This window comes from Engystomops pustulosus, chromosome 4, assembly GCF_040894005.1.
Source record: "Engystomops pustulosus chromosome 4, aEngPut4.maternal, whole genome shotgun sequence".
NCBI lineage: Eukaryota > Metazoa > Chordata > Amphibia > Anura > Leptodactylidae > Engystomops > Engystomops pustulosus.
Window position 1 is genome coordinate 179494704 of NC_092414.1, and position 144179 is coordinate 179638882.

The 144179-nt window shown below is 42.1% G+C and overlaps 4 protein-coding genes across 7 annotated transcripts; 3 read left to right on the top strand and 1 right to left on the bottom strand.

Annotated features, from left to right (window-relative positions):
- Window positions 1-27171: 27171 nt before the first annotated feature.
- MINAR1 (membrane integral NOTCH2 associated receptor 1) lies at window positions 27172-82680 on the top strand. Its single transcript, XM_072148792.1, has 4 exons — window positions 27172-28222; window positions 74872-77024; window positions 77129-77371; window positions 78851-82680. The coding sequence occupies exons 2-4, from the start codon at window positions 74892-74894 to the stop codon at window positions 79046-79048; spliced, it is 2574 nt and encodes an 857-aa protein (XP_072004893.1). The 5' UTR covers window positions 27172-28222; window positions 74872-74891; the 3' UTR covers window positions 79049-82680.
- A 9130-nt stretch (window positions 82681-91810) lies between these two features.
- Window positions 91811-96922, bottom strand: MTHFS (methenyltetrahydrofolate synthetase). Of its 3 annotated transcripts, none has more exons than XM_072148797.1 (3): window positions 96848-96922; window positions 94791-95052; window positions 91811-92181 (listed from the first exon to the last, which is right to left on the bottom strand). In XM_072148797.1, the coding sequence occupies exons 2-3, from the start codon at window positions 94996-94998 to the stop codon at window positions 91940-91942; spliced, it is 450 nt and encodes a 149-aa protein (XP_072004898.1). In that variant the 5' UTR covers window positions 94999-95052; window positions 96848-96922; the 3' UTR covers window positions 91811-91939. The 3 variants fall into 3 exon arrangements, with proteins under 3 accessions (XP_072004898.1, XP_072004899.1, XP_072004897.1); XM_072148798.1 differs by having other exon boundaries at window positions 96842-96892; XM_072148796.1 differs by lacking the exon at window positions 96848-96922 and adding an exon at window positions 96402-96729.
- A 117-nt stretch (window positions 96923-97039) lies between these two features.
- ZFAND6 (zinc finger AN1-type containing 6) lies at window positions 97040-109491 on the top strand. Of its 2 annotated transcripts, XM_072148793.1 has the most exons (7): window positions 97040-97180; window positions 102588-102761; window positions 102838-102940; window positions 104281-104363; window positions 107173-107310; window positions 107400-107516; window positions 108387-109491. In XM_072148793.1, the coding sequence occupies exons 2-7, from the start codon at window positions 102599-102601 to the stop codon at window positions 108533-108535; spliced, it is 753 nt and encodes a 250-aa protein (XP_072004894.1). In that variant the 5' UTR covers window positions 97040-97180; window positions 102588-102598; the 3' UTR covers window positions 108536-109491. The 2 variants fall into 2 exon arrangements, with proteins under 2 accessions (XP_072004894.1, XP_072004895.1); XM_072148794.1 differs by lacking the exon at window positions 107173-107310.
- Window positions 109492-115685: 6194 nt separating this feature from the next.
- Window positions 115686-140072, top strand: FAH (fumarylacetoacetate hydrolase). The gene is made up of 14 exons (XM_072148799.1): window positions 115686-115850; window positions 119283-119393; window positions 120607-120728; window positions 121373-121422; window positions 125518-125608; window positions 125910-126007; window positions 129533-129585; window positions 131128-131227; window positions 132845-132975; window positions 135291-135366; window positions 136453-136499; window positions 137674-137775; window positions 138461-138578; window positions 138760-140072. The coding sequence occupies exons 1-14, from the start codon at window positions 115770-115772 to the stop codon at window positions 138828-138830; spliced, it is 1251 nt and encodes a 416-aa protein (XP_072004900.1). The 5' UTR covers window positions 115686-115769; the 3' UTR covers window positions 138831-140072.
- The last annotated feature ends 4107 nt before the right edge of the window (window positions 140073-144179 follow it).

Below are 144179 nucleotides of genomic sequence, written 5' to 3' on the forward strand. Positions count from 1 at the left end.
AACTATTGCCAGGAGAAATAATATCCCATGAGGCACTAGATGCCACTGACGTCTGTGTCACCGTCTAACGTAGCATCAGCATGTGTCAGTGTCAGGGAGGCGGTGACAATGGGGCTCATTTACTAAGGGTCCGAATTGCGCACTTTTGGGCCAAATTGCCCCGGAATTTTGGCGCACGTGATCGGATTTTGGCGCATCGGCGTCGGCTTACATGCGACAGAAATCGGGTTGTGGCCGTCGTACAACCTGGCGGATTCAGAAAAACCGCAGGATTGAAAAAAGAATTTGTGTCGCAAGATCAGCACTTGCATGCACCGGGAAGAAGAAGGTGAACTCCGGCGGACCTCGGCGCAGCAGTGACACCTGGTGGATATCGGGCGCACGGACCTTAGGAAATCCCGGCAGACCCGAATCCTCGTCGGAGAACGCGCTGCTGAATCGCGACTGGGCTGGGTAAGTAAATGTGCCCCAATGTGTTATGTGTAGAAAGTTATCAATTGTTATTAATGCTTTCAGTGTATTCTAATCTTGTTGAAAATGCTTTTTAAAGATTTGCCTGCAACTTCAGTAAGACAAGTATAGCAATGGATAAGGGATGGGCAGCTTTGGAGGAAAGGGGGGCATTTCAATTTTACATCTCAGGCAACAAAAAGTCTTGCATTGGCTCTGATCACAACTTTGTTCTTCTTAGGCAGCTGCTGTGACATCACAACTGTGTCCTTGTTAGTTAATTGATGTGACATCACAACTGTGTTCTTGTTAGTTAATTGATGTGACATCACACTGTGTCCTTGTTAGTTAATTGATGTGACATCACACTGTGTTTTTGAGTTAACATCACAACTTTTTCAAGTAAATCGGACAGGACTGCCTCTTATTTTGCTCTCATTTGATGGACATTTTATAAAAGATAGCTTTTATATCAAGTAAAGTAAAAAAAAAACCTTCTTGCAGAGGGTCTCCCATTCCAGTACCATTGTGCAGCGATGCTCCTCTGAACAATTTTGCCTGTGTTTTCTAAATTACGCCAACTGTGTTTCCTCCCTATCACGATGGAAAACAGCGCTGGCAATTTGCAAGAAAATAATTTATCTCAATACACCATCCAAAATACATTTGCTGAGAGGCTGTTTAAAAGGTCATGAGTAATTTCTTCAATGCAACATTAATCTCAGCAGCACAAAAGTAACAAATCTATTAACTGGCGCTTTTATACTGCATAGTGCAGGCAGACATTGCTTCAGAGAGAGGCAGATTTTTGGGTAACATACCGTATTTTTCAGACTATAAGGCGCACAAAATTCCTTTGATTTTCTCAGAAATAAAGGTGCACCTTATAGTCCAGTGCACCTTATATATGAACTGTACTTACAGACAACAGCTGCCTTGAATTGTGCACAGGTCTGCCACCTGCGGGTCATTCATCCTTATACTCAGGCGCGCCTTATAATCAGGTGCGCCTTATATATGAACCTAGAGGTTTCAACAGGCATTTATTGATGGTGCGCCTTATAATTCGGTGCGCCTTATAGTCCGAAAAATACGCTAGACTAAGTGGATACACAATTTCATCTGTACCATAAAGAGGGGCACAACAAGTGTTTAAAGGGGACCTGTAACCTTTGTCATCATGTAAGGAAACAACTGTATTCCACATGAAATGTATCATTCCCTAAATCTCTATGAGTGTTATTCTTCATAAAATTGTTCCTACAATTTTGCGTGTTGCATCCACTCACCCCATTGAATAACACAAAGAAAGCCGAAAATGACTGACACAATTTACAGACGTAAAACGAAAATCAGAACGGAACATCTTCCATTAATGTAACCTTCCAAACAGAGATGTAAACTTATTCTTAGACTGTCTAACTAATCTAACCACCTACTTTTACACAGTTTTACTAACTTTTAGATGGTTTTGGTCCATCTGTTCCAGTGTCTTATGTGATGACAGAATTCAGTGAAACTGGGAGAAATGCATCATATGCTGGCACAGCGTATGATGAAAACTCAGCCATGCCGGATATATCAGGATATTCAGGCATTCAATTCTATTCCTGGTTCTGTCTGACGTAGACTTGTGCTAAAACCTGTTCTAGCAAGGCCACAAGTGCGGGACAGGAGCGCCCCACACTGACTCTCTCCACCATCCAATTCAGCCCCCAACATGGTCACTCCACTCCCACTTGGCATGTTGGTTGTGTGAGTGGGAAAATAATCGCAATTCCTATCATACAAACCCTATAAATATACCCCATTTTAACCTCTTAAGGGCGCAGGGTTTTTCCGCTCATTTCTCGCTCTCCAACTTCAAAAATCCATAACTTTTTCATTTTTCTGTGTACAGACCTGTGTGAGGGCTTATTTTGTGCGTAACAAATTTTACTTTCCCGTAATGTTATTTATTTTAACATGCCGTGTACTGCGAAGCTGAAAAAAAATTCCAAATATGGAAAAATTGAAAAAAAAAAACGTTCTTGTGGGCTCAGTTTTTTCGACTTTGACTGTGCACTCAAAATAACACCTCAGCTTTATTCTTTGGTTCGGTGCGATCGCGGTGATACCAAATTTATATAGGTTTTATTGTGTTTTAATACATTTTCAAAAATTAAACGAATGTGTACAAAAAGAAAAAATTTTTTTGGCCATCTTCTGACGCTAATAACTTTTTCATACTTTGGCGCACGGAGATGTGTGAGGTGTCATTTTTTTGCGAAATGAGGCAACGTTTTCATTGCTACCATTTTGATTTTTACTGTTTATTATGTTTTATATCAGTTCTAGGGAAAGGGGGGTGATTTGAATTTTTTATATTTTATTAATTTTTTTTATTTTTTAAACTTTTTATTTTCTTTTTTTTCCCACTATTTCTTAGACCATCTAGGGTACATTAACCCTAGATGGTCAGATCGCTCCTACCATATACTGCAATACTTCTGTATTGCAATATATGGCATTTTTGCAGGTCATTCATTACAATGAGCCACTGGCTCATTGTAACGAATCTCCAGAAGCCATGTAGCCCCGTGTCAAAAAAAGACCCGAGGCTACCATGGCAACCAATCGCCCGCGCTCCGCCGTCTTTTAAACGCCGCCGGCGACTTTGCCGGCGGCAATGACAGGGTTAATAGCCGCGATCGGTGCAAGCACCGACCGCCGGTTATTAGCGGTGGGGGTTTTCTTCAAAATACAAAAACCCCCACCTTTGTATGAAGAGGACTCAGCCCGTGAGCCCTCTTCATACACTCCTTATACCTCTGCGCCATAGAGCTACGGCGCAGAGCGTTAAGGGGTTAAGGGCCGGACTAAAGGGGGGGCTCCCAGGGCGCGCTCCCCAGGGCCCCCACCACTTTGCCCTTAAAGGGGTCCCCAAGTGTGCCCTTAAATGTGGATGATTCAGACGGTCGTATGGCCGCCCGAATTGCCCACAGTATGTGCAGGTCCGCCGGCGGCTTTTACCTGAACCGACTGCTGCTTTAACAGTGATTACTGGGAGCAGTATATAGTTATTACTGGGGAGCAGTATATAGAGGTTGGTGGTTGGCTGTATATATTGATTGCTGGGGAGCTGTGTATGGATATTGCTTGGGGGCTGTATATAGTTATTGCTGGGGGCCTGTGTATAGTGAATACTGGGAGCTGTATATGGTTATTGCTGGGGGCATGTATTTAGTAATTGCTGTGGGCCTGTGTATAGTGATTGCTGGGGTCCTGTATATAGTGATTGCTAGGGGACTGTATATAGTGATTGCTGGTGGGCTGTATATAGTGATTGCTGGGGGCTGTGTATAGTAAATATTGGGAGCTGTATATGGTTATTGCTGAGGGACTGTATAAAGTTATTGCTGGGGGCCTGTGTATAGTGATTGCTGGGGGCCTGTATATAGTGATTGCTGGGGGCCTGTATCTAGTGATTGCTGGGGGAGCTGTATATAGTGATTGCTGGGAGGCTTTATATAGTGATTCCTGGAAGAGCTGTATATAGTTATTGCTGGGGGACTGCATATAGGTATTGCTGGGGGGACTGTATATAGTAAATGCTGGGGCAGCTGTATATAGTGATTGCTGGGGGGCTTTATATAGTGATTCCTGGGGGAGTTGTATAAAGTTATTGCTGGGGGACTGTATATAGTGATTACTGAGGGGGATGTATATGGTTATTTCTGGGGGAGATGTATACAGTGATTGCTGGGGGAGCTGTATATAGTGATTACAGGGGGGTGTACATAGTAATTACTTGGGGGCTGTATATAGTGATTGCTGGGGGGCTGTATATAGTGCATACTGGGAGCTGTATATAGTTATTGCTAGGGGCCTGTATTTAGTAATTGCTGGGGGCCTGTGTAAAGTGATTGCGGAGAGCTGTATATAGTGAATACTGGAAGCTGTATATAGTTGTTGCCGGGGCCTGTATATAGTGATTGCTGGGGGAAGTATACAGTGAATACTGGGAGCTGTATATAGTTATTGCTGTGGGGCTGTATATAGTGATTGCTGGGGGGCTGTATGTAGTGATTGCTGGGTGGATGTATATAGTGATTGCTGGGGGCTGTATATAGTGATTGTTTGGGGGCTGTATATACTCATTGCTGGGGGGCTGTATATACTCATTGCTGGGGGAGCTGTATATAGTTATTGCTGGGAGACTGTATATAGTGATTACTGGGGGCTGTATATAGTGATAGCTGGGGGCTGTATATGGTTATTGCTGGGGGGAGCTGTATACAGTGATTGCTGGGGGAGCTGTATATAGTGATTGCTGGTTGGCTGCATATAGTGATTGCTGGGGGGCTGTACATGGTTGTTGCTGGGGGGGGCTGTATATAGTTATTGCTTGGGGGCCTGTGTATAGTGATTGCTGGGGGCATGTACATAGTGATGGCTGACCCTGTCTAGACTACATTCAATGGGGGCCCCACCAGATAACCCCAGGGGCCCCCACCAACCTTAACCCGGCCCTGGGTTACAGGGCTCTGCTATATCACTAAGCACTCCCTCAGGAAGGTGGGAATTGTGAGTGGTGCTGACTGGGGTAAGAGAAATCAACTTTCTACCCTGAGAGGAGGGCGGGGTATCTTGACTGTATATTGCAGCTCGCCGTCTGCTATTTTAGAAGAACACTGGCTCTCATCTTGTGGATTGAGGCATCAGTGGTACATGTCTAAAGACCTCTACGAGGTACTGTGTGTGGTTAGTGGGGGAGTTCCCTGGTGACAGGTTCTCTTTAAAGAGATATATTCCCTTTTCCTACTAAAGTCCACATAAATGTATGTGGACTGTATGAGGTAGTCACACCACACAAGCTAGTGGATAACCTTTACCACCATTTATATCATGAGCCATTTTTATAACACCAGAAAAAAAACATTTTGTAAAATTTTCTGTAAAGAGTAACTGTCATTTCAGATGATTTTTGATATTGGGTAGGGGGGGGGGGGTGTTCTGATATATTTCATTAAGAAACTCTCTATGGCACACGGTCATGGTGTGGTGAGCAAACATTGTCTCACTGCAGCATGACTGCGCACGCAGAAATATAGGACACTTCTTATACGTCTCCGTGTTATGGCGCCGGCTCTGTGCTTCTCTATGGAGAGAGGAGGGGTTAGCAGCGCTCATCTGCCCTTGTCTCCAGTGAGCCAATGTGTGCTCGCCCGGCCTGGCACACGTTCATCTGAATGAGGCCATAGTTTGTAAAGAAAAAGACGGCTAAGTACCCCTTAGTTACAATGCTACCTCTACATTGCTATGGAAAATCTGTCTACAGGATTGCACATAAGTCTCTCTCTCCTTTGCCATTTGTTACACAGCAGTGAGTGTTAACCCTTTCTATTCTCACCCTGGCTGTAATATGCTATGAGCATTATTTTCAAACATCAAGCTGAAAGTGAAATGGTTAATCCTCCCTTCTCAGAGCTGTTTAACCAAACACAGGGAGGTAACATGTTAGGTCATGCAGCCTCCATAGACACACACCGTACAGGCTGGAATATGCATTTCTATGGGAGGGAGTAGCATGATTTCTTTTTACAAACTAAGCAGAATTTGCTAATGAAGTATATTAGAAAACTGTTCACCACAGCCCCCTACACACAATATAAATAAAAAATATCTCAAATGATGGTTACACTTTAGGTCTGACATTCAGCAATCAAAACCGTGAATAAGGCTTATACAAAGATAGAAGACTAAGACAGGAATATTGGATGTCTGTGCAATTAATGTGATCAATAAACTTGTGTTCATTGCCTAAGGGGTTATATAGACCGAAACACGTGGTTCTCTTTCTGGGACTTCCCTGCGCAGAACAAGAGAAGCTCCAAGCTCCCACTCATGTATTACCTTACTTGCCATATTTGTAAGGCTGCTGGCCAAGAGATGAGGGGTTGTAGAATACAAACCGTGACACCCCAAATTTTTATATTATAGCTGTTGCCATGTTAAGGTACTGAACTAGCATATAGGACAGGGGTAGGGAACCTATGGCTCGGAAGCCAGATCTAAGCCAGATCTAGTGATGGCTGCTGTGTGTTTTAGACTGATCACAGGACACAGGCAGCGGTGTTACCGCTGCCCTTGTCCTTTGTGGGACCCAGGTGCCATCGCCACCATTGTCTAAGCCTGGATCAAAGAGAAAAGCGTGCTGTGACTATCTATCTTCTGGGAAGCATGTGCTGTGGCTACCTATATACTGAGGGGCATGTTCTGTGGCTACCTATGTACTTGGAGGCATGTGCTGGGGCTAGCTATCTACTTGGGGGCATGTACTGTGGATAGCTATCTACTTTGGGGCATGTGCTATAGCTACCTATCTACATGGGGGTATGTGCTGTGGCTACCGATTTACTGGGGGTATGTGCTGTGGCTACCTATCTACTGGGAGGCATGTGCTGTGGCTACCTGTCTACAGGGGGTATGTTCTGGGGCTACTATCTACTGGAAGGTATGTGCTGGGGCTACCTATCTAGTGGGGGGCATTAGCAGTGACTACCTTTCTACTGGGAGGCATGTGTATATTGTAGGGCTCTTACGGAATAACATTTTAAAATATGTGGCATTCATGGCTCTCTCAGCCAAAAAGGTTCCTGATCCCTGATATAGGAGGTCTACAATCTGTGTCTCTTTAGCTGCTATGAAACAATGGGGCAGATTTACTTACCCGGTCCGTTCGTGATCCAGCGGCGCGTTCTCTGCGCTGGATTCGGGTCCGGCCGGGATTCATCAAGGCAGTTCCTCCGACGTTCACCAGGTGGCGCTGCTGCGCTGAAGTTCCCTGAAATGCACTGAAGTTCACGATCCTATCCTGGATGAAGGTGAGTGCAAGCTCCGCAACACAATTTCCTTTTTTAAATCCGTCGGGTTTTCGTTCGGCCACGCCCCCGATTTCCGTCGCGTGCATGCCGGTGCCGATGCGCCACAATACGATCGTGTGCGCCAAAATCCCGGGGAAATTCAGGTACAATCGGACATATTCGGGTAACACGTCGGGAAAACGCGAATCGGGCTCTTAGTAAATGACCCCCAATAAGTCCCAGCAGTCTCTGAGAGGAAAAACTGGGAGCTATAGCTTACAACAATAGTTGCAGACCATGATGGTTCATAATCCATCACTGAATATGGATCATAGGTATAACCCCCCCTCCACACTCCACTCCCACATATAGAATTGTATGTATACTGCAGAGGGAAATAGGAAATGCTAAGAATTCCCTAAAACAAAGGTTATAGCTAAAAGGCTTGGCTGTAATATTCCATAGGCTAAATATACAGCTGCTGAGTCTATAATGAAGGTCAGCTCTATCAACACTATAGAAATGGCATTAAAAGTAAGTGTTTTTAAATATTTATAAAGGTTAAACTATCCACATGAAAAAAAAAACACATCAAAAGTAAAAATGACAAATGGTTATAATTAAACACTATGCTAATTAGAGTGGATTCTCCTCTCTCGTATTCAGACGCATCACTATAGCTCATTGCTTGATTTTCCCATCCAACCCATAGGCTGCTAACAGCTTCTGTCAGCATGATGGATGATTACCCTCTGCACCCAGGCAGCATACTGACTACGCAGGCCCAGGCATCATTTTTCCCCGGTTTCTTTCCTAGCTGTGATGTACTGACTACTGGGGCTGATGGGAGATGACTAACAGCCCAGTAGGGGGTGCACTATGGTGCTGTACCTGTCATGTAATGGATCACTCTATTTGCAGGTCAAGAAACATGAAGACAACTCTAATTTAGAGTACCTCACTAGAACCTACTTGTGATGTCACAGAGGTTTATCTTAATGGAACATCCTTGTAATGTCACAGTGATTTTTTAGATTTTTTTTTAGGTCACTGGGGTTTATCTTACTCTAACATTCTTGTGACATCACAGTGGTTTATCTCACTTTAATATAGTTGTGATGTCATAGTGGTTTACATCATTTTAACATTCTTGTGACATCACAGTGGTTTATCTCACTTTAACATACCTGTGATGTCACTGGGGTTTATCTTAATGTAACATTCTTGTGACATCACAGAGATTTTTCTCACTTTAGCCTGCATTCACACGAGCGTATGGGGGACACTTCTATGGGCTCATGGCCCTGTACGGGAGTGGTACGCTGCAGGCACATGTGATGCACCGTACCGCTCTGTAGCCCGTAGAAAGATGGGACATGTCCTATCTTTCTATGTAATACGGCTCCGTGCACTGTATATTCCTATGGAGAGGGGCGGGGGTGAGCTGCGCTCATCCCCTGCTCCTTTCTGCAGAGTTGATGTACTACGGTACGGCGGGCGTACATCGTGTAAATGTACTTGTGGTGTCACTGGGGTTTATCTCACTTTAACATACTTGTGATGTCACAGACTCTGAGCGCTGTTATCTACTTGTGATGTCAGCCTACTGGACACAAAAATAGTTGGGATGTGACAGTGATATCAGAGATATCAAAGTAAAGCATATTAATTGTCTATTGGATAGGCCATTAAAGGGGTTTACCACAAGTCTTTTGTAATGTCTGTGTCAGAGTGGAGGGCAGTATTTTAGGTAATTTACCAATATACATCTAGTAATAGTTCTGCTCCGCTTTCTTGATATGTAAAGTGAAGCCTCCTGTATTTTACCTCATCAGCCAGACATTCCTGTCCATAAAATGGCTGCAGATGGAGGGTCATGTGATCAATTAACCCCTTGACGCCCCGTGCCGTAGCTGTATGGTACAGAGGTGCGGGGGGTGTATGAAGAGGGCTCACGGACTGAGGGCTCACGGATAGCCCTCTTCATACACAGGTGGGGTTTGCTGCATATTGCAGCAAAACCCCACTGCTAATAATCGCGGTCCATGCTTGCACCAATTCACTCTTCTGCTGGCAAAGCTGTGTGGACCCCAGACCCGAGTCTGGTTTTTGAAGATTCGTTACAATGAGCCAGTGGCTCATTGTAATGAATACTGTGCAAAAAAATGCCATATACTGCAATGCATTATTATTGAAGTATATAGTAGCAACAATCATACCATCTAGGGTTCATGTACTGTAGAGGGTCTAAAAAAAGAAAAAAACGAAATTTTGAAAAATAATAAAAAAAAGTAAAAAACCTAAAAGTTCAAATCACTCCCCTTTCCCTTGAACTGATATAAAACGTAATAAACAGTAAAAATCACAGACACAATAGATATCACCACATCTCAAAATGCCCGATCTATCAAAATATAAAAACAGTTATTGCCGGTAGTGACCCCCATAATGGAAAATAGAGCCCAAATGTCCAAAACACGAATTTTACACCCATTTTACATCACATAAAAATGGAATAAAAAGTGACCAAAATGTTGCACAGTCCTCAAACTGAAAGCAATGAAAACGTCGGCTCATTTTGCAAAAAATGACACCTAACACAGCTCTGTACACCAAAATATGCAAAAGTTATTAGTGTCAGAAAATGGTGAATTTTTTTTTCTTTTTCGTATACTATCATTTAACTTTTGAAAATGTGTTAAAACGCAATAAAACCTGTATAAATTTGGTATCACCAAATGATCCTACTGAACCAAAGAATAAAGCAGAGATGTTATTGGGAATGCACGGTGAAAGTCGTAAAAAACTGAGCCCCCAAGAACGTGACGCAAACGTGTTTTATTTTTCAATTTTTCCACATTTGGAATTTTTTTCCAGCTTCCAAGTACATGGCAGGGAATAATAAATGCAACAGAGAAGTAAAATTTGTTGCGCACATAATAAGTTCTCACACAGCTCTGTACACGAAAAAATGAAAAAGTTTCTGTCTAAAAGATACACTGTGACCCTTCAACACTTTATAATATATACTATGTCCATTCATAAAAAGTACCGTATATACTCGTGTATAAGCCGAGTTTTTCAGCACAAAAAATGTGCTGAAAAACGTCCCCTCGGCTTATACACGAGTCAATACTTGTAAAAAATAATTAAAATGGACTAAAAAAAAATAAACTTATTTACTCACCCTCCGGTGGCCCCGATGCGCAGCGCTGCTCCCCCGATGTCATCGCGGCTCCTCTTCTGGCTTCCCGGCTCCTCTTCTTGCTTCCGCGCCTTTAACATCGTGCTGGGCACCGCCATTGTTCTTCTCCTGTGCGGCGCCTAGTATGACGTCAGCAGCGGCGCGTCATACTAGGCGCCGCACGGGTGGGAAAAGTGGCGGCAAGCTGTATATTATAGGGGGCTGGCTGGCTATATACTTGGCTGGGTCTGTGACCAATGCATTTCCCACCCTCGGCTTATACTCAAGTCAATAGGTTTTCCCAGTTTTTGGTGGTAATTAGGGGTCTCGGCTTATACTCGGGTCGGCTTATACTCGAGTATGTACGGTACATTATATATTTTACCCAATGAACTTCAGCGCTTCCTATAATTAATTATAATATACACTCGAACAGTACGCCTCTACATTGATTAGTATACAGCTTTCCCTGAATTAGAGCTCTTTCACATTAGCGTTGATGTTCAGCTTCTGTTGCGCATCCATTGTGCTTTGTCTCCATTTTTCTTCCGTTTTATCTCTGTGATACATCCGTTTTGTCTCTGTGTCCACAAAAAAGCTGAACGTCTGCTTTGAAAATATCAGACCTGGTTTTTCAGCCTCATCAAAAAATAAGACATGTTTCATAATTTTTTCCACAGACAATGGATCAGTGAAAATACAAGCCAATGTGAAAACACCTATAGAAATCAATGGCTCTGCGAGGCATTCGTGGAAATCAGGGAACCATGGATGTGAAAAAGCACGCCAATGTGAAAGTGCCCTTATATTATGTATAACGCATTCCTGCATTAAATTATATTCAATGTCCCTATTAATTCATTAATACACACCACCTTCCTAAATTAATTAAATTAGATTTAGTGCCCTCTGAATTAATTATATCATACAGCTGGTCAAAAAGGATTGAACACATCATTAATTTTCTGAATAAATATATATTTTTATTAAATGTGCTAGAATACATAGAAATATATCAGTTGAAAAATGCAGGATTGCTTTCTAATAACTGATAGATTGGGTTCAGTTCTGATGACTGGCTAGACCACTCGAGGACCTTGAAATGTTTATTACATAGCAATGCTTTAGTTGCCTGGGCTGTGTGTTTTGGGTCATTTTTTTGTTGGAAGACTCAACTATGACCCATCTCCAATACTCTTACTGAGGGAAGGAGTTTGTGGAGCAAAATCATGTGGTACGTTACCCCATCCATCCTCCCTTCAATACTGTGCAGTCCTCCTTACCCTTTTCATAAAAGCACCCCAAAAAACATGTTTCCACCCCTATTTTTCATGGTCGGGACAGTGTTCTTGGGGTCACCCGTGCCCCTTCTCCGAGTGCCAGCGCTGCACCTGTGCCACTTACCGGTCCTCGGTCGGGCGGTTGAGTGGCTCCGGCGGCCGTGCGTCGCGTCCCCGACTCCTAGGACACTCGTGCGCCGGCTCTCGAAGATTTAAAGGGCCAGAGCACCGTTGATTGGAGCTGGCCTGTCCCAGAATCCTTTATTACCCAGCCTCTCCCTGCACATCCTGCCGGATCTTCGTGCCTTGTGCCTTAAAGAAAACTTATATTTCCTGTTGTGACCCTGGTTCCATTATTGATCCTGTTCTGCCTGCCTTAACCTATTGCTACGTCCCCGACTCTTATTCCATGCTGCCTGTCCTGACCTTCTGCCTGTCCCCGACTACAATTCCGCTCAACGTCAGTGTACCTTGCCTTAGCTGCCACAGACAAAGTCGCACCTGTGGAACGACCTGTTGGTACCATGCCGCGGCAGGTCCAACCTGCTTTTGCGGCAAGCTCTGGTGAAAACCTGGTACCACTTAGATTCCGGTCCCAGGTGTTGGCTTACGTCATTGTCCGTGGTGGTCCAGTGGGTCCACTAGCCCTGGAGTCTGACACCTACAATAAAATTTACAGACCTTTCCATTCTTTGTGAGTGGAAAATCTTGCAAAGTCAGACGGGAATCAAATACTTATTTCTCCCATTGTATATACTGTATTAAATGACTAGTACAATGGCTAAAAGCAAAAAGTTATTTTCCAGCAGGCGCTCCCATTGCCTTCCATCTTCTGCCTGGGTTCCTATGGAGCAGAGACTGTACCAAGACACATATATTTCTTCCACTTGTGTACTATGAATGAATGCTAATTGCTTAATGAATTGTCATAAACCAACAAATTAATAAATAAATACAATTTATTAATTCAACTTACCAGATGTTGGACACTTAACTACTTATGTGCCACTGGTGCAGCGTTGAATTAAGAATTCATAACTGCACATTACAACATGATTAATTCTTCACACATGGAATGAATATATTACATGATTAAGAACACTGGTACACATTCATTAATGAAAAAAATAGATAGCATTTTTATACCAATTTGTCAAATGCTATGTTGTGTGCCATTGACTGAATCTATTTATTGATGCATTGTACATAATTTACCTCTAATGTAAAATTGTTACAGGATTATCCTTTTAAGGACGAAGCCATGTTCTTTTTTTTTGCATTTCCAATTTCTATTCTCCACATACATATTTTATGTTTCTGTTTTTTCGGACCCCTGAAGAGTATGCAAGGTCCTTTTTTAGACACTCCCAGAACGCATGGGATCTGAGAGGCGCAGGAAGTGATTTAAAGTTGTCCACCTAACATCCGGATATGGCATAACAATGATGGACTGTAACTCCATAACCAACATGTTGGTCAAAAGTTTTATGACTCATTGTCCCTTGTTTAAAAATTGGAGTTGCTGGGGCTGGGGAAATGCTTTGTAGCTACCCCTCCTGATAGCTAACACCCTAGCTAGCTCAATTAGGCTAATTAAGCTTTATTGTGGCTTTATCAACAGGACAATGGGGGTCATTTACTAAGGGCCCGATTCAAGGTTTCCCGACGTGTTTCCCGAATATTTCCAATTTGCTCCGATTTTCCCTGTATTGCCCCGGGATTTTGGCGCATTTAAAAAACAAAAAGTGTTGCGGGACTTGCACTTACCTCCAACAGGAATAGGCCGGTGAACTTGAGTGCATTCCAGCGGGCCTCGGGGAACTTCAGCGCAGCAGCGCCACTTGGTGGACCTCGGAGGAACTACCTTAGTGAATCCCGAATCCACCGCAGAGAACGCAGAGCTGGATCGTGAATGGACCGGGTAAGTAAATCTGCCCCAATATCTGGCATGTAGATCTCCCCCGTTCATCACAGGCACCATTTAATATTCCATGCAATTTACTCTGAAGTTGAAAAAAAATGCAGTTAAATTGATGGAAAAAAATTCAATTGCACCATTTTTTTTTAAAGACCTTTATGTTCTGGATTACACTGTGCTGTACAAGTGACACCTCCCTTTTATGCTTTGGTTCAGTAAAATTATGTAAAAACCAAATTTTTATAAAGTAGCTTTGTAATGTTAAAGGGGTATTCCCACGAAGACAAGATTCTTAAATATACTCAGGATAACAAAATAACACATTGGGGCTCATTTACAAAGGGTCTGAATCGCACATTTTCGTCGGGTTTCCCAAATATTTCCAATTGGCGCCAAATTGCCCCGGGATTTTGGCGCACGCGATTGGATTGTGGTGCATCAGCGCCGGCTTTCACGTGACAGAAATCAGGGGGCGTGGCTGTCGGAAAACCAGACGGATTCGGAAAACCGCAGAATTTTTAAAAAAATTTGTTTTGCAAGAATAGCACTCACATACACTGGGACGAAGGTGAACTCCGGCGGACTTCAGCGCAGCAGCGACACCTAGTGGATATCAAGCGCACGACCTTAGTGAATCCCGGCAGACCCGAATCAACGGACAACGCGCCGCAGAATCGCGAATGGACCGGGTAAGTAATTGAGCCCCATTATCTTATTCTCCGTTTACATTCTCTATCAGTCCTGGTGTTTACAATTTTGGTTGCCGTAAATCTTCTGACTATGGTTGGATACAACTCATGAATAGCTTCTTTTGTCTGCACAGCTCCAGTCAGTGTTCTCTGCCTACTGCCCCTATCCCCTGCATTACAAGACCAGCTCAAACACAGGCACTTGCTGTGTGAGACAAGACTGGTGGTATCGCTCACCTTGTCTTCTCCGAACAAGCTGTTTTCCAGATATTCCAAACAATTGGAAAAGGGATTCATCAGAGAAAATGACTTTACCCCAGTCCTCAGCAGTCCACTCCCTGTACCTTTTGCAGAATATCAGTCTGTCCCTGATGTTTTTTCTGGAGAGAAGTGGCTCCTTTGCTGCCCTCCTTGACACCAGGCCTTGCTCTAAGAGTCTCCGCCTCACAGATGTACTCACACCTGCCTGCTGCCATTCCTGAGCAAGCTCTGCACTGCTGGTAGCCCGATCCTGAAGCTGAAACACTTTTAAGAGACGGTCCTGGTGCTTGCTGGTCCTTCTTGGGCTCCCTGAAGCCTTTTTGGCAACAATAGAACCTCTCTGCTAGAATTACTTGATGATGTGATAGGTGCAATCTTTCTAGCTGCGATACACTTCCCTGTTAGGCCAGTTTTGTGCAGTGCAATGATGACTGCACATGTTTCTTCAGAGATAACCATGGTTAACAGAAGAGAAACAATGATGCCAAGCACCAGCCTCCTTTTAAAGTGTCCAGTGGTGTGATTGATCTCCAGCCCTGTCCTCATCAACACCCACACCTGTGTTAATGGAGCAATCACTGAAACGATGTTAGTTGCTCTTTTTAAGGCAGGCTTGCAATGAAGTTGAAATGTGTTTTTGGGGAAAAATCCATCGGGTTTTCGTTCGTCCACGCCCCCCCGATTTCCATCGCGTGCATGCCAGCGCCGATGCGGCACAATCCGATCTCGTGCGCCAAAATCCCGGGGCGATACAGGGAGAATCGGCGCAAAGCGGAAATATTCGGGTAACACGTCGGGAAAACGCGAATCGGGCCCTTAGTAAATGACCCCCATTGGGGCAGATTTACTTACCCGGTCCATTCGCGATCCAGCGGTGCGTTCTCTGCGCTGGATTCGGGTCTGGACGGGATTTAATAAGGTAGTTCCTCCGCCGTCCACCAGGTGGCGCTGTTGCGCTGAAAAGCATCTGAACGCACCGGAATTCACCGAGGCCGGCTGAGTGCAGGTAAGCGCGTCCCGAGCGACACATTTTCCGTTTTTAAATGCGGCGGTTTTTCCGAATACGTCGGGTTTTCGTTCGGCCATGCCCCCCGATTTCCGTCGCGTGCATGCCGGCGCCGATGCGCCACAATCCGATCGCGTGCGCCAAAATCCCGGGGCAATTCAGGTACAATCGGCGCAAATCGGAAATATTCGGTTTACACGTAGGGAAAACGCGAATCTGGCCCTTAGTAAATGACCCCCATTGTGTTTTATATCCATCATCATCTCTTCTGATCTGGTCTCATCTCTTTCTACGTGTCAGATACTAGTAGAGTGTTCAGAAGCAAAATAAAAGTGTAGATAAACCCTGTACTATGACAATCTAAGCACATTGTCAGCACACTGACAGAGTGTCTGCTAAGAGAGTCGCAGCCCACACTCTAGAATCTTACACTGTCCTGTATAGGGAGTGATATGACCAATTACAGCAATACAACTGATTATAATTGCAAAGGGGTTAAAAATAAAATTTATTGTGTAAAAATCACTAGCTGAGAGAGCTTTCTTTCACGGGAAAACCCCTTTAAAGAGAACCTGTAACCAGGAGAACCATTTTTAGCACATTCTGAAGGATGCGGTCAACATCCTACAGAATGTGTGCACAGACATGCGTAGATGGAGCGGAGCCGGGCGCATGCGCTACTCTACCCCATCGCTTGCCTGACCGCACAGGCATATGGATGCCTAACACGGTCTTCGAGACTTGATGACACCAGGCGGAACAAAACTTGATGTCGTCTGCATGGGGGATACTGCAGGGGGCGTCGCTAACAGGGTGATGGTCTTTTAATATATTTGAAAAGGACACACAGAGGAGCGGTTTCCCGAGTGTAGGGGGCATCTCTTCTATAGCTATTCCCACGGGACGAATGGCCAAGGCACAGAACACATGGCATTGAAAGGTACTATATAACATAACATATCTTTTTTTTCTGTAAAACGTATTTTTATACAAAAACTCTTGTGTATGTACCAACACACTCATGATTATATTTCTTTATTATTATTTGGACTTTTTAGGCTCTTAGGTTGCTTGGTACCAGCGGGGATTGATGTGTCTTACAATATACTCCAGTACAATTGTACTGAAGAATATAACTAATATACTTCTTCACTCTAACAGCCTTTCAGAGATTGTTTGCTGAATGACATCCATGACCGGCTCCAATAGGTTCCCAGCTTTCATAAAAGCTGATCGGCTCCTCCTGGTGACATCATGGGGCAACGCTCGGGTCCAAGTTGGTGACTCCCATTCTCAATCACCAAATTAGTGCTGTGTTCGGGTTCCACTGCAGTACTTGAAAGATTAACATCTTCGATTTGTAAATGAAAAGTGCACATTAAATGAAAAGTACTCAACCTGTTACCTCTCCATACAGGTTTAACGACCGTACATTATATATTTAGTATTTTTGACTAGATCATAGAAATTCTTTTTGGTCCAGCACATATCCGATTGACTGCACCACATACACTCACCGGCCACTTTATTAGGTACACCTGTCCAAATGCTCATTAACACTTAATTTCTAATCAGCCAATCACATGGCGGCATTTAGGCATGTAGACATGGTCAAGACAATCTCCTGCAGTTCAAATCGAGCATCAGTATGGGGAAGAAAGGTGATTTGAGTGCCTTTGAACGTGGCATGGTTGTTGGTGCCAGAAGGGCTGGTCTGAGTATTTCAGAAACTGCTGATCTACTGGGATTTTCATGCACAACCATCTAGGGTTTACAGAGAATGGTCCGAAAAAGAAAAAACATCCAGTGAGCGGCAGTCCTGTGGGCGGAAATGCCTTGTTGATGCCAGAGGTCAGAGGAGAATGGGCAGACTGGTTCGAGCTGATAGAAAGGCAACAGTGACTCAAATCGCCACCCGTTACAACCAAGGTAGGCAGAAGCGCATCTCTGAACGCACAGTATGTCGAACTTTGAGGCAGATGGGCTACAGCAGCAGAAGACCACACTGGGTGCCACTGGTGTACCTAATAAAGTGGCCGGTGAGTGTACATCATATTGGTATTCTTCTTCTTCTTATTCTTTATTTATATAGCGCACACAGATTACGCAGCGCTGCACAGAGCTTACCAAATCGGTCCCTGTCCCCAATGGGGCTCACAATCTAATCAACCTACCAGTATGTTTTGGAGTGTGGGAGGAAACCCACGCAAACATGGAGAGAACATACAAACTCTTTGCAGATGTTGACCTGGGTGGGATTTGAACCCAGGACCCCAGCACTGCAAGGCAGAAGCGCTACTCACTCAGCCACTGTACCGCCCTATATTGTAGTTATGATATCATATATGGAACATTGTAATTAATGATAATTAATACAGCAACATGTTTGAGTGAGTATATTACTTACCCCTTCTGTGCTCCATCATTGGGCTGGTACCTCGGACATATCACTGGCCTCAGCAGTGTCCTCCACAGAAATCACACGTCATTTATTAGCGTGGTCTTTGCTGTGCCTTTTTTTGCGGAGGTCACCACTAAGGGCAGTAATTGATCTAGTGTTTTCCTGCCCACAGATGGAGTATGGATCCATAACAGAACCACCAGAAGACCTGTATGCGATCTGCTACGAAAGTAATTGTTCTATTATAATAATAAATCTTTATTTATATAGCATCGTCCTATCCCACAGCGCTGTACAGATCACAGGGCACATATACTTTAACAAAATAGGACATTACAGAGCAATAACATGAGTTAGATATAGTCAGATGAAACAACAGGAGTAAAGACCCTCGCCACAAGAGCTTACATTCTATGAAATCCACTTTTCTATTCTTATGACCGAATCCCATATAAATTTGTGCAACTTTTGGGTTTAAAGGGAACCTACCCTTTGCTTTTGCGCATTATGAACCAAGAATACCTTGAGAATGCTGTAGCTACACTGATGCGGCTCTCTCGCTCTTGTGGCTGCCCTGGTGCTTCTCCTCTCATCCTAATTATGAACTGCACCAGCCTTGTCCTGTCTAGCATAAGCCAGGAACATTGTATTCATTGTGTTGTCCCTGACAGGCAGAAGTAATCAATTGCTGCACCATCCTCCAGCTACTGTGTATAAGCCATTCAGCTCAGGTTAATTAGTCCTGTCTGGACAGTTCAGAAATCCCTGTGTGTAATGTGTTTATGTAGGCACCCAACTTTCCCAAGGTGCTGAATTTTTATTCTGTCCTTTAAGACAGGAAAAGTTTACAGGAAAATAAGCATGCTCAAAAAAGTATGCAAATGAACCAGAATTTTGGCATAAACGTATTTGTTTTCATGTCCCTCAATGGACTGAATGATACTTATATTGGTTTTTCAGTATAATAAAATTATTTTGAAATTTTAAAAAATCTTTTATAAAGCCGGTTGAGACTTTTAAAATATTGATCTATCAATCGCTGCTTTTATATAGGTCTCACAGCAGAGTAAAAATGGGGTCATGAAGAACCAGGAGCAGAATAGGAAATGTAGGTTAAGGGAACCACATCAAAGGAGAAGAAAGAATCAAGATGGTGGACAACCCATAAATGGTACTTATTTAGCTCTGTATAGTACGGTAATTGAAGTGTGCAATGCGGAATTATTATTCAGATTCTCCTAAACATTAACCTAACACTAAGGAATGTATCACCAATTAAACCAGACAGCAAACCTTGTCACATCTGTTTTATTCATCATTTATTTACATGCATATAATGGTCTGCACTGGTAACAGCATTTAGTGATATTCTTTACAGCAGCCCCAAGGTCATAGGATAAAATAGCACTTTATTTATCCCGGAAAGGAATTTATTTTGTACGGTATAGCTCCTTCTTTATATTACAAAGTAGCTGTAGCTCTCAGAGTTGCCCGGGATGGCAAATAACTGCTCTTAGCTACAACAAAATAGAATGGGTTAACAAAAAATATTTTATATGTATCTATATCCTGTCTCAGACTGTCTCTGACGCCGGCAGTCTCTTTCAGTGACTGCCTGTCTGTCGCCAGCAGTCTCTTTCAGTGACTGTCTGTCGCTGGCAGTCTCTTTCAGTGACTCTGTCTGTCGCCGGCAGTCTTTATCAGTGACTTTCTGTCACGGGCAGTCTCTTTTCAGTGACTGTCTGTCTGTCGCGGGCAGTCTTTTTCAGTGACTGTCTGTCTGTCGCTGGCAGCTTTTTTTAGTGACTGTCTGTCGCCGGCAGTCTCTTTTTAGTGACTTTCTGTTGCCGGCAGTCTCAGAGCTCAAGTTTCATTTTTGCACAGCAGTTTATAAAATTACAGCTGATCTCTGATTAGTTTTCATGGGCAACTGGGACAGTTTTACCTCAGACATTTCTGATAATCTCCCCCTATCTCTGTATCCCAATTCATCTTACCTCACACATAAGAGTCTTCTACTCATTGCCTATAGTAGCCAATCACAGCTCAGAGCTCATATTAATGACCTGTGGCAGAACAGCAACCAATCACGGCTCAGCTTCCAACTGTCACAGCAGCAGGAGACAATGGCTTCTGTATATGGTGGGTAATAAGTGGATTTAGGAAAGTGCAAGGTGAAAATCTCGGCTCAAAACCTGGTCTAAGACGTTACCTGAGTCACAGGCAACAACTGTGCAAAATCTGGTGATTGTAAGCGCAACGGTGCAGATTCATAGTATCATAGTATCATAGTATATAAGGCTGGAAGGAGACGCAAGTCCATCAAGTCCAACCTTAATGTTTTATCCCCATAACCCGTGATATTTTTTCTCTCCAGAAAGTCATCCAGGCCTCTCTTGAACATGTACATAGAGTCCGCCATAACAACCTCCTGCGGCAGAGAGTTCCATAGTCTCACTGCTCTTACAGTAAAGAACCTTTGTCTATGGTGATGGTAAAATCGCCTCTCCTCTAGGCGCAGAGGATGCCCCCTTGTCCTGGTCACAGGCCGAGGTATAAAAAGATCTTTGGAGAGATCCTTGTACTGTCCGTTCAGGTATTTGTACATTGTAATGAGGTCTCCCCTCAGTCGTCTTTTTTCTAAACTGAATAATCCCAAATTTTTTAATCTGTCAGTGTATTCTAGTTCCCCCATTCCCCTAATAATCCTGGTTGCTCTCCTCTGCACCCGTTCCAGCTCTACTATATCCTTTTTATACACTGGTGCCCAAAACTGTACACAATATTCCATGTGTGGTCTGACCAGGGATTTGTATAAGGGCAAAACTATGTCTTTATCATGAGAATCTATTCCTCTCTTGATACATCCCATTATTTTATTTGCTTTAGCAGCAGCCGCCTGGCTCTGGTCACTAAAATTAAGTTTACCATCCACCAATACCCCCAAGTCCTTTTCAGCTTCAGTTTTACTAAGTAATTGACCGTTTAGAACATAATTATACTTTTTGTTACCATGGCCCAAGTGCATAACTTTACATTTATCTACATTAAACCTCATCAACCATTTCTCTGCCCATCCCTCAAGCTTCCACAAATCCCTCTGTAATGCTAAACTATCGACCTCAGTATTTATTACTTTACACAGCTTAGTATCATCTGCAAATATTGAAACTTGACTGTGTAAACCCACTACAAGGTCATTAATAAAAATATTAAAAAGAAGTGGCCCCAATACTGACCCCTGTGGCACTCCACTGGTAACATCAACCCAATCTGAGAATGTGCCATTAATGACCACCCTCTGTTTTCTATCACTAAGCCAATTACTTACCCAAATACACAGATTTTCTCCTACTCCCAGCAGTCTCATTTTATATACCAACCTTTTATGTACACGGTGTCAACTGCCTTTGAAAAGTCCAGATATACAACATCCACAGCGTCCCCCAGATCCATTCTGGAACTTACCTCCTCGTAGAAACCAATCAGATTAGTCTGACAGGACCGATCTCTCATAAACCCATGCTGACGCTGGGTTATAAGGTTGTACACAGTGAGATACTCCAGGATAGCATCTCTAATAAACCCCTCAAATATTTTCCCCACCACAGCAGTTAGACTCACGGGTCTGTAGTTTCCAGGATCGCTATTTGATCCTTTTTTGTATATTGGTACCACATTTGCTATGCGCCATTCCTGTGGAACATAACCAGTCCTCAGTGAATCTTCAAATATTAAAAATAAAGGTTTGTCTATCGTACATAATTCATGCAGAACCCGGGGGTGTATGCCATCTGGCCCAGGTGATTTATCTATCTTAGTGGTTGCGAGGCGGCGCCGTACCTCTTCCTGGGTTAAACTGTTGACATTATAAAAAGAATTAACATTATTCCTCATTGTGTCTTCCACCAGGGGATTTTCCTGGGTAAAGACAGTTGAGAAGGTGACATTCAGTAGATTGGCCCTTTCCTCATCTCCTTCCACCATGACCCCCATGTTATTTCTAAGGGGACCCACACTCTCTGTTTTTAGTTTCTTATCATTTATATACTTGAAAAATAATTTGGGATTATTTTTGCTCTCCCTGGCAATATTTCTCTCAGTCTCTATTTTTGCGGCCTTTATCTGCTCTTTACAGGATTTATTTTTCTCTCTATAATCATGTAATGCCTCATCACTACCTTCACGTTTTAGCACCTTAAACGCTTTATCTTTCTCACTTATTGCTTTCCTTACAAGACTAGTTAGCCACATAGGGTTTTTCTTGTTCCTTTTATGCTTTTTCCCATAAGGTATGTGTTTCTCACAGGACTTTTTCAGAATATATGAGAAAAAGTCCCATTTTTGGGGGGGCTTTTGTCTTTGAGAACATTATCCCAGTCTATGCCTTCAAGGTCTTCCCTTAGTTGCTGAAAATTTGCCCTCCTGAAGTTTAGAGTGTTGGTTGCCCCTTCCCTAACGCTCTTAGTAAAGCGTAATACAAAATCAATGATATTATGATCACTATTCCCCAGGTTCCCCCCAACCTGTAGTTTTGATACCCTATCAGGTCTGTTGGTAAGGATAAGGTCCAGCAGTGCCCCCCCTCTTGTTGGCTCCAGGACTAGTTGCGACAGGTAATTGTCTTTTGTTGTTGACAAGAACCTGCTGCCCCCCAGTCAATATCTGGGTAATTGAAGTCCCCCATGATAAGTACTTCACCAAGCTTTGAAGCCGCATCCATTTCACTTATCAGCATTTCCTCTGCTGCCTCCATTATATTTGGAGCCTTATAGCAAACCCCTAGTAATATTTTATTATTCTTTTTCCCTCCCCTTATCTCCACCCATAGGGACTCCACATTTGCGTTACTGATGTCATCTCGCAGGACGGGCTTGAGGCAAGAATTCACATATAAACAAACCCCTCCACCTTTTTTATTTATACGATCCTTTCTAAAAAGACTATAACCATCTATAGTAACAGCCCAGTCATAGCTACTGTCCAGCCATGTCTCGCTGATACCCACTATATCATATTTCCGCTCCAACATCAAGAGTTCCAGTTCCTCCATTTTGTTTGTGAGGCTTCTGGCATTTGTGTACATACACTTTATATGGTTTTCCCTGTCCGCATTCCTTTTGTCCTTATTCCCCAATCTCATTCCAGCCCCCCTTCCTCCCCCATGAACTATGACTCTTCCCAGCTCTCTATGTACACTGTCTATTTGCCCTGCACAAGTGTAGTTGCCCTCCCCCCAGGTCTCTAGTTTAAACACTCCTCCAACCTTCTAGCCATTTTTTCCCCTAAAACAGCGGCCCCCTCCCCATTGAGGTGCAGCCCATCCCTACTGTAGAGCCTGTAGCCGACAGAAAAGTCAGCCCAGTTCTCCATGAACCCAAAACCATCCTTCCTACACCAACTTTTGAGCCACTTATTTACCTCCTTGATCTCCCGCTGCCTTTCTGGTGTGGCACGTGGTACAGGCAGTATTTCGGAGAAAATTACCTTTGAGGTCCTTGCCCTGAGCTTATGGCCTAAATCTCTGAAATCATTTTTAAGGACCTTCCATCTACCTGTTACTTTGTCATTAGTGCCAATGTGGACCATGACCGCTGGTTCCTCACCAGCGCCTCCCAGTAATCCGTCAACCCGATCCGCAACATGCCGAACCCGAGCACCCGGCAAACAACACACTGTTCGGTATGCACGGTCTTTGTGACAGATTGCCCTGTGTGTTCCCCTAATAATCGAATCTCCCACTACCAGCACCTGTCTGACCTTGCCTGTGCTCCCATTACCCTTCTTACCAGAGCAGACATTCCCCTGGTTGCTAGCGGCCACGTCTTTCTGCAGCATTGCTACCCCAGAGCTGATATCCCCCTCATCCGCCAGCCTGGCAAACTTATTGGGGTGTACCAGATCAGGACTAGACTCCCTCCAACTCTTCCCTCTACCCCGCCTTCTACATGTTACCCAACTAGCTGCCCCCTCACTCTGCACCTCCATACTTCCCTCCCCACACCCATCTTCCCCAGAGAGTTTGTGCTCCAGGAGCAGCAAACTTCGTTCCATATTATCAATTGCCCGCAGCCTTGAAACTTGCTCATTTAGATCCAGAATGTGGGCTTCCAGGTGAGCAATTTTCACACACCCCACACAGTGTGGGAATTACAATAGAAATATGCACAGAAAGAAGAATTTACTGTCAAAGTAACACAAAATACAGCAGTTACCTGCTAAAGCCCCTCAAACTTAAGTCCCTTAAACCTAAGTCACACTTAAGACACTACATACACTTCGGATCAATGCACACTCGCCGCCAAGCTCGTCCACTCGCTTTTATGATGCTTTTTTTAAAGGTTATCGGCCTCAAAAATCTGCAGAGCTCACTGCAACAAGATCTGGCTGCAAACCCCTTCCTTTATTGGACATACATACACACACACATCCAGCTTTATGTATTAGATAATATCAGCTACAATACACATTCATAAAAATTTGGATTTGGGAACAGGGCAGTGGGGACCATGGGTGGGTGGGGAACTAGGTCAGCACGTTTTACTCGCCACAAGCTGGTTGTAAAGTTCAATAGTTTTTGGGAACTTATGAAATCTTAGTGTTCTGCATCCCAATATCGATAGCATTGCTTATTGGGCTCTGTTGCAGAATTATACTGTGCAACTGGTGTGTGTCACACTTCATAATATGGTGTTAAATATGGTCAGACATCTGTCCTGCCACATCATCTTGAATGGACGTAGCAGTTCTCCTAATGTGCATTGGTATCTTAGAATTATCTAGCTATTAGCCTATTTATTTCCATCTCTTTGATGGCTCCTTCCCAGCAAATGGCAGTGAAGTATATTATGCTTGTCCTCTCCTCCTCAATGTCCCACACAGTATAATGTCCTCCATGTCCCACACAGTATAATGAGTATAATGTCCTCCTTAGTGTCCCACACAGTATAATGTCCTCCTCAGTGTCCCACACAGTATGTCCTCTCCTCCTCAATGTCCCACACAGTATAATGCCCTCCATGTCCCACACAGTATAATGAGATTAATGTCCTCCTTAGTGTCCCACACAGTATATGTCCTCCTTAGTGTCTTACACACTATAATGTCCTCCAGTGTCCCACACAGTATGTCCTCTCCTCCTCAATGTCCCACACAGTATAATGTCCTCCATGTCCCACACAGTATAATGTCCTCCTTAGTGTCCCACAAAGTATGTCCTCTCCTCCTCATTGTCCCACACAGTATAATGCCCTCCATGTCCCACTCAGTATAATGAGATTAATGTCCTCCTTAGTGTCCCACACAGTATATGTCCTCCTTAGTGTCCTACACACTATAATGTCCTCCACAGTGTCCCACACAGTATGTCCTCTCCTCCTAAATGTCCCACACAGTATAATGTCCTCCATGTCCCAGACAGTATAATGTCCTCCTTAGTGTCCCACAAAGTATGTCCTCTCCTCCTCATTGTCCCACACAGTATAATGCCCTCCATGTCCCACTCAGTATAATGAGATTAATGTCCTCCTTAGTGTCCCACACAGTATATGTCCTCCTTAGTGTCCTACACACTATAATGTCCTCCACAGTGTCCCACACAGTATGTCCTCTCCTCCTCAATGTCCCACACAGTATAATGTCCTCCATGTCCCAGACAGTATAATGTCCTCCTTAGTGTCCCACAAAGTATGTCCTCTCCTCCTCAATGTCCCACTCAGTATAATGTCCTCCATGTCCCACACAGTATAATGTCCTCCTTAGTGTCCCACAAAGTATGTCCTCTCCTCCTCAATGTCCCACACAGTATAATGTCCTCCATGTCCCACACAGTATAATGTCCTCCTCAGTGTCCCACACAGTATAATGTCCTCCTCTGTGTCCCACACAGTATAATGTCCTCTATGTCCCTCATATTATAATGTCCTCCTCATTGTCCGACACAGTATAGATGTTCTCCTCATTATCCCCCATGTTATATTGTCCTCCTCATTGTCCCACACAGTATTGATGTTCTCCTCAGTGTCCCCCATATTATAATGTCCTCCTCATTGTCCCATACAGTATTGATGTTCTCCTCAGTGTCCCACACAGTATAATACCTTCTTAGTGTCCCTCACACAGTATGATGAATTGGGGGACACATGGGATCACAGCCCCCTTCCCTTCTTGGTTTATATAGTTTTTGTAGGAATAGTGTTTTTAGGTATAATTTAATTTATTCTGTCGGATGTTTTTGGTGCCTCTTTTCTCTCCTGTATTTTCGGTAATATTTTAATGATGTTACGGTGCAGGTGTAAATTTGCGTCCCCTTGGGAAGGTGAAGTGCTTTGGGCGGCTTCTAGAATCGTTTTGTATCCAGGTAGACATCTGGAGGAACAGCTGTGATTGGCAGCCATCAATCAGGCGGGAAGTAGGGATCAGGATAAATATCGTAATCTCCATGGAAAATTCAGCAAAATCATTTGAAAAAATCTTGAACTGTCCCAATGAATCCATTGCAGTTGGGAGGTACTTGCTCCCCCCCCCCCCCCCCAATGTGATTTCTTGACTTAAAAAAACAAGGACTTCAAGAGTGTTGTATTTTTTTTATGCCTTAATGTAAAATATAAGCAATCTTCTAGGAAATCTAGTGTGCTAATAAACCAACCTCTAGGTATTAAGGTTCTCATGAAGTTCAAGGTTCATCATCACATGGCGCCTCATTTATTTCATGGCCATGGAGCTGGACTCAATAATTGATGCTATGTGATAAAGAGAACATCACTGATAGATGGTTTGTTCTTTTTAACCATCCTTTTTTTCCCATATCTAAGTAGTAGAGAATCATCATGGGTATGTGTGTTCTCTTACTACAAACCTGACCAGAAAGTCAAGTACAGCCCGGAAGCTCCTAATTAATGCTAATAGAATGCTGTGCAATGTTCAGAATACACATGGAGCATCATACACAGGAGAACGCATGGTGCCCTCATCACAGATATAGGCTGTGGGCTGTCCTTACCCTATTTAATTCCTCTCACACTGCAGTAAGCTGCGATGGATAAGACCCTGCATGCTCCTGTCACATACAAGGCACAGGTACATGGCATCAGCAATCTATCTCATAAGCCATAAAGAAATATACTCCATCCCCTCCCTCCCTTTCAGGGGATAGAAAAAAAGGAGGGACCACAACAAAGCCCTTCATTGAGAGTCTTAAGATATTATATGGGTGTCCCTTGAAATTCAGCTTGGGATGATAAATAAGAGGAGGGGTATGATATTGTAGGAGGTGGAAGATTGGAACGAGAAGGAAGGGAAGATAAAGAAGAGCAACAAATCAGGTTGCAGGATAGACACTAATGTAAAAATGGAATGGGAGAAAGGGGGATGGTGTTACAGGAAAGCCGTGCAGCCGGGTGCTGCTGGGTGCCTGCGAGAATGAGCAGCGAGGACTTCTGCAGCAGTCAATTGTGCAGCATTGGGCTGGGGTCTGCAAAGCTCAGCTTTGTGTCTCAGCCGGACACCTTTCTTCATTCATTCCAGCAACTGAGGATGTGAGGAAAAAGACATTGCTCCCTGGACTGAGGATAGAAGAGAAGAGACATGACAGCGCTGCCAGCATCCACATTCTACCAGACACAACACTGCTTCTCCTGGAAGCAAAACATCCACCAATAAATCCGACAGCATCCACATACACAACAGACTGAAGTAAGCGCGATATGCTCAATTCTCCACATCAACATATGCTGAGCAATCCACACTGCATTCACTTCACCTCGCCGGCGATACGTCTGCACCGTGATACCAGATGGACATATTCCAATAACGGCAAGAACCGTCACACCAGAGATTTTTTAGAACATTTAGAATCAATTTAAAAAAAAATTGAGAGTCGGCTATTGTGGCTGACAGGAACAAATCACACCACATATAGGCATCTCGCTGCAGGAAAGATCACATTAACGCACACGTTGCAAATATTATGACACAGAGTTAAAATAACACGACAGGGAGCCGCAAATCCGAAAGCGAGAACCCTATATTCATATGACACATGTATACACCTCACATCTGAGAGTATGATATTATCACTATAGTATCAGAATTCTGCACCGTGCTAATTTCTCTATATGCTCACATTCACTCACAAACACGAAAAAGCTGCCAATTCTTGCCTATTCTACGTCCAGTACTAAGCTACAGGTAAGTGGCGGGAGAAATGGGAAAAAGGCCAAGGTAGGGAAGGCTGCTAGTCCCAGGAGGGGGGCAAGCGAGGCTCAGCAGGTCAGCAGGGGGCAACTCTTAGGGGTCTATTCAATAACAATTATCTTTTTTCCTCCCATCCCTGTGACATTTACGTTAAGTATAAAGGAAGGTGATTAGGAACTCATGGAGCTTGTGTTCGCACATGGGAGGACATTGTGATATTCTGTGTCTAGAGTGTAACACATGCACAAATACAATAGAAATGGTTGTATGGTCTCTATCATAGGCAATTACGTACAAGATCGGTTCTGTAGGTTTGTTCTTAAATTGAATTTGTATGTAAGTCAGAATGGTATATGTTATAATTGTAACTCCAGACAATTCTTTTTTCGTCGCTGTGACAATTGGATTTTAAAAATGTTGGGTTGTCATAAGAACCAGGAGTAACAATAAAGCTTCATTGCAGACACCTGTGATAACTGTTATAGCTGATTATTGTAGCCTAAGGCTAAAGTACAGTGAATTACCAATTACCAAATGTCCGTTTGTAACTAGGGGTCGTCTGTAAGTCGGGTGTTCTTAAGTAAGGGACCGCCTGTAATAAGATTATGTTTTTATATTGAACTAAAAGTCATTGGATTCAAGTTTCTAGACAGAATGCAAAATCACCAGGACAAATCAATACTTCATTAATATAAGTAATTGTGTAATGTATGGCTGTGACTAAGTTATTGGCTCTTGGTTAATATTTAATGTGTATGGGGCTACGTTGGATCTAATAGATAGAAAAGTGCAAATTAAATGGTGTATTATTTTATAGACCTGTGTCGTGACTTACGCTGCTTTACTTTATGAAAAACTTGAAGTTAATGTTAGGATAAATTGTTTTAAAGATTTATTTTTTTTTAAACAGTATATGCCCGATGTATTTAAAGCTTTATTTTTAATGTTGGGGTTCATTATGTTCCTAACCTCATGGAGTTATGCTTCAATATGCTTCAGAAATTTTCTGTAGGAATCTTTCTGTAAGACATTGTGGCATGTAAGACTGAATGCTATGTAAGTAGATTTTAACCTTAATGTTATGAAATAACTCTGTATTTTGGCTACATACACCGTATCATGATATATGGCACCCTTAATAATCCATTTGGGGCCTTGCTGGGGCTAAGCTGAACTTACACTGGTTTCCAACTACTGCCAGTCTCCTCTAGAGCAATCTTATTCAACATGTCTAATTCAACATGTCTGAGTCTTGCTTGTCATAACATCAGAAAATGAGGGAGAGTTTGGAAGCTCTCATACACATTCGATGGATGGCTGGTTCTAAAATTTTAGCAATACAGGACCTTCAAATTCGCACATTTCAAATTGCACATTCATCTGTTAATAGAAGCTTCATTAACTGTAATGCTTTTCATCATTCAGGACAGGGGTCCCCAAACTTTTTACATAGGGGACCGCTCACTGTCCCCCTCAGACCGTTGGAAGGACAGACTAAAGTTTTAAAAAAATAAATAAATAAGAAATTGAAAACACAGCGCTAGCGGTACATGTGACCGCATATGTAATACATTGGACCCCTCAATTAATTATTTAATATACTACACCCCCTTGTGAAATATTTTATATATTGGCCCAATGAATTAATTAATTTGGTCAATTAATTATTAAATATACTGGCACCCCTCTCCATTAATTTTTGGATATGCAGCCCTCCCCACCATTAATTACTAGACTGCCCCTCATAATTAATTATTTCCTATGCTGCCCCCCACCATTAATTATTTCCTATGCTTCCCCTCCACCATTAATTATTTCCTATGCTACCCCTACACCATTAATTATTTCCTATGCTGCCCCCACCATTAACTATTTCATATACTGCCCCTCCACCATTAATTATTTCATATACTGCTCCCACTATTAATTATTTCATATACTGCCCTCCATTAATTATTTCATATACCGCCCCTCATAATTCATTATTTCCTATGCTGCCCCGTACCATTAATTATTTCCTATGCTGCCCCCCACCATTAATTATTTCCTATGCTGCCCCTCACCATTAATTATTACCTATGCTGCCCCTCCACCATTAATTATTTTCTATAATGCCCCTATAATTAACTATTGCATATATTGGGCCCCACGGCCGCCACAATCATTTTACTGCTGTTTGAAAAAAAAAATCCTATACTCACCTCTAGCTCCCGCGTCTTCTTTCTTCTGGCAGCTGCCAGACTGGAAGGGATGCGCGGCCACGTGATGACATCATCATGCGACCGCGCATCCATGTTCAAGGAGCGTTGTGCGCCCGGGTTGTCTACCGGCCACATCGCTCCACCTCCAATAATAGTGCCCGAGTGGGCGTTTCCGGCAGCATCGGACACTATACAGTGACGGGCAGGATCTTCCTGTCCGGTCGGATGGAGGCCCCTGCCCGACAGCTGAAGGCCGCGGCCTAATCATTGACGCTATTGGAGCGCAATCCGGGGGCCCCCAAACAATAAATGCGGGGGCCCGGCACTGGTGCTCCAATCGCTTGTTGCGTCGGGGACCGGATAGAAACGGTCCGTGGGCCGCATGTAGTCCTTTCACCAACTTAAACTCTTTGAAAAAGTCTAATAGATGCTGCTCTACAGATCTCATCACAGTTAGAACATTCTCTGTAGCCCAAACTCTTCCAGAAAAACCACTGCTATTAGTTTCAGCCACAAATCAGTGGGAAGTCCAAATGTCTCTGCTCCAGCCCAAAGCTAATGGCCCTGAACAGCGAGGGCTAAAGATAAAATTCAGCGAAAATCAGTGCTATGGCACCCATTATAGAAGGAAAAGACTTGGAGTTGGTGAAAATCCCTCTATAAGGTATATGGAAACATTACATTAAAGGACACCTACCATCTTGGATCTACTGCCCTAATATGCAAATTAGTGAAAGAGGCTACTGGGGCGTGGAGTAGCTGGAGCTGAAGCTACACAGCGCGGCTACTCCACGCCCCATTAGCTTCTTTCGATTCTCCTACTATATCTTGAGCACGCAGCTCTGAGATGGTGGCTGCTTGTGCTGGGTTCCAAAGCCGAAGCTACAGCGCAGTAGCTCCAACTTTGGAGCCAAGTACGCACAACTGCCAGCTCTGCATAGAGAATCTATGCAGAGCACAAACGAGTGCACGCAGCTGCTCGCTGAAGATCTCCGGGTGGGAAGATAGAAAGAGGCTACTAGGGTGGAGTAACCGTACCGTGTAGCTTAAGCTCCGGCTACTCCACGCCCAAGTAGCCTCTTTCACATATTTGCATATTAGAGTAATAAAACCTTTCAATAAAACCTATGATATAAGGATCTTCAAGGAAAATCTACCATCAAAATCAAGTAAGATATGTCAGGGACACTTACTCATAGATCCAGGGAGTGTGACTGTGATAATCTTCTACTTGTTATTGCTTACCTTTTAAAATTAAATTATGCTCAAAATCAAAATTATGCTAATGAGCCAGAGGGGCTAGACTAACCACTCTGTGATCTAGCTTTACCGGCTCTCACCCTCCCCCCTGCTCCCGCAGCACTTGAGCAGTGAGCACTTCCTGCAGTAAACTCAGTGCTTAGGCATTTCCCCTTTCTTCTGCCTGCTGTAATCTCAGGGTTGGGAAGTAAGAGTTGTCCTACGGAGACTGCCAATTACGGCCCCCATGTAGGCGTGTGCGGAGTCTTATAGCTATGGATGCTCTTGTCATAAGGCCCCTTGTAGGAGATGCTTGATGTCAAGGGAGCTGCCTTACAAGGTAGCTAAAAGAGGCACGGTTTTCCTTATCCCATCCTGGAAAACTTTGCTGTAATCTCAGGCAGCACAGGGGAATGGGAAAAGTAACAGCCGATGAATATGCAGCATGTATGGGCTTTAGTAACAACCCCCAGAGCAATTTTGGATAATTAGCATAATTGAATTGAATAGTTGAATTGAGAAGGAAGGAGGCCATGGCAAACAAATATAAGAAGATTACCACAGTCACTGTGCTTGGGTCTGTGAGTAAGTGTCCCTGGTTTATCATGCTGGATTTTGAAGGTAGATTTTCTTTAAAGGGGTTGTCCGTTATTAATAAACATTTTACTGGTGACCTGGGGATGGTTGTGAAAAAAAAGTCTTATATTTACCTTCTTCGCTACTCCCGGTGTGTCGTGCGCTGCTGCCCGTCACTGTTGTGCCCCTGTTTGTTTATACCGCCTGTCTGGCTCTGTATAAGGCACTGGGCCAGGGAACGTTTGGGCGTGCCAGGCCGCTGAAAAATGTCAGAGTGGCCATGCCCCTGTAAAAAAACAGGGATACAGCAGCAACTGGCACAGGGCGCAACACCGGGACGGCGAGGGAGGTAAGTATAGGTTTTTTTTCACATCCCACCAGTAAAATTTTTATTAATGTTAAACAACCCCTTTAAAATAGAAAATCTGCCAGTTAGTGAAAAGCAGTTCCTCCAGGCCCCCCAAAATATGAACTTTATTAAAAGAAGTTTTCTGGGTTACAGAATTAGATTATCCATCCCTAGGCTAGATAATCTTTATTTGGTGGAGGTCTGACCCCCGGCATCAGCTCCAATAACATGGAAAACCTGTAACATGGTACCTTTTTTAACTTTTTTATTATTATGATGAAATAAACAGAAGTTTTATTGCATGACAATCAAGCCTGGTTGCTGGATAAACGTTCCTTTCTGTCCTGGAAAACCTTGTTCATAGGACAGTGATGGCTAACCTATGGCACTGGTGCCAGAGGTGGCACTCGGAGCCCTTTCTGTGGGCACTCAGGCCATCACCAGAGATGACTCCAGGTATCTTCCTGCAGTCCCAGACAGCCCAGGACTTGCTGTGCACAGAGCTATTTTAAAGTGACAACGCTACCTGGGACTATTTTCTGCTTTATTGGCGTCCTCAGGTGCTGGTATCAATGAAAACTGTGACAGAGAAGGGAGTATAAATCACAAATTAAATTTCTGTGTTGGCACTTTGCGATAAATAAGCGGGTCTTTGTTGTAGTTTGGGCACTCAGTCTCTAAAAGGTTCGCCATCACTGTCATAGGACATATAACAAAGAGTTTATCTATAGATCACTTACCACACATGAATGAAGTTGTATCACATTGCCTGAGAGAGGAGAGATGATATTATAGATAGAAAACACTGCGTTATTATATGGTGATATCTCATGGTTATCTCACTATCATTAATAGAAGAAGGGTTGGGGTTGTAAGGTTTGGGTCACGTTCTACTTTCCCTTGTGATTTTTCAGTCATTGGATTTGGTAAAAAAATAAAAATGTGTCTACATTCCAATAACATTTCTCTATAAAGATCAATGATCTCAATGTGATTATCAATCTCTTCTCCATTTACCCGTCAAAAAATGGAACATCAGGGAATTAGAAAACCCTGTGCCCGTGCAGACGATAGAACCACGCTTTGTCAAATTCTGCAAGCCAGCTTTTCCAGCAAATGATTTATTTCTGTGCACGATGCTACGGCAAACATTTTTATTTTTAATCATATCTAGCCATATTCTATAGTCTGCTTCATTGTATGGCTAAGGCTATGTTTTTTCAATATCTATCTGTTCTGTAATAACATATAGGTCCAGTATTGTCCCCACTGACCTGAATGATATCTCTGTATGTGCACTGTATGGCTACAGATAGGCTCCATTCTGTTAGGTTTCTACTGTACCCAGAATAGTGTCATCTACCCAGGAAAACAACTAGAAACCTGAGCAAAAACATTATACCATTTGGATTTTTTTTTTTTTTTTAAAAAGGCCTCATTCACTATAGACTGGTTGCAAAAGCCCATTACAGCTGCAGTGCAAATATGTCTTTCTGTTTTCCCTAAGCATTTGCCTTACAATATAATTGTGTGTTATAACTTACCTTGCTTCCTGACAGAATGTTCTGTGTAGTCCTAGGGGTTGGGCTTTGGTTTGGATGTATTTCAAAAAACATCATGTGACTAGTCTGTGCTGCAGACTGCTAAGCTTTCAACCCCCACCTTTGTGCTCCTGTACAGTTCCTCCCTCCCCCACTGATGTCAGCTCACCAGGCTGTGAGCTCTGTGCTGGAGCAGGAGGGAGGAGCTGTAAAGGAGCAAAAAGGTGAGGGCTGAGAGCTGAGGAGTCTTCAGCACAAACAAGCCACATGATGTTTATGCATCCAAACCATAGCCCAACCCCTGGGACTACACAGATGATTCTGTCCGGAAGCCAGGTAAGTACAATTATATCGTAATGCAAATTCCAGTGGGAATAGAGTCCTGTACATCCCTTAACTCTGTAGATAATTATTAGTGTCATCTTAAACTCATTGAGGAATCTGACACTAACTTTTCAACAAACTCAACAAATAGTACAAGTAAATATCTATAAAAAAAACAGTATACCTCATCTCGGAAAATGCATCTTTCTTCAATTATCTCCCTTCCCAGACTCACCCCTCCAAGTCCTACAACCTATAGAGGGATTGGAAGGGAAGGAGTAATTGAGAATGAACGAGTTCTTGTGTAAGATTTGCAGACAGCTGGGTGACGGCACCGGCTGTCTGCGAAGACCAGGAAGGGACGGATAAGTGAATATGAATAGGCGGGGTATGCATAATTACAGAGCAGTGGAGCCTCAGGTTAATTTACATATTTTAATAAAGTTCTTTTTTTCGCAACACTGGTGGAGCAGGATTTGGTAACTTGGTCTTCTGCCTGAAATCTGGTGGTAGATGTCCTTTAATATGTTAATATATAGTGGGGCACATTTACTTACCTGGTCCAGTCGCGATCCCGTGGAGCGTTGTCCGACGCAGATTCGGGTGTGCCCGATATCCAGCAAATGTCGCTGGCGCGCCGAGGTCCGCCGGAGTTCACCTGCTTCTTCCCAGTGCATGTGATTGCTTGATTTTGCGACACAATTCTTTTTTTAAATTTTGCATTTTGTCGGAATCCGTCAGGTTGTCTGACGACCACGCCCCCTAATTTCTGTCGCATGAAAGCCGGCACCGATGCGACACAATCCGATCGTGTGTGCAAATCGGAAATATTCGGAAAACCCAACGAAAGTGCGGCGTTCGGACCCTTAGTAAATGAGCCCCAGTATGTTAAATATTAGCCATTAGAGAAGTTTTTCGGGATCATGGAAACCTGTGGGGACTGGAGCAGGGGCAGCAAAAAAGAAAGAAAACACAAATACCGTGTTCCGGCTCCTGGTTCCCATGTTGCTCTGGTACTTCCCAATTCAAGGAAGTCACAGCACCCTCTTGAGCCAAACCTGGTGACAACAAAGGAGATAATGTACAGTGTTCAGAGGAAGTGATGCCACCTAAACCCATCATTCATTGGCTGAAACAGGTTCTGTGCCCCCTTGGGACATCTGGCCGGGTTCAGCAGCTAAAGATTGAAGGTACTGCAGTGACTCCACAGGGTTTTCCAAAACGCCCAAAACATCAATACTGGACATTACTTCTCTATCAAGTCCTATAAGTTCTGAGTGACATAGACAGTTAGATAAAAGGGAACCTGTCAACAGAAATGTCATTCTTCTATGATGACAGGTTCCAATAGCCATGTTGATTTGTAATATGCCTTGTCTCACATCTGAATAATTCCAATGCTTTTTAATCGTTTCTTTAACGTTACCTGACTCCCTGTGTGAGGTGAGTCCCTTGGGGGGGACGCTGGAGTTGGAACAGCAGAAGATGTCTTCTGCTCAATCCCTCCTTCCCCTCACTCACTGTCCTCTCCCCTGCTACTTCCCCTCTTTTAAAGGAAACCTACCAACAGTGATCTACCCAACAAGGTAGATCCGATGGTAGGTCCCTACTATCGGCCTCATAACCGTACTGTATTGGGCTTATCTAAGAGTTTAGTACAATGTAAGAAAAACATATCTTTTATTTATGCAACTCATTGGCCGTGGCTACTTTGGTGTGGAGTAGACACGGCGTGGAGCAGGAGTAAAGGCTACTTCATGTCCCAATAGCCGCAGCCGATCCCACCTATCAGCACGTCATTTTTCATTTCTGCTGGTGTCGAACTCCGGCTTCAGAATGAAAATGTGATCACGCCATAGTCTCTCTACTTGGGTTTGGAGTGGTCAATGATGAACACAAATAAAACATATGTTTTTCTTGCATTCTACTAAACTCTTAGATAAGCCCAATACATACTTGTTAGGTAGATCCATGATGTTAAGTTTCCTCGAAGTCAGCTCCCCGCTGCAAGCAATTCTCGGTTGAACTGTCGCACCCCCCAGTACTCACCACACACTGCCGGTATTGAGACAGGTCATGTTAAAGGAACTGATTAAAAAGCAGTGGAATTATTCAGATGCACAACAAAGCCATTTTTGAAATAAAAATGCCAGAGTCTACTGGGACCTGTCATCATGTAAAAATGACGTTCCCGATGACAGGTTCCTTTAAGTAATTTCCCTTCTATTTTCTCTGTGTAGTATAAAGAAGACATCACAGTAGCTAGTGTCCGGCTACCAACTGAGCATTAGAGACCTGCAGAGGGAAAACTGCTAACTAAGGCAGAATAATTGACACAAATGGTGTTATTCCTCAGGTACACACTGTACTAATGAATTATGGAAAGATGGTTAAAGGTTAAATACACTTTAAAGGGGTTAGTTGCTTTTGATAAGGGTCTCACAACAACAAGCTGCTCATGTGATGTGCTGCTGCTAGGACGTCAGCTATCGGCTATTATTTGGTTGGAAATGGTTTGTTTCCCTGTGGCACTTCCATAGACGAAATACAGAATTGCATGTCTCCTATTGAAATCAATGGACAGTTTGTGTAAGTTATAGTTGTGCCAAGTTTTCCACATTGAGAGAGTCTCTGCAGACAACTCCTTCAACTATAATTTCCATGTAGGCTCATTTTTGCTGTAGGGAGAAATTAAGGCTGACAAATGTTAACAATAACAGAACAATCTTAAAACTTTTCTTATGATCATTAAATTGTATCAAATAGCTTCTAGTTAGAGATGAATGAATGCTCAGAGAAAGAAAGTTTTTCCAAAAAATTCCAATTCTCCTGGAAATATCTCCTGGTATATAATTGCTCTAGTTCTCTACTGATTTATTTTCATGGAAAAACTCGGTTTTTGATTTTTTTTTAACATATTTATAAATTTCCATTTGTTGTGTCCGATTTTCGAATCAGTTAAGGAATAGAATAAAAAAAAATGCATGGATCTTCCATTCACAGTTCATTCCCATTGACTTTCATGTATAAAAGATTCTCATCTGTTGTGTTTTTGTTATTCTTAATTGTCCGAATTGAAGCACAAAAGATGTCAGAAAATCGGCAGATTCATACTGAATCTACAAATTGATTCGCTCATCACTACTGACATATGCTTCAATGTTAAGCAGCTGAAATGTATACATGGAACAATTCACCTACTTCTAGTTATGTGAATGCCCAAGATAACATAAAGTAGTCATATACACAGGGTTGATGTGAGCACCAAGAAGTAGTGGATTATAATATAGGCGGTCAGGGAGGTAACCTGGGGCCCAAACCTTCTAGGGGGCCAATGGCCACCTAAACCACCCACTAAATGTATATTTTATTTAATATAATTCTATATAATTTATATTTTTTCACCTATCAAATCTTCATAAATATGTTCCTTCTCTCACTACACATGTACACAAGGGCTATTTCTAGACCTTTGAAGGTCCTACAAAGGTCCTAAAACCACAGATTGAAAGGCGGCAAAAGGTGCCATATGTACCAAGCACCAGTCAAACCATGTAAGGGGTCTAGTAAAAAGCCTATGGGGGATTTACATACATATATCTCAATGATATCAGAAGTTTTTTTAGTTTTTTTTTTACATTACAATTGTATTTTAAAGTGTTACTGTAGCTTATTTTTGCTAAATCAATAGTACAAGTGAATAAAAGAAAAACTTATTTATCCGGTTACCTGGTGCATTTGCTTTTCTTCCTCCCAACCCCATAAATTCACTGCCCAAATAAGTTTTCAGTGGTCACTGATTAAAAATGTCTAGGAAGAGGGTAAGAGGGAAAGCAAGTGAGATAGAAACAGATAGGATGCTGCAGCAGTAGCAAGTTTTCTATCTTACTTAGTGCTTTGTCATTTAACTTGGTCAATATCTTAAGGATTAGGAAGAAGGTTTCTATGGACAACCACAAGTCCCACATCAGTTTACGTTAAATCATATTTAAATCAACCATTTGCTTTTATGCATTATGAACCAAACATACCTTGAGAATGCTGTAGATACAATGATGCAGAAACATATATTTATCCCTGAACTGAGTGACTTTGCCGAAAAAACTATTATAAAATTATGATGAGGCTCTGGCGCTCCTGTGGCTGCCCTGGCGCTTCTCCTGTTACCCTAATTCAGAGAACACTGTATTCACTCTGTTGTCCCTTACAGGCATAAGTAATCAATCACTGCACCATCCCTCAGCTGCTGTGATGAGTCATCTAGTTCAGGTTGATTAGTCCTGTCTGGACAGTTCAGGAAGCTCTGTGAATCCCAGCAGTCTAAAGGTATGTTTGGTTTACAATGCAAAAAACAAATGGTAGGTATCCTTTAAAGAGAAAAATAAACTCTGCAGGACCAATATAGAATAGCAATGTACTGCCTGTTCCAGGCCAATTATTAACATGTGCAACCCAATAGTAGTTAGTATCTCTCTAGTAATAAAGCAAAATAAAAAAGAATCTCCTTGACAATGGGCAAGAGAAGAACTGGAATAGAAAGCAGTAAATAAAACCAATAGACAGAAGTTAGCTGTGCGTTTGCTTCGAAAGGTAGAACATGCAAAATTTTAGGAACAGAATTCTACTTTATGCAAATACTTGCAGATTCTCCTACTGTAATGTGGCTTATTCTTGCGTTACGTTGTTACTTTCTGCTGCAGGATTACTCTGCATAGACAAACTGATGGTTTTGGAGCTTTTCCAGGAATTTATGTTCAGGAATTTCACAATAGTTAGAAAAATTGGCATTATATTTTGAGGGGAAAAAGCAGTGTTTCAGTAATGGCTCCTGTGAGTGATAAAGTATATCCCCTCATGTGCTGATCTCATCTTCTTCTGCAAAGTCCCTGTAAGCAGTAAATTAAATATAACAAAAGTGTCTATCCTCCAGAATAACTGCTCTCCATTTCTTGTTGTTTTAGCAATGTGTGCTGGGCTTACTATCAGTCATGTATTTAAAGTAACACCATCAAAATCCATCATGATAAACCAGGGACACTTACTCATAGATCCAGACATTATGACTGTGGTCATCTTCTTATATTTGTTATACATGGCTTCCTTTCTTCTGTTACCAGAGCCCCTCAGTGCTGATGCAGGCACTTCTCCTTTCTTCTGCCTGCTGTAATCTCAGTTTTTACACACAGTGGGAAGTGCTCCTACGCACTGTAGCAGCCGGTGAATCTGCAGAGTGTAGGGAATCTAGTAACAACCATCAGATAATTATCATAATTATAAAAGTTGATTTTAGAACTTCCTCCTTCCCACTGTGGGTTGAAACTTCCTCTGCCTGCTTTGAGATTATAGCAGGCAAAGGAAGTGCTGATGTTGCAGGGGGAGAGTGAGACATGCTCATGGACAGTGTAACAACCTGTGAAGCCCTTCAGACGCATTAACATAATTATAAGTAGGAGGAAGGAGGCCATGGATAACAAATATAAGAAGATTACCACAGTCACGGTGCCTAGATCTATGAGTGTCCCTGGTTTATCATCCTTGGTTTTGATGGTAAATTTTCTTTAAGAGCAATGCAATGCCCTTTAATTAGTTGGAATACAAGTATAGCTCATGTGTGGCTGACCTCCTGTGAACTACAGAAGTATCTCAACCAATCATCTAAATTAGGTGACACATTTCCTAATTTTGATAGAAAAATTGGACATATTGGGGCATATTTACTAAGGTCCCATGGCCGCTTTTCCGTTGGGTTTTCCGTCATTTTTGGGGATGGCGCCGGGAATTGTGTCGTACGCGACACAAATCGGGGGGCGGGCCGATGGACGATCCGACGGATTCGGACAACCCGCGGGATTTAACATGTCAAATTGTGTCGCAAGACATGCACTCACATACACCGGGAAGAAGAAGGTGAACTACCAGGCAATTACAGACCTGTAAGCTTAACTTCCATTGTGGGGAAAGTATTGGAAGGGTTAGTAAAAGACTACATACTGGAGTATGTGACATCAAATAGAATAATAAGTGATAGCCAGCATGGGTTTACTAAGAATAGAAGTTGTCAAACTAACCTTATCTGCTTCTATGAAGAGGTGAGCAGATGCCTGGATGGAGGAGCAGCTGTGGATATTGTGTTCTTGGACTTTGCAAAGGCATTTGACACTGTTCCTCATAGACGCCTGATGGGTAAAATTAGGGCTATTGGTTTGGCAGAAATCATTTGCAATTGGATTGATAACTGGCTGAAGGATCGTATCCAGAGAGTTGTGGTCAATGATTCCTACTCGGAATGGTCACCAGTTATGAGTGGTGTACCCCAGGGTTCTGTGCTTGGCCCACTACTATTGAATATATTTATTAATGATATAGAGGTAGTAATTAATAGCACTGTGTCTATTTTTGCAGATGACACCAAACTGTGTAGTGTAATACAGTCTATGGAGGATGTTCATAGGCTGCAGGGTGACTTGGACAAACTGAATGTTTGGTCATCCACTTGGCAAATGAGGTTTAATGTGGATAAATGTAAGGTTATGCACCTGGGGGCCAATAATCCAAAGGCAAAATATGTCCTTGGGGGAGTAAATCTGGGAGAGTCCCTTGTTGAGAAGGACCTGGGGGTACTAGTAGATCATAAATTGAATAACAGCATGCAATGTCAATCAGCTGCCTCTAAAGCTAGTAGGATCTTGTCGTGTATCAAAAGTGGTATGGACTCTCGTGATAGGGATGTAATATTACCCCTGTACAAGGCACTGGTTCGGCCTCACCTGGAATATGCTGTCCAGTTCTGGGCACCGGTCCATAAAAAGGATGCCCTGGAGCTGGAGAGGGTTCAACGTAGAGCCACAAAAATGATAAGGGGTATGGAGGGTCTTAGTTATGAGGAAAGATTAAAACAACTAGATTTATTTAGTCTGGAAAAGAGACGACTACGAGGGGACATGATTAATTTATTTAAATATATGAATGGTCCATACAAAAAATATGGTGGTAAGTTGTTTCAGATTAGATCAAATCAAAAGACGAGGGGGCACTGTCTCCGTCTGGAGAAAACAAGGTTTAATCACCGGAGGCGACAGGGCTTTTTTACTATGAGAACTGTCACTCTGTGGAATAGCCTGCCTCAGGCGCTGGTCACAGCAGGGACAGCAGAGAGCTTTAAGAAGGGTCTAGATGCCTTTTTACACCTAAATAGCATTGATGGTTATGTTATATAGAATTGTCTCCCCTAAATCCCTTCCTCATCCAATCCCTTCCCTTCCTTGGTTGAACTTGATGGACAAGTGTCTTTTTTCAACCGTATAAACTATGAAACTATGAAACTCCGGCGAACCTCAGCGGGGAAGCGACACATGCAGGATATCGGTTGCACTATATTGGTGAATTGCACCGGACTTGTTGGACATTCCGGATCGGGGATTGCGACAGGACCGGGTAAGAAAATGTGCCCCATTGTGATCTGAATGGGGTGCTGGAATAGTTGTTTAGTTCTCAGTTAGAGATGGGGTGGAAGGAGCTTAAACAATCCTCAATTAATTACTAAATATGTGAAGTTCCCACATTTGGTACCTCTGAATCCCTTCCGGTGAAACATTTCCCTTCTACCCGGTCTACGGCACCAGCAATATAATGTATAAGTCAATTCTGTACAATGATAAATTCTAGATTTGTAACCCCCCCCCCCCCCCCCGTTTTTACTTTCTTCATGTGCTGTGAACAAAATCTCCAGTGTACTTTTTTTTGTGAGATGCAGCTTTCCATTGCTGCCTCCTGCTTATAAGAAGTAACAAGTACAAACCAACCACAACAAGAAAGATATGTTGGATGGACAGGGGCTCTGTAGTGTGAGTTTGTGCCACTGATCTATAACTTTCCATGTGATGAGACCCAACTCCTCTGTCTCTGGCACTTAGAAGCCACCTAGAAGCTTGGTGCTTTCCGCAATGAAAGCATATTCTGCACTGTATATCACGCAACTCACCTTAAATCCCAGGTTGTACAAAAGTCAATGTTTTTCAAATTTTGTGTCACTGAGTTATCATTCCATCTATGTCATTTGTATGATTTTCTAACTATGTAAATCCACATGAGATACCAACTAACTTATAAAAAAAAGGTCACTGAGGACTATGTAAACTGTAGGAAAATTGAGTTTCTTAGCACAGAAACCCTTTGAAACCAATCAAACTTTTGATCTAGGGAACCCTGAAGCGATGACCTTTTGGAGGCGAGAAATTAGCATTATGTTAGCATAAGAATCCATGTGGTTAGATGACATTTAAGCAATGATGTTGGCATTACAGGTAGGGAGCAATATATATTTACTTTCGCTTTTCACTGTAACCAACCATTCTGGAAGACAAGTGGGCATGGGGAAGTGTGAAGTTTGGCCCAGCAGTGGATTTGGCTGGCATGGTGTGCTCCTGCCCCTGTGCCTCTGCACTAGCTATAGCCTGATCCCGCTCAGGGCAGCCGATGATAATTAACCCTCTATGTGGTTTCCCCCTCATTAAAACAGATTAACATCAAATATATATGGATGCAATACCACTACTGATTTTGTTACGTTCTATGATGGCAGTTTGAGTTCTCTGGACTGATAACTCCATCCAGTTGTTTGATTGACAGAGGTCAGTAGCCTCTTTGGCCGGGATTGTATGTGAGAGTGCTAGAGTTTTGCACCAATTAGCTTTTGGTGTCCACAAACTGTATACATTCCTCATTTACCCATACAAAGATGCATTTTAGAGAAGCTTTCTGGTTCTCTTTATCCGTTTACCCTACTGTACTTTATGCTGCGTTTCTGACGCTTTGCTTGTTCCTTTGACTATTCTATTATCTTACGATTTTGTACCTCAATGCCATCCTGCATTTAACTAGGTTTGCCTGATTTATTTGTCTGTATCTCTTGCTTGTTTGTCTTACTGTTCTGTGCACTAACCCAATAGTAGGTACCATCGCCGTTTTGTCTCTTGCAAATAAGCTCTGGCCCGGCGAGTAGACAAAACTAAATATTGTGGGAAGCGCAGGGCTTGCACGTCCTCTCTGTCTTGACAGATTTAATGCCACTCATGTACAAACAGGCAGTCCCCGGGTTACGTACAAGATAGGTTCCGTAGGTTTGTTCTTAAGTTGAATTTGTATGTAAGTTGGAACTGTATATTTTATAATTGTAACCCCAGCTGAATTTTTTTTGTCTCTGTGACAATTGGATTTTAAAAATGTTGTGTTGTCATAAGAACCAAAATTAACAATTAAACTTTTTTGCAGGCACCTTTCATAACTCCTACAGCTGATTATTATAGCCTAGGGCTAAAGTACAGTGAATTACCAACATCCAGAGGTCCGTTTATAACTAGGGGTCCTCTGTTAGTCAGGTGTTCTTAAGTAGGGAACCGCCTGTATAACATATATTTTTACAACCACATGAAACAGACTCAATTGCAAAGTACATTGAAAGTTGGTATTTATATAATGATAAATATATGTGCCTGTCCTTAAGTAAGCTTGAATGATATTGCAACATATTAGCGAAACCCTTCCGATACTACAATTCTCAACATAATTAGTATGAGACAATGGGGCAAATGTACTTACCCGGTCCTGTCGCAATCCCCGATCCGAGCGGTCCGACGAAGATGAAGTTCGGCCCGATTCACGTAGCTTGTGCGCCCGATTTCCTGCATCTGTCGCTTCCCCGCTGAAGTCTGCCGGAGTTCACCTTCTTGTTCCCGGTGCTTGTAAGTGCGTGTCTTGCGACACAATTTGAATTTGGTTGTCCGATGGCTAAATGCGGCGCAAATCACAGAATGTCGGGAAACCTGACGAAAATGCACCGTGCAGACCCTAAGTAAATGAGCCCCATAATAGTGAAATTTTCTTTTTTTGAAAATCCAGTTATTTCAAAACACCTATATTTGCATATGTCCAGCCAAGAGGAAAGGAAGAAAGGACATGTTTCTAAAGTCTGTTCATAAATTCACCCTTAATATAACTGTGCTAGTTGTACCCATTACTATTAACTACTCTAATTCTCGACCAACCATTCATTAATCAACCATTGGCTGATTAAACCATTCACAGGTCACGAAACCAACAAGAATCTTCCAACACAATACGAAAGTAATTTAATGACTGCAATAAAGATTGTCATGTTCAATCACGACTCTCATGCAATGTAGCCCTGTGTCTACACACGGAAACACCAGATAAGGTTAATTGCTCGCAGTTCTTTTTGCATGTTTTATTAAAATTTTGATTACACAACAATCCTCGGATCTTTCACTGCATAGAAAACCCTTCAAGGTCGATGTGCACAAAGAATTTTAAGTAGCCAATTTAGAGAACTGTGTGCTCAGCGCACGTCATCCACCCCTGCAAAAGGCCAAATGTTCAGGGTATCCCTGTAGACTTGTGTGGAAGTTCACCTTATTATATGCAGGTATGTCAATATCACAATTGCATTACCGATGCTCAAACGTCAGCATGGTAAAATTGTCAGGAAGCTTTGCAAATTCTCTACCAGAATTATCCAACATGAATGATACATGACAAGCACATTAAACATATATAATAAAACACCAGGCCATGACTGATAATAAATATATAATATTCTAAAAAGGTATAAAAAATATAAAAATATTGCCTTCTGGTTCTTAATACCCATGGACACGTACCATGGGGATCCATAGCAGTCACTTGCATGATTTCTTAATGGGAACCTACCACCACGTGTACCAATCCAAATACACAAACAGTACCTTGTCCAGCTGGACAGAAGGTTGGAATTCCTAACAAAATGTTTTTAATGTTGGGCAACATTGCTTCATATCTCCAAAAATGACTTTTATTCTTACCCAATATGCAGTCAAGGAGGTGGGGTAGCTTGACCATGCAGTCAAGTAATCCCGCCCTCCTGCTGGCCGTTTCCGTGTCCCACCCCTCCCTTTTAGCTGGCGATACTGCTGTTGCATGGAGCACAGGTCCGTTGCCAAGATCTTGCCGGCAAGCCGGAGAGTGAGGTTGGGTTGAAGGAGGTGGGGTGGCTAGTGGTATCACTAACTGATGGAACATCTTGCCGCTCCTTTCAGTAGTATGGGAGTGACAAAAATCACCAGGTACACCGCTTGGCAATCTATGTGAGGGCCAGAGATCCTTAAACGACGTGCTCTGCAATTTCCGACACACCCATGCTATTAAATGTACCGGCAGGACGCATGCTTAACTAGCTGCTGCGCACTGGTTCTCTGACATGCTGGGGTTCTGTTCTTGTGGCCTTTTTCGGTCTTTGTTCAAGAAACCACATCAAAAATTTCAGTGAAGTTTATATAAAAGCAATGTAGTCTGTGAAAGATTCCTAAAGGACCCTTGATCTCAAACTGTGTATATCATTTACAGGATTATGCATCTTAATGCAATTTGTTAACCCAAGCCAAGTGTCTCATGGCTCTAGTTTTTATTGGGGGACCCCAAACCACTCTCAGTCCACTATAAGTCTTAAAGGAAATCTACCATTTTATTTCATGCATTATGAACCAAACATACCTTGAGACTGCTGTAGCTTAACTGATGTAGAAACATATCTAGTTTAGTGCTTGTTTTAGTTGTTTTGCTGAAAAAACAATTATAAAATTATGATAATGAGGCTCGGGTATGCACTGCTTCAGAGAATTATGTAATCACTGTGTTGTGCCAGACAGGCAGAAGTAATCAATCTCTGCACCATCCCTCAGCTGCTGTGTATGAGTGGTTGATTAGCCCTGTCAGGACAGTTCAAGAAGCTCAGTGTAATGTGTTTATGAATTGCAGGCTGAATGCAATCCAGCTTTCCCAAGATCCTGTTATAATTGATTTTTCAGCAAAACCACTCAACTCAGGGATTAAACAAGAGATGTTTCTGCATCAGTGTAGCTACAGCATTCTCAAGGTATGTTTGCTTCATAATGTATGAAACCAAATAGATAGACACATTTACTTTAAGTTGCCCAAACACATTGGGGCCCATTTACTTACAAAGTTACTCAAGTTCACTAAAAGTGCTATTTCAGTGCGGCGATTCACTAAGATTGTGCGGCAGAATTCATGAATCTGTCACTTCCCCGCATTGACACGACGGAGTTCACCATCTTTTTTTAACATAGGGCGTGCGACACAGTCAGACCGAGTGACGACATGCCCCCAAATTTATGCCGCATGGAGGCCAGCACAGCGACGCCACAAAAGGGTCGCGTGCAACGCAATCACGGCGCAGACACTTCTTAAATACCTGTGCAAGCCGTTTCTCACCATGAAAAACATGCATGGTCTGACAAAAGTGCACAGCGCGACCCTTAGTAAATGAGCCCCAATGGATGCATGTTAGCTAAACCTTCTGCTTTGGTAGGGAAAACTGATCAGTTGATGAATAAGTTTTGTCTCAACTGATGGGAGATGTAGGGGAAGAAAAGATCAGGCCCGTTAGGGCTAATGTATGTGCCTCATTTCCCGGCAGAATGGAAATATGGACTTTTTGGCACTTTTTCCCTACTCATGCTGCTTTTTAAAATAGTAAAAAAATAAAAATTGGTTGTGGAAGAAGCGTGCAGGGTACACTGACGATTAAGACTGGCACACAACATCAGCCAATTGTACATATGGACTGGAGAAGAAAGGGTCCAAAAGCATAGCTATCAAAGGTGTATTGAAATCTTTGGAACATTTTGGGGCAGATTTACTTACTTGAGGCAGTTCCACCAATGTCCACCAGGTGTCGCTGCTGTGCTGAAGAGCATCGGAACTCACTGGAGTTCACCGAGCCATCCTGGATGAAGGTAAGCGCGAGTCCAGCGACACTTTTTTTTTAAAAATGTGGCGATTTTTCCAAATCCGTCGGGTTTTCGTTCAGCCACGCCCCCCCTGATTTCTGTCACGTGCATTCCAGCGCCGATGCACCACAATCCGATTGCGTGCGCCAAAATCCCGGGGCTATACAGGGAAAATCGGAGCAAAACGGAGATATTTGGGTAACACGTCGCAAAAACGCAAATCAGGCCCTTAGTAAATGACCCCCCTTGTCTTTGGTAAATTATGTCTAGTTGGCGAGTTTTACATTTTTAGAGATACAGTAAAGAAGAATTTGCTTTATCCATTGGCCCCTAAATGCTAAATCCTTGCACATTTTGATAGGATGACAACTGAAATGACTCCACGTATGCTAGTAAAATGTTGTTGCCTATGTCCAGATTGGTTTACCTTTTTTACCTTTCTATACATTTGTATAGTTGGGTAGTCCAAGATATCTTTAAGAAACAGTATCACAATCTGTAAACGGGTCTGTTCTAGCGAATTATAGTGAATGAGGCTAAGCTGCGTTATAGCACCGCAGGATCGACTCTGTTTTTGGAAAAATGCAGCCATGTGTTTCTAATCCTGTATAACACCTTAAATCGTCTAAATTTGTGATTACAGACTTGAAGCCCAGACTTGAACGGTTACACATGAAGACTATTGTGGGTGGAATGATTTGGTCATCTGTCAATATAACGCTCACATTAGGTTTCAGATCACTTGGTATAATTCCTTAGAATACAAGATAACTTAAGCAGTGACGTGATTGATTCCTTGGTTTATGTAGCGCAGTGATGGCAAACCTTTTAGAGACCGAGTGCCCAAACTTCAACAAAGACCCGCTTATTTATCGCAAAGTGCCAACATAGAAATTTAATTTGTGATTTATACTCCCTTCTCTGTCACAGTTTTCATTGATACCAGCACCTGAGGCACCCATATAGCAGTAAATAGTCCCAGGTAGAGCTGTCACTTTAAAATAGCTCTGTGCACAGCAAGTTCTGGGTTGTCTGGGACTGCAGGAAGATACCTGGAGACATCTCTGGTGATGGCCTGGGTGCCCACAGAAAGGGCTCTGAGTGCCGCCTCTGGCACCAGTGCCATAGGTTAGCCATCACTGATGTAGCGTATCTGTGAGGACTCTGCTTTGTCTATGGGTCTGGAGCTGGTGCCAATAAGATGATGTAATGGCTAAGGTACTGGACATCCTCTGAAGCAAGAACTGGAGCCTGGCCAGTACTTCCAGAAATCTTCTCCGCATGTTTTTTAAAAATATATTCTGGTTCCTAATTTTGTTCTAATTTCACCAATGCAGTAAGGCACATACATTGTACAAATATACAGTGATGACTATAAATCTTCCTGCAGCCAATTTAACACATCCTTTCACATGAATGTTTATCACCTATTTTGCATGTGCTGCTATGGTAAATTAGTCCTGTAAAGACATAGCATATGGATGGTTCACCGCTAATGACTGCCGCCTCTATGCTCCATGATATAATGTGAAAAGCATAGCTTTCGCTTCATAAAATGAGACTAGAAATACAAACAGCCTTATTGATATGTAAAGTAAATCCTCCTGTCTTCTACCTCATCAGCCAGACATTCCTGACCATAACATGTCCGCAGATGTAGGGTCATGTCATCGCTATCTATCCACGAACAATTGTCCTGCCAGGACCTTATGAAAGTATGCATGACTATTAGATCATAGTCATGGCAGGGTGATTGTTCATGGACAGATAGAGATCACATGACCCTTTATCTGTGGCCATTTTATGGTCAGGAATGTTCGGCTGATGAGGTAAAAGACAGGAGTCTTCACTTTACATATATAGGGCATAACTTTTACTAGGTGTTTATTGGTAAATTACCTAATATTCTGCCCCCTAGACTTACAACAAAAAAACATCTGTCTTGGTTTGGCAGGATCAATGTTCTGAAGATGGATATTCTACCTAGATCCTTATACATCTTATTCTTATTCTTCCTCCACCATTTTTTTTTCCAATCCTTGCAGACTGCTATGCTGCGGTTTATCTGGAGTTCAGGTTGGCTTAGAATTTGCTGGACAGTTGCAGCTTGGGCAGGCCTTCCAGACCTCAAACTCTATCATCAAGCTGCACTACGGTTATGCCTATTTGTTACCTATATGCAGAAGTCTCTTTGCTATCCCCCTCAGATTATCTCAGTGCTGCAATAGCTGTTTCTGATCTCTGCTGAGAAGCCCTGGCATCCATAGTATAAACTAGGAGGGGAGGGGCTGATGCTCCCTGCTCACATGGGAGGAGGTCATGTGACAGAGCTCTGTGTATGTTGCAGAGCTGGATGTGTTCCAGATAGTGGATACAGATGTCTCTTGTACAGAATAGTAAGGTACAAGATCTCCCCTGTTCCTTATCAGTCCCTCCATTCCAGTCTGGGATTCTACAGAACTTTCTCTGTCTCTCTCCTCATGCTGCTCCCCTCCCCCCACCCCTTGTCATCGGCCCCACCTACACTGTGCAGATAAGCTATTAACCCTTAGTGCTCACACAGCACAGGCTTTACACTGCATGTAACTAATTTACTTGGATTTCTTCCACTTATCACATGTTTCATCCTCCTCCATGTGATGGAAGCTGCCAGGCTGGTCACCATATACATGCTGTATGTGCACTGTGCAGTGTTCAGTGAATTTAAATGTTGGAAACTAAGTGGATTTAATGCTAAATTACTTTAAGAGAGAACACAAGGCATCATGGAATCCGTGGGCAAGCTAACTGGCCTCAGCTTGAGGGGACAGACAAACACCTCTGGTGAGAAAGATTTTTGTCAAAAACTTACAGAACAGAAAATGCCATAACTTGGAAAGAAAAGGACGAGTAGCACAAAGTAGGCTTCGTTCTACTTGTTTTTAAAGGGGGAATCACATAATAATCTGGTAAAATCCTTATTACTTAAAGTTATAGTTATGCTTTAAGTTTCTCCCATGGATTCCCTCCAACACTGTCCCTCCATTAGCACCAAAAGCCTCTTTTCTCCGAAATGCTCTAAGGGTCTGGCGATCTATGATATCTAGCCAAATCTTATCCTCATTGCCCACTCACTCCGCTGATCTGCAACCCTTACAGGGATGTCAAAATTGTCTTTTTTTAGGCTGGAAGATCCTTGATGACCCCCATTTCTACGATGTCTTGAAAGTAGAGCCTCTCCCGCCATTTCATGAATTTTGTCCTCACTCTGATTTAAGTACTCTGTCTTGGTTTGAATATTCCCAACTACGGTCCTTCACTGCCATTGCCTCCCTGACGGCCTTCGAAGGCATGTTCCGCAATACTTCTCCGCCTACGCATGACATTTCTAGTGTTTACTTTCTACTGTCCCAGACCACTGAAGCTGCTGATCTTCCTTTTGTCAAGGCCTGGGAACAGGAATTGGATGTGTCACTAACTGTTGTAGATTGGCAGAAATCTTTTCTATTACAAATAAACTATCCTTAGCTTGTTTCGCTCAAGAAAAACGTTATACAATCCTCTTGGGTTTGTATCAGGTTCCGACAGCACTACACGCAGCCTTTCCCTTGGTTTCAAATATCTGTTGACGCTGTGGATCAGAAAGAGGTAGCATGCTCCATATATGGGGGGGACGATCACAGCTCAGGCCGTTCTGGGATCAACCATTTTCGGCTGATATAGCTTTGCTCTCAGTGCTAGATGGTCCCATAAGCTTTAAGAAATGTGACCCCCTTCAATTTTGTTAAAATGCATGCCCGTTCTGTGATTCCTCATCATTGGCGCTTCTCATGTAGCCCACTATGATGGAATGGGCTCAGAAGATGTTCCTGATATTTCATATGGAGGAATTATCAGGGGTGGACCTGACCTCCCACAAATATTTCTTGCGTACTCGGGAGCCCTGGATCCTTTTATGGGATACGCGAGATTTCGAGGATCTATTTGGCAAAGCGTCTCCATCTGTTACTTGAGTGTCTCTTTTAATATAGCTGACTCGCAGATCTGCACTATTTTTTCGCCCTTCTTTCTTCTCTCTCTTTGCTACTGCCATGACCTTTTTACCCGACCCTTGTTAATTTACCCTTCTTTATCTATGTCTCCTCGTATGCTCCTATGCTAATCTTCCACAAGGGTATTGTGCATTATTTTTCTGTATCACTAATCTCCTCACCTTATAAGTCTTCCAGGACCTTTTTTTTTTCTTTCACTCCTGATTGATTTAACACCGGGGGCTATGTTCTTCGCTCTACCCTCATGGATCCGAGACTTGAGTTGTGCAACATCTGGACTCAGGTTATGAGATGTCTACCTTATTTGTTTCTTTCCACATCAATGATCTCTGATGCCAGCTCTCATTTTGTGTAATTTGATACTGAGCTCTTGTACTTGTTTTTAACCTCTACCTTTTTCATGTATTTGCATCTCACGTTTTGTAACTCAGTGTTCTGATATATTTACTGTGTTTGCTTACTGAAATAAATGCAGATTCAACATAATAATAATAATAATAATAATAATATTAATAATAATAAGGGCTTTGCACTGTACTTTTGTCGGAGTTTGCACGTTCTTTTAGGCTAAAACGGCTTGTATGGGTATTTAAGAAGTGTCTGCGCTGCTATTGTGTTACACAAGACCCTTTTGTGGCGCAGCTCTGCTGGCCTCCAAGCGACACAAATTAGGGGGCCCTCCGTCAGTCAGTCTGACCGAGCGCCATATTTAACTTGCAAATTGCACGTTAAAAGTGCACTACAAAAAAGATGGTGAAATCTGTCAGGCCAGTGCAGGGAAGCAACACATTCATGGTTTCTGGCGCACAATCTTAGTGAATCTCTGCACCCAGCATTATACACGGAAATAGCACTTTTAGTGCAGTTTTGGACTTTCTATGTAAATGTGCCCCAATATCCTGCTCCACACACTTTCATTTACATTACAATAAATAGCAAAATGGTCAAAAAAAACTATGATAACCCGCACATAGTGGAAGTGGGGGTCATTGTGCTTGTGAAGAATCATTGGCCTCAGTGGTCACTCATTGTTTATTCTTATATGACCACTAAAGCCGGTAACTGGTTCGTCCACAATGTGCACAATAGACATGATATTAGTACTTCCGAACCACAGACCTCACAAAGCCTCTTTAGGTCGTTCTCTGTAGCTCCCAAAGATAATGCCTAAATCAAATTCCCTCCTATCTTTGTGCATAGTACAAAGTGGTTATATTTACGGTGAATACCACTGCAGACCGATAACCTAGTTTCAGTCAACCCACTGATCTGTAAAATAGGGCACCTCCATTGAAGCAAACTTCCAGTGATCCATTAGAAACCACTGCAGCATGTAAAGTTCTATTTCTAATCAAAGTTGTTAAATAAATCACTCCATGATGTTCATGATATTCACTTACTTGTAGGCCGCACACTCAGTTAATTTCAATGTGGGGTAAGGTAGGAGGAGACTTGATTTACTACATCCCTTTAGTACAGTAAACATGAAGACTACTGTGGGAGGGAAGATTGGGTCATCTGTCAGTATGATGTTCATATTAGGTTTCAGATCATTTAGTATTATCTCTTAGAATACAAGATAATGAGCATCTCATAACTAAAGAGGTGACGTGATTGATTTTCTTGTAAGCTGACTGCTAATGTCAGTCGTAGGAGCAGATCAGTAAAGAGGGAGGCGATAAATCTAAAAAAATTAAACAGATAGAATAAATGTAATTTATTCTCTAAACGTAATGAAGCTTTCGTGTCTGTAGAGAGAACTATCTTGTAGATCAAGTCCTGTGATCACAGCAGCATAGGCACTAATGCTCATAGGGAGAATGAGTGTTAAAGAAGGCCTGTCACAAGTATTTTACCCCTCACACCAGTGATACTTGCTGGTAAAGGTTTAAAAGTCCTGCCCATATCACCTAAAATTATCTGCCACTGGGGCACTGTACCTTAATTACAGACATGTTTTATATGCAAATGAGTAGACATGAGTCAACTTCTAAAGAGAAGTCAAGTTTTCTCCAGGTTGCCAGTGAACTCCGCCTCCATTTGACTGACAGCTCAGTGTCTCAGCCTATCTCAGCCTAAACAGACAGGAAGTCTTACGGAATGCTGTACCTTTCATTTGCATGGTGTATTTAGCAGTGATCACTAAACAGGAAACTACAGATCATCTCACCATTCCATACACCCCACTGTAGGTGCTGGTAGACGGAGCCTACTTTGAAAACAGTCAAGTGTCCTTAAATTCTTCGAAACATGGTGCCTTATTATTGACATTTTGCCTACACCTATGCAGTATCTAGACCAGTCCATGACTTGACCTCATTCCCTATGCACTCTCCTTGCACCCTGCCACTGGATTGGTACTCTCTTGTTTGGTTAGATGGTTCTCGAAGATCCAACTCCCTTTTTAATATTAATTCTAACCTTTAATTCAGGACTTGTAGACTAGAAGGATGCAGAACTGTGCTCTATGGACATATAACAATGGACCTGCCACCCCCTGTAGTCTTAGGACCTTTGTCTCCCGTATGAAGTCCACACACAGCCAAGTGACCCCGGTTGTCCATTTTTATATTGGGAAATTTTTTTTAAATAAAGTTATTTAAAAAGTACATTACCCCTTTAATTTTACTCCTTTTTTGCATTCAAATTTGGAGTATTATATGTTACGCTGTTTTGTGCATCTTGCTGTTTACAGTTTATTTTTGGCGACACTGTAATATGAGAGCAAATGGGATCAAAGGAAAGGAGGAGATGCACAGAGACAAGGCTGGGGAATTATTTTTTGTGCATGTTGTGTGTTAACACTGAAATGTTCGGCTATATGCTGTTAAAAAAAAAAAAGTATCAGTTTTTCATTCCGTGCTGCACCTAGAATCGCACTGGTTCGCAGCTCTAAAAAAAGACACTAGTGTTATTACACTCTCAGAGTGTCCCCGATGAATGATTCCTCTGTGCTCGGATGCTATGTTATATATGAATCAGTTTATAGCATAGCTTCACCTGAAAGAGTCCAATTACCCAAACAGCACAAGAGGAGGGCAGAAGCCCCTGCGGCAGGCTGCAGTAATAAGCTGCAATGTTTCACCACCAGTCAAGTTTAATATCAAAATGTTGGGCCTCCGAAGCTTTCCCCGTATTTCACCTGTGCCGTCTCCTCACATCCACAGCACCAGAAGCGTCTAATTAGCATATAAATACCCATAAATTAGGTAGAAATACACAGTGCTCAGTATATTCATATGTAAATGCTAACCCTTCCCCCAATTCCATTTACAGACACGAGCCTTCTGTGCGTATTACAAAACCAGGACTATGTATTATGCATATATAGGAGACATTTAGTGATTATGTTTTTTTTTTTTTTACATTTTATTTGTAATTTTATTTAAATGCAAAACCTCATTAAAGCCACAATGACAAAGGAATGTGGGTGGATATGTGTATACACATCAGACGTATATTTTGCAAAGAAAGTGACTTGTTTGGTATCTGTGGCATACTCTGTATAAAAGCCGTAGGTAGGGAGTCTGCTATAAGCCTCTGTCCCCTACTCCCCGATTTAAATCCAGTGCAGTTTTCCTATGCCCACCACCAGGGGGAGCTCAGGGCAATGCATTTTGTACATCTTTTGGGTATGCACTGAGCTCCCCCTATTGGTAGCTGCAGAACGTTTTATTTCAGAAACAAAAAAACATTACATATATATACCTCAGTAAGTAATAATTGGGGGTGAGGAGGGCTATCTTTTAGGCTGTGTCCAGAACATGGACACCATCTTGAATGCCAACATATTTGATCAAGAGCAAGTTTTTCCAACAGAAAGTGGTCATGTGACATATCAAAAAAGACCAAAATTGTCTAAAAAAATTGATTGGGGTACCGTAATTACGTACATTTTTTTGTGGTTCAAATGTTATCAAAATACAGATTATCATGCAGGTTCATAATAGACTTCAGCAATGTGTCCAGTATCAGGAACAACACATAAAATAGCTGTGCATCACAGGGAACGTTACTGGTCGTTGTTGCAACTTTCTGTGTTAATAAAGTTTGACTCACAAGAGATATTGCAGATCTGATTGTAGTTTGAGATTGAGATAGTTCTTGACTTCATTGTTATATTACATGACCACCAAGGACAAAACTAGCACTTGATCCAATATGGAAACTTTCAAGATGGCGGCCATGTTCTGAAAACAGTTAGGCCTCCCGCACCCATTACTTCACCGGTTGGTCTAAAATTTTGTTTCTGAAATAGAATGGAATTCTGGGGCTTTTGACTCATCCTGTATAAAGAAGAATAGGAGATTTAGATCTTTCTAGAGGAAAATTATTATGTAATTATGTCAGATGTGTTAAAACATTGAAGAATACGGTGATTAGAATTAGCGCCATATTTATAAAACATGCAATCCTTTTGAAATAGTAATTTTTGCATTGAAATTACAATTACCCGACAGAATGTGTAATAAGACTTGGAAGAAGACAAGAGGTGATGCCAATTATAGGGAGTCAGTGTGTGTACCGGCGGTGCAGAACATAATTACCGCTGCCCTATTATAGGATATATTATGCTATAAAAACATGTTCTGTATATAGTAAGTAAGTGCACTCATGGAGCATGTAATAGAAATCCTAATTGTTGGATTATTATATCATGCTTGCAGAACTGGAAGACGGCATAAAATAACTGGTGAGAAATTCATTTAAGGGATTTGCTTTCCCTTTGGGATATAAATGTGCGGCCTTTGTTGATGACTTTTATATAAATACTCTCATGTTATTGATACACTTAATTATTAAATCTCAAGATGTCAGCCGGGGTATGAGATCATTGCCACCAGACCAGTATAATTAACTTCTGCCTAATAAACTGAGCAGATATTAACATCCTAAAGGCCACGGTGAGCGTTCTACACCACAGGCCTCCTCATACACAATCTTCTTCTTATCCGGGGATCGTATTAGATGACAGCTATGAATTATTACTTGTATAGTTAATAAGCTTTATCTAGAAAGAGAAAAATATAGATAATCTGGAACCAGAGGACTAATGCACAGTACAGTGTGTGGTTTAGGCAGTGTGAATGCTTTCGGAAATAGAAGTATTGTTTGTTATTTTTCTCAAAAGAGAATGAAGAAAAGAGAAATCTAAACCAAATCAATGTTCAGTGTTTATATAGGTTTTTGAAGGAACTCGGCAGAAAGGTTGTTCCGAACATCTTGGAGAACTAAACGCAGATCTATGTGGATATAGACATGATCCAATTCTTCTATCTCTTCACGTTATTTCAGACAGACTTGATGAAATCCGGGGTCACTGGTGGGTGTATCTCCACTTACCGGTCTTCTTGTTCTTCTCTATGATGCAGGTAGTCCATAAAGGGAGTCTACAAGCAATTTTGACCATACATTTCTGTAGACAGTGTTAGGTCTCGTACATACAACTGTATGGGGGCCAGTGATATGGCTGCACAATATGTTGTCATATCATAGCACACATAGAGGTCTATGTCACCCCATTACAGCGTGGTGAACACAGTGTCTCACAGAGCTGGGTGGCCTATATTTTGCAGAAATACGGCGCAGGCTGCCCGTCTTTCTATGGAGAGAGGAGGCGTGAGGAGCAGCTCCCTCCTGTGTGCTTGTCTGGGGAAGGCACTGGTTGCTATATACTGGGTGGAAGGCACTGGATGCTTTATACCAGGGGGGTAGACACTGGCAGCTATATACTGGGGGCAGGCACTGGCAGCTATATACTGGGGAGGCTGTGACCAACGCATTTTCCACCCTAGGCTTATACTCGAGTCAATAGGTTTTCCCAGTTTTTTGTGGTAAAATTAGTGGCCTTGGCTAATATTCGGGTAGGCTTATACTCGAGTATATACGGTAATTGTGACACTATGAATGTCATATATATGTTGATTTGCTGTTTTGGGTTGGGCTACATAGGTAGAACAGGACGTAAAATAAAAACTAATGTTAGGGAACATTATAGTAATATTAGGAAAGGAATCCTAAGTTATAGTTTATCAGATCACTTTTGGAAAGCATATAATTCAGATCCAAGTTTAATGCGTTTTTTTTGGAAATAGAGAAAATTAAAGGACATTGGAGAGGGGATCATGTGGCTAGTAAGCCGAGTAAAAAAGAGGGAGAATGAATGTATAATTTGGGCACTTATATTGAGACTTTGATTTGAAGTGTTTTTGAAGTCATTTTTAAGGATTATATGAAGCGTAATATATAAGGTATTTCTGGAAGGATTTCTGTATAAGGTGTCTGCGCTGGGTCACATGCAATCGGTTTTTGGGTCAGGTGTGCCAGCTTCCATGCTACACAAATTGGGAGGCGGGCCGTCGGACGATCCGATTGATTTGGACTGAGCGTGGGATTTAACTTTCAATTTGTTACGCAAGACAATGCACTTACATGCACCAGGAAGAAGAAGGTGAACTCCGGCGGACCTGAGCAGGGAAGCGACACATGCAGGATATCGGGCGCATGATCTTAGTGAATTGCGGCATAGTGTATCATCATTGGACAATGCCCTTTTGGTGAACTCCGTGGACCGGGTAAGCAAATGAGTCCCATTAATTCAATTATTGGGTTACAGTCTGTTTTAGTAAATAGTCATTTTCTACTTCTCCCCCATTGTGCTTATCAGGTGTATGAGATATTAGCCCTGATATGCTGGGTTACTATTCATTAGACAAGGTCCTGTGCTTTATGGACAAACATCTCCACTTTGGTCTCGTCTTGATTTTTTGCAGACTTTGATCTGATCCCAGTCATCCATGTTCAGTCTCCTTTTTTGACATTTAACACGCTAACTGAAGCCTGTAGAGTGCAAGTTGTAGCTCCGCTATTTCTTAAATTGTTCTGAGTATTGCACAGTCTGACCTTGTGGTTAATGTGCTAGAACATCCACTCCTGGGAAGATTGCGAACTGGCTTAAAAGGTTTCACACTAGTGAAAAATCTTATCCATTGCAGAATAATGGACTTGGAATTGTTTGGAAATGGCCTTATAACCCTTCCCAGATTGATGGGCAGCAACAATTTCTTCTCTAAGATCACACTATTTCCTTCTTGACATGAACACATGTCTGTATGATCTAGACTAGAAAATTTCTGCTAATTAAGAGGTGGTCACACTTGATGATGATCAATTACTCAAACACATATGTTTAGTTATGATTATCCCTCATAAAGGGAGATTTATCAAACTGCCTAAGAGTAAGAATGTGGTTATTTGCCCATGGCAAGCAATTACAGTTCCCCTTTAAAATATTCATGAGCACTGGTAAAATGAGAGCTGAGCTGTAATAGGTTTTACATTTTGGCCTAATTTTTGTAAAAGGTAAATCTTTTTATTAAGATAGATAATGATGGTAGGTTCCTAGTAACTTTCTAAGCCCTAGGGGGTTATTTATCATACCCATGTGAATGATAGCCCCAATGCTTAGGCCTCTTGATGTATCCAGCGGGTGGCTGCAACACATTTTATTTCTATGCCACGTGTGAAAAGTCACTAACTTTGAGTGTGCCGGTGTCAGACCACTCCCCCTCTGGCTGCATCCTCCTTCATGCCCCCTGACATGGAGCTGGTATGATGGGGAAAATAAATCGCAAATGCTAGATTATTTCAGGGATTGTTCTGACACAGAAGCCCTGATAAATAAGCCCCCTAATCTATATTTACCTAATCCTATAATTTATAGATAACGCTACACTTTATCTACCTAATATGCATATTTTCGGGAGAGGACGTGGAGTGGCCACTCCGGACAGCGAAAGCAAAGGCTACTCCACGCCCCAGAAGCCTCTGCAATCCCTCCTACCTTCATGACCTCACACTGCTGCCATGTTCCCGGCTCCTGTTGGCTTCATCGCTGATGGGAGCGCTGCTATGCCCGTGCGAATCTGCACTGAAGCCTGAGCCACTGTGCTTGCGCAGGGGCCACGGGAGCAGTCTGAGGAGCGGACTGAGGACACGTATGTAGGAGGGATTGCAGAGGCTGCAGGGGCGTGAAGTAGCCTTTGCTCCCACTGCCCGGAGAAGCTACTACACACCCCAGTAGCCTCTGCCTAAAATTGGCATATTAGGAAGATAAAGTGTAGCCTGGCTTAGACAGTAGTTTAGGATTAGGTAAAGAAAGATTAGGGTTTAAAATTTTACTAGCAACCTACCATCAGGTCTACCTTAATAGGTTAACAATGACTCAATGCAACCTGTTGTTCATCTGATGTGAATTTTAAGCCCTTCTGAGGACCACATTTTGTTCTCATGTATTAAACCATAGAGTAGAAAGAGAGTGTACTCTTTGTCTCATGGCTGTACATTTGGGATGTTCCAGGGATTGTAAAGAATAATTTCCTGCTTCTGTCACTTTTTGTATTAAAGAAATGCATTGTATCATTACATTTGGAGAGCTTGCTATTTTGCAGGGCAATAATGTACCTTTTGTCAGAAGCCTTGGTCATTCTCCAACAAAGCTGTCACCATCAGAGGATGAACGTGACACATTTTCATGTGGTTTATTATTTTTTTTTGTAGTCCATTCTGTTTCAACACTGCCTGGGGCCCTGGTAAAACGGCATTTAAGGTTTCTAAAAACATAATGGCTACTATTTGGGGGTAAAATGCTCCGGTAAAAAGATGTAAAAAAAAGAAGAATTGTAGTTTATTGTACCTTTTAGTTGGTGGATTATGCTATCAGACAGTATTATGCAGGTTCTCTTATATACAATGTTATTTCCATAACTTTGAATTCTCGCTAATTAAGTTTTCTTTCATAAAGTGGTAGCGGGTTTATGTCATTTTGATATCCAGCTCAATGAGTTCTGTTTACTCTGCTAGGAGAAAACTAACTGGAGAAAAATGGATATGTTTACAGCACCGCCTGGTGTACCGCCTGGCTATGACAAGGGCCACAAATTGATTCAATATCTGCTCCCGACAGCTGTACAATTATGATAAAATGAAGTATTTGTGGTGGTTTAGAGTATATATTAGCTATAATAATAAAACATTCTATTCTGTAGGTCTTCTTTTTGCCAACAAAGCAGGGATAGCCTCTACCAGAGCACTGAGGGTGTCTGGTTAAATCTGACATGAAGACTTCAGCAGCAGAAACTCTGGAAAAAAACCGTTGGACAAGGACAAGAGTCTAAAAAAAAAAGTGTACCTATACTGACCTGGTTCCTGGATCACTCCTCCCAGCTTAAAGTGCCAGGGTCAAGGGCCTCCTCCGAAATGGGATGTTACCAGTGATGTTCTGTGGTCAGAGGAGATAGGTCTCCATCCACCAACTCAGGAAAAATCCTAAACCACAGAGAGACTGTGGAGGAGGCTAAACCACAGAGAGACACTTCGGAGGAGGCTGATGGATAATGAATATTACAAGTCACATAATGTCCATAGACAGTGCTCCTCTACTGTTCCAAAATGTTCCTCCTTGGAAAAAAGTATGTCCATCACCGTGTGATGGACACAATTGCCTCGAGATCATCAATGTCAGCTGCTTCAGTGTTATCACTCATTACATTTTATATCTGTACAGTTACTCTGATCCCCCGTGACCACTGGTAACCTGCATGGGTAACTTTTAGCAAACATATCATTTCACTGCAGCGCCACCACAGGAAACATGTAAAATTACACTAGAGGCAGTCCCCAGGTTACGTACAGGATATGTTCTGTAGGTATGTTCTTAAGTTGAATTTGTATGTGAGAACTGTATATTTTATAATTGTAACCCCAGACAGAATGTTTTTGGTCTCTGTGACAATTGGATTTTAAAAATATTGGGTTGTCATAAGAACCATGATTATCAATAAAGCTTCATTACAGACACCTGTGATAACTATTACAGCTGTTTATTGTAAACTAAGGCTAAAGTACAGTAAATTACCAACGTCCAGGGGTCCGTTTGTAACTAGGGGATGTATGTAAGTCAGGTGTTCTTAAGTAGGGGACCGCCTGCATTCCCATTACAATAAATATGCATATATATTTTGCATAAACATTGACTGAGCTTGATAAATCCCCTATAATATTCTTTTAGCAGATAACCTATGTAATGTTTAGGTTTAGAGTTCTGCAGTTTCTGAACCTTTTTGCAATTCTCTTTCACCACTTAGTGCCCTTTCTAGAGAGACCTATCTTAATCCTTGAAGAAAGTATAACAATCAAACACTGGAATCTGATCCTCTGTATTTGATGAATGATATCGCTCCCCGGACGTCCATCCCATATACTGTCATATATTGGCATTTATAAACCCTGCGCCTCTTCATTTCAGCTGACATTACAAGTGGTGTTTCCTGACAGGTACCTGCAGCACTTGTGATTATAGTCTTAGAGAGGTGACAGGTAACTTGTGACACGGAAGAAAACATTCTTGTTCTGTGCAACTAGTCACATGAATCATTCTGGGTTATAACTTCAAAGAGCGGCGAGTCACTTTGATGGAATGTAGTCTTCTAGTTCTCGCTGTGACATCCTACTGTGAGCTGTCAATACCCATCTCTATAGAGCAGCGCTAAATTTTAATTGACTTACTGTGCCGTAATTGTATGAGAAATGTTAGGGAAAAGTATAGAAGTTTCTTCGATACAGAGTTTACATTGGAACTACAAAAGATCAAAACTACACCGAACTAGAAAAAGTGGAAGGAGGGCCCTGCTCCTGAGGGCTCACAATCAATATGGGAGGGTAGATGTAGACATGGGGTGAAGGAGAATAGCGGTGGGGTTATAGTGTATTGTAGGCAATCCTAAAATGATGGGTTTTCAGGATTGGAAGGTGGGGAACAGTCCGGTGTGTTTTGGTAGAGAGCTGGGGGATGCACAAGAGAAGTCCTGGAGACAAAGAGTGAAGCAGAAGATCTTGAGAGGATTAAGAGATCATGGGGGACATTCATTATATCTTCTCTGCCAGTTTTCACGCAATGAAGGCACATAATTCTCCCTAGGGCAGGGGAGAAGGGCAAGAACAAAAAAATTATACAAGATCAGACCTAGTATTAGGTCAGAACTGACAGCGATTGTGCTCATATCTACTAAGAGACCAAAGCCTTAGTAGATATGGGCTCTGGAGCACCAGTGGGGTGCTCCGCTCTTAGTGAATTCCCCACAGTAGGTACGGCAGTATTGGCTTATGTAATATGTATAATATTAAAATGTAAAATAGTATCTTGACGTAACAGCATAGTATAGTATAGTAGAATTATTGCCTGTTATCAGATTATGTATTATATATTTTGGGTTTCAACTAGATCTATTGCCCCACCCAATGCACAGTGACGCAGGCATTCTGCTGACATAATAACGTCTAGCAGCAGAATGATAAATGCTAATTAATAAATATTATGTTCCATTGAAAAATACAATGTATCCTGAAAAACAACACACCCTCATGCAGCAACAAGGCTAGGGAATAGACTGCTGATTGGTGGGGCTCATATTGTTGGGACCCCCTTGGATAAAGAGGACAAGGGTCAGTTCTATCCCAATTTCCATCCATTCACTGCCTCAAACAGGAATAGCTGAGCATTGTTCTTGACTATTTCCATCATTGCCATAGAGATGTGCAATAAAAATGTCGGACCATCTGCTCTCTTCGTCTGGGGGTGACTGTCAGACTGGCCCACCAGAGCTTCAGATGATACTCCAGTGGTCCCAGGCTCTAATCTAATACCGGACCACAGACAAACAGCAGAAGACATCCTAATTTGTAGGCTAGTAGACATTTACTGGGGGGCGATGAAGGCATCACTGGTGGACCCAGAGAATCCCAGTCTATTCTCATGATAAGGTGGGATAACTTTTTGTGACTGGACTAGACCTTTAAGACCTAATAATCTTGACATTTATATATCTCTATTTTCTTCAATTACATAGGGAGCAAGCAAATCCAAATACCTACCCTACGACCGGCCCCTCCGGCAATACATAAATTACTTTTTTCATTATTTCAAGTAGATTTCATTATTTTTTATTAATGGACATAGATTTATCCTTATTTCATACATCTCTCCAGAGATTTCCTCCTGAACTTGTTTTTTCAGTCACACGTAGAAAAAAACTATCCTGCGCCATTACAGAATGGAAAATGATCCAATATACTCCAGGTTCATTTATTTTTCCATCAATAACCATTTACCTTATAATAACATAAAAACACTAGTGAAAATGTCATTAGGTTTTGTTCTTTTTGAAAAAAAATATATCTATATCTGGTATTGAAAAAGCTGAGTCACAACACCCCTGGGTGTCGGTAGAGAAAATACCTTTGTGTATCTCTGTAGGAAACTGGAGACTTATGAAAGTACAAGAAGGCCACATAAATGTCTATTGGAAGTTTATAATAGCCAGATGTATGGGGCCATAACACGGTCACCGCTGCAGAAATACAGATAGGTCAGCAGGGTTCACAAACAAAATCTTTAAGAAATAACCCAGCGTAAAGAGCAACCTGCATACATAATGACTTGTGTCGCTGAAGTGCTCGCATTCTCTAGAAATAGATTTTGTCGCGTTTCTAAAAGAGCTGCAGAGCCATTGATAGTGTAGAAAAGGAAAATAAAAGCATTGAAAATGGAAATATACAACTGGCTCAGAGTCCTATCCATTATATAGGTTAGATCGCAGCCTGCTGGGTCACTTTCTGTGTCACCTGTGAGATGACAAGTAATGGTATAGTGCAGTGATGGCGAACCTTTTAGCGGCCGAGTGCCCAAAAAGACACCCAAACCCCCCCTTATTTATCGCGAGGTGCCAACCAAAATTGAAGCAGTACCTTACTGCTCTCTGTTCTTCAACAATCATATTGGCCTCCTGAGGGCAGCAGTACAGTAGAAAGGTGGAAAATCTGCATCATTTTAGCTTCTTTTCAGTGTCCCTCTGTAGACCTGTAGGGGCCAGCAGGAGGTCCTTGAAAGATAATTCGGTCCTGTCTATTCATTCTTCCTCTTCCTACAGTCCCAAGTATCAAAATATCACTGACAGCAGCATCTTTTAAGTTGCTTGGAACTGGAGGAAGATTTTTTGAGTCTTGTCTGGTGCGCTGGGGCGATGGCCCGGGTGCCCATAGAAAGGGCTCGTAGTGCCACCTCTGGCACCAGTGCCATAGGTTCGCCACCACTGGTATAGTGGATTTAACACTATACAGCCAGGGCTACTAAGGGACAAACTGAATCTGGCTGGAGTGGACCAGCACCTCTCTAGTTGGATCCTAGACTACCTCACAAACTGACCTCAGTATGTAATAGCCAGGGACTGTGTGCAGTCCTCAAGATACAGTCCTGGCTACCTTACTCTTCACATTGTACATGACTTGAGGTACAATTCAACTCGCTGCTACCTTCGGAAGTTCTTTGATGACTATAGTAAGTTCTCAGATGACTATGCTATAGTAGTCCTCATTACCGGCGAGAATGACAGGGAGTACAGAGATTTGATCCAGTGATGAAATGTTCATCACTATGACGCTACGTTGTGGCCGCTGTGTGACATCATAGTGTAGGAAGAGCAGATAACGGAGTCGCGGGGCTGAGGAGAAGAAGCCGGAAGGTCAGCATAGTTTTTTTAAGACTGATGGCGGATCTTCATGTAGGGCCCGGGTATGGGTGGGCGTGGGCCCCTCCTAAGCCAAAGGCCCTGGGCGCCCACCCATACCACCTATATGAAGATCCGCCATTGCCTCCAAGACTAACTGACCTAAAGACTACTGTGGAATTTTCCAGCCACAAGGGGTTTTTATAGTGGCAAACTCCTTATCCAACCGGCATTCTCTTTACATTGTAACAATAAAAGTACATCTGATTGGTCACACAATTATAGTTTCCTCCTCGGGTAGATAGTTACTAGCTGCATTATCATTTCCAGACACTGGAGGTCTAAATAGGTTAGTCAGGCCTTCGAGAAAACCCTAAAAACCCCCTGCTCACCAGTTCCTCCAGGTTCCATCCACAGACTAAATATCAAACTGCCCGATCATTGCTTATCTTCTTTTTTTATGTCTTTTTTAATTATTTTTTTCTTTTTTTCATTCATTTATCTGTAATATTAATGTTTTGTCATTGTCTGTACTGCACTCTGTCTGCTGCCGCAGCGCTGTGTATTTCCTCGCTATGGGACTAATAAAGGATTATCTTATCTTATGTATCCTCCATATGTGACTGTACAATGGGTTTACATTCCCAGGTGGAAACAACTGTGAAAAACAAGCTTATTCATCATGATTAACCCTATTTATTGCAGGCAGATCCAATGCAATAGAAATCTCTGAAGAGAAAGGAATGTCTTTAGCTGTCTTAGTTTTTTTTCTGTATTGTACTGCTAAGGTTTTTCAGGCTGGCGTAAAACATGACAGATCCATTTTAAAGGATCCAAAGAAAAGCATTAGTACAGCACCACGGACCATGCACAGGTTGGATTACATTGACGGAGCACAGTGCTGTGGATGGGATTTCTTGAATTGTAGTGAAATATGATGCATAGAGTCCCTGCTTACCTGTGATCACAATTACAGTTGGTGCTGTTGTTCCGCTGGTAAGCAGGGACTCCATGCATGTTTCACTATGATGTTTGGAGTCCATCCCAAGTACTGTGCTCAGTATGTGAAATTTAGCCAGCAAAAAGTCAGTCTGTCACAGTCGTGCATGGTGGTGCAGCACCAGCCTCACTCACATTTGGGATTGTCATGCCAAATAACTGCATGAAAATCCAAACAAGGTACGCATGTTTTTAAAGCATATTTTCATGCAGATATGGTGTAGTATATTTTTTTTCTTTATCATTCTTGCTTTATTGAAGTAGAGTAAAACAGATAACATCCAATTTGCAGTTTATATGACACAGTTCACGATTACAGGTTTTACATTGTTTGTAGTTTGTATATTGTGAGAAGATGGCGATAAGATAGTGAGAACTTTCTCTTGGATGCTGTAACATATATATCAAAATACTATTAACTTTGATAACATTTGGTAAAGGTTATGAAAGATGTTAAAATAAGTGAAAGGTAACAGGGGAGTTGGGAGGTTGGGAGAGATGGGAGGGAAAGTTGGGTAAGGTTGGGGGTGGGGGACAGTGTAGTATGCTTTTATTGTGGATTCACATGCAGGTTTTGAACTTTTTTGATGTTACATCGTTTCCTAAATCTGCTTCAATGTGAAAATTGTTTGCGTGAATCTTGTGAATCTTCATTGACTTTCATGTTAAAAAAAGATACAACAAAAAAATATGCATCCTCTAAATTACTTTTTCAAAATTACTGAATAACATTAAGTCTCATTCACACGGCCGTGTGTTCGCCCGGACTAGATCCTGGGTTTAGCGCTCCTCGCTCCTCACCCCTCACCACTGAAAGCTAATCTGGCTCAGTCATGGTTTTGCCCCGATGCCCGATGCACCACAAAATTCAGCACCTAATGGGCAGTTCAGGTGCAGAGTTGCACCGTACACAACATTTAACGTATATACTCGAGTCTATGAAAAAAACAACAACACTGTATTCACCCCTGCAGGTCCTATTCTGTCTTCTGAAGTTCCGGCTTTGGGTCCCTGTGCGCTGTGTTGCCCACACCATGACCTCAGCCGCTTGCCGCCGCCATAGTGTGTACCAAGCAGACCAGAGCCTGAGCTTCAGAAGAAAGAAGAGAACCTGCGGGAGAGACGTCGGGAAGGTGAGCAGAGAGTTTCTTTTAATAACCTGGGCAGGGGGCTGCTGGCTATATACTAGGGTGCAGACGCTAGCTATTTACTAAGGGGCAGGCACTGGCTATACACTAGAGGGCTGCTGGCTATATACCAGGGGGGCAGAGTGATTGGGTGCCATAGGCCTCTATCAGGGCCGTGATCTGGCATTAAATTGTGCAGCCAGATCACGGTCCCCCATATGGTCTTATGAATGGGGCCTTATACTGTATGATGTATTCTCATACTGTCTTTATGTTAGAAAATATGAGGAAAAAAGTGAATTATACTGAACCTGTGCAGATAGCCTAAGACATCCACTGACTTCAACGAAGTCTTTCTGTGCCCTTTTGATGGCTTTACTATTTTGCTTGTTGGAAGCACAAATCTTATTTAGGGTTTCACAATGCATTGAAACCTCGGTACTTTTGCAATACCTTTAGACTTAGAACTGTTCAATATCCAGCTTCTGTCATTTCTGGTACCTTCTATAGACTCCTAGGTCCCACCCCCAGACATTTGCGTTGCGCTTGTAATGTAAATGCTCCATTTGACCGCACCCTAATCACTGAATTCAGATAATCTTATTGGTAACAAGTATCATGATAATTCTCAATATATTGAGAATTGTAGGGCGCACCTTCAATAAATGCCTGCTAAAACGTCTAGGTTCATATATAAGGCGCACCGGATTATAAGGTGCACCTGATTATAAGGATGAATGACCAGCAGGTGGCGACCTGTGCACAGTTCAAGGCAGCTGTTGTCTGTAAGTACGGTTCATATATAAGACGCACTGATTGATAAGGCGCACCTTTGATTTCTGAGAGAATCAAAGGATTTTTTGTGCGCGTTATAGTCAGAAACATACGGTAACTATGGTATTCCTAGTACATCTAATCAAAACAAAAATCAACTAAAATATTCTTATTATAAGCCAAAGCAATCAATAACATGAAAAACGCTGCAAAGCTATCAGCTATAACAAAAAAAATCAATTTTAGTTGAAAATTGATCTTCACATGCCTCTTCCTCCCCCAATCAGGACTAAAGGATTTTTTTTTTATTCATGCCAGAGGCTTGCAGGACAATAAGGAATTTTTATTATGCATAGCACAAGGCTTCATGAGGTTTAGTATATTAAACATTCAAACATACACAGTGGGGGTCATTTACTAAGGGCCCGATTCGCGTTTTCCCGACGTGTTACCCGAATATTTCCGATTTGCGCCGCTTGTACATGAATTGCCCCGGGTTTTTGGCGCACGCGATCGGATTGTGGCGCATCGGGGCCGGCATGCGCGCGACAGAAATCGGGGGGGCGTGGCCGAACGAAAACCCGACGTATTCGGAAAAACCGCCGCATTTAAAAACCGAAAATGTGTCGCTTGGGGAGCGCTCACCTTCACCTTCTATGGGATGGTGCATTCCGGGGCGTTAAGATTATTTTCGGCGCTGCAGCGCCACCTGGTGGACGGCGGAGGAACTACCATCTTAAATCCCAGCCGGACCCGAATCCTGTGCAGAGAACGCGCCGCTGGATCGCGAATGGGCCGGGTAAGTAAATGTGCCCCAATATGTGGAATTCCCATATTAATCTGTATGCTAATGAGGCAGTTGGTGCACCCAGTGCATGCACTTAGCACCCAGAGCACTGCTGTTCCAGTCTGGACCACAACATTCTGTCAGATAAATAGGAGATTTTTCTTGTCTACACAGTTAGAAAAGGAACAGCAGTGCTTCATTAGCATATGGATTGAATGGGGAATATCTTGGAAACAGAATTATTGACAGAAATAATAAAGATACAGGCAGTCCCCAGGTTACATACAAGATAGGTTCCGTAGGTTTGTTCTTAGGTCGAAACTGTATATTTTATAATGGTAGATCCAGACAAAATTTTTTTTTGCCCCAGTGCCAATTGGAGTTTCAAAATTTTTTGCTGTAATTGGACCAAGGATTATCAATAAAGCTTCATTATAGACGCCTTACAGCTGATTATTGCAGCCTGGGACTGTAGTAACATCCAGAGAGGTCACCAGAGGTCACAGTGAGCAGAGGGGTCCGTCTTTAACTATGGGTCGTCTGTAAGTCGGGTGTCCTTAAGTAGGGGACCGTCTGTATGTCATAGTTCATGTCTCTACAACATGGTACCAGCAGAAAACACATATAGTAGAATCCCTGAGTGCGCCAGTAGGAACTCTTCGCCAAAAACTTGAAATCTTCCATAATTTTAAGCAGAGGCCCGACCGGCAGCTTTAATTCCTCGCATTGCTATGTTTGGAAGCACAAATCATTTGTATTTTTAAATCTTTACTTAGCATGTAGATGGCATTCCTTAAAATCCCATTCACTATGTTTCTTCGGTAAATTCCCATTAGTTGCCAGGGAATACATGGCAGCTTACCCACTGCCAACATGTTGTGTGTGTCCCCTGCCTAAACCTCATGTGATATATAGAATATAAGGTACCTGCAACACAACACCTATCTATACAAGGTTTTATAGAGGAGTCTGGCAAACAGCTTCAGTATAGAGAAAATGTACCGCAAACAACAACGCCAATGGGCATCAGAGGCTGGAGTAATTACATTCTAGATGTCATTAGTGAGAGGTAATTAGTAATACAGACACATCTGAAGACAAGCATCTATTTATCAGCAGGAATTGTATAATGGCAATGTCACATCAAGTGTACTCTAGATACAAGTGTCATCCTAACTATTGTATTATTGAAGGAAGGTGTCATGGCCGCCTGTTCTTACGGTTTAGTGTGTAGGGACTTTATTAGAGATGAGCGAGCACTAAAATGCTCGGGTGCTCGTTATTCGAGACGAACTTTTCCAGATGCTCGAGTGCTCGTCTCGAATAACGAGCCCCATTGAAGTCAATGGGAGACCCGAGCATTTTTTTAATAAAACTGAACAGTAAAAGAACAGTGCAAAAAAAAAATTTCCAGATGTTTGCAGATGTTTTACTTGTAAGAACACATTGAAATAACACTATTCTTCACTTTGCAGGTGTTCGCGCGTGTCTCCCGCTAAGTTAGGAGATGTGCACGAACATCTGGAATGTGAAGAATATTGTTCTTTCAATGTGTTCTGCACTTAAATGCTCCTGTGTTCACTGTTTTTAATGTTTTAATTCTATTCTTCACTTTGCAGGTGTGCGCGCGTGTCTCCCGATAGGTTCGGAGATACGCGCGCACAGCTGCAAAGAATAGAATTAAAACATTAAAAACAGTGAACACAGGAGCATTTAAGTGCAGAACACATTGAAAGAACACTATTCTTCACATTCCAGATGTTCCGAACATCTCCGAACCTAGCGGGAGACACGCGCGCACACCTGCAAAGTGAAGAATAGTGTTATTTCAATGTGTTCTTACAAGTAAAACATCTGCAAACATGTGTAATATTTTTTTTTTTACAATAAAAATACTTTTATTCAATTTATTTTATTAATTTACTGCTCGATCTCGAGCAGTATACTCGGACGAGTATACTCGCTCATCTCTAGACTTTATCCATAAAACATTGAAGTGAATTTCTACTACAGCCATGACAATAAAAGACTAATTTCCCACAAAGATAGCAAGAAAATCTGGACAAATGTTTGGCATATGGGGAAAGAAAGCATCAGAATTGTCTCTACCATGGCACAATAGACTGCAGTATCTAACTCCTTCATGAAAAAACCTGATGTACGATCTCATCTATTATAGAGTGACATTTAATCCCTGCAGGTAGGCCGCCGCCGGCCATCCAACTGTGAGTAACCCTGGCCTTAGGCTTCCTTTACACATTAACTTTAAGGTAGCAGTTTTTGAGCATGGTTTTGCATTTTTGGAAAAGCTTAATATTTTCTAGGTATGGTATTTATTTCCACACATATTTCAACACTGTGTGGAAAAAAATGTTTAGAAAAAACCTGTTGTGGGTTGTTTTACATTATATGTTATTATTTTTTGTATTATGTAATATGTGAAAAAAACATTGGGGCTTATTTACTTAGGGCCCACGTCTGCACTTTAGTTGGTTTTTCCAACGTTTTCGGGATTTGCGCTGCTGGAACAGGTATTTAACAGGGGATTGTGTCGCACGCGATTGTGGCACACAGCTGCGCCGGCATTTATGCGACAGAAATCGGGGGGGGGGCGTCGGACGATCCAACTGATACGGACTGAGCGCGGGATTTAACGTTCAGGGAACGTGTCAGGACAGGAAAGTAAAAGTGCCCCATTATGGTTAGCTTTAACTTGAAAAAAAAACAGTGGACTGAAAAAAGCACCAAGAGGATTAAAATAATAATAATTCCTTTAGTAATATAGCGCACACAGAGCACAGAGCTTGCCAAATCGGTCCCTGTCCCCAATGGGGCTCACATTCTAATCAAACTACCAGTATGTTTTGGAGTGTGGGAGGAGACCGGAGGACCCAGAGGAAACTCATGTTTTTTTCATTAACACTTCCTAACCGGATCTAAATTTTATCTAACTAATATGCAAATTTTCAGCAGAAGCTACTGGTGTGTGTATTGTCGGTGGGAGCAAAGGCCTCAGTAGCCTTTGTTGTTCCACTTCCTTTTGTTCCCTTGGTGTGCTGCTTGCACATCATGCTGCCGGTTTCTTCAAAGCAGGGGCTTCTGCGCTTGTGCAGAGCTGGAAGAAGGCATCGGCATGAAGAAGGAGCGCGCCAAAGACATGAAAGGGGGTGGGAGAACATAGGTTACTAGCATTTGCTCTCACCGACCTGAGGGGGTACTCCACGCCCCAGTAGCCTCTGTTAAAAATTTGCATATTAGCTAGATAAAATTTAGATCAGGTATGGAAGTGTTATAAGATTAGGGAAAGATAATTTTGGTCTTAGGATGTCAGATCTACCTTAAAGGGGTTGTCCGAGATCGTAAAAAAAACCCACATTGGTGGCCGGGAGGGTGCTACTTAAAAAAATAAACATGTACTTACCTTTGTGGACCTTTCCGGCGCTCCGGTTTCTTTTTTTAAGCAGCCCCCTCCCGGGCCACCAATTTTTTTTTTAATGTTCTCAGGCAACCCCTAAAGCAGGATATGGTATTCAATAAATGTAGTATAAAAGGGTCTATTCTAATTTATTGGTGAATTGTAAATTTACGCTAAAAGGCATGGATTCTGTGCAATATTCTGTGCCAAAACAGATATCAACCACAATGAAAACACCCTAAGGCCATAAAGTACAGGGCTTAAAAATCACCAAGGACTTTGAACGCGCGTTGAGATGACATAACAGCTCTATTACAAAATATTCCAATGACATTATGAAATGATTATATAATGTAACAAAAAACCATAGGGGAGATGCTGGATCCGCCACACTCCCTCTGTGCACTAATGCTATGCTTTTTAATCACTCTCTTTCACTTCTACAATTAATTAGACTTCCAGTTTTGTAGTTTTGATTAGATTTAACACCTCTTTCAACTTGGAGAGATAACAAGAGATATAAATAGTACAATCACATAGCAACACAAAATTGCTACACAATCTCCTTCAGTAATACTCAAGACTGTTTTTTTTTTCTAATTAAGTCCCGATACTGAAACTTTTTTTTTTTTTTTAATCTGTTACTTTTTGTATTTTATATATTTTTATTTTTGCAGACTCTTTGCACAAGGGCCATGGACATAAAAATACTTAGTATAAAAACTTCCTATTAACTTCTATGGGAGAATGTGGTGGTTATGCCCCATGACCTCTACAAATGTGAATGTACAGGGAGGGGTAGAAAGTTGTGTCCCCATAGACATGCTACTTATTATTGCAAGGGTGTCAAACACAATTACTCGTACAATAATAGAAATGTAACATTCCCCTCCCAGTCAAATAAGGCATCATATTTTCAATACTGCACAGTAGTCCCACGGGGAGATGAATATGGAAATATGGGTAAGACAAAAGTACATTTTGACCCCTCTACGGTTTGTGTGTTGTGCTGGTACTTCTGGGAGGCCTTCCCGGGCAAGGGATGTGACTTCCATTTTCCAGGGGACATCACTTCCTGTGTTGTTCCCTGGTCCAAGAAAGTGAGTGAAGCAGACTCGAAACCTGAAGTACTGGAGCGACAAAGGAACCGGAGTGGGGTAAGTATGTGTTTTTTTAATTACACAGCCCTCGGCCCCAGACTCTCTTAAGTTCAAAGTGTACAATAAATGTTGCCCATGTAGTCATAGAACTATCATGAGGTGAGGGGAGCCAAAACTAGTGCTTGAAGTTTTTGTCTTCACCTTACACTCAGGAGATTCTGTCTTTTTCATACACTATTCTTGACCTGCAATTGTCTTGTTCACTAATATCTAAATGTTAAACGATCATCAACTTTTCCACATGTTTTGCATAGACCAACAGTCCAAGCAAAAATTAGAAATGTTGCAACACATATTCCTATCCCCACAATTGAATCTCAAATCTCTTCTGAACCCATCTTGGTGAGACAATATGCAGCTTAAAGAGGTCTGATATTACCTAGAAGTCTAGAGAGAGCTATAGAAAGGGTAGGGTGAGGAGTGAGTAGTAGCTGAGAGAGGCACAAAGCCTGCTGGAGATAACTAGGTTCATTCTCACTAAGTACTTTATTCCCATCAGTGTTGTCCTACATGATCCTGAAAATGGTTCAAACTGGGTGAAAAAGAATTATGAAACAGATTCTCCTAAACTTTTTGTGTTCAAAATATGGAAGACATTAAAGCAGCCGGTCACAACCCGCCAGGAGATCCCGTGCTCAGTCCGAATCAGTCGGATCGTCCACGGCCCGCCTCCCCCATTTCTGTCGCATGAAAGCCGGCACAAAATCTGATTGCGTGCAACACAATCCCCTTCTAAATAGCTGTCACATCAGCGCAAATTTCTAAAATTCAACAAAAGTGTGTTCCGCGGACCCTTAGTAAATAAGCCCCATAATGTTGTCAGCAGCGGCTGATATTGTAGTGTATGCATGGCCACTGTGCACGGACCTGCCACACCCAGAAGTAAGAAGAAGACCTGCGGGGGCATCAGGAATGGAAGCAGGGGCTAGCTGGCTATATACTGGGGCTGGCTGGATATATACTGGGGGCTGACTGGGGTGTATGGAATGGCTATATACTAGGGGCTGGCTGGCTATATACTGGGGGCTTGCTATATACTGGGGGGCAGGGGGCTGGGAAGCATGGGCTGTCAATATACTGGGAAGCAGGGGCTGGATGGCTATATACTAGGGAGCAGGGGATGGCAGGTTATATACTAGGGCCTGGCTGGGGGGCATGGTCTGGCTATATACTGGGGAGGTGGCAATATACTGGGGAGCAGGGTCTGGAAGACTATATACTGGGGGTTGGCTGGGGGGCATGGTCCGGCTATATACTGGGTGGGCTGGCTGGCTATATACTGGGGGGCAGGGGCTGGCTATATACTGGGGGGCAGGGTCTGGAGGCTGGCTGGAGGGTATGGACTGGCTATATACTGGAAGGGCTTGCTGCCTACATACTAGGGGCTGGCTATATACAGGGAGGAAGGCTATATACTAGGGGGCATGACCTGGCTGGCTGTATACAAGGGGTATGGACTGGTTGGCTATATACTGGGAGCAGGAGCCTGGCTAGCTATAATCCGGGGGGCAGGAGGCTAGCTGGCTATATACTGGGGGCATGGGCTGGCACCTATGCATTTTCAACCCTAGGCTTATACTCAATAGGTTTTCCCAGTTTTATGTGGTAAAATTAGGTACCTCAGCTTATAATCTGATCAGTTTATACTTGAGCATATATGGTATATATGCTTTAAGGATGTGCTTTGATTTTAAATGACCAGTTTATTGCTGCCTAGAATAATAATTTTATTTTTTTTAATTTCATCTATTTTAGGAATAAACAATCTTGTCACCATGAGTGATGCCCAGGACCCTTCCTATCTTCTAGTGAAGATTCTAGAGGATTTAGACTCAAAACAAAACTCAGTTTCTTACCAAGACCTTTGCAAATCGTTATGTTCCCGATATGAACTACCTGAACTTGCAAAGCTGCGCAGTCTCCTGTACTACACTGCCTGTCAAGATCCCAGCTTTCCAGCAAGTCTATTTCGAGACAAGATGAGAAATGCAGCTGAGAACCAACAATCCAAAAAAATTATAGCGGCTGCTGATATAGTCACTATATTTAATTTGATACAAATGAATGATGGGGCTGCCAAAGAAAAACTGCCCATTCAACAGCAGTCTCAGCAGAAAGAAGGCATGGAGTCTGACACAGATGTTTACAGTGGCAACGATATGGCCCCACATAAAGAAGCACAGAAACGAGATACCAACCGGAGCTATTCCATCACCAGGTCCTCCAGCTGCCACAAGGAAGAGTGTGAAGGATGTCACACATTTCTCCCCGAGCCAAATTTCCTATTAGGAGTTAAGAAGGAAGTAAATGAGCGGGCAGCTTCCATGGAGAGGTTGCAAGCTTTGGACTCGTACCCTATGGTAACACCGCAATCCTGTGAAATGCAAAGCACCTATTTCCCTAGTCAGCCATTATCTGAGCCGGAATCACTGCCACCTACACCCAGTGAAGAGCCTTTCAGGCTTCCACCTTCCAGTGGACAGAGAAGGAATGTTTTTAAGGATGATTTCCATAATGTAGTTAGAATGTCACCTAACCTAACGATGAAAAAGAACGAAGGGAAGATAAGTCCCAAGACAGTTTTCTTTAATCATAGTTTTGAGATGCCTTACAGCTCTCACTATCTAAATACAGCATACTCTTCTTCTGAGGACTTTCGGAGGTCCAAGCATGAAAGTTTAGATGATCTTCAGGCTTCCACTTACTTTGGTCCAACAACAGGTTCGGCACTGCAAGATCAAAAAAGGTTTTCTAACAAGCCCAAACCCCTTATAGGAAAGCCTGTGAAAAGCTGGAGCTTAAACACTGAAGAGGTACCAGATTTTGAACGCTCATTTTTTAATAGAAAAGAGGAAGGTATGTGTTACCCTAGCACTGGCTTACCAGCATCAAATTTTGTTTCGGTACCAGAACGACATCATTCTTATTTGCCAGATCTAGCACTGAAAAATAATGGAAAGAAATTTTGTGAGCCTCAAGATGTTGAGAAACAAGAGGCCTTAAGGCGATTCAGAGACAAGGGCACAAAAACACCATCCTGTCAATTCAGTGTAGAAAAGACTGAGAGCGTGGGTACGCAAACTGAACAAACTGAAGGGAAAAAGGGAAAGGAACCAAACATCCCAACCAACTGCAGCCGTTATATAGAAGGCCGGGCTCGAAACCAGTCTGAGGCAGACTCTGAAATCATCAGTGATGACATCAGTGACATCTTTAGATTTCTAGATGATATGAGTCTTTGTGGTTCTTCTGGCATTCCTCAATCCTCATGCTACAATAGCAGTGGTTCCTTAGCTCAAATTCCAAGAGCAGACAATGAAAGTTCTCCAGAGCATGCATCGGTAAGAGCAGCCAACAAACCAACCAAGGGCCCACGGGGTGAGACTTTAGAAGAAGAAGAACTAAAAAGTAGTGTCAGAAAGTTAGTGAGAAGAATTGGAGAAATTGAGAAGAAGCTAGAGTCACTTTCTGGAGTGCGTGATGAGGTGTCCCAAGTGTTGGCTAAACTAAATAAGCTAGATGAGAGAATACAACCCCCTGAGAAAGCAAAGTTAGAGATTGAAAGTCAACCTCATAGTGATGCCATTTCCAGTACAAGAGCCTCGCCAAGTCCATTCCAAGATCAAAACTCATCTCACAGTGGAAATACTGAAAAACCGGACTGCTGTTGTCCAGACAATACTAATGCTACCACGGAAAGTCTCAGAGTAAAAGCCATGAAAAAAAACCTTTTCTCCCAAAGGTCTGTCCGATCATTGACTGAAGATATCTCTACCAGCGAGTCAAAGCCTGGAAACCCGCAGCATGAATGTCGACCATGGGGATTCGCCAAACAGACTAGTATTTCTGAGGAAGAAAAGAAGGATAAGGGAGGATCAAGTAGAGAATGGCACCGCAAGTCAAAAGAGGTAAACAAACTAATACTACTGAATGTTATGTCACATTAAGTATGAGATAGGTAAAATATGTTTATAATCTTTATCTTGTTATTTGCCCCTGGTTGATCGACCAGCATGAAATACCTCATTTGCACAGGGTGCCAAAACCAGGCAGGGATTCGTATATGGTGGAACAAGTGTTCAGTCCTCATCCTTATCCAGCATCTCTGAAGTCCCACATGAAAAGCAACCCCATTTACACAGACATGCGCCTAACAGAAATGGCCGAGATAAAGCGAACCCAGCCGTCATGGACCATAGAAGAATATGCACACAACTCAGGAGAAAAGGGGCGTCTGACCGCACTGGATCTCCAGGTACACTATAGCCAGTCTTCTTTATTGTTTTATGGTCTTCTTTATTGTTTTACAAAGTTGTGGTTATGTTACCCAGGCTGTGGCACCACTAATTTTTTTGTTATACCACTGTCTTGTCTTTCTTGCTGTTCAAATTTTAAAAAGTCAATAAAAAGAGATTTGAAAAGAATTACGTTGAATGATAGTATGATAAAAAAAAGTTATGTTATTTTCACATATACTTTTTATTTGAGTTCTGAACCATTTCGAGGAACTCTGTTGTCAAATGGTAATACCCATGTCGAAGGGGTATAAAAAATGTAGCTCTCTGGTCCAGGGGTGGGTGCTACAAAGTAAGAGTACAGGCGGTACCAGCGTTACGCAGGCACTGTAGATTTGTTGTTAAGTTGAAGTTGTCGGAACATGTGTATTTCATAACTTTAATTCCAAACAAATTATTTATTGGTCTCTGAAACAATTGGATTTTGAAAAATTTGGGTTGTCAATGGAACAATAATTAACTATGAAGCTTAACTGCAGACACCTTATAGTTTATGATAGCAGCCTGGAACTAAAGTTCAGTAAATTACTGAATCCAGAGAGCTTACCCAGAGCCCACTTAGGCAGAGAGGTCCATTTGTAACTAGGAGTTGTATTTAAGTCAGGTTTGCTTAAGTAGGGGACCGCCTGCATAGGCAAAATAGCTTAGAATTAATTCTGCTGTTTTCAACTAATAAAGAATTACCTAGACTAGATACATACCGGTAGATACATTGTAGCCAACGTATGTTTCCCGAGAAGCAGATAGTAAAGTAGTACTTACGTAGATTTTAATTCACAACAGGTATGTATGAGACATCCATAGGATAGGGTGGGATCCCAATTCTGATATTCCAATTTTGGTCACTCTAACCCACTATTGGCCTGAATGGTGGGCACGTAGTTAGTCTGACCAATGTTCCATTGAGTGTGTCTGAGGTCAATAGACCTTAATTCTCATGGTAGATCCTATGAATATGTCACAAATACCTGAAATACTGCTTTCCTAAAGATATACTTTAAATTACAAGCAACAATCCGTATTTGTCCCATTATAACAAACAGTTATGACATGGAAGACCTTATTACAACATTACAGTTCAAGGGCAATCTTGTACACTGCCAGGAATGAGATTATTAAGTGTTCAGTTGATTCAGCCCACAGAGGACAATAGAGTGTCTTATTGATACAGTATAAGTTGATATGATTGTTTATGCTGTATGATGTACAATAGAGTAGTTGATGTCCTAGATAGAGATCTATTACCGTGTTGTCTGGATTCTTGTACTGCGGCTTGAGACTTTTTGGTCTCTGTTGGGACTTTATGGTCTCAACTGAGACCAAAAACTCCAAACTGAGACCAAATAATTCTCATAAAGCAGTACAAGAAACCAGATAGATCTCCCCCTCGAGTCGCTTATTTAACCACTGTAGTCTTCTGTATTTATCTTTCCATACAGACTCAGGAATCCCTGAACCCAAATAACCTGGAATTTTGGATGGAAGACATTTATACTCCGGGTTATGATTCTCTGCTCAAAAGAAAGGAAGCAGAGTTCCGGCGAGCCAAGGTCTGTAAGATGGCGGCACTCATCACCGCAGCGGCCTGTACGGTAATCCTAGTGATTGTGGTACCTATTTGCACCATGAAGTCCTAATCTTCAGAAACAGACTGCTCTACTTGCACTTCCCCATTCCCTGTGTATAGTCACCAGGAATGGGTAATGATAGCTACTGTTAAATCTCGATGGTAGTCAAATGACTAAATATAAACGGAACGATACAGAACACTATACATAGGAGCCTGACAATGTGCACATTACAGGCTTACATAAGTATGATGCTAGCATTTTCCATGAACTCAGATTAAAGGAGTAGGAGTTACACCATGGCATGTTACTCTTACAGCAAATGGATTATAGAGACTACAAATCCTCCTCCCTCCGGAGAGTTCCTCTTGGATAGAGATCACACATTATAAAAGAAAACACACTGCAAAGAAGACATATCAAGCTGGCCCACATGCACAGACCTCAAAGATGTGAATTCAGCATTCATCTACATAAGGGAGAAAGGGAAGGAGACATTTAGAGGACACAACACAGTGACCAGCCAAAGAGATGATGCAGCATCGTTTCGACAGCAATACACAATCATTCCATCTTTCGTGCCTTTCTTCGATACATTGACAGCGATTCTTGCTTTTAGCATTACATGTATTTTTTTATTTGAAAATTTGGATGATTTTGCCTCTTAGAAAAGTACTGCCTGGGAAGTTCAGAACCAAGAAGAGATAATGGGGAACCCTCAATAACTGCTTTTTAATGGACTCTAATGTTGAAGTTTGCCGCTCCCTAGTTATGATAAGCATGATTGTAATTCAGTGATGACAATAGAAGAATGTGTCTTTTAAAACTGTTATGTGCCAACAGGAGGTATAACCTAATTTCAAATCTATCGCCATTGACTGTCTGAAATATGTTTTCCTATCCGAGCCGGATGTAATAGAGGAATAGAGAAGCTGATCACTTTAATATTGGGTATACGCCATTTGGAGCTGAATTTTCTCAACAAAGTAAATCGTGTTAGGACTCCTAGAAGAATAAGAGTCCTGTTAAGTCCACCCACAGTAAGTGACAGATCACCCGGTTTCAGTGTGCATAGAGAGAAGACTGTCCATCAGCCTATGTGGGTGGAGCATTCAGGACTCTCAATACCTCTCCAAACAGAAACTAAAGAGGGTGTAATAAAAAGGTTTGGACCGTTGGAATATCTTGTGAAATACACAGTGGATCGAAAAACTAAAATTATATGTGTCAATCTATCCAATGAAACCACACTTGGTGGTGGGGGTCAACTTAAAAATCTTTAACCCACATTTTTATTGCAGATTTGGATTCCCCGGGGAAAAATTACATTACACTTAGGCTATATTCACACTGCCGTTGCCCGCCCGTACCGTACCATAGCAGGCAACGGCAGTGTACGGGGAGAGGAGGAGGAGGTGAGCGCAGCTCACCCCCGCCCCTCTCCATAGGAAGTAATGGCGCATGGCGCCGTACTACGGAGAAAGATAGGACAGGTCCTATCTTTTTCCGGGTACGGAGCGGTACGGTGCCGCACGTGTGTATATACGTCCTCCATACGTCAGTGTGAATGTAGCCTTACACTTTTGGTAAATTCTTTTGACTGATGGTGCAAAATCGATAAATACACATCAGATCTAAAATTTGAAAATAGACATATGCAATGTTTTTCTAAAATCTATCCAATTTTACCAACTTTGAAAACTTATTGTAGAGCAATTGATATTTGTGTAGGCTACCAAAAAATATAGAAAAAAAATCCCCATCTCCAGAGGGGAGGAGACTTAAGTTAATCAAGCTCTCTGATGTTAGCCCCCGAAGAGAACAGAAAACGACTACATCCACATCGTTGTTCCTGGGTTACGCTAAATATGGTTTCTACATTAAAAAATTAGAATGGTTAAAATTAAGGTTTCACCCCAACCCACCACCAGGTGATGGGGGAGGAGGTTAGGTTTGGTACATATATTTTTAGTTTTTCAATTCAATGAATTCTATTTTGCAAGATATTCCACCATCTGACCTTTTTTTTACGCCCTCACACTACTATACTACTACAATTACTTATACATACAAAAGAAATGAAAGCTATCTGTCCTTAGAGCTATTGTAGCGATCGCCAACACACAATCTATTTCCCCCCAAAAAAGCTACATATACAAAAAATGTAAGCATGAGGCAACACTCAATCAAAAGTTGAGTATCAAAGCTGTAATCCAATGATCCTGGAATAAAAGTCGGGTCACTGGACTACATTTATTAACATTTATTTTGCACTTTTATTTTTTACTCGTCATCTATTGAAAGCTTTAACTTATTTTTCCTTATTTTATTTTTACTGAATAAGGGCTTATTTTATAGTGGCACCATTCAATATTTCTTGCAATCTTGTCGAAAGCTGGTAAAAAATATGATAAAATTGACCAAAAAAACACAGTTATGTAATTTTCTTATGGGATTTGATTTTACGGTTTTATCTTACGGTGAAAATGATGCATCCCTTTCATTCTTTGGGTCAGTACGATCATGGAGATAAAAAATTCATAAAGCTTTTTTTAAAAAATTCTTATTTTTCAAAAAACATGACACACATAACTTTTTTATACTTTGGTGTACGGAGCTGTGTGAGTCAAGCTGATGTTTTCCATGATAGCATTTTATGAACCTTTGATTACTTTTTACTCAAACTTGAGTGCGTGTCAAAATTGCAGCAATTCAGACATTTGGCCTTTTGTTTTTTTTTGTTACACCATTCTTCATAATTACTTATTTTGATTGATAGGACTTTTTGATGGGGCATACCTTACATGTTTACGATATTTGTCTGTTTATTGAAGGGAAGAGGGGTGATTTGATTTATTTATTTTTTTTAGTTTTTTAAGCCCCTTTAGGTATATGAACCCTATGGGACCTGATCGCTCATACAGTATACTGTAAACACTAAATCTTGCTCCAAGTCATAACTTATCTCAGCTTCATTCCCTCTGTCACATCCAACTCTCAGATAGAGAGGCAACGATCAACTGAAAGGTTTACTTAAAGGTGTTGTTCAGGATTAGAAAAATGGCCTGTGATTTTTTCCTCAGAAACCTCGCCATCCCTTTAAACTTGCAGGGTTTGGTGTTGCACCCCATTCAATCGATAGGACAGTCACATGGCAACTCTTTTTTTATAATTTGGTTTTCCAGTTGGTTCTTGTTTTGCATAAGGTTAAAGGTGGGAGATTTTACTTCCCACGATACACAAAAAAGCAGCATTGACTCGTACCGTATTAAAGGGCAAGCTATTTTCTTACTCCTAAATATCTGCAAATAAAAAGGTCAGATTATTTACAAGAGCAAAGACATTGAGAAATGATGACTATATTATATAGATATATATATATTGTATAATGTGAATGTATAAGAATATGCATTGTATTCAATACTACTATTAGCATGAATTCTATATTATATACTGAAACATAAATATAATAATTAATGTCCTCCTGGCCAGGCCTCTCTGGTAGACTATATATTGAGTTAAGTTAGAGATCTTTGCGGTCTAGATGGGACGAATTGAAAGACCAAACAAACGATATTTGTTATCATCAGCAAATTGAACAAGGACTCTTTCTGCTAATCTTTATAAAGATTAAAATGTGTTTTATCTCCGGACAGGAAGAATGTAAGAGGAAAGAAGTTATTTCATTAAAAATATCTGAAAAATATTTATGTCTTGTGTATCTTCATATACAATTGCATTACCGGTAATGTACAAGAATCTTTACCTAGTTTTATGTAAAACAAATTTTCAAAGGTCAAGTAAACTTATACCTCATCAAGTGCTTCAGCAGTCCTGCTACTTACTTTAGTGCTGTCTGCAAACTCTCAGTGGATCTTTGTTTACATATCTGAACTATGATGTATAGGAGATTATGACTCATCCTGCTCTGCCCAGAAACAGGAAAAGAGGGTGACGTCATTAGGACAGACTGAAGGAGTGAGGAACAGAAAGTCCTGTATAAATGCTGAGCGCAGCATGGTGAGAACAGGGAAATGCTTAAAGGGAACCTGTCACCAGGGACCTCATTTTTACAGAAGCCCATTAGAGCTGCATTGCACAGATGTCTTCCTGCCTTCTCTAAACATTTGCATTACAATAAAATTGTGTGTTATAACTTACCCTGCACCCTAAAAGAATCCTCTGTGTAGTCCCAGGGGTGGGGCTTTGGATGTATTAAAAAAAAAAACATGAAAAATGTGACTTGTCTGTCCTGCAGACTGCTCAGCTCCCAGCCCCCACCTTTGTGCTCCTGTACAGCTTCTCCCTCCTGCTCCTTCAAAGAGCTCACAGCCTGGTGAGCTGACATCAGTATGGGAGGAAGGAGCTATAAAGGAGCACAAACGTCTACAGCATAGACAAGTCACATGTTGCTTTTTTAAATGCATCCAAACCAAAGCCCAACCCCTGGACTACACAGTGGATTCTGTTAGGGTGCAAGGTAAGTTATAACACACAATTATATTGTAATAAAAAAAGCTCAGAGAAGGCAGAAAGCTAGATGTACAATGCAGGTGTGATGGGCTTCTGCAACCTGTCTTTAGTGAAAATGAGGTTCCTGGTGAGAGGTTCCCTTTAAGCTCCCAAAGCAGGCAAAGGTACATATAGAGACATGTCTAATGGAACAGAATTATTGAAACGTGGTGATCCCATTTAAAGAATATTTACCACATGGATGCAGTGCTTCAAAACCAAGCACACTTGAATGCTGGTGTGTGCCCCCTTAAACAGCTTAGTTTTTGATAAAACATATTTTAAAATTATGCAAATGAGCCACTGGGGCTCCTGTCTACCTCACAGGCCCTTCTGGCTCTGTTGTCTGCTATAATTATTCGTGCCTTCATTTTGCGTTTCTGCACGCCTCCTCCCACACTGAATGGAGCTGTGAATAATTAGCAGGCGACGGAGCCAGAAAGGGCTTCTATGATGTAGTCAAGTGCACCTGTGGCTCATTTGTATTATTTTAAATGACGTTTTTCTCAAAAACTAAGCAAAAAGAAGAATAGATCTTGCTCCAGGAGGAACACACCAGCATGTAACTGTGCTTAGTTAAGATGGTAGATTCCCTTTATAGCTAGGGACTATTCAGGAGCTCAGCAGGGAACCCGATGTCAAATTCAGAAACAATGTTTGTGATTGGTGAAATTTCTTTGATCACAGACCTTAAGTTCTTGAGATGCTGTGGTCAGATGACACTGTAGCATCTGAGAGGTTAATTTTACTTTCAGTGTAGATGATAGATTGTCAATAAAATCATTATTGTCCTCCAGTTATATTGAAAACTACCATATACAAATTGTGTTTTGAAGGTAAGTCCTCATGACTGTGGTGGTCAGAGGTGTGGTGACATTAACCATTAACTAGAACCAAAAGGCATCAACATTTCTAGCTTGGCTTAAAATCTTCAAGCCATCTACATTTATATCACTTTTTTATGATGCTTCCAGCATATACGGTATTACTTCCATCCAATGCATCGCTGATGATCTGCTAATGGAGGTCCCCAGTGATGTAACTATCCATACAATGACATCACTGGGGGAAACATCATGAACATCATCAGCAGCCAATCACTGGAACCCAGGTCCCCAGAGCAGCAAGGCTGTAATGCTAACCACTAAGCCACCCCTCCTCACACATTTTAAGGCAGAAGAGGACTAACAGGACGACGTTTCCCACAACATGTGCATAGAGAGGGATTCGTCCAAGCCCACTGTTGTATGTCGGGAATCCTCCTGACGTCTCCTTACAATGGAGGGTAAAACATGGTAGGAAAAACATCAGAACGGTCAGAAAAAGTACAATATATGTCAAATAATTGTACACATCACCAGATTTCCTGCTTTTGAATATGCCTGTGTTGCAGGGGCAGCAGTCGGATTGGCAGATCTTTTGTTTTCATGTCAGATTTCTAGTGTGTAAAGATGAATCAGTCCTAGGTATCACTTTATGGACATATTTATACTTCCTAGCTACAAAAAAATCCCACTATGGTTGTCATCCCCTTTATACCAACTGTGAGACTGAATTCAGGCATCCACTAGATTACCTCTATATTTCCAAAAATAAGATGAGGTGTTTTCCGAAACAGAAAAACATATTTATAATAGTGAATTACTGCAGTGAACTATCTGTTAGTTCCATTCCTTGTGTCTAGAAACACGTTAACTTTGATATGAGTAATGAAATGTCACAAATGGAAGGAACAAACACATTTTTATGACTACATATTCCAGAGGAAGCATGGCGAATTGCCAGTAAGTAGAGATGAGCGGACACAAACTTTAGGTTCGCCGTCCAGCATTCGGCTGCTCCGCCTAACCCGGACGTGTTGCTTGATGGGATGCAGAGCAGCCAATCAGGCAGCTTTACATCCCTAGAAACAAGGCATCCCATCACACAAGTCCGGGTTGGGCGGAGCTGCCGAACAGAGATGGCAGACCTAAAGTTTGGGTCTGCTCATCGATAATGTCCAGGGTCTTAGGCCCGTTCCACACTTGCGAGTGTGATGCGATGAACTCGCATCAAACTCGCAACGCATGCTGCCGGGAACGCACGGCCCGAACGCTGCACCGCGGGAGTGAACTCAGCATGTCAGTTCACTCCCGCGGTGCAGCTTTCGGGCCTTGCGTTCCCGGCAGCATGCGTTGCGAGTGTGATGCCAGTTCATCGCATCACACTCGCAAGTGTGGAACGGGCCTTAGTGAGTACTAAGTAATGTATGCTCTATTCCTCTATCATATAAATACATTATGCTAAATCAGAAACTGCTAGGAGACGGGAGTGCACACGCACAGCCGCCGGATAGGAATCAGGAACGGGAAGAGGTAAAACAGAGCGGATGGGCGCTGGGGCACAACGAGGGTCACGGGTGAGCCCGCGACCAGAGAAGTGGGAGCACCCATGACACCAGTGCACCTGTTTTCTTGTTGCCACAGGAGAAAAAGGAGGAGTGAACAATGCACCAGCAGATGTGACCACACCCCCAATGCATTTAAAGCTCATTTGCATAAAGGTACAAACACAAATTGCTCTAAAATGATAAAACAGTTCATTCTGGAAAGCACAAAGAGTGCCCCACATATTGCCGTTCTTATCCATAAGGTGATTTAGGAGGTTATAGACTGCCTTTGATCTCTTTGAAGCAAATTAAGTTGTCTTTGTCTCTTTTCTGGTCAAAACAAGGATTCTCATCGCTGTAAAATAATAAATAGGATTTTTATAACAGATTCTAGGAAATGTGCCTATTCTGGAGCCATTTAGAGAAATTCACATGGGAACTTAAAATGGGAAAATTTTAAAACAGTAACAAAACTTCAAAGCAAAACATAAACCGAGATGCCCCAGATGCATAAATAATAGACATGTAGTGCAAGAAAGTGGACCAGAACCCGCCTCCACATAATTCGCTATTAATTTAGCCCTCTGCCATTACTGTACTGTGGTTACTGGAGCAGCGGGTAATGAGCTCATCCTAATATATGCAATGTAATTGTATGGAGGGAAGGATTATACGGAGCTAATAAAGCTGCCTTCTTCAAAGCACTGACTCCAGGTGATGAACTCAGCGACACATCCTCGGTAACATGTCAAGGTCACGAGACTAATTGTGATAAAACGCTATTAAAAGGTTTCATGATCTTATGATTTATGTAAACAGGAAGCTCCAAATATGATCAATTTTTATATAGTATTGTATATTGCAAATCAAGACTACAGCTAGAGGTACATTAGGTTTAACTATCAATTGGGCTTTTTAATGGAAGAATTGCTATATAAACCCCTTCCTTCCAATGCTCTTTTCAGTCTTGCGTTTCATTTTCTGCTCCCCTCATCTCCCTTAAAAATCCATAACTTTTTAAAAATGTTTCTGTTTAACATATAAATATATATGGATATAAATTAAAGAAAAAACAATGATAGTACATTTTTTTTAACTAGTTTTTATTCGGCAAAAATGCAAGGAATAATCCAACACAGTATGCTGTATTTTACATAACTTTTTGGGGTGATAATATGTTGGTTCATAAATGTACCTTATATACTCGAGTACAGGCGGTCCCCTACTTAAGAACACCTGACTTACATACGACCCCTAGTTACAAACGGACCTCTGGATTTTGGTAATTTACTGTACTTTAGTCCTAGGCTACAATAAACAGCTATAACAGTTATCACAGGCGTCTGTAATTAAGATTTATTGTTTATCCTGGTCCTTATGACAATCCAACATTTTTAAAATCCAATTGTCACAGAGACCAAAAAATTTTTGACTGGGGTTACAATAATAAAGTATACGGTTCCGACTTACATACAAATTCAACTTAAGAACAACCCTACAGAACCTATCTTGTATGTAACCCGGGGACTGCCTGTATAAGGCGAGTTTTTTAACACAAAATTTGTGCTGGAAAACCCTAAAGTCTATAAAAAAAATAACCCTGTACTTCCTTTCCGATGGACCCCATAGGTCCTCTTCCTGCTTCCAATGCTCCGGTGCCTCTTAGGGTCCACTTGCGATGTCGGCGGCTCACAAACAATGACCTCGGCAAGCGGCTAACGTCATTAGATGTGCCGGCCAAGCGTGAAGACCTGAAGAGAGCCAAACTACGCAAAGAGGAGTCCAAGAAGAGCGAAGGACTCGAAGAAGATCCGAAGAAGAGGACCTATGGGGGGTGTCACAAAGGTGAGTACAGTGTTAATTTTTTATTTACTACAGAGGGGCTGGCAGGCTATATCTTACAGGGGGCTGGTGGCTATTTTCTACTGGGGGGCTGGCGGTATACTACTGGGGGCAGGTGGCTATATACTACAGGGGCTGGCTATATTCTACAGGGGCTGGCTATATACTACAGGGGCTGGCAGGCTATATACTACAGGGGCTGGCAGGCTGTATACTATTGGGGGCTGGCTATATTCTACAGGGCCTGGCAGGCTGTATACTACAGGGGCTGGCAGGCTGTATACTACAGGGGCTGGCAGGCTATATACTACAGGGGCTGGCAGGCTGTATACTACAGGGGCTGGCAGGCTATATACTACAGGGGCTGGCAGGCTATATACTACAGGGGCTGGCAGGCTATATACTACAGGGGCTGGCAAGCTATATACTACAGGGGCTGGCAAGCTATATACTACAGGGGCTGCCAGGCTATATACTATTGGGGGCTGGCAGGCTATATACTATAGGGGCTGGCTATATTCTACAGGGCCTGGCAGGCTGTATACTACAGGGGCTGGCAGGCTGTATACTACAGGGGCTGGCAGGCTATATACTACAGGGGCTGGCAGGCTATATACTATTGGGGGCTGCCAGGGTATATACTACAGGGGCTGCCAGGCTATATACTATTGGGGGCTGCCAGGCTATATACTTACAGGGGGCTGGTGGCTATTTTCTACTGGGGGGCTGGCGGTATACTACTGGGGGCAGGTGGCTATATACTACAGGGGCTGGCTATATTCTACAGGGGCTGGCTATATACTACAGGGGCTGGCAGGCTATATACTACAGGGGCTGGCAGGCTGTATACTATTGGGGGCTGGCTATATTCTACAGGGCCTGGCAGGCTGTATACTACAGGGGCTGGTTATATACTACAGGGGCTGGCAGGCTGTATACTACAGGGGCTGGCAGGCTATATACTACAGGGGCTGGCAGGCTGTATACTACAGGGGCTGGCAGGCTATATACTACAGGGGCTGGCAGGCTATATACTACAGGGGCTGGCAGGCTATATACTACAGGGGCTGGCAAGCTATATACTACAGGGGCTGGCAAGCTATATACTACAGGGGCTGCCAGGCTATATACTATTGGGGGCTGGCAGGCTATATACTATAGGGGCTGGCTATATTCTACAGGGCCTGGCAGGCTGTATACTACAGGGGCTGGCAGGCTGTATACTACAGGGGCTGGCAGGCTATATACTACAGGGGCTGGCAGGCTATATACTATTGGGGGCTGCCAGGGTATATACTACAGGGGCTGCCAGGCTATATACTATTGGGGGCTGCCAGGCTATATACTACAGGGGGCTGGCAGTCTATATACTGGGGGGGGGGCTGTGACCAATGCATTTCTTACTCTCGGCTAATACTAGAGTCAGTGGGTTTTCCCAATTTTGTGTGTTAAAATTAGGTTCCTCGGCTTATACTCAAGTATATACGGTAATACAAATAAAATAATAATGGCGCTCGTCATTTCCAAAAACAAAAAAAGAAAAGTCAATATGTAGGGAAGTAAACTTTCCTATACATACCGATAGATATATATTTAGCTTAGATAAAGGAATCCATGAATTATTATAGTTTACATGTAGCACTTAACTGTAACAAGACTGGAAAGCCGTAACCGGACCATTCTATAGACTATGTGCAAAATCAGAGATCGTAGCTAACCCTAAATGAGGATTAGATAAGTATGCCGTCATGTTCTCTGCCTAAGAGCAAACACCTTCTCTTACTGACTGTGTTGGTCTACCATTTCCAACAGCGCCTCTCTGGACTGGGGGGAGAGGAGGAGATTTCCAAACAATAGCAATCAGTAATTTGGCAGCCTGGAGAACACTACACAGACCCGTTTCCTATATTTGAAAGGGATCTTATTGACATTAAGTAGCAGGATGGTCAGGGAGGATAGCCTCCTTTAACATTGAGGAAATAATGGCAAACGTGTCTCTCCAGAGAGGTTGCAAAACTGCCCAAAAAATATGAATTAGAGAACCTTTGTGTCCACATTGTCTCCAGCATCTGTCCGACAAGCCAGGAAAAATTCTGGCTAGAAAAAGGGGGTGTAATAACAGAGTGTGAGGATTTTGGACTCCATTTCTGTCAAGTTAGCACATCTGGAGACCTTCTTAGACCTTCAAAAGGCTTTCTTCCGCTGGGCTACCAAAAAATATTCAAAAAGGTCTTGTTCTCAATTCAGCATGTGGGTCTTTTTTTGGAGATCTACTTTCCCCCAGACAGTGTCAAATAAATTGCTCTTGTGCTATTAAAACCCCTAAATTTCTCTATCTGAATAAATAAGAGGACAGGACTTAGAAGGGTGCATTTTGGCTCATACAGGATCGGGGGCTGCAATTCTGGGTCTCGATCCTTTCCATATGAAGCACAGCATTTGCTTTTGCAGTTTATTAAGCAGGGGTAATGATATTGGGACCGCCAATGAGTGGTGATACCAGCTAGATGCCCAGGTATGGGATTGGAAAAATTTGCAATCTTGTACTGTGACATCACTGCGTGTATTATGTCTGTACTGTGACATCACTGTGTCTATTATCTCCATACTGTGACTTCACTGTGTGTATCACTATGATGTTGCAGTACGGGGATAATACACACAGTGATGTCACAGTAAAAGGATAATACACAAAGGGATGTCACAGTACAGAGATAATACACACAGTGATGTCACATTACAGAGATAATACACACAGTGATGTCACAGTACAGGGATAATACACACAGTGATGTCACAGTGCAGAGATAATACACAAAGGGATGTCACAGTACAGAGATAATACACACAGTGATGTCACAGTACAGGGATAATACACACAGTGATATCACAGTACAGAGATAATACACACCGTGATGTCACAGTACAGGGATAATACACACCGTGATGTCACAGTACAGGGATAATACACACAGTGATGTCACAGTGCAGGTATACACACAGTGATGTCACAGTGCAGGTATACACACAGTGATGTCACTGTACAGGGATAATACACACAGTGATGTCACAGTACAGGGATAATACACACAGTGATGTCACAGTACAGGGATAATACACATAGTGATGTCACAGTACAGGGATAATACACATAGTGATGTCACAGTACAGGGATAATACACACAGTGATGTCACAGTAAAATGATAATACACAAAGGGATGTCACAGTACAGGGATAATACACACAGTGATGTCACAGTACAGAGATAATGTACACAGTGATGTCACAGTATACAGATAATACTGTCACGGGTGCTCCTGCGACCCATGTCCCGGGTTGCAGACGGACCCGTGTGCCTCCCTGTGCCCCCTCACACCAGAAGCTGGTCCACTTACCTCCCCACACTCCAGCAAAAGTCTACCTGCTCCAGCGCGCGTGTCCCCGTCTCCTAGGTTGCCCAGGTCATCTGAGATTTAAAGGGCCAGCACACCACCTGGCAATCTATAAATAGCCAACCTCTTTCCTCCTGCCCCGCCGCATCTTTGTGCCTCGTGCCTGAGATAAAGCTTTGACCCTATGCCTTTTGATTGTCTTCTGAATTCCCATTGTGACTCGGTTCTGTTCCTGACTTCGCTGCTGTACGACTCTGTACATCGCAATGGCCGCCACCACGGACAAAGTTGCGCTTGTGGAGCGACCTGGTGGTACCATGCTGCAGCAAGTCCAACCCACTTAGCGGCGGGCTCTGGTGAAAACCGGGTGCCACTTAGACTCCGCTCCCAGGTGTCGGCTTATGTTATCGTTCGCGGTGGTACAGAGGGTCTACTACCACTGATCCTGATAAATACACACAGTGATGTCACAGTATAGAGATAATACACACAGTGATGTCACAGTATAGAGATAATACACACAGTGATGTCACAGTATAGAGCTAATACACACAATGTTGTCACAGTAAAGAGCTAATACACACAGTGATGTCACAGTACAAGATTACAAATATTTCATTTTACTATAATTATTTTTTAACATATCTGATCCATTTGGATAGCTTTGCCTAAATGGCATACATGCAGATATAAAGTGTTCACAAAACAGAGAACAATTATGCTTTTGCGAATTAGAACCATTGCTTTATTTTGATAAAATTCAACAGCCTTCAAAATGCAGTAAAAGGAAAATTCTGAGGGTGAAATTGGAAAATGATCAACGTGCGGTAGAGAACATGATTCCGTCATTTCTCAGGCATCTCCAACGCTCCGGCGCAGATGATTTCATCTATTTCAAAATCATTCTCTGTTACAGGGATGGAGTCACAAATCTGCTCTTGATAAGCCAATGCGATGGTGTACGGTTTTTCAGAAAGATGGCGGCTGTAGCGTTCTAAGAAAGTATCATAATATCCTTTACCTCTCCCCAAACGGTGACCTTCCTTGTCAAATCCAAGTCCTGGTACAAGCACAAGATCCAAGCCGCCTGTAATAAGTTGGTTGCATATATAAGTTTTAAAAAGGTTACGGCTGGAGCGACACTGCCATTTTACTTATGAAATGTTCCTTACCATTGGCGTTTTAATGTCGTTTAAAAAAAATTGGTAAAAAATGTATGTATTTAAAAAAAAGACGTGATCCGCTCAAGCAAGCGAGGGCTGGCAGAGTGAACCTGGTCCTGGAAGAGGGACCTTGCCCTTTTTTCGCCCAATCTGGTCTCCCCCAACTACTTGCAGAGATAGTAAGCTTCACCCCGGGTTTCCTTGCTCTGAGACCTTGGGTACCTTCCTCTATCTACTATTGTCCCGCCTGTGATTAGAGAGTTCTGGGAACAGGTTCATAAATTTCTGTTAAAATTTCTGATAAAATGGGGGAGGCTGTCCCCGATGACCCTAAGCTCAGTCTCCTTCTGGTAGACCCTGAACTCTTCCAATTGATTATGAAAAGAGCTTTCCTTACCGAAACCTTGTATTGTGCTTGGAAAACAGTTGCTAGGTCCTGGAAGGCGGCTCATCATCCCTCTCCCGTGACTGTGCAGGAGCACTTCATCCCTTCCCCTCTGCTGCAGTGAGATTATATCAGACAGAGGGAGGAGAGAAGTGCAGAGGGAGCAGAGGGTGAGGGAGAGACAGTATAACTGCCTTTGAAGCTTCAGCACAGATTGGCGCTGGAGACAACCTCAGGAGCCCTTCTAGCTCATTAACATAAGTTTGAAAGTTGATTTTAGAAGGAAGGAGGCCATAGATAACAAATATAAAAAGATCACCAGTCACGGTGCCTGGATCGATCATGCTGGATTTTGATGGTGGATTTCCTCTATGACATCAGTGAATTTATCTGGTGTTTGTAGATGGCAGGTTCCCCTCCAGAGTATATTATATGGCTGTGTTCAGTCCTTGAATGCAGACTGTGGCCCACATTTTTTAAGCAATTTACGCCAGAATTCTGGCATAGATTGCACATAAATACATGTGCAAACTGATTGCATATGTATGTATGAAGTGTCTGTACTAGTATTGTAGTCTGTTTCCTGACCAAAGATTGTGCCTTTGTACTACCATCATAGTCATCAGTGATCCCAGGAGACCCTCCCTCCTTAAAAACATGATTCCATGACAAGGGCTCCAGCATTATATATGACTACAGGTCCTAGATCTGGAATATAAGGCTAAAATATAGTCTGTATTTCACTGATTGAACATATATCCCCTAGCTAAAAAAAGAGTCATTACATGCACAAGATCCCCCTGTGATCAGCAAAACAGAGACTGCAGGTCCCTTCTGGCGGCCTGAACTGCCGACATTGGCTCGTCCAGTGAGCAGGGCCAAAAAGTGTACAGAATACATGAAGAGTTTGCATCATTTGCTCCATAGACTGCTACTGGACAGGAGACGATGTCAGAAGGCACTCGCCATCTATGATTCTGACAATCACTGGGAGCCCCAGCAGCCGGAAATGTATACCCTGTAAACAAATCTTTTTAAAGGGGTGGTTTTAAATATAGGGCATGGGGAGGGGTGGAGTATTTGTAAAATTTGTAAACAAACACCGCAAACTCACCTGTGTCTGATCCAGCCACAGTACACAGTGGTTCAGCAGGGACGCGGAGCAGGCAGTAATCTGCTACAGCAGCAGTTGCAGTCTGGAGTGGATGCACTGCTGTTGACTCAACAACTCTGTACACAAACAGTGACCAGAGTGCCGGAGAGGGTTGAGTATAGAACAGCCGTTATTATTATACCCCTTTAACTGGTAGTCTACAACCTATGGGCTTATGGATGTTATCAGCTATAACTACTGTATTTCTGTCACACGTGGAGAGTCAGATCAGTTTTAATTAAAAGTTTATTTTTTGGAGATGCCTCAAAAGACCCCTCTCCTGACAAGTCTGTTTAGGAAATACTTTTATTCTCCATAAGGAAACAATTCTTGGGCATCTTTGCATATAAATCTGCTTTGTGCTCCTATACAATTACTACAGGCAGTATAAGATGGTGTATGGACACGCTGGTTTGAAAATAGGGAATTGAAATAACTTAGTAAAAAGGCTGAGTTCACATGGCAGATTTTGCGGTGGCTCAGAAAATACCACCCATGGATGCCTCAAAGTTGACATTAAAAACTGTTTCAAAACATTTTACGTGTGAGAAAACCAAGTATTTACTAAACCTAAGGGTGCGGACACACGTTCCACTGGCAATGCATTTATAAACACATTGCAATCGGAATTTTTGCATGTACTTGTGCCCGCTCCCTTAGAAGTGTAAGATCTTTTTAAAGATGTTTTCCCACCAAAAGCACTTAGGGTTTTGGCAAGTATTTGACTCCTAAAATATCTGTGAAAAAAACCTCCTTCCATTGATGTCAATAGGAGACCATAAGGTTCTTATTCTACAAGTGCATTACTCAGGTCATATTAGAAGAAGAAGTGACCTGCTTTATATTCCCTACGGGATCTGCTTAGAATATGGAGCATTCATTTTACATCTGGTGCCTATTGTTATAAATGGGAGGAAGATTGTGGACAGATTATTGTATAAACTAGACCTAAAGCCGCTGCAGACGAACATGAAACCCCGAGGAGGTGTTCTCACCAGTGGCCAGTGCCTCCTCTCGGCAGTCTTCCTCTCCGGGTTGGCGGATATTCCATGTGGTTACTGGTAGCTGGTTGATTTCCTCCAGTGAACCGAGCCTCACCATATCCATATGTGTACTGCGGGGCTGGTAACGTGGAATGAAACACAACTTGCCTTGATGGAATATATCACGTATGATGTCTCCAGTCTGAACCTCATCGGACATACTCAGAAACACAGCAATGCGCTGAGCTGACTGGTAACGGTGGTGAGAGAGCAACTGCAAGAATATGTCATAGGTGAGAAAATGTACACATAAACGTTCCAAATCATAAAACATCACGTAACATCAAAAGCAATGTATTTATTGTGAGCAGCAGGGGAAGTTAAAGGGAACCTACCACCACGATTCTACCTATAAAGGGGCGTATGGGACGTGAGGAAAGCCTTTTTTAGAGCTAATCCTCACATCCCCGCTATCTTTTTAAAACCTTAATATGTAAATTTTTTAAAGGGGCTACTGGGGCGTGGAGTAGCGGGACATGAGTAGCCCCAGTAGCCTCTTTTCTCCTCCTACCCTGACATCTTCAGCGCGCAAGATCCTCCTAGCTGCGCGTCCTTGTCCCAGAAGCCGGAGTTCAAAAGTAAGCAGCTCCTAGTGCAGTTTTTAGAGGTGACTGGTCCTCTTTAAAGGAAATCTACCATTTGCTTTTATGCATTACGAACTAGACATACTTTGAGAATGCAGTAGCTACACTTATATAAAGTGAATGGGAACTTGTGCAAGGATAACAATCTGATCGGTGAGTCTGACTCCCAGGATCTCCACATATCACAAAAATGGGGATCTCGTTCTCCCTAATTGATCAGTCTGTAACTATGGATGTGAGGAGTGCCATGCCACGGACTGAACACCATGCATCATTTATCAATATAAAGCACTATAGTTAATAGAGTACAGTCTCCAGCAGAGTGATCAGTCCGTGGCACTCGTCACATCCATCATCAGTCCATGATCACTGAATAATGTGAAACAGGCCTAAGGACAGAACACCTTTACATATCAGCTGCTGGTGCTCGTGCCTAGTAATGCAGTTCAATGGTGCGAATATTAAAGTGAACCAGTCACAAGGAGTGTCATGTTTAGCTGGTGTCAGGTTCGCTTTAAAGGGTTTGAAGTCAATGAGAGCTTACAACTGCGGTTACAGCTTTCAGCCACTACAATGAGCACAGAGCTCTATGCTCTCTTTATGTCAGGTTGTACATACAGATATAGATAGTCTGCGGTGTAACTGTAGTAGACGAGGGTCGGCATGGGCTCTCTGACCAGTCTGTATAGAAAGCCCCTCACATACAACAAGCTGTGAACAGACACAACCCCCCCCCCCCCCCAGCAGTTCTGGGCCCCGGCACTTGCCCAGCTATGCCCAGTGCTGACGCCTGCCCTGTGCCTGACACCAGGGAATAATAGATACGTTATTGGTTTCTATTGACAACCACTTCCCTGCCTTGCACAGTTGCTATAGTCTACCTACATTATTTGTCTTCAATAAACTTTATTTACATTCACAAAAAAAACTCACTACTACTCTCATTCCCCCCTTATGTGTGAGTGCCCTGGTCACACACCTTCCGTGTCACAGCCTGGGACTGCCGGAGCTTCTCCAGGTCGCTAAGGGCTGCCAGCCTTTGCTTCAGCTGAGCCCTGAGCGCCCTCTTAGCGGCTTGTATCGTCGCCATCTTGATATAAATAGGTGGGAGAAATATAGAAATAACACGTTTCAGTCCCGGGCTCCTCCCACAGCACTGACAGTCATTGACCCCTGTGTGTACAGAGCCCTAACCCCCCGCCATAGGGGAGGGCGTCGCGGCTGCATACAGGTCAGCAGATGTTACGAAACTACAACTCCCATGATTCCACTCTCCGGCAAGGCATGCTGGGAACTGCGGCTACACAAACAGCTGATGAGCACCGCCGCGTAACGTTATACCTGCGTGACGTCACACATTCGCAGGACGTCACAAAGCTTGAACCAATTAAAAATAAGAACCCCCCCACCCTTCCTTACACTCACACACACGGAGTAGGCGGGGACTGGAGGCCGACCATCACCGGAAGTGGAAGGAGAAACCGGAAGTGTGAAAGAAGGAAGTGACTGACACCGGCAGCGCTCCTCACCGTCTCCCTGGCTTGTTGTGTCACGTAACGGGAGGCGCAGCGGCGAGCGGACCTCAGAGGCGGCGGCGGCGGCTGGGGAGACAGAGGCGGGAATCCAGGGCCGCGGGGGGCGCTCGGTGTCCGCGCTAGGCCTACACTCACTTCGCCTCCGGTCACATTGATAAAGCTTCCTCTAGGGACCTGCCGAGTCAGGGGGTCTACCCCGTACCTGAGCCCTGCTGTGTGTGAGGTGAGTGTCTGCACCGCTGTGGCCCCGGCTGTCTCCCCCAGGCCCGGCCATGGACGTCTACCATTGTGGGGCTCTGGGCCGCTGATGGACGTCATGTCCTGGGTTGTCATGGGCTACAGCCATGATACGTGATGTTACATGACGTGTGTGTGGTGAGTACATGTCAGGAGGATGCTCGCCAGTGCTCACATGTTATGACCTTCTTCAAAAATTCATGTTACAAAATATTAGTCATTGAATTCTGTGGTATAGAATTATTTTCCTTAATTAACACTGAATTTGTTGTCGCTATATAATGATTATTATTATTGTAATGACAGCCCATCCTAATGCCAGGTATAGGGGAAGCTGTCACCATGAGTAGGCAGCTGTTATAGAGCAGGAGTCTGGTAAGATAGTACATAGTGTGAACAGTTGGCGCGCAGACTAAGCAGATTCCCATTAAATTTTACTTCATTTTATCCATAACCAGAACCTCATGATACAGAGAAGAAAATCACATATAACTTGACACATTTCTGGTTCAGCTAAACCCTTAGTCATGGACTGTACATAGTGTCCTATCTGCAAGCAGCATGTTATAGAATTGCAGGAGCTGAGCAGATTGTATATGGTGCCCAATTTACAGGCAGTGTGTTATAGGGCAGGAGGAGCCATAGTGTTCTGTCTGCAGGCAGCATCATATAGGGCATGGAAGAACTAATTGCATCACATTTGTACACTTTGTACAAATATTTTCTTATTTTTAATTTTGGTAAGGGGTAAACAATCTCAGACTTCTTAATGGGGTTGTATGAGTTTAATGACCTGGTTGGTATAGTGGGAAATAAGTATAAAAACTATTAATCTGTGTTAGTCAGTTTGCAGGATCTTTGTGCGATATGTTGATCTGATTTGGGGAATTTTCATTCACTTTGCTTTTATTGTGCATCACAGTAGAGAAGCTGTTGACAACAGTGCAGACACAGGTGATTAACCTTAGTACTTCTAGCAAACCTTCAGAGGGTTTTGTTGAGGGCTTTGAGAGTTGTTTGTTTTTTTTATCTGTGGCAGGGTCTGCACAAAAAGTGAAAATGACACCTCTGTCCTTCTTGTCCTATGTGGCGCCTTCTCTCACTGCTGTAACTCAATGATGTCACAGTGACAGTGTATAGAGTGCAGCCTGAGTCGGATATTAGGGTGTAGTGGGATGCTCTTTTTCATTACTGTAGCCGCTATTTACCAACATATTATGGTTTTTTTTTTGTTGGACTGGAGGAGAAGACGGCGGTAACTTTAAGTTTTTTTTTTTTTTTTCTTCTTCTTTTTAGGGCAGCCATTTTTACTGATTTGAAAAACAAAATCTAGACATCCCCTTTCATAGCTGAAACCTGGTAGATGTGTGACTGTTTTCACTCTTTCTGAGAATGTCTGCGATGCCTCGAAGACCTTGCAGAACACAATGTACACTTTAATTTCCCAGATCTTAAGCTCTCGTCCTCATGTGGCAGCATCTTGTACAGGAATCATCTCATCATCCCTTTCAATGTCCTACATTTCTATACAATTTGCATGGAAGCGGACCTGTAAAACTTCTCCTTTCAATCTTCTTTGGTGTTGGCACACTTGCATATACTATTCTTTAGTCACTGTATAAGTGGAAACAATAAAGTGCTTGTCATTGTTTCTGTGCCTATGGCAACGTTTGGGGAGTACTGAAGCAGTGTGATGGGTGATCACCTCTCTGGGTTGTAAAGCCACTCATGCATTTAGTGTAAGTTTGGGTCTTTGCTTAGTTACCTACGCCCCTGACTAGTGGTGACCTTTGCTGCATGTCCAGGATCTGTGTAGATCTGATCCTTGCACTTTCGCTATTGGAGCAGGGTTGGTGATAAATATCAGCATTTCTCATCAGGACAGAGGGGATTTCCTGGTGTCTTACATCATCGTTTATATGGCACAGTCTTTTGGAAATCTTTGTTATGTCTGCTCCTTATATTAGGTATGTATAAATAGATGAAATATAAGCACATGATGTTTCATCACATGCCTGCCCTGGTTTCACCCTGTATAAACATGTTTAGTCTGAGCCCCTCTTTCCAACAATGTTGCTTCCCAGGTGCCTTCTTCAGATCCTATTGTTTTGCATGTTAATCCCTATGATAATGCTGTGTCCATGGAAACTGTCCTTATAGCAGGATCTGTGGTTTTCATGGAGCCCGTGCCCTCTTTCACTTGTTTGTGTGGATTAACACCGGAGGGAAAAGAATGACAGCTTGGATGGTGCAAGAGCGAAATACGTACATACATTATATACATACATTACATGAAACGCACACGCCATGGTTTTATTACTCTGCCCTTCCTATGTTTCCCCATATGAACTTTAATGACAGGTAATCCTGTCATTAATCCTTTATTTGTGTGATCCGGGCTATTGTATCCTGGTAAACATCCCTATAATGTTATGTCAATGAAAATATCTTGGTTATCTAGACGCCATGTTGATGATGGCAGTATTATTGACCATAATACAAGATGACTTATCACTTACGTATTTTGGGAGTGTGTACTACTTAGTCAGATGCCAATAGGTATGTGATATCCACTGCTATTTACTAGACACGGCTTCTATTCTTTTTATTACCCATTATTTATACTTTTTAGAAGAAAATCCAATGACTTAAAGGGGTTGTCTACATTGTTGAATGACTCGGTATTACAAAATTAATAGAAAAAGCAATATTCAGCTCAGTGATCCCTGCTGATCCCTACTACTTGGTCCCTTTATGACCTACTGGAACTATGTCTCATCCACTCACTATAATTGGATGAGCACTCTCACAAAAATCTTTCCCCACTAGCAAATGATGGCTTTGTCTGGGCTTCCTGGTTTTTGTCTGTCCCCCTAGGCAAGAAGTGACTGCATGTAGGATCAGCCTAACTGTTTTCAATGGCAAATAGAGCGCAGCAGCTGCTCGTGACACCTCTGGAGCTGGGGCCTGTCACAGACAGTGCGGTATTTTAGGCATTTGGCAGCTGCTAGGAAGTGAAGAAGTGCACACAGAGCTGTCAATTACTACTCCCAGTTGCCAAAAGTTGTTTTGTCAACCTGGAAGTTAATACCGACCAGACTTTCCACTTATTTCAACAACTTATGTATAAAAATAAAACAATAAATAATGTATCTTATTTAATAAAAACTGTTATTTCAAACTTGTTTGCATCACCCGATCTGCTTTATTCTCATCCATCCAGTCTATGGGGGAGGACAAACCGATAGATGTAGAGATAATATGAGCAGCATCTGTTCAAAGGAAGTTCTACCTGAAGAAAGATTATGGATTTATTCCGTCTCTGGGTGACATCTCTTGCTTAACTCTCCATGGACTTGAGTGGTGTACAGATGAGAGCAGTAATGGGCAGAGGGAGGTATATTATTTGGAAAGGGGACATTTTACTTTAATCTGATGAAATTCTGATCTTGAATTTGACTCCAGCAGTATGTTTCTAGGTCCTTAAGAATCAGAGGTGTCTGAAGTGACCGACCCCCTGCAGCTTCTTAACTTGACTCATCTCAGGCAAAATATGACTCTTCTCTGCGCAAATGATTTCTTATGTGAAAACTGTCCCTTTACGTATAAGAGGGAAATTTAGAAAGGGTATTTCATACCCTACATTAGCAGCTATTAGTGTAATGGAGTATAATCTGGTGATGGGTTCCCTTTAACTGTTTCAATCCTAAGCTTTGATGGGATGTACACGTACCTTTCGCACATTATCCGCATAAACAACCTATTCAAATATCCTCATATTGCATATTTAAGCTTCTTAAATACAGGTCCTGCGGTTTAGGGTCAAAGTTTAACCAAAGTTGGGGGTGGGGGGATAAAATAAACTTACCTAGATGTGAGTCTGATGAGACTCCTCAGCTTCACATCTGCGGATCCTGTGACTTCACCTCTAGCTTTGCTCCAGGGAAAGTGATAATATCCAGGCTTCACTGTGCATGCGCCGTACCTACAGGGTTTGCACTGTGAATATGGGGTGTACTACCAGCTTTGCTTGCCGCAATGAGGTTTTTTTTTAATTTTTTTTAAAGATCACTCATAATCATACTTGGTGATTTGGTACATTAAACCACCGGTCCCTAAGGGCCTGTGAATGGTTTAGTATCCCAAATCACCCTGCAAGGTTACCTTTAACCCAACATATAATTTTTTTGGCATGAAAACATATGTGGTGGAAATTGAGCAAAGAATATAGAACCTTGCACTATGACTGTGCTATTTATACAAGTAATGGGTGTGAGAACAAGTGAGTACAATTTACACCGTACCACCCCATAAAGCAGTGGTGGCGAACCTATGGCACGGGTGCCAGAGGTGGCACTCGGAGCCCTTTCTGTGGGCACCCAGGCCATCACCAGCCAGGACTCCAGGTATCTTCTTGCAGTCCCAGACAGCCCAGGACTTGCTGTGCACAGAGGTATTTTAAAGTGACAGCGCTACGTGGGACTACAGGAGGAGTGGGAAGGTGTGGACAGATCTGGATTATCATTGTAGCTCCTGCTCCGGCCCTGACAATTCTTCCTGTTTATTGGACCCTAGAGGGAATCTACAATGAACATCCAAATTTCTTCTAATTTCTCCTTTATTGGTGTCCTCAGGGTGCTGATATGAATAAAAGCTGTGACAGAGCAGGGAGTATAAATCACTAATTAAATTTCTATGTTGGCACTTTGCGATAAATAAGTGGGTCTTGGTTGTAGTTTGGGCACTTAGTCACTAAAAGGTTCGCCATCACTGCCATAAAGGGTTTGAAGAGATAGTGCTACCTCCTTCTGAAACTGGGCAGGTGTCACATGATCTCAGTGCGGGTGCAGATTTTTTATTTCCTTTGCTTGGCGCTTTTACCATATGGCACTTGCGTTCAGCTGTAGATATAGCATAGAATACCTTATGGGATTTTAATATAAATTGGCAGTATTTCATTCTGTTTTTTGCAATGTTACCTGCAAGTGCTTCCTTATGAATAAAATATGTGATTTTCTTTGTAGAGTTTGCGTCTGGTATGTGTGAATGGAGCAAGGACCTACTTTTTTTTACATAAGCAATACTGCACTGGAAATCTAATAGTCCCTCAGGTCTCTTGTGTATGAAATGCTTTGCTACTTTTACATTGGGCCTCTCAGGATGATGATCTGGTCGCTTCAGGTCCCACTTCTGATATGTGCCACAGCTATCTATGCCTCTCCACTGCAGCAAATGTGCTATCATGTGATGGCCACATACATGAATGCAGTCTACCAGAACTGTAGAGACCTGTACAATACTGCTCTTCGCATGGACATGTGTATAGTGGTTGCCTTCATTGGACTTTATTGAAGTTTACTAATATAATCCTTTCTGCTCTTTATGATTTTTAGCTGCATTCTAGATGAACATGGCGCAAGAAACCAACCATAACCAGGCTCCTCTACTTTGTTCTAATGGTTGTGGCTTCTATGGTAATCCACGTACCAATGGGCTCTGCTCCGTCTGCTACAAAGAATATCTACAAAGACAGAACAGCAGCAGCAGTGGTAGAAATAGTCCTCCAGGTAACACACTGGCTATAGTCCTGTCTACCTGTAAGGTGTATTAACCCATCAATGACCTGTATGTTTTCTCGTTCAGTGGTGTCAGTGGGAAGTGGGGTGGAGGCTTCCACTCCGCAGCATGTAGTCAATTCAACAGTGGATGAACCCGCAGAGTCTGTGGCTCCTCAGACACAAGCCAGGTACGTCTACATGGACTACATTCCCTGGATTTCCAGGAAGAAACTTGATGCCTGGGCATAGCTATTGGTAGCATAAGAGAAGAGCTCTGCACGATTATGTATTACTAGAAGATAAGGGATTCTTAGACAGTCAAGTAAAGCAGAATATCTGCTGCGAGAATTAAAGAACCTGTAGAAATGACCTGCATATTTTTCACTATGTTCTCTCTCCATGTTTGCTGGGTACAGGGCACTATCTGGTGTGTTGCATAGATGAGCCAATACAGTGTCTCCTCTCTGCTGCTAACCCTTTTAATTCATGCAGTTTCTTAAATACTGAGGGAGAGGGAAAAATACGTCAGCTGCGCCCCCTCCTTCCTGTCTTCTATTTACTGTATTACTTTAGATGAATATTTTGGTGACTGGGACAACAGGCTGCTGGAGAGTGAGGAAGACTTCGGGTGTGCGTTACATTTAAAAAGGGGTAACGTTAATCTTTCTTTATGGGAAGCCAGCATAACTTTTGAGAAGATTTTGGCTAAATAGACGCAGGCTATTTTCTTGGTCATTCGTAAGTGATTGACGAGGGTACAACACCTAGCTGGCAGTGACAGAAGAAAAGATCTTTAATTAAAATCTTGTTGGGTTCACCCACTAGGTTTTTTTCTTCCTGCAGAGAGGCACTTCTGGTCCCCTGCCTGGGTGGAGAATCGCAGCTAACCCTGAAATGGAAGTTGCCAGGATTTCTCTACCGCCAAAAAAAAAAAATTATGAAGTTAAACAGTCTGTCCCATGTTTGCAAGTCCTCTCCTATCCACAGTGTAGGAAATAACCAGAGGTTTCGTTGTCACTAATGGTTGAAGCAGCAGAACGAGCATTGCATTATGCTACACCATTCAATAATGCAAGAGTGCTGGAAACTGCTGAGCATAGTGCAATACAATATGATTGGTGGGGGACCCAGCATTTGTACCCTCACCAAGCAGCTGTGGATTGGGCATAACCTGTAAACTTGGTACAATCCCTTTAATACATCTCTACGTTGGAACTTCAGCTTTTTTTTTTTTTCTTCTTTAGATTGCCGTCGTTGATTTATCTCTTATAAGAAGCGAATAACTAGATCTCGGGGGATTGTGTTCTATATTTAATGTCTCTGGCTTTGGGTCTTAAGTTTTTGTTTATAATCTTAGAGTAAAGATCTTGGTAATTCTATGCAAAGGAGTCTCTAACAGACTATGACAGCTTGATCCATTGTAGGTCTCGCTACTGCCATTTTTGATCTTGCATCTGTACGTAGTGAATCATTTGGCTGTTTGTGTGTCTGAATCATTGTTTCTGATCATACTTTTTCTCTTTCCCAGCTCTCTTCCCCAACCGGAGTCTGCCTCCTCTTTGCAAGATGAAACTACAGACGACAGGACTGCTGAATCGAAAGAAGCACAAGGTTAGTGTGATATTCTTTTTCAGGGCCATATGTTGTGTGTCTTGTAGGACACATACATTTTGGGGTTCTTGTTCATGTGTCCCTATATGGTATGCATGCACCAAGTAGTTTACCTTTGGCCCTTTTTGTATGCTCTATAAATGTTATCTAGGTAATATGTTACTGATAATGCCATTAAAGGGATTATCTGGACTTTAATTTCGATGACCTTTTATAGGTCATCTATTCCATAAGTGGGAATCCAACATAGAGATGCCATAATGTGCCAGAACTGCCATCGCTCAATGCATTGTTTAGTAGCTTTTAATGATACTACAGCCCTATTCTGTTTTGTCTTAATGGGATTTTCTCAAGTTTTCAAGTTATTCCCTATCCCAGAAGTCAAACCCTCACCGATCAGTTTCTTATACCATATCTACAGGTTACGGGATAACTTGAATCTTAAGACAAGCCCTTTAACACATTGTGCAGAGCTCTACGTGTTTTGTAGTGTTATACATTATTTCATCAATGTTAAAAGGGTTTAGCCAGAAATCTAAAATGCCCTTCTAAACTTTGCAGAAATTTGGGCCTATCCTGAGCAAGTGTGGCACCTTCACATCTGTCTCTGCCTGGATGACTGCCTCTGAGCTTTAGCTAATCCCTTCCACTTCACATTGCACCGTACATAGACAAAGATGCCTATTGTTTGCAGCCAGCCAGATGGCTCCCTACAAGGACATCACAGAGAGATTTTGGAAGGTGCCAAAAACTTGACACATTGTTGGACAAAACCAGCTTTAATGTTGTGGTTCCAATCGTATTGGTTCCCAGTGTGGAAGAGGGGTATTTTAGCTCCCTTGATATCCCATATATGCTTGGCACACACCTAGCAGCAATTACAGAGATGGCCTTGTGACTTATACAAATCCCATCCACTGACCTCCGCTATGCTAGAACTTCAGACGCTGTCATGGTTGCTGCTGAATGTCCGCACAAATATTTATCAGCATTTCTGCTATGTGTGCGACTAGCGTTAAAGGACATCTACCACCAGGATGGAGGACTGTAAACCAAGCACATTGACATTCTGGTGTGTGACCCATCTGCACTTCTTTAGCTTCTTATTCCCTGGTTTAAAAAAAAAAAAAATTACAATTATATTAACCCCATAGCGCAATAAGACGTACCCTTACGTCTTACTGCGCATGGGGGAGTATGAAGAGGGCTCACGGGCTGAGCCCTCTTCATACTCACCGGGCATTTGCTTCATAATGAAGCAAACGCCCGTCGCTAACATCCGCGATCGGTGCTTGCACCGATCGCGGGTGTTAACCCTTTGATCGCCGCCGGCAGCGTGGGCGCCGCCATCTTGGCTCCGATCGTCACTCCCCGTTGCCATGACAGCCTGGGATCACACAAAGATCCGAGGCGGTCATGATCGAGGCTATCTATTACAATGTGCGATCTGCACATTGTAATAGATGGTATGCAAAATCCCCATATACTGCCATACTGTGGTATGGCAGTATATGGTAGGATCAATCAGACAACCTAGGGTTAAAGTACCCTAGGGAGTCTGAAAAATAGTAAAAAAAATAAATAAAAAAAAGTAAAAAAAAAAAAAAAATTATATTAAAAAAACATAAAAATTCAACCCCCCCCCCTTTCCCTAGAACTGATATAAATATAAATAAACCGTAAAAATCATAAACACATTAGGTATCGCCGTGTCCGAAAATGCCCGATCTATCAAAATATAATAACCGTTTTTCACTGTGTTTAACCCTGTAGCGGAAAATAGCGCCCGAAGTCGCAAATGGCAATTTTTTGCCATTTTGAAAAATAGAAAAAAAATCTATAAAAAGTGATCAAAAGGTCGCACAGTCCTAAAAATAGAAGCATTGAAAACGTCATCAGAAGTCGCAAAAAATGACACCACTCACAGCTCCATACACCAAAGTATGAAAAAGTTATTAGCGCAAGAACACGGCAAAATGAAGAATTTTTTTTCTGTACAGGAGGTTTTAATTTTTGTAAAAGTATGAAAACATTATAAAACCTATCCAAATTTGGTATCCACGTGATCATATTGACCCAATGAATGAAATAGACCTGTCATTTGGGGCGCACAGTGAAAGCTGTAAAAACCAAGCCCACAAGAAATGGCGCAAATGTGTTTTTTCATCATTTTCACTGCATTTAGAATTTTTTTTCCCGCTTCCCAGTACACGGCATGGAATATTTAATACCATCACTACGAAGTGCAATTTGTTACGCAGAAAATAAGCCATCACATAGCTCCGTACACGGAAAAATAAAAAAGTTATAGATTTTTGAAGGTGGGGAGTGAAAAATAAAAACGCAAAAACGAAAAAGGGCCTGGTCCTTAAGGGGTTAATGAGCCTGAGGGGCTCTGAGCTCCATAGGTTTTAATGGAGCCTGGGGCCCCTAAGGCCATTTGCATAATTTTTAAAGCCAATTTATTAAAAATGAGGGAATAAGAAGCTTAAAGTAAAGTGTATTCTGCCAGTATGTCGGTGTTCTTACTTTACAATCTTTAACCCTTCTGGTACAGGGTATGTATCGTTACACATAAATGATGTTTATTCCAAATGTGGGAACAGTGGGCCCCTTCAAAAACAATCATCCCAAGAGCAGAGGTCTTCGGTTGCCTGGATTAAGGACGATAGCAGTTTGATTTTTGTGAATGAAATATTTAGTTAGGCTTTTTAGGGGTTAAAATGAAAATTGTGGTGTAGTGTTTGCTAGAAAACTGGGGCACTTACTTAAAACTAGCTATGGAAGGTGTTGCTATTGGATATTCCAGATTGCAGACTCTCAGAGAAGGGTTTCAGTTTATCGAGCATAGAAAAGGGGGGAGTTCAGCGCAGTGTGTTTCAAGAAGTCTCGAGAAGGGGGAAGAGAAAGCATAATGAAACAGAACAGACGTTAGACAGTGACGATGGTAAGTGATTATTTGCTTTGGCGGGATTGTACAGGGCGGAGACGTGATGCCGGGTCATTTTGCGTGATTACAATTTACGTTTTCTGTAGCCGCAGCTTCAGACAGTGCACAGAATTCATCTGAGGAACAAGAGCGCTCCCCACAGAAGGCCAAGGTCAAGAAGCCAAACCGTTGCCACATGTGCCGCAAAAAAGTTGGACTCACAGGTCTGTAGAGTATATTGAACACAGTTTAGAAATGTTGTTACTTTTGTTGTCACATCCACTGGTCTCAAACCCACAATAAAAACACTGTTCTACTCTATTATTTACACTGCTGGGACATTAAAGGTTTTGGCGGATAAGAAAAAAGGCAACTTCTTTTTGCAGAAATTGTGCCTACCTGTCCATGAGATGTCTGGTATTGCAAATCACCTCAATTGATGTTGTAAAGGCTGAGATGCAATGTACGGACACTTTCTACCAAATAATTGACCCCATCCATCTACAAAGTGTCCGTGCTTTCCTAATCTTTTACAACTCCTCAGACTTCAGAAACTTGTATTGGTGGCAGCCCATAAGCTTGGCATCTCTGTTTTCTGTATGCTTAGCGGGTTACCAGTTAGATATAATGGCATCCCATTGATTGTCGTCATTACCGTAAGTATCGCTTTACTTTCAAACAGACGCCTAAAGAAGATTGTGGGCTGGAAGCCTCTAGAATCCCTGTATATAAATGATGGGTCGGGTCTAAATATGATCTTTTCAACTAACTCCTTTAAGGGTCCGATAATGAAAATGCATGTATCGTCTGGCATTGTGATTTTTGGCAAGGGCTAGAATAAGATTACGCCGGAGTCCTGAGCCGTGTTCTGGGAACCGCGTGGTTGGCCCGTGATGTTGGAAGGATATCCGCTAGCAGTGTCTTTCTATATGGAGAATTGTCGACTTTTTAGTATAAGAGAGCAATGCTCGAAACTCATTAGTTTCCAGTTGCACACAAGATAAGGGTTACTGAATTGGTGTTTGCTTAGAAGACATGTGTCATAAAGTCCCCTGCCTGCTTCTAGTAATCTGTATTTTTCTCTCTTGTGGCAGGCTTTGACTGCAGATGCGGTAATGTATTCTGCGGGACACACCGTTACTCTGACGTGCACAGTTGCTCCTATGACTATAAAGCTGATGCAGCTGAAAAGATCAGGAAAGAAAACCCAGTTGTGGTTGGAGAGAAGATCCAGAAGATTTGAGAGCGATGTTCAGCCTGTGTCCTGGATGACCCCAGCATTGCGGTGTGGACTGGTGTGGGCTAATAAAGTCATACAACCCACCTCTGATCATCTTGACTCTACATCCAGGATTACAGCTCCTCCTGTATCATCTTACTACACTTTTTTTTTTTTTTTTTCCACCCCTTTTCTTATTACAGCTTTTTCCTGAATCCTTACAATTGAAATGGAGGATAAACCACAAAAGAAAAAACAAAAAAAAGAGAACTTTACAAACTCTTTAAACAGTTTCCAGGGTTTTCCATACTGTGCACAACTATATCAGAGGGAGAGAGGATGTGATGGAGTGCAATGTACTCTCTGGATGTGACTTCCAGTTACATCTCTATGATCAGACTCCTGACTCTTTATCCCGTTGTATTCATCCCAGAACTAAACGGATCAACATTTTATTGGACCACTTTAATCATGTGTGCTTGAGCTCTGGCAAGGTGACCCCCTTTTTTTTTTTTTTTTTTTTTTTTTTCCCCACAGAGAAGCATTTTTTTTTTCTTCAGCATCATATTGTGTGATTGAGTTGCGTGATTTAAGAAAGGAAATCTTTAATTCTAGCGGAGAAAAAAATACGTATGCGTTTTAGTGTTGGAATCTGCCCCTCTCCTCCCCCCAGCAGGTCCTGCATGTGTTTTGCTCAGAGCCTGGTGGCCTCGGACTTGGTCCTGCCTGCAGTCGGCAGTAATAGTTATGAACAGGGAAGGGCTCCATTAGAGGTCTTAAAGGGCTGGAGCCACCACGCTGAGCATTTCTTTCGAAGGCCTTCCGTTTGCTTCTGGCCGTTAAACAATATAAATTTAATATTTTTGTTTTTCCTTTTTATAGTAGATATAATCAAACATGTGAGCGCCGGCCACATATTGGCCTCTCACCAAAGGTTTTATGTTTATGTCCGTTTGATTTAAATAAAATATAAAAGCTTGCGTCCTGTGTTAGTTCTCCTGCATAACCTCAGCCCCTGTGAAGTCTCCAAAGATACTTCATGGTGTATAGAATTATATGAATCCCCCTGCCTGGGTTTTTGTTAAGGATATGGAAGAAAAAAAAATTTAAAAAAACCTTGCCTCTCAGGAATGGATGGCGCAGCTCCTGCGGTGATCACGATCTCCACTGCTGATGATATTCTAACTAGAAGTGCTGAGGTGTCCAAGGTTGAAAAATGTGGCTGCTTTCTTCCAAAAAAAAAACTGCTCTCCACCTGACGGGTAGTATTGTCAAGTTGAAGGGCTCCAACTTTGCAAGTTATCCGTCAAATCCACAGAATAGAGGATAACAAGGTGATGGAGAGTTCCCACCAATCGCTGGGTCCCACAGCTATCTGGACAAAAGGGTCCCGTTCTCAATGATGGGTGGCACGGCAAGTAGAGGATGTGTCCTGCTGCTCCATTCAATAGTATTTGAGGGTGGAAAATTGCAGAAGACAGTGCTTGGTTATCTCAGGCAGCTCAGACAGACGGTGAATGAGAGTGCTGGAGATAACCAAGGGCTGTGCGTTCCAATATGATTGAATGGAGCAGCAGAAACACATTCTCAGCTTGCCACTCCACCCATTAGCTGATCAGCTTGTTATCTACTATCCTGTGGATACAACCCTGCTACGAGTGGTGGCGTTTCTAGGCCGTTTTTAAGCAGTCTGTTAAAAAACGCATTTGTCTGTTTTCCAATTATCTTAATTAAGATAATTGGTAAAAATGGTCAAAAATGGATGCGTTTTCAAAAAACGCGGGCGTTTTTTTTTTTTAAGACTGCTTAAAAACTGGTTCAAAACTACACATGTGCCACCACCCTAAGGCCGGCAGTACACGTGGCGTTTTGAACCCGTTTTTGGGCCGTTTTTAAGCAGTCCGTTAAATAACGCAAGCGCTTTTTGACCAGTTTTACCAATTATCTTAATGAAAACAGGTCAAAAAACGGATGCATTTTCAAAAAACGCATGCGTTTTTTAACGGACTGCTTAAAAACAGCCCAAAAAACGGGTTCAAAATGCCACGTGTGCCTCCGGCCTAAGGCTGTAGATGCACAAAGCTTTTGTTGCACTCTTTTGCTGAAGTGTTTGGAACCAAAGCCAATTTACTTCTATTACAGCACTTCAAGCTTTGATGAGACATATAAAAACAAAAGCTGTTGCAAATTTTGCACAAAAAATTCCATGTGTCTCTCTATCCTAAATTGGATTTCAGAATAAGGTCACTGCCATTTCCACTGACCAATCCTCCTACTAGTCCACTAGTTGTACCTCTGCCGGCCGAACAGCGATGCCAAAACTGTAATAGTTAATACAGTTTAGATTATATTTCTATGTAATACGGGGACTCTCATCCACTGCTGATGTACAAGAGCCCTTAGCCCGTGTTCACACATCTGTGTGTCGTCCCATGTAACGAATACCTCACTACTATCCAGCGGTGATGGCATCCTGTAAAGCCCTTGGCCCACTAGTGACATCACTTGCAGAATTTGATTGACCAAACCTTAAATCACTGAATTGAATGGAGATGCTGAGTTCCGTTCATCAGGTTCAGGAAATTTGGCAAGCAAACAGAGCGAGTTTTTCGGACTTGGGGGGGTTGGGAGGCGGTTGGCATGGTCTTCCCTTATTATCAGGCAGGAAATCGCAGGAACCTATAACATAATACAGTGACTTCAGCTCAGCTGCAGACAGTCCAAAAAATGTGGTCACAGTGTGATGTCACCCGCATCACACTACAACATCCAGCCCTTTACACTTATTTCATAAGTCCCCCCCCCCCCCATTAATATGTATTTTCTTTCTACTTTATTGTAAAATTTCACTGTGAGGATTTTTCCATTTTAGAATAATTTCTATTGTTTGTCTGAGGAGGTTGTAATCCTATAAATATCATATAAAGTTACACATTTATGTATGTTAAAAAGTAATGGAATGATTGAATATGCTGAGCGAGTTTTGGGTATATAAATCGCAAAATTTTTTTTTTTCTGATTAAAAAAATAGCGCATAGACCTGGCTGGTTTTGGAACATATACTGATCTCAAGATTGACGGCGAATTGTATTATTGTTTGTATGTTCTGTTTCACACCTTCCACATGGAAAGAAATGGTTCTAAAATTAGGACCCTAATATTGCACTTATTTTTTTTTATTTCCCCCTTTATGGCATCAACGTTTCTCTGGGTAACTGTACATGGTGGTAAGTGGTAACTCTGCAGCCAATCCGCAAGCATAAGAAACGAGGCATAATTTTCACATGTCTGGAACGCTTAGCTAAAGCTAAGTGCGCGTTCACACATTGCGTTTGAAGCGCATTACAACAGCTGATGAGAGGTGATTTGCCTAATTACATTACCATAAACGTGATGTTAATGCATGTGTTAGCAAACATAAACGCTAATGCAATCACAACAGCTGTTGAGAGGTGATTTGCCTAATGTGTTTCAAACGCAATGAAAACGCAACCAAAAAGCAACGTGTGAACGCGCCCGAACCGTTTTGAAAAGCCCCAGCTGAAATGCAATGCAAATCTTTAACCAGCAACCTCACTCAGGGTGCTGTCATGTGTAGCGTTCTTCGTGCATTTTTGCATGTTAACCATTAATGTTTTTACAGCTACATGGCGTTTTTGGGCCGTTTTTACTAAGTGCGTTTTCAGATCGTTAAAAACGCATGCGTTTTTGTACGTTTTTCCGAAATTGCGCAATGAAAAACGGACAAACGCATGCGTTTTTTAACGATCTGAAAACGCACTTAGTAAAAACGGCCCAAAAACGCCATGCGTGTCTTCACCCTAAGGCTCTGATGCAACACATGTTTTTTTTTGTTTTTTTACCATTTTCAATGCGTTTGGCTGCATTGAACCTGTTTTTCTTAATATAAACAGGTTCAAAGCAGCCAAACACATGATAAATGGTAAAAAACTGACCAAAAAAAAACAATCACTCTTAAGGCCGGCGTAACACATGGCGTTTTGAACCCGTTTTTGGGCCGTTTTTAAGCAGTCCGTTATTGACCCGTTTTAATTAAGGTGATTGGTAAAAGCAGTCAAAAACTGATGCTTTTTTTTAACGGACTGCTTAAAATCGGCCCAAAAACTGGTTCAAACGCTACATGTGCTGGCCTAAGCTTCCACAAATAATTGAAAACTGATTCAAACAAGTGAAACACATGGTTAACTTGCAAAAATGGACCAAGAACTGACCAAGTATGCACTGTGTGACCCCCAGACCTGAGCGATCTTCCACTTAAGAATCCAAAAGAAAGCAGAATGGCTCCACATCAAGTGCAGGTAAAAAGGTCTTCAACTTTATTCCATATTCTCGTTTAAAAAAAAAAAAAAAAACATTTTAAAGCCATTCACCACCACATGGTTTTTTTTGTTTTTTTGTCACCATTATTGAGTAAATGTGAAGATGTTTTTAACTACCAGAGTGGAGCCATTCTCCTTTACTTGGGACCTGGTAGACTCCCTTTAAGATTAAGGGAATTGGGGGTCAATTGTAACAGGCACTGAGAAATGCCCACCGCAGAATACAAATAAAGCTACTTAAGAACACCTGACTTACAGACGACCCCTAGTTACAAACGGACCTCTGGATTTTGGTAATTTACTGTACTTTAGTCCTAGGCTACAATAATCAGCTATAACAGTTATCAGAGGTGCCTGTAATTAAGCTTTATTGTTAATTTTGGTTCTTATGACAACCCAACATTTTTAAAATCCAATTGTCACAGAGACCCATAAAATGTTGACTGGGATTACAATGATAAAGTATATGGTTCCGACTTACATACAAACTCAACTTAAGAACAAGCCTACAGACCCTGTCTTGTATGTAATCCGGGGACTGCCTGTACCCGCATAGACAGACAATACAACATAACAGAGATGTTCAACCGTGTGTACACCGATGGCATGACCCACGTATATGTCAAAACACGTGGCCACACGGTATGGTCTTGGCCTCAAATACCTAGTACTGGTATCTAGTCCGACAATCTTAGAAATATGACAAGGGTGTCTGCTTGTAACGTCAATGTACTCCTAGTCCAATGAAGAAAGTTTATCCCTGGCGAAGAAGACAATACTCGTCTTTGAAAATTTGCCGTTAACTGGTGACATCCTGATACGGAACCCTTTCCGAATTGTGTACGGAGTGATAGCCACGGCCCGGGGCTAAGCTCCGAGTGCAAAACTTTATGGTATTTTATCCTCTTACATTGCTGTTGGATTGAACATTTCAATTTCTCCATCAGGGGAATTACTACAGGACCTTTGGAAGTCCTCTTTTCATTGGACAAGGAGTACAATGAGGTTACAAACAGATACCTTTACATGTCATATTTCCAAACCTGTTGAATGCACAGGCCAACAAGTTCTCACCCAGGGATCGATATTTGAGCCCAGGACTAACCCACCTGGCCACCTGTTTTAACTTCTACATAATAATTATATATAATATATATAGCGCACACAGATTACGCAGCGCTGCACAGGGCTGCCATTGGTGTACACACTTAAACATGGCCGTTGTGTTTGAAGTACAATAAGAGTACTTTTAGTTGTATTGTCTGTACATGCGGGTCCTTTATACACTCACCTCTCTTTTGATTTGGGTGCAGATCCCTAATTCACACTAGCGACAATCATTATCATCATATTTTCATTCTATACTCTTGTTACCGCCAGTATGTTTGTTTCATAGAAAGCAAGTTTTATTCTTTCAAAAGACCTGTAATATATAATATATATTATGGTATAATCCTTCTGCACTCTACCATGCCGCTCCTTATCTGTATGCAGTGCAAAAAAAAAAAAAAAAAATTGCATTAAAATCCTGAAAGCAGCAGTTCTCCTCTTCTACTGTGTGTAGTACTAAAGCCGCAGGCAGGATGACATCATCACATGGCGCGTGCTGGCTCTGCTACAGCGGAGGCACAGGGAGAATGCAGGGAGATGGCCGTTCTTTGTATTAGCTCTCTATACATACATACATCCGGATACACATAGTAAATCTGGAGTAAGTTGTCTGAAGTCAAATGTGGAGTGGGTTGCAAAATAAGTCATTACAGACTGGCAGAGATAGGATTGCAGATACATACATTTTTATGCTAATAATAATCATATTCTTCAGTGCTTTACAACTCATAGGGGACACAATACTACATTACAGACGGTCCCCTACTTAAGAACGCCCAATTTACAGACGACCCCTAGTTACAAACGGACCTCTAGTAATTGGTAATTTACTGTACTCTAGCTTTATGCTACAACGATTATCTGTAACAGTTATCACAGGTGTCTGTAATGAAGCTTTATTGTTAATCCTGGTTCTTATGACAATCCAACATTTTTAGTTCTGACTTACATACAAATTCAACTTAAAGGAAATCTACCACCAGGATGAAGGATTGTAAACCAAGCACATGCTGGTGTGCGCCCCCCTCTGGCAGGATCTGCACTTCTTGTAGCTTCGTATGCCTTTGTTTTTAAGAAAAAGAGGTTTTGAAAATTATGCAGATGAGCCTTCGGGGCTCCAAGCTCCATTGACATCTAAAGAGTCTGGAGCCCCAAAGGCTCATTTGCATAATTTGCAAAACCTTTTTCTTATAAAAAAATAAGGTCCTAAGAAGCTAAGAGAAAAGCAGAACCTACCGGAGGGGGCACTCACACAGTATGTCAGTGTGGTTGGTTTACAATTCTTTATCCTGGTGGTAGATTTCCTTGTATGTAACCTGGGGACTGCCTGTTTGTGTACAGTCATATGGAACAATAGGAGTGAGGGGCGGACTCGCAAGGGCTTAGTAACATTAAATCTCCCAATTCTTACTTTTACTAACTTTAATGCGAGAAACTGAATCAGAACCTGGATCCGATCTCTTTGTGGTCCATTATAACGCTGTAGGTTATAAGCCCTGGCTTGTAGTGAATGTGCAGTTAGGAGGAGCTGAGCTTTGATGTCTCTCTGTCCTCCATCTGTACACATTACACAGGAGTGAAGCTGCTGTCAAATTTGGGACTAGTCTTTGAACTTTGCCCTGAGGAACGGGCTGAGTCATTGTGACCCTGGTTTTGATTAGTGACACCCGGTGGGTGTAGAAGCTCCGCCATGCAGGATTGGTTAGTGAGGAGAAGGAAGTGTACTAGGCCCGGGCCTCCCCTCCTGACACATCTGGAGTTGTCTGCACATCACAGTCTGAGGCCGCTCTCCTGTCTCTCTGCTCACAATGTCTTTCATTCCTGTAGATCCAGATTCCGATTTCCCCATCCAGAATTTGCCGTATGGGATTTTCTCTACAGAAGATGAGGTTGGTTTAGTTATTATACTATTACTGGCATTTAATGCATATTAGTATTGTTTATAACATGTTCCTGCTGTCATCTAATTCTTTCCTTAGTTTTTTAAAAACGTTTCCAGATACATTGAAAGGATTAGAAAAGCATGGCTGCTCTCTTACGGACGTGGCACCACACCTGTGCATGGCTTGTGCTAGTTACTGCAGTCGCATCCTTTGGAGCTGAGCTGCAATACCAGACACAGCCTTAGGGCTGGAGTGGTGCTGTTTTTGCAATCCCAAACAAGTACTTTGAGGAATTACATTCCATGCGATTGTCTTATGTGCCGTCCATAACCAGTCATAGTTGTGCAGAGTTGAAATTGCACTCGGTGCATAGCGTGTCAACAGCCCGAGATTGCTGCCCATCTGCAGGAACCTTAATATTCCTGATCGGTTTTTAATGCAGATTCTGCTTTTATGCCATTATTCATAATTTTGGGTGCAGATTCAGCATTCCTTCCGTAACTAACATTTGTAGAAGACGCTCTTAAAGGGACTCTATAATCTGTCAACAGATTATATTCAATTAAACTACTACTAGGTTTGAAATGTCCTTCCTAGAATTCCCTCTTTTATGTAAAATCGCATCTATTTACCTATAAAGAATCTCCTGCAAAGTCAAATGAAAATGAGCAGAGCAGTCATATTTTACCTGAGATTAGTCAAGTTTAGAGGCTGCAGGGAGAGTGTCACTTTTGATGCCCCTATCCTCTCATGGACTCTATAGTACCTAGAAACATGTTTCTGGTGACTGGTAAAATATAATCTCATCTTTCAGATCACATCAGTATTATGGTTCTGAGAGCTACAGAACCGGCAGTTAATGAAAAAATAGGCGAGGATTGGATCTTTACCTGAAGCTCACACTTCCATCCTCTTTAACTGCTTGTATCTCCAGTTCTGTACCTCACAGAACCACAAGCCTGCTGTGATCCTAAAGATGAGATTATATTATACCAGTCACCAGAAACATGTTTCTAGGTACTATAGAGCCCATGATAGGGACATCTGAAGTGACCCTCCCCCTGCAGGCTCTAAACTTGACTCCTCTCTGCTCATTTTCACATGACATTGGAGGAAATATATTACAGGTGAATGGGTGAGATTTCACATAAGGGAATCTAGAAAGGACAGGGGGGGGGGGGGGGGCTAATAGATTAATGGGGAAAACCTGATGACTTTCCCTTTAAATTAAAACAATTATAATGCTCTTGAGCAAGGACATCGCTATAGGGGTAGAAAAGTAATCTTCATATCCAAGCTTGCAGTATTGGGGGCTCAAATATTGCCCATAGAGCCCCTTTACCACATCAGAAGACCCCTGGTCAGGTAGGAAAATACATAGTAACATAGTTCATACATCACACATACATGTCCATCAAGTGCAACCAAGGAAGGGAAGAGATTGCATAAAACAGGTCTTCATTTATTGGATCTTTAAAAAACAGAACACAAGACCAGTGGTGTAACTTGAATCTGCAGGGCCCCAGTGCAAAGTCTGTGCCAGGCCCCCTGACTATAATGTATGATTTATAGTAATAGTCTTCTCATATGGGAAAGTGACATCTTAGGGGCCCCCTAAGGCCGGCGCCACACGTGGCGCTTTGTCTGCGTTTGCAAGCGATCGCACCCTCTGCACCCGCTCAAGTTACGCCCCTGCACAAGACACTGATCTGTTTTGCCTCTGTATACTGGCTGCTTGACATCCATTGACATCCCGCGAGCTGGAAATTTGTGTAATTTGCTCCACAAAAATCTGATGACCCTTTTCTGACCTATGTAGTCTGGTTTCATGGGGGAGGGGTGTGACCAATTATTTTTTGTTCCAAAACTTCAGCAAACTTTTCTGACGTAACCTAAGCCAACTAATAGGCGCAGTAAAGTTAGACTAAAACAATCTCTTCATGCAACAATTTATCATCCATTAAATTAAGGGCGCTGTCCCACGTTTGCAAACACAAACGCAAACAAAGCCGCGCCCACTAGGGTGGACCACAGCCCAATTGCATCGGTGTATCTATGGAAACGCCTGCGATCGGGAACGAACCGCCGGTGTTTTGCGTTAATTTAACGGTGGGGGCGACTTTGTGTGCGTTTGCGTTTGCAAGTGCAAAGTGGGACAACGCCCTAAGGCTGTTTAGTCTAAATATGCCCAGTCTAATTTTTAGCCTGTAGTAGGTAATCTGCTGGTACATAATAGATGAATGAGTTTTATAAACATACAAAAAACATAAAACAAGCAGCCGCATGTGAAAAACTTGTCTCTGTACGTTTTAGGGTGAAGACACACATGGCGTTTTTGGTCCGTTTTTACTTAGTGCGTTTTCAGATCGTTAAAAACGCATGCGTTAAAAAACGCATCCGGTTTTAAAAAAACGCATGCGTTTTTGGAAAACGCATGCGTTTTTGTCCGTTTTTCATTGCGCAATTTCGGAAAAACTGACAAAAACGCATGCGTTTTCAAAAAACGCATGCGTTTTTAAAAACCGGATGCGTTTTTAACGCATGCGTTTTTAACGATCTGAAAACGCACTTAGTAAAAACGGCCCAAAAACGGCCCAAAAACGCCATGTGTGGAATTTAATTATTATTGAATTTCTCATTTCTCAGTGAGACCACTAGAGGGCACTGCAATACCTGGAATGTTTGTGAATAATAAGAATCCACAGTTACTGTATAGCCGTATTATATTGTAGCCTTATTGCATGTTTCTATAAAGCGAGCCATCGCGGCTACTGTCTGCATCCGCAGTTTGCATTTTGATAAGAATTATTATGACTAAAGAGAAATGGTACCCATTTTATTACAGATCTATATTCTCACATCTATAGTATATAGATAGATGAGACTAGTGACAGAATCTACAGCCATAGACCAAATGTAACAAACTGCTAACATGTAATGGTCCTGTAGGCTCAGATCTCTTTGTTGTGAACATGACAGACACCAAGACAGCTATGTCTGACCCATTTTGACCCACCAACCAGTGTTGGTATCCATTGGTACACCATAGACCTGGTAGTACGTTTCGGCTTCTCTTCTTAAGGGCTTATTCACATGGCCGTCTGCCGGGACCTATTTGCGGCCGCATGTGCGTCCCCATAGAGGGCAATAGCGGCGCAGCGCAGATACGGTGCCACACATGTGTGGCACCGATCCCGGCCGCGCACCACAAAAAGATAGAGCATGCTCTATCTTTTGGCGTGTGTGCGGCCGTGCGCCGCTATTCTCTATGGAGGGAGGAGGGGTCACCTCCTCCTCCTCTCCAGCATGCGGCGGTATGCCCACACGGCGGGCATACCGCGTGTGAATGTACCCTAAGATGTTAACAGAACCCTATATATTTGTAAGTTATTTATTGCTCTTCTAAGTAACCTTTTCACCCTTTTGATTTTTTGGCAGCAAAGACATAGGATCGGAGTTGCTATTGGGGACCAAATTCTGGATCTGAGTATCATCAAAGACTTATTTAATGGACCTTACTTGTCTGCACAACAAGATGTGTTTTATCAGGTAATGTAGCTATCTATCTCATATCTATCCATCTAGCTGTTAAATAGAGAATGGAACAGGAAGCAGACAGCGCCATTTTCTGCATAGTGCTCAGACTGGGATCAGCTGCTATTTAAATTAAAACCCCTTTAACCTCATTCCAAATCTGTGGTGTGTACAGAAGCTAAAAGTTAAGATGGGGAAACATATGGACAGAACATGGTACCACCAGAGGCAATTAAACCAGCACTACATGGTGGCATCTGCTTGAGGCCATGTCCTGCATTTTTAAGCACTCTCGTCACACCTCTGGGAGGTGGCACACGTGGCATTTGAACCCGTTTGTGGGCCATTTTTAAGCAGTCCGTTAAAAAACACATGCGTTTTTTGAAAACGCATCCGTTTTTTTGCCAGTTTTAATTGGTAAAACCTGTCAAAAACGGATGCGCTTTTCCAAACGGATTGCTTAAAAGCGGCCCAAAAACGAGTTCAAAATGCCACGTGTGCCGCGGGCCTGAGGCTTCTGTCACACGGTGTGTTAACACTACAGCTGAGAAGAGGAGATTTGCCTAATTACATTGCTGTCAAGACTGCGTTAACAAAATGCTTCTTTAAAGGGAACCTGTCACCAGGAGACCCATTTATATATAGCATGTATACATACATACCATGCCATATACAAATGTACAGCATATATACAGACAGTATATACACACATATACAACATATACAACATATATATATATATATATATATATATATATATATTTTATATACATGTTATACAGTACAATGTTCAGCATAATATGTATATAATGGTGCACATCCTCCATTATTTAGTGTGGCAGGTCAGATGCCGGGGCCCCCTGACACTGCGGGCCCCATAGCGACTGCTATGGCTGCTACCGCTGTAGTTATGTCCTTGTTGCGAACCACCAGGCATTGCAATTATTTTCCCTTTTATCTCACTTCCATGGCAAGTGGCACCTATTCGGCGAATACATCAGTTGTATATATATATCCCGGTGCTGAAGGGGCGGAGCTTATATCACACAAAGCATCACAGTATTATAAATCTCCACCTGTGTTCACAGCTTCTTGTATACATTATAGGCATATGTCAGGAGTATTCCCACATATATGCGTCCAACGTGTCCATACACACCCACCTTATGCTGAAAAAGTGGAAAGTACAATATATATGTGTGTACATATGCTTATTTTCTCATTACAGCCCACCCTCAATAGTTTTATGTCCCTTGGGTGCAATGCATGGAGAGAGGCCCGACAGACCCTTCAACAGCTGCTATCAGCCTCAGAGCCCACCCTCCGAGACAACAAGGATCTGCGGGCCAGGTGAGCCATGCCGGGGTTAATTCTATGCGGTTATACTGTACATCCGTCTATGGCTCTCCTGTCAATCACAGGGGCACTCTGTTTACCCAACTTTAGGGTCATTCACCTCAATTATACATGTGACAGCTCTGCCTTCCATCACACAGCTGGTGCAAGCCGCCATTCCTACGATCACTATTGTAGATTGCTTTACAGATGTAGCAGAGCTGTCATTGTTATAGTTACCTGTTTTGGCTACGCAGTGTTCGCACATAAAACTACGGCAATGTACAGAATTTTAACTTGCAAATATACGACCCCTGAAACAGGCCATAGGTCAGTACTATACATTGTTTCCAATATCATACAGAGGCACACGGAGACTCTCTCCAAAATCGAATATTTATATATATTTTTAACATATTATTGATTATATTTCCATATTAGCTTCTTATGGTGCCAGAATACCAAACAAGGGGCGGATAAAGGTGTGCGGAGGCAACTTTACAAACCTCTTTTCTATAACCATAATAAGAACTTGAAGTTGAAGCCATGAATGAAGAAAAAAACGTAGACGGAAAATCTGTAAAATACAAAGTTAACAAAGATTTTTGCATGTTTTGGAATTTGTTTAATTAAACCAAGTTCTGTTCACTTTATTTCAGAGCGTTCATTCCGCAGTCAAAGGCGCAGCTTCATCTGCCAGCGAATATCGGTACGTGTTTCTGATGTCTGAAAATAACATGTCAGGATGTTAAAAAAAAAAAACACCGGCCCCCAAAAAAATGAATTATTAAAAATGTGAAAATGGAAAGCGATATTTCCTATTCATGGTCAACATCTGGATGATGCATATTTTATCAGGATTTGTTATTAAGGGGTTCTCTGGAATCATACATTTTTTTCATCACTGGACCCAGGTGGTATAAAGTTATGAAAGAACTAATACCTACCTTGGTCCGTACCTCCAGTCCAGCTCAGCTCCTCCAGGCACCGCCGGCCTATGTTGATATACTCACTGGTTCCCAAATACAGGCCGCAGCCTCAGGCTGTAACCAGTGTGCACTGTTAGGCTGAATTCACACAGTTGTTGTGTGGACATATATCTCTCAAAGTCAGACAAATATGACTCTATTCACCTCATAAGATGAGTCATGTTTAGTGGTCACAAAGGGAGAGTCACTTCAGGAGCCACTATCTATGGATCTATGGACCTATAAACATGTTTTTGTGTTATATTAAAGATATAAATCTCTTCTTTCACATCCCATGTTATAGTTCTCTGAGCTACAGAACTGGACATACAGACAAGAACTGGATCTTTATCTGCAACTTGCATTTCCAACCATGTCTTTAGCTCACAGAACCATAAGCCACATGTGATCTGAAAGATGAAATGTGACACTTCACCTGCAACCAATAAACTTGACTCATCTCATGTGAAAGAGTCATGTTTGTCACTTGTGATATTCTTTTATAGCTAAATAGATGAGATTTCTGTAAAAGAGGGAATTCTAGAAAGGACATTTAATACACTACCTGAGGGGGCTGGTAGCTTAGTGGGGGAAAACCTGGTGAGAAGTCCTCTTTAAGGAACATCAATGATGTGTGCTTCACCATATGATCATAATACATAATATTTTATGTATTGGCTCTATAAGGCCAGGTCTACATAAAAAAGTTTGATCATTTTTATTAGTCTAAGACCGGAGGGGTTCCTAATAGGAGGACTGACACATATACCAAATTATTGGGGTTTTCCATGTGGCTTCCAAAACACTATGGGGCAGATTTACTTACTCGGTCCATTCGCGATCAAGCGACGCGTTCTCTCCGGTGGATTCGGGTCCGGCCGGGATTCATTAAGGTAGTTACTCCGTTGTCCACCAGGTGGCGCTGCTGCGCTGAAGAGCATCGGAACGCACTCAAGTACACCGGCCTATTCCTGGTGAAGGTAAGTGTAAGCTCTGCCACACTTTTTGTTTTTTAAATGCGGCGGTTTTTATGAATTCGTCGGGTTTTCGTTCGGCCACGCCCCCGATTTCCATCGCGTGCATGCCAGCGCCGGTGCGCCAAAATCCGATCGCGTGCGCCAAAATCCCGGGGCAATACAGGGAAAATCGGCGCAAATCGGAAATATTCAGGTAACACGTCGGGAAAACGCGAATTGGGCCCTTAGTAAATGACCCCCTATGTGTATTATGAAGAATGGTGCTATAGACAACCCATAATAAATGTTCAAACAAAGAACAACACCTTTAATAACTGTTAGAAGAACTCTAATTTTATCCACATTATTATATGAACAATCCAGCGATCTTGCAGCCAAGACATAATGGGACAAAAGATTCATCTAAAATATAAAACTTTCAAAATGGGACAAAATGAAAAAAAAATTAAAATACCTATACATGTGTAAAGTTATTTATTTATTAAGCTTGCCTAAAAAAAATTGAAACTTTTCACCATTAAATTAGTAATTTATATGTGCACCAAAATATTACCTGTAATGCAAAAAACAAGCCCTCGTGAGGCTAGAAAATGCACATTGACAGAAAATATGGCTTGATGAATGTGGTGATTAAAAAAAAAAGTGTTTACAGTAAAACAGTAGCAATAAAGCTAAATGTCGTTGTTATAAATAAACAAAAAAAGATTGTTGAAGGGGTATAACCACAAAGACAAGATTCCTAAAATATACTCAGGATAACAAAATAGCACATTCTCTAATTCATTGTTATTAACAAAAATACAGCATTTCACAGAAATAATTCCAGTCTGTCCTGGTGTAAACAATTTTGGTTGTCCCTGGATACGACCATAAATCTTCTGACAATGGTTCGATTCCTTTGATGAATAGCTTCTCTTGTCTGCACGATTGAGTGCTTTCTCCCAGTTGCATTACATGACCAGATCAGACACAGGCACTTCCTGCCAGCAAGCAGTGTTCAGAGACTTACTCTACAAGCTACAGACAGATAAGGTCTTTATCCGAGAGGGAGGCATATAGCAGGGCTGACTGTGTGTTTTATTGATTAGGTTAGTTAGAGCTGAGAGTCTCATTGTATTTTTATCCATCTCATGGATCTCATCATCTCTGATCTGTCTCATTACTCTTTCTATGTGTCAGATACTAGTGAGTACGTGCCTACACTGACCATCACTGAGTGATTGGAGCTTAAAAAAAAGTAAAATTGTAAAGTAATGGGGATAAATATAAGCTTTATTGTATAAACATCACTAGGGGATTAAAATGTGAGAACTTTCTTTCATAGGCAAACCCCTGTACTCTGGATAACAAAATAACACTTTCTCTAGTTCACTGTTATTAACAAAAATGCAGCATTTCACAGATATAAGTCCAACCTGTCTCTATCAGTCCTGCTGTACAATATTTCAGTTGCCCCTAGAAACGACTCTGTAACTTCTGACTTTAGGGTAGGGTCGTCATCTTGGATTACTGTGTGACAGCCGCAGAACTGAGTTATGTCTCTCTCTCTGCTGTGTACCTGTAGCCCCGCCCCCAGCACGGAGCTCACACTGACTCCCACTGATTCACTTCCTGCCAGAAGATCGTGAGCTACAAACTACAAGGAGATATGTGCCTGCCTCCCCCTTCCCCTGGATCACTTATTTGTGAGATGTAGCAGAGCTAGAAATGTAACAGTGTAAAAGTCTGTCGGCCTCTGTGTAATAGGCATCTCATGCATTTCATCATCTATGATCTGTCTCATCTCTTTCTCTATTGGGCTCATTTACTAGGGGCTTGCAGACTGCACTATCGTCGGAATATCCGTCTATTTCCAATGTGCGCCGCATTTAGAAGGGATTTTTGTCACACTCAATCAGATTTTTTGCCCATCTGTGGCTGCTTTCATGCGACATAAATCGGACAATGCGCAGGATTTAACATTCAAAATTGTGTCACAAGACTTGCACTTACATGCATCGGGAAGAAGAAGGTGAACTCCGACGGATCTCAGCTGGGAAGCGACACATGCAGGAAATTGGACGCACAATCTTAGTGAATCACGGCAGCTCCGAATCCTCGTCGGACAACACACCTCGGGGATCGCGGCGGGACGGATAAGTAAATGTGCCCCTTTGTGTCAGTGTGTTAGTACAATGTCAGCAGCCAGATGAAAGTGCATATACTCCTTGTACCCTGATAATCTAACGACATTGTCACCCTACAGAACTAGATGGATCATAATGTGTCTGCTTAGAGAGTCCCCGCCCACACTCTGGGATTTTGCACTGAGCAGCCTAGAGTGTGATAGGAGCTAAAACAGCAATAACACTGAGTAATATTGTAAAGAAAGGGGTTAAAATGATCTTTATTGTGTTAACACTAGGGGGTTGAGATGTAAGCATTTTCTTTAAGTATAAAACCAAAAACTAAATTTAAAAAAATCGATCTAAAAATTTGGTTTCTTTAAAACTAGTATTGGCTGAATCCTTAAAGGGGTTATACTGCTATAAGCAGATTTTCTATGCTCATTCACATCGGTGATCACCAGTACGCCGTCAATAGCGTTTTATCCTTGTAATGTACAGTACGGCGCAGGATACAGTTTAAAATTAGCAATAAAAAAAATGGGGAAATGTTCTCAATCGCTGCAGTTGTGACTTTTCCCTGATGGCTCTTTATTATGAAATGTTTGTTGGTGAAATAAATGACTTTACAGCTTTGTGGGAAATGATTTGTCTGCAGTTTATTATTACTATACGGTCCTATCTCCGGGCGGCAGGAATGGCCGCCTCATTTCATTAGTGCAGCGTTAACACAGATTTGATGTTTGCCTTGCAGGGGATTACACTGACTTCTACTCCTCCAGGGACCATGCTACTAATGTGGGGATTATGTTCAGAGGGAAGGAGAACGCTCTGATGCCAAACTGGTGAGTTGTAGTTAACCTTGTGAGTCAAGGTCATTGTTTTACTATAGGCTGATAGCCTATTGTGAATTAGAAAACAGATAGCAGTGCCATATTAAAGGGGTTGTCCACTTTCACTAAATAATTGATTTTGTTTGTGTAGTAAAAATGTATACAATTTTCCAATATACTTTCTGTATCAATTCCTTGTGGTTTTCTAGATCTCTGCTTGCTGTCATTCTATAGAAAGCTTCTATGTTGCGTGACCAGATTGCCATACTGCAGGATCTCTCTTTAAATAAAACCTTCCATATTGTTTCCATAGGTTACATCTTCCTGTTGGTTATCATGGCCGGGCATCTTCTGTTGTGGTGTCTGGTACACCAATTAAAAGACCAAAGGGACAAGTAAGACCAAGTGATGGTAGGTAATTTTTGTAGGTTTCCATGTTAGAATATGTTGGGGGAGGGGGATCCATATATTTGCAAAAAGCAATTTTGCAATCACCACATTTATCCAATGTCCACACTACATTTTTGTAAAATCAGATTTTATGGAGGTTGTCCTCCTCAAAATCAGTTCCAAAAAGGCCCATACTGGATCGACAGAAGAGTGAGCGACTGCTTTCTGATGTGGTTCCACATGTAGATTAACCTCAAATAATAGGGCGGTTATCAAATTTTGGTCGTTTCAGTGGTTATACCAACACTGAAAACCAGGGAAAAAATGATGGTTTTAAATGAATTGGTGGTAGATTAGGGAGCTTTTTAGATCAGATTATAAACATTCCTTACTACTACTCTTTTGTGTGTAGTGCTATTGACCATGTGTTTTGTTTCTTGGATAAACTAAGGCCCAATTCACGCTTGCATCAGACTTGCAATTACACTCTTGGGCTCATTTACTAAGGGTTGGGGATCGCACTTTCGTGTGTCTGCGCTGGGATTGTGTCGCAGGCGATCGGTGTTTGGCGCAGCTGCGCTGGTTCCATGTGACGCATATTGGGGGGGCGGGCGGTCGGATGATCCGACTCATTCGGACTGAGCATGGGATTTAACATTCAAATTGTATCGCAAGACAATGCACTTGGAAGAAGATGGTGAACTCTGTCAGACCTGAGCGGGGAACAACACATGCAGAATCTCGGGCGCACAATCTTAGTGAATCGCGGCAATTGTAGTTGGACAATGCACTTTCGGTGAACTCTGCGGGAGTGTAAGTAAATGAGCCCCAATGTGTTCTAGGAGGGCATAATAGAAGGTTAAATGAAAAGTCTTCCAATCGCCACCACTCACATAGACTTCCATTCCAATTCCAATATTAACAGGAGGAAAAAATTCAGGCTGCTGCTCTTTTTTCAGCTATTTATAACGGTAATTGGAACTGAACCGGCTAAAAGCAGATGTGATTTTTTTTTTTGTGTGTTTGTTTTTACTTCCACAAGTTATCATCCCAGATGTAGGATACATTTTATTGTGCATTGTTAGCTGTGAGAAATATTTATTTCAGTAAGTTGGACGTACAACATAGTCCCTTTGAAAACATAAGTTTTTACTCACATGACAACAAATCTGCTTATTGTCCATAGTCATTAACGGGAAAAACGGACGCATGGCGTCGTAGTTTTTTTCGAAAAATCAGATTACACAAAAACAAACAAAAAGAAAATATACAAAATCGTAATGTCAGTCCAATCCACAGCAAGCAGGTTCTACAATGTCATGTACATAACAGCCTCATTCTTTTATCAGGGCACCAGTAAGTGCATTTACTATTTTAGCAGACCCACATTTCATAAGTGATGTAATGTCTGGGTTATTGTCTGACACTATCCTCTCCAAGACTAAACACCATGAACACAAAAAAATCTAAAAACAGAACAATACGTATTACTGTGAGGGGTCCATAAAGAAAATGCATCAGTTATGTGGTTCTCTTCTGCTAAAATGCCACAGGTTATATAATGTTCATGTGAACTGGGTTATTCAGGTGCCATTTTTAGCAGCCTCATCCTTGTGCTTTATGGGCTGCAAATAGGATAATGTGTTCCCCTGTTTGCGGCCCGTTGTTGCTGGTTGGACGTCAGTGTCGATGTCCTTAGGAAATGCACAACCGTGACCCAAATCTGGGCAGGAATAGGATCTGCTCAATAGTTTGGTGCACACTGTGCCTCACCCGCACCATGACTGTGCACAATAGAAGTCATTAAGGGGGGTGGGTTGGGTACCGTTTATGTGGATAAGTCACAGACCCTATTTACAGTTGTGAGCATGAGGCCTTATAGTGTAACATTTGTGACTATATTATCTTTATTGTTACGGTCATCCCATTTACTATAATGGGGTATGTCCAGGTCAGTCTGACGTCTGCCGATGAACATTAGTGGGTCCCTGCGCTTTTTATATATATATATGTATACAGGCGGTCCCCTACTTAAGGACACCCGACTTACAGACAACTCATAGTTACAGACAGACCCCTCTGCCCACTGTGACCTCTGGTGAAGCTCTCTGGATGCTTTAAAATAGTCCCAGACTGCAATAATCAGCTTAAAATTGTCTGCAATGAAGCTTTATTGATAATTCTTGGTCCTATTACAGCAAAAAAATTAGAAACTCCAATTGTCACTGGGGCAAAAAAAAAATTGTCGGGAACTACAATGATAAAATATACAGTTTCGACTTACATACAAATTCAACTTAAGAACAAACCTACAGTCCATATCTTGTATGTAACCCGGGGACTGCCTGTATATACAGTACATACCCATTAATTTAAAAGCTTATCTAAATCTTTCAAACACATTTTAAATGTTATTTTAGAAATGAATATAGCAGGTAATATGTAATATACTAATTTAAATGAAGCAGCTTCTTTCTCCTGTAGTGAGCTGTGTATCTGAAAGCCTTCTCTGTTCACTTTAGACAAAAGATCTCCATATTCCCCTTGATGATTCTGCGGAGATTAGACTACCCAAAGAGATTATCCAGCTGTCAGTGGATACAGGGCTGAAAGCTGATTTACACAAACTGCTTAAAGGAAACCTGTCGGGAAAGTAATTTGTACATGATGACAGGTTCCAATAGCCTCTGGCACATTGATTTTAAAAATGCCTTTGTCTGGCATCTGAATAATTCCACAGTTTTTTTAGTTGTTTCTTTAACATTACCTGGCTCCTTGCCAACAGTGTGTGGTGAGTCCCGGAGAAGGGGGGGGGTGAACTGATGTAAACAGTGAGGAGGGAGCAGGGGAGAGGATGAAGGAGGGGGAGGGCAATGACTAAAGGGTGAGGGTTTGTGAAATTGAGGAGAAGACGACTTGTGCCATATGAACTACCCACCCCCTACCCCCAGGACTCACAGCATGTTGCTGGCAGGAAGTCAGGTAATTTTACAGAATCATTAAAAAGCACTGGAATTATTCAGAAAGACATATTTAAAATCAACAAACCAGAGGCTTGTTATTGTTATTGGAACCTTTCATCATGTAAAAATGACCTTCCTGATGACTTTCTCTTTAAATAAGGAAGAAAGGCAGAGGAAAAAGAAGGACACAGAAACAGATGTCTTTTCTAAAGTATATTACAAAGTTTACAATTATCATCTGCACTATTCATTTAGGAAGTTTTGTCAAAAGTTTAGTTTTGGCCTTTAAATGGGAGGAATCACTTTCAGGTGTTGGACCCTCTGCCCATTTCTAAGGTTAGTTGATTAGTTTTAGTAACCCAGAAAACACCTACAACAGGGCCTCTGGAACATATGTAGCCTTTCCTTCATTCAAAAAAACCCTCTCTTTATGTGATCAGCATTTTTGCAATGGTCCTTCGTAAAAGAGTGTTATGGTCATTTATAATGTATATCAATGAGATTATAGTGCACCCCCCTTTAATTTTTAAAGGTTTGGTGCTGGCTAAATTGAATCTGATCTTTTTTTTCCTTCTCATTTTAGACAAACCACCAATATTTGATGCCAGCAAACTCTTGGACATCGAGCTAGAAATGGTGAGGAGTTTTCTTCATATTATTAGCATCTTTACTTGTCTGCAGTCTGTGAAGCTCTCGGTGTGCAAACAGTGTTTTATTTTCAGGGATATTTGGGACAGGGTCGGCTCCAGGATTCAATAGGCCCCTTAGCCTCAGTGGGCCCCTTTGCAGTGAACTCACGTGGCGGCATTAAATATTCAGAAACTAAAACAGTCTCCTGTTTCCTAAAATATTCCCTAGTTTATCATCCTAAACATCTCCTTCATGGTTATATTATATAAAGCAACCCCCCCCCCGTCACCTTATGTACATTCTTTTGTGGGGCCCCAGCAGCTCTGGCCCCTGGCACTTGCCCAGTGAGGCCCAGTGCTGGCGTCGGCTCTGTTTTTATAGAAAAGATAAATAGAATTTCACCTTCCAGAGGGATAATAGTTTTTCGTTGGGTTTATTAAAAATAAGAATCTCATCTTTTCGATCGCTTCTGGATTGTGGTTCCGTGATCTGTAGAATGGGAGATACAGGCATACATAGCTCTGTCTTTTACTGCCTGAATCTCTGATTTAATATGACACCACAAGTGTGTTTCAAGATACCATAGAACCTAATATAGTGGCATCTGAAGTGACGCTCCTTTTCAGCCTCTTACAGTGACTCATTTCAGGCAAAGGAGGAATACTAGAAAGGGTATTTTATACCCTTGCTGAAGGGGCTGGAAGTTTAGTGGGGTAAAAGCTGATGACAGGTTCCCTTTAATACTTGTGTGCCCAAGTGGCTGCACGTGAAGGATGTCTGACACTTAACCCCTTAACAACCAGGCCCTTTTTCGATTTAGCGTTTTCATTTTTCATTCTCCACATTCAAAAATCTATAACTTATTTTTCCATGTAAAGATTGATCCTACCATGTACTGCCATACCACTATATGGAAGCATATTGCAGCAAACATCCACCTTGTACGGAGAGGGCTCAGCCCATGAGCCCTCTCCATACTGCGGCATCCGTGTGACTTGCTTATGGATCACATGTCAGTAAGGGGTTAAAGAAAATCTACCAGCAGGATGAAGGATTGTGAACCAAGCACAATTACATGCTGTTGTGCGAGCCCTTTGGCAGGACTGGTCTTATTTTTGCTTCCTGTTTTTACAAAAAAGGCTTTACAATTTATGTAAATGAGCAGATCCTGTCAGAGGGGGCACACACCAGTATGTCAGTGTGCTTGGTTTACAATCCTTTATCCTGGTGGTAGATGGCCTGTAACAAGTCTCCTGATTTAGAGGGCTTGTCCCGTTTAGATTAGTTTGCCATCACTAAATAGCGGCCCATGTAATACATTGAATGCCAGGTTCCCCAGTGCATAAGCTCATTGTTGCGTCTCACAAAGTGGGATCCCAGATATTTACTCTCTTAATGGACCACTTATATGTAATTGTCATGACCGATCATCCCAAACCTCATTGTGGAAATCACAAAGCGTTCTGCGCTCCCAAAAAAAAGCACAATCTGGTTTTTTTTTTACATCCCTTATTAATCAGGAACAATTTCCATGTTCTCTTTTAACAGGCTTTTTTTGTGGGTCCGGGAAATGATTTGGGAAAACCGATTCCCATTCATAAGGCTGATGAGCACATCTTTGGCATGGTGCTAATGAATGATTGGAGCGGTAAGAATCACAGAGCCATGTTTATCACAGAGACACTTAATCAGAGAGAAGATGAATCCTACGGGAAAGTGTGCGGCAGCCGTTATATAATATGTTTATTATTTTCTGATACTTCTTTCACATCTCCACCATCCCACCATTTAACATCTTACCATAGGTGGCTATAGACAAGATTCCTTGTAATATAAGTGTTTCAGGAATGAGACAAGTGCTAAACATATATCCCCATTGACAAAAATTGCCTGCACCTGTCTGTACATTTGCAGTTCTGCTATTGCCTCCCCCTTATTGTAGATACTGTCCATGGTAGACTAAAGGGTTAACTCAAGAAATGTGAACAAATATGGGACTCCCTTTCTATTGATGAAGGGACTTAAAGGTTCCCTGTCAGACAAAAGAAAAAGCAATGACTATATGCCCATTGTTCACATGAGGGCTGAGTTATTCACTGGCCTCAATGGTCACAAGCCATTGATTTACACATAACCATTGAGTCCAGTGATTAGATGAATGTGAATGAAAAATGGACAGGTCATGTGTAATCAGAGGAGAAATGACACTTTAATCATATTTTATTTTTAGCTATTTATACAGATCAGTTGAACCTCTGTAAAAAGTATCCGATAAAATGCTAAAACGTCCATTACTGTGGGAACATACAACTTGTAGCAGAACATTGTCAGTAGGGCACACAGTGTCAGGGTAACAAAAGGACAATATCTCGGAGGCATCTCGAATTGTCTTTCGTGACAAAAAGTGTTTTGGATTTCATCATGTGGTGCTGGACCGTTCTTCCATTCCTGGTACATCATCCATAACTTTGTACATTTAGTTAGACAAACAAGTAGAGGTGATTATATTATAGCCCATAGGGACGTCATTAATATTTAAACATTGATGTAAATATTACTTTTACGATTTCAGTTCATATATTATTAATATCGTCTGTTTTGCCAAACATGATGGAATGTATATTCCATGGTTAGCAGTCTTACCCTATTATTACCAGTAGGTGGTGCTATGTAACCTCTGTATTTAGCTTAACATGGAAAACTAATGCGCAATGTAACTTCCCCAATAATCACAAATGTAACTTTAAGGCTTAACTTTTTAAGCTACCTTTAGCATGATATTAGAAAAATGCATTATGGGCACTTTGGGACAGAATATTTCTGTCTCCTGCTGCAAATAATAACAGTGAATTATAACACCCTTATCACGGGCGTAACTTTAGGGGGTGCAGAGGTTGCGATCGCACCAGGTCCAAGAGGTTTAGGGGGCCCTTATGGTGTCACTTTCCCATATGAGAAGACTAGTACTATGAACCACACATTATAGTCAGGGGCCTGGCACAGACTTTGCACTGGGGCCCATCAGCTTCTATTTACGCCACTGACCCTTATGGCATCTAAAGTGGATGTTCAGACCATGTGTAGCACCCCTGTCACTTTTTTTCTAGCCATTGAGGGGTGACAATGACCTTACTTCATGAAAAATTGATAGCATGTTCTCAGTGCTTGTATTGACACTACTCCATTAAACAGGTAGTAATATCATATTTATCTCAAAATGATACCACTGAGTAACCCCTCCTTGTGTCTCTCCTCATGTCATTAGCCAGAGATATCCAAAAATGGGAATATGTCCCTCTTGGTCCTTTCTTGAGCAAAAACTTTGCAACCACTATTTCACCATGGGTGGTACCGATGGAAGCCCTCATGCCTTTTGTGTTACCAAATCCAAAGCAGGTGAGTACAAATGTGTGCACCCCAAAAAATGGTTAAAAGGATTATACACAGTTTTATAAGAACAACATATGAATAAGCAAGCTCTCCAATTTCGGAATGTAGACAATGGCATGGATCACCCGAAGAGACAGCAGGTATTCAGAGCAAACTTATTCCAAGGCAGAAATCTGGCAAACAACTAGGTGAAGTAAAAATGGTTGAAGTTTATTCCTATCAAAAAACAGCATCCAAGCAGACATGGAGATGGCAAAGACAACCTACGCGTTTCTTAGGATATCAGTATCCAGGATTTTATTTTACCTCTTGGTCTAGTAACACACACTAAAGTCTTTTGAAACATTTTCTTTCATAATATTTGTTTTTGATGACAGCACGGTGGCTTAGTGGTTAGCATTATAGCCTTGCAGCGCTGGGGTTCTGGGTTCAAGTCCCAGGGTCAACAGCTGCAAAGAGTTTGTATGTTCTCTGTGTTTGCGTGGGTTTCCTCCGGGTCCTCCGGTTTCCTCCCACACTCCAAAACATACTGGTAGGTTGATTCGATTGCGAGCCCCATTGGGGACAGGGACTGATTTGGCAATCTCTGTGCAGCGCAGCGTAATCTGTGTTCGCTATATAAATAAAGTAATTATTAATTATTTTTATTATAGTTATTTGTATGCAGCCTTTGCTGATACAGTATTGTTACATGTCTATATGTGTCCTTTCTGCTTGAGTTTAAATTGCAACAGGTTTGTATCTCTTGTGATTTTGACCATGACTAAGGCTTTTATCCAAAACGTATAGATCGTTTTTGCCATATCCATGTCCGCTACCATGCTTTTTTAATAAGAATGCATAAGAATTAATGCACTAGCTCAAAAAAAGGATAAATTCACCCCCATTTTTTATTTACAGGAAAAGAGGTAAAAAAAAAATGTTGATTTTGGACACTTAACCACCGATCCATAAGCATCTGTGAATGGTTTGGTGTCCCAAATAGTCCTGACATGTTCCCTTTAAATTAAAAACAATAAACCCTTGAGCAGTTGCAATTCACAATACAACCACAAGGCACAATGTGGCACATGTACTATAAGGCTTCGTCCGTCTGTTTATTGGGACTTTTCTGCTGGTCAGATATCTCTTAGTAGTTTTTCCTTATTGATACATGTGAATTTGCAACAAAAAAGTCACCGAAAGTTGCAATAAGCTCTAAGCTCATTTCTACGACTGGTCAGCGGCAGCCGTAGATTTGTGCCCAAATTTGCAACTTTTTAAAAGGGTCACAACTTTCACACCTGGATTCTGGTGATAACTCAGGGAACACTGCAGAAACCTAGACAATGGAGAAATTTGAAGGGAGACGGTCTTAGGTGCAAATGAGCACAAGTGCAGAGAAAAGTTTAAAAAAATGAAAGAAAAAAGCAAGCCAAAAGTTTGATACATGTGCCCCAATGTCCCAAAATTATGTTGCCTTAAAAAGCTTTTAATTTTGTGAAATACAAATATAAATCAGGACATGTCCAGCCAAGAGGAATAGAGACGAGCAGTGGTAGAGGGGGAGCACCCGTGGTCAAGCATAGCCATGGGTATTAGCAAGGGGCTTTCATTTGCCGGATAGGCTGTTCGGCCAACAATTCGGCAATACATCTTGTACCGCAGGTCCCCTCATCTCTCTTAAGAGGAAAGGAAGAAAAAATATTTCTATAGATAATAGGGCACATTTACTTACCCTTCCCTGGCGCGTTCCCTGATGTGCATTGTCCGACCGGAATGCACTGCGCCGCGATTCACTACTAGATTGTAGGCCCGATTTCCTGCATGTGTCGCTTCCCCGCTCAGGTCCGAGTTCACCTTCTTCTTCCTGGTGCATGTAAGTGCATTGTCTTGCGACACAATTTGAAAGTTAAATCCCGCGCTCAGTCCGTATCAGTCAGATCGTCCGACTGCACGCACCCCGATTTCTGTTGCATGAAAGCCAATGCAGCTGCGTCAAAATCTGATTGCGTGCGACAATCCCCTTCTAAATACCTGTCCCAGTGGCGCAAATCCCAAAAACTTTGGGAAGTCCGACGGTAATGCGATCCGCGGACCCTTGGTCCCCAATATGTGTGAATGATGTTTTCAGCTCTCTTTATTGACATAGTATTTTATTAATGATAGATAGATATTTATGAGATTGAGATTGATAGATAGATAGATATGAGACAGATTATATATACCGTAACCTCCTATTTTATCAAAACAACCCTATTTCTGCTATGGACAAGAAGTTACCCATAAGTCAGGGTCTCGTGTGCTATCCCATTGATTTCCATTGTGTCATCTGCTTGCAGGACCCAACACCTCTGCCATATCTCCAGGACAAGAGTAATTACACATTCAATATTAACTTGTCTGTCTGCCTACAAGGTAAATTGCATTGGACTAATGATTCTGCATTATTGATCCATGTGGGTGTTGAGAGAAGGATTTAGGAGGTTTATTCTGAGGTGTCCACCTCTGTATTTATTTATTCCTTCCCTTCCTGGGTATATGGGAAGATTAGTGCCATGGCTGTCTATATATTTAGAGCACCTTGTCATATACAGCAATCCCTTAAAGGAAACCTACCATGAGGAATCTACCATGAGAAGTCAATCTAAGTATAGATTCCTCCTGCTGCCTCTGCCCTAATCTGTAATTTAATAATCCTGGAACCTAACTTGTTAAATAATTTATTTTAGTAATATGTAAAGTAACTGCAGAGGCTCCTGGGGCGTGGAGTAGCATTACCTCCCAGTGCCGGGCCAGGCTAGTACACGCCCCAGTAGCCTCTGCAGCTAATTTACACATTACTAAAATAACGTTTTTAATAAGTTATGTTTCCAGGATTATTAAATTACAGATTAGGACAGAGGCAGACAGGAGGAATCTATAATCAGATCTGTTTCTGATGGTGGATTCCTCATGGTGGCTTTCCTTTAATACACATCAGATTACACCATTGTGTTCATGGTGACAGCAGTATGGAGGTCCTAAACCTCATTCTCAAGGTATCAAAACCAGGAGTGAAATGGTTGATAAGTATGAAAGAAAACTTAAACTTCTCCACTTATGTGTTTTGCTTAAGCTGGTAAAAGGTCCTTTAAAATTGCACGGTGTGAATCTGACTTTGAATACATTTTCTATAGTGCCCCACTTGTCTACTGCATGCGATTCATGTAAATTAGCTAAAAGGAACGCTCCAGTTGAAGCTCATTCATTGAATAATACATGGTGCGGGACCTGAAGGGAGGAGCAGGACTCATTTTCATTGTATTCATAGAACCTGGAGTCCTGCTCCTCCGTTCAGGCCCTGCACAAGGTATAATTCAATGAATCCGCTGTAACTGGAGCGTTCCTTTTAAGCTACATCCGTCACATCCCAAGGACAAGAGTGACTGAGTGTTCATGGTAAAGCAATCAGATACTTTTTGTAATTGCAGACAAAATAATAATAATGATTATTTTGTGCAGGGGATGGAATGAAGGATGCAGCCACTATATGCAGATCTAACTTCAAAGTAAGTCCTTTATAGAGATTAGTTTTAGACCTTATTATGTGTTACAACCTCTGCTAATGCCTTGTCTGTCTAGAGCTCACATACATATAACATTTGGCAAGGGCCAGCCAAGCATCTCATGGGTAAGGTGGTCTGACTACTCTTACCCGCAGCTTACTCATGTCTTCACTTCAAACAGATGTGTGTCCAAGCAAGCCAAGCATGCATGTGTATGGGGACAGCTGGAAAGAATAGCTGTTGGGTTGACAAGCATTTATCTGGCAGCTATGTAATGTGTGTAAATAACACTTAGTTGGTATTGTGAAATACAGCCAGATTCTAATAAAGAATTCACAAAATAATTTAACAAAGTATTATGGGTACATTCACAAGCAGTATGCCCGCCGTGTGCTGGAGGTGAGGAGGAGGTGACTCCTCCTACCTCCATAGGAAATAGCAGCACACGGCCGCACATCCGCCAAAAGATAGAGCATGCTCTATCTTTTTGCGGTGTGCGGCCCGGATCGGTGCCACACATGTGTGGCACCGGATCCCCGCCGTGCCGCTATTGCCGTCTATGGGGACGTACATGCGGCCGCATGTACGGCCCCACAGACAGCAGTGTGAATGAGCCCTATATGTGTTTCTAAGAGCATGGTTTTTAATCAAGAAACATCTGGCAGATACTGAATATTTTCTGTATATTTAGCACTGCTCGGCATCTCCTGCTCTATAATGTGCTGCCCACAGATAGGACTGCTTCATGTATGTATGTATTTAATTCAGTGTGCATGTAACCTTTTCATTGGAAAGTACCACCTTCGAGACATGAGGTGAGGGAGCAGAGAAGTTAGTGTGCGTTGTAGGCGAACCGGAACAGGTAGGTTTTCAGGTTACGTTTGAAGGTTTGGAAAGTGGGGGACAGTCTGACACATTTGGGTAGAGAGAATGGGAGATGCACGGGAGACGTCCTGGAGACAGTTGTGAGAAGGGCGGACAGTAATGGAATGAAGCAGAATAAAGGATGACAGCTGTCAGGCCAGTGTGCAGGAACTGACTGAAAGAAAATGATTTTGTATTTTTTTTTCATTTTTGCTGGCATTATATATACAGGATATATTAAATATTTTATACAAATATAAAAATATGTTTTACCATATATAAAATGAAAAAAAAAATTCTATTTGATTTACAGTACATGTATTGGACTATGAAGCAGCAGCTGGCTCACCACACTGTGACCGGCTGCAATGTCCGCCCTGGTGATCTTTTAGCTTCTGGAACTATAAGTGGACCGGTAAGTTTTAATCCTCATCTAGAGCCATAGATGAATGTAAGTAGATAATCAGTAGGTCACTGCAGATTCCAGATCACTGAGGATTGAAGGTCACTGGGGACTGCGGGTCATTGATTGTTGCAGGTCACTGGGGATTGCAGATCAATGAGAATTGCGGGTCACTGGGAATTGCAGATCACTGAGGACTGCAGGTCATTGATGGTTGCAGGTCACTGGGGATGGCGGGTAATTTGGGATTGCAGGTCACTGGGGATTGCAGATCACTGAGGATTGCGATACCCTGGGGATTGCGATACCCTGGGGATTGCAGGTCTCTGGGGATTGAGGTTCACTGGGCATTGAGGTTCACTGGGGATTGAGGTTCACTGGGGATTGAGGTTCACTGGGGATTGAGGTTCACTGGGGATTGCGGGTCATTGGGGGTTGCAGGTCACTGGGGATTGAAGGTCAATGGGGATTGCGGGTCAATGGGGATTGCGGGTCAATGGGGATTGCAGGTCACTGGGATTGCGGGTCACTGGGGGTTGCCGGTCATTGGGGGTTGTGGATTACTGAGGATTGTGGATTACTAAGGATTGTGGATCACTGGGATTCCCCGAAGCAGATTCATTTATACATGATGCAACTCGCCTGAATAAGTGATGACATTTGTCCTCAAAGTAATGTTTTTTTCTTTTCTTAACAGGACCCTGAAAGTTTTGGCTCCATGTTGGAACTTTCCTGGAGAGGATCTAAGCAAATTGATCTTGGAAATGGTCACACCAGAACATTCTTGAGAGATGGAGACACTGTCGTCATCAGAGGTACCAGAGGAGTCCAGTGTTGGCATATCTGATAGTGCTGCCCCCTAGCAGTCTGGGGGTACATGTAAATTATTAGGATCTTACTGTTATGGCAACATTTTGACGATAGACGCTACTGAACTTTGGTTGACTTGTAGTTTTGCTCTGCTTCTCACAACCATCATCTGTTCCTCTGCCCTAGGTTACTGTCAAGGAGAAGGTTATCGCGTTGGATTTGGGGAATGTTCTGGAAAAATTCAACCAGCGGAATAGAAGTTTTTGTCCTTCTTGTCTCATTATATCTGGAGTGTTCCCAGCTCAGCGCTGGCAGCATTGTGGAGCATTCTGCAAAACATATGTGTTGTATGTGGAATTGACAAATATCTTCTTCTGGTAGCCAACAAATCCTCCTATTATGGCACAATTGTGACTCACCCCGATTGATGTAATGGAAGAGATACTGTTCAGCTGTACATATAAACCCAATTTGTAGAAAATACTAAGTTGCAGCCAAAAAAAATTCAAATTTTAAAAAAAAACCTAGATATCCCCTTTAATAAGCATGACCCTTTAATGTAAGGAGGATCTGAAGAAGTCAGGGTGAATACTTTGGTGTTTCCATTACTGGATGCCCCTATTCCTTCTTAGAACCCCTACTGGTAAGCAAATTTAATAACAGGCATAGTCACATTGTCAGGTAGGGTATGAAATATTCTTTCGAGCATTCCCCATTTACCATCTCCAACAGTCATATGAAAAAGAGAAGAGTCAATTATAATAATAATAATCTTTATTTATATAGCGCCATCAAATTTAATTGCCTAAGATGAGTCACTTTTAGAGGCTGCTGCGGGAGCGTCACTTCAGAACGCGATATCTAAAGTATCTAGAAACATTCCTTTGGCGCCATAGTAAAAATAAGAATCTCACCTTTCAGAATGACATAAGGAATGTGCAATACAGTACCGGAGATAAAGACAGTTACAGACATAGGTATGGACTGGATCTTTATCTGCTGCTCAAATTCCCAGCAATTTATTTATATGGGTTATCTGAAGGATAAGATTTTTGTCTTTAATAGGACATTCAGAATGTAGAACCAAATATAGAGACATCTGAAGCAACACTTCTCTTAAAGTAACTCATCATTGGAAAAAAGTGACTCTGCTCATTTTTTTAATAGGAGATTTTTTTTTATAGGTAAACAAGTGAGTTTTCACATAGAGGGAACTCTAGGAAGGACATTTCATCCCCTACCTGAAGGGACTAGTAGTCAGTTGTGAGTAGTGATTCACTGTACCCTCCCTTTAATGCAGTCTCAGTAAGGAAGATTCCTGGCAATCCCTTAGATTTCTATTCCGATGCTGCGGTGTGCTCTCAGCTACTATTTTAGAAGGATTCTTCGTACTTGTTGACAATATGTCTTCCCCTGAAAGGTCAGAATCGTGTACATCCAGCCTACATCTCATCAAGAGGTTTTTCCTTTTTTCTCCTAATAAAACATGCTGTATTAGATTTATTTAGCTATTTTCTGCATCGGTACTGATGAAACTGACAAAACCGGAATAAAAATAGCATTTATTGCAATTGTGGATCTCGTCCAGAGAGTCCTGCCAATACCACTCAAGGCGCGCCATTATCTTTATTGGATAATTATGAATTTTGGCCACGGCACAATACGCACTCTATGCATCCATAAGATGGCTTATACTATCACAATAACAGCAGGACACCAGACACTCCATCACTGACTGTCTGCTTCTTATACCTTCCTTCCACAAACTCATCTGTATTCACTAAAGACACTGGATTTCTTACATATATACATTTGGGACCCATTAAAATAATGTCTGCTCAACCCACTGGACCTGATACCCATCTTATGGGGGATAAACATGACCGGCAGAGGAGACTGGTCCAGTGCGTTATCTATTCCAGGCACCCCAGACTACAGTGTATTATGTGTAGTACCGTACTAGTCTTTTCATATGCAGTATACAGGCGGTCCCCGACTTAAGAACACCCGACTTACACACGACCCCTAGTTACAAACGGACAACTATAACAGTTATCAGAGGTGTCTGCAATTAAGCTTTAGTGTTAATCCCGGTTCTAATGTCAACCCAAAAGTTTTAAAATCACAGAGACCAAAAAGATTTTGTCTGGGGTTACAATTATAAAATATACAGTTCCAACTTCTATACAAATTCAACTTCAGAACAAACCTACAGAACCTATCTTGTCTCTATTCACTTATAATTGAGCGCCTGTATAAAAGCCATACCATATAATCAGTCTGGATATGCATGTCCCTATACTTTCCAACTATTTGGACTGTAAAATACCAAATTTTCCTATTAATTTCAGTAAATTTTAAGTTTAGAGTCAGAAACTCTCCATAAGCTTTTTCTGGACATTCTGGACATTAGTAGAAAAGTGTTACTGGTGTTTTGTTGTATGGGGATGATTAGCAGGGACCCGGGCAGCCTCTTGATCAGACCAGTGAAGTACAGACGGTCCCCTACTTAAGAACACTTGACTTACATACGACCCCTAGTTACAAACGGACCTCTAGATATTGGTAATTTATTGTGCTTTAGTCTTAAGCCACACTGATCAGCTATAACAGTTATCACAGGTGTCTGTAATGAAGCTTTAGTGTTACTCCTGGTTCTTATGACAATCCAACATTTTTAAAATTCAATTGTCACAGAGACCAAAAAAGTTCTGGCTGGGATTACAATGATAAAATATACAGTTCTGACTTACATACAAATTCAACTTAAGAACAAACCTACAGACCCTATCTTGTATGTAACCCGGGGACCGCCTGTATTGGATAGAGATACCGTGGCCCAAGGTGCTAGTCTTCCTTAAAGACTCCTCAACCTGTTGTGATTGTACATCTTGCAAACCTTTTGTTATATTACTCACATTTTTTATAATTGTCCTTTAATCACCTAGTTCTCTAAAACTTGAAGAGGAATAGAAGTGGTGTTCCAGCTTCAGCCAATAATGTGGATACATTTGAAGTAATTTCAGACACTTTAAGAGGTTCTTCAAGGATAGTTTGATTTTAGTAGCTACATGGCAGGTTGCCTTTAGCAGCTTTTCGTCTGCCTTCCCAGGTTGGCACCTCTGTGATGAGGACAGCAGACGCCTAAGGTTATTTGGGTTGCTGTCAGGATGCTCCAGCATGGTTGAGAAGCTTCAGGGCACAGACGCCTTAGGGCCAAGTATAGGATTGTGGACTGACAACAGGACAAGGTTATTCTAAAACAAACAATTTATCCACTGTATGAGCCAATTCAGAAGTGAAGGACACTATTTAACATGATCATTATGTGAATACTGCAAGCACTTACTTTATGATCCCTTTAAAGGAGCGTATTACAGTAAAGCTAGTCAATATGGATAAGACTTCATTATTCTGGAGCAATCCCTTTAAATTGTTATTAAGTTGGAGGTGACTAATTTCTGTGTGTTATAACCACACAATATGCCATGCGTCTCCAGATTATGCATGTCCCATCACAAGTAAGTTGCTAGGTTCAGGCCTCCTAGTTTTAAGGTGCCTCTGGTGATATAGGGTGCTGTACAAACCCTTTCCTCAAAAAGGGTGTGGCGTTTGTGTGTGTTGGACATTTTAAAACCATCTTAAACCTCCCAGGGGACTGGGGTATGGAAAAAAAATGAACACATACTTACCCTGCTTCTGTGATCCCCATGTCGATCCCGTACCCAAGAGGACAACAAAGAAAGTGAAGACCTCTGGAAACCTAATGATGTCCCATGTCAAAGGAGGTCACTCATTGGTTGAAGGAGGCCCGAAACCCAAATGCCGGAGCAACTTGGGGGCTAGAGATAGGCAAGTATGTTTTCTTCTTTTTCTCTTGCCGCCTGAATATGGAAAGTCCCTTTACACGTTGATGTGCTGTTCTCTCCTCCATGTTCATAAGACCTATATTCATACTTGCTGCAGCCCCCGGGATAGTAAAAACTGTAAATAACAAAATAGAATGGGTTAACAAAAAATATTTATCCATCTCTATTGAGATCTCTATATCTATCTCTACATGTATCTACACTCACCGGCCACTTTATTAGGTACACCATGCTAGTAACGGGTTGGACCCCCTTTTGCCTTCAGAACTGCCTCAATTCTTCGTGGCATAGATTCAACAAGGTGCTGAAAGCATTCCTCAGAGATTTTGGTCCATATTGACATGATGGCATCACACAGTTGCCGCAGATTTGTCGGCTGCACTTCCATGATGCGAATCTCCCGTTCCACCACATCCCAAAGATGCTCTATTGGATTGAGATCTGGTGACTGTGGAGGTCATTTGAGTACAGTGACCTCATTGTCATGTTCAAGAAACCAGTCTGAGATGATTCCAGCTTTATGACATGGCGCATTATCCTGCTGAAAGTAGCCATCAGATGTTGGGTACATTGTGGTCATAAAGAGATGGACATGGTCAGCAACAATACTCAGGTAGGCTGTGGCGTTGCAACGATGCTCAATTGGTACCAAGGGGCCCAAAGAGTGCCAAGAAAATATTCCCCACACCATGACACCACCACCACCAGCCTGAACCGTTGATACAAGGCAGGATGGATCCATGCTTTCATGTTGTTGACGCCAAATTCTGACCCTACCATCCGAATGTCGCAGCAGAAATCCAGACTCATCAGACTGGGCAACATTTTTCCAATCTTCTACTGTCCAATTTCGATGAGCTTATGCAAATTGTATCCCCAGTTTCCTGTTCTTAGCTGAAAGGAGTGGCACCCGGTGTGGTCTTCTGCTGCTGTAGCCCATCTGCCTCAAAGTTCGACGTACTGTGCATTCAGAGATGCTCTTCTGCCTACCTTGGTTGTAACGGGTGGCGATTTGAGTCACCGTTGCCTTTCTATCAGTTCGAACCAGTCAGCCCATTCTTCTCTGACCTCTGGCATTAACAAGGCATTTCCACCCACAGAACCACCGCTCACTGGATGTTTTTTCTTTTTCGGACCATTCTCTGTAAACCCTAGAGATAGTTGTGCATGAAAATCCCAGTAGATCAGCAGTTTCTGAAATACTCAGACCAGCCCTTCTGGCACCAACAACCATGCCACGTTCAAAGGCCTCAAATCACCTTTCTTCCCCATACTGATGCTCGGTTTGAACTGCAGGAGATTGTCTTGACCATGTCTACATGCCTAAATGCACTGAGTTGCCACCATGTGATTGGCTGATTAGAAAGTAAGTGTTAACGAGCAGTTGGACAGGTGTACCTAATAAAGTGGCCGGTGAGTGTATTTCTATATCCATTTATCTATGTGTTTCTTATTGCTATCTATCTATCTATCTATCTATCTATCTATCTATCTATCTATCTATCCCTATATCTATAGATACATTTCTATAACCATCTATCTTCTCTCTCTGTCTCTCTCCCCGAGGCTGATTTATCACTGCTTTTCTGGCGAAGAAGCAGTGAAATAATCACGAATTCTTGCCCAGTGCAAAAATTAGAGATTAAAGACCGTTGCGACTACGCCGAGGCGACTGGTGGAGTTGGTGGTTGTCCCTATATACACTCAGCTTTATATATTACGTTTCAGAGATTACAG

Excerpts from the sequence above, each read along its gene's own strand:
- MINAR1 (XM_072148792.1), top strand. The coding sequence starts at position 74,892 with ATGAGTGATGCCCAGGACCCTTCCTATCTTCTAGTGAAGATTCTAGAG. Across the intron at positions 77,025-77,128 it reads GGCACCGCAAGTCAAAAGAG|CATGAAATACCTCATTTGCA; the intron begins GTAAACAAACTA and ends TTGATCGACCAG. Across the intron at positions 77,372-78,850 it reads TGACCGCACTGGATCTCCAG|ACTCAGGAATCCCTGAACCC; the intron begins GTACACTATAGC and ends CTTTCCATACAG.
- MTHFS (XM_072148796.1), bottom strand. The coding sequence starts at position 96,512 with ATGGCGACGATACAAGCCGCTAAGAGGGCGCTCAGGGCTCAGCTGAAG. Across the intron at positions 95,053-96,401 it reads CCCAGGCTGTGACACGGAAG|TTGCTCTCTCACCACCGTTA; the intron begins GTGTGTGACCAG and ends ATATTCTTGCAG. Across the intron at positions 92,182-94,790 it reads AGAGGAGGCACTGGCCACTG|GCGGCTTGGATCTTGTGCTT; the intron begins GTGAGAACACCT and ends AACTTATTACAG.
- FAH (XM_072148799.1), top strand. The coding sequence starts at position 115,770 with ATGTCTTTCATTCCTGTAGATCCAGATTCCGATTTCCCCATCCAGAAT. Across the intron at positions 115,851-119,282 it reads TTTTCTCTACAGAAGATGAG|CAAAGACATAGGATCGGAGT; the intron begins GTTGGTTTAGTT and ends ATTTTTTGGCAG. Across the intron at positions 131,228-132,844 it reads GCTAATGAATGATTGGAGCG|CCAGAGATATCCAAAAATGG; the intron begins GTAAGAATCACA and ends TCATGTCATTAG.
- ZFAND6 (XM_072148793.1), top strand. The coding sequence starts at position 102,599 with ATGAACATGGCGCAAGAAACCAACCATAACCAGGCTCCTCTACTTTGT. Across the intron at positions 102,941-104,280 it reads GCTCCTCAGACACAAGCCAG|CTCTCTTCCCCAACCGGAGT; the intron begins GTACGTCTACAT and ends TCTCTTTCCCAG. Across the intron at positions 104,364-107,172 it reads TGAATCGAAAGAAGCACAAG|ATTGCAGACTCTCAGAGAAG; the intron begins GTTAGTGTGATA and ends TGGATATTCCAG.